The sequence below is a fragment of the Gallinula chloropus genome (assembly GCF_964237585.1).
Source record: "Gallinula chloropus genome assembly, chromosome: 3".
Taxonomy (NCBI): Eukaryota; Metazoa; Chordata; class Aves; order Gruiformes; family Rallidae; genus Gallinula; species Gallinula chloropus.
This window is the reverse complement of record NC_140087.1, coordinates 13,197,981-13,342,159: the sequence shown is the minus strand read 5'-3', so window position 1 is coordinate 13,342,159 and position 144,179 is coordinate 13,197,981. Positions and strand designations below refer to the sequence as shown.

Below are 144,179 nucleotides of genomic sequence, written 5' to 3'. Positions count from 1 at the left end.
TCATTTGTATCTGTCCATGGTTACTACTCTTCCCAGGACAGAACTGCTACACAGCAGCCAAAAGAAACAGAAGACTATCTCTACAGTAAGTTGCAATAGCAGCATCTCAGCAACATCTTAATGACACAACAACTATTCCAGAAACGAAGTGTAACACGTTTTCTTGGTGTTCAGGATGAATAAATACACCTTTTCAAAGATACTCCTAAGATGTGTGCTAAAAGTTTGCTTTCATTAAGTACTTAATTAAATTTTATACAAACAGCATGTAATTCTAAGATGGAATATTTGGGAAGCATATTTCTAAAACAGTCTGCTTAGAAAGCTGGAACTTCTACCTTTATTATGCCCAAATACCTGCTATTTACATGCAACACTACATCTATTTCTTTCAACTTTTAACAGTTTAAATGGAAGAACTTTCAAGATATTTAAAATGGGTCCCAAATATAGTGCATTCATTCGTTTAAAGTTTAGCTTCCTATTTCAAAGGAAGGCTATTTCAAAAACTACCTTGTTCACTTCTATTAAGGTTATGTTTAGCTGGCTGTTTCTTGGCAATATAGATTTATTTCCCATGGAAGAGCTACTTAAATAATAATCTAGGTCACAGATTTGAAATTTGCACTCAAGCCCTTTATCCAGGATACAAAAATTTATTACAAGTGAGGGGCCAAGTTCAGTTACAGTCAGGTGAAGTACTTTGGACCAACTGCTTCCCAATAAACATCCAAGTGCTTCCCTCTTTTATAAAATATTTCAAAAACAAGCAGCACCTGGAGGCAAGGTTTCTCTGCACCTACAAAGGCAAGAGTAACCCAGCTTTACAGGGTACACATAGTGGACACACTTCTTCAGAGACTGAGATTTCACAGAAAGAAAAAGAAGTATCCACCAAGACTTCCTTCACTAGAATTTGGAATGCCATTTGCTGTCATGTGTCAAACCTGCCCTCTCACTGAGGCAGGTATACTGGTAAAAGAACAAGTAAAATACAAAAAGGAAGTGTAAAAACAAATGTGATCTGATACTACAGAGTTTTCCAGCTTACATTGGTGCCTTAGATTTGTGGTAATACTTTCATTGTTAACTTCTGGACTGGACTCAAGTAAGTCTTACTTTGCTGCAATATGAAGCAAACTTCTCTTCACACGTCCAAATGCATAATTCACATCAAATTTTGAATTTGATAGCAGCTCTGAGACAGACCTTCAAACAAATAAAATTTTAATTAAAAACAGGTCACTATCAAAGAAAAGTATATATTGTAACTTGTACACAAGTAATCTATGTCTTTCTTGATCACTAGTTTTTTCCCTCCAACTATTTTCTGAAGAGATCCAACAGCTTTCAAGCTTCTGCACTTTAACAGTACTTACACTCTTTCACTTCATACTTCTTTACAAATATGGAAAACAAGCAAATTCATAGCTTTAGTTTGAAAATCAATAAATTCCTATTTTCCTTCTTATCTAAACACAGGCAAAGCCACACACACACACACACACGACAGATACCCAGTAGCTTTCCCAAACATAGACAAAATTTAGAAGGAAGACTGGCACACACAGTGAAGTAAAAGGACACATGATTTGCCAATAGTATAGGAAATGTAAATAGGACCCTTCAAGCCCTAATTAGTAAAGATAAAATATTAGTTAAGATAAAATATTTCAAAATAGGCAAAACTGCAAGTGAACTGGTGATTTGAACTTCCACTAATGATTGGATGACACAGTTTAAAACCCTTGCAAACATTCTGTGGTGGATCAGCCCCAGGCAGCAGCTGAGCTGAGGAGAAGCACACACAGGCCCTGAGGGTTGGGATAAGGACAGTTTACTGACACAGCACGGAGAGAGGGGAACAACAGGAGTCTGACAGACTACACAGGCAGTGACAAAGCAATTGCCAACAGCCTACCAGACACTCCACCTGCACTCAGACCATGCCAGAGCCACACAGACCCGCTCCTCCCTGCCCAGCCCTCTTTTACAGGGAACACGATGTGACATGGTATGGAAACACCCTTGGCCAGCTTGGCTCACCTGTGCTGGCTCCTCAGGAAATCTAACTCTGTCCTGGCCAAAACCAGGGCACAATCTCAACCAGGTGTTATGCAGAAGAACAACCATTTATCCTGAGAAATATGGCATCAGAAAGTAGCACAGCTAAGCTGGCCCTGTTCAGCCTCCAGGTCCCAACCACTCTGAGGACAACTGGCTAAGAGAAACTGCTGCTTGTTTGAGGAATCCCAGAACTACTAATCTCATTGTCCAAATCTTGTTTTAGAGACTTTTAATGAGACAAGACGTGGACTAAGAGGTGCTATGTCATCAATAAATACACAGTCAGAGCTACAACCCAGTTACAAAGCGATGCTTTTGTTCTTATCCTACATAAAGCAACAAAACAAATCACAGGTCCAGTCTATTGCATAACATAAAACAGGTTTCTGGGGTAAGAGTGTGCTAGGATACACAGTCAAGGGCTAACTTCAGCTACAGACGATCTCAGCAATTCAGCAGCCTAACTCCCAAGAGTGCTCTAGCAGCTACAATTCTGGCAAACATGCTTTCTGTACCTAAAATAAAGGAAGCTGAAAGAAGCTCTCACCTGTGCTGATCAGCCATAACCATCGGCATTAGTGTATAGACAGCAGTTTCATTATCTGTAAAGAAATTAAATTTACTCTATTATCATAATGAAATATTTTCTTTCAAATAAATTAATTTAGCAACACTTACTACCTTTTAAAGTGTCTACTAGTTCAACAGATCACTTTTTACACAGGTTATACATGCCTGAAGTTTCTTTACAAAGAAAAAGCCACCATACTTAGAAGAGGTAATTAACAGGACTGCAATACATGAAATTCCAATGCTACTTTTTTCCTTTTACAAAGTAATACAGACGTTTCAATGGACCATCAATTTATTTAAATTGATGATTCCGTTAATTAAATAAAAGTATTTAAGAAATGTGCACTAACAAAAAAGTTAAATAAAAGTAGCTTGCTATGAAGAGAAGGAATTTCCTGTGTTCTGAGGTGATTTTCATACTTTTTTAAAAGTCATTTATTTAAACTAAATTACACCACAGATATTAATTTTTGGCCTCTAAATTTGAATACCTGAATGCAATAAATTTAATTCTAATTTCTAACTAGGTTCATATTCCACATTTGGAGACAATGAAAAAAGGCCCGAACACAAAAATACAGGTCTGTGGTGGGAACAGCCTGACATTCAGCAATACAGCCTTCCTCAGTACTACTGCTGCACATACCACACACTGTATGGGTATGACGTGCCTGTTTGGTCACTTAAGAGACTTTCTGCAGTAAAATATTATTTTTAAAGGATGAATTGGACAAAATTTAAAAGGGTTCCATGTATAATTATAGTATAATGTATAATAATATGATAATTATACATAAATAGTAACAATAATACACTAATATTTTCTCTCTTGATGCAAGCTACCCGTTGTTGGGAGTCCAGTCTCCACAGACTATTCACATAGGCAGTGGCGTACGACAGGACAGACTCCACTTCCTGAGAACCCTGCTATATATTTCCAGGACATGGTCATATAGGACTCATTTTGAACATTTTCCTGAGCATCTTGATTTAGATACCAAAGTTAGAAAGCAATGAGAATAGGAAGAATTAAAACAGACCCAAACATACATGGCTTCACATATCTTTTACATATCATGTTTCTACGTGCTTGCTGCTTCCACTAGATAGGCAAGCTGCTATTTACCAAATATTAAACAAAGAATTCTTCAGTGTTATCAAGTGGACACAGAGAAACTCTCATCATGCTATTACTACACTGTTCATTATTCTTCTTCTACAGTGCCCCAAGATCAGTGCTGCTACCCACTATTTGAAGCGGTCTGTAGCTAACAAAGAAAGAAGCTATGCTAATCTATTATTACCTTTATACACTGAAAAGAGATGTGATATTCAAGAGTTTGAACTGCCTGTAGATTATAGAGCTCCGTGAGCATCAGGTAATTCCACCCCCAAAATGCACCACTAGAATTTGACTGCTAGGAGGAGGGGTCCAGGTTGGAAGAGAGGGAGTGGACACATATGGAGGGTCTTAGAAATACGACTAAATGGAAGCTAGATAAATATATTAGTCATGGAAAAGATTTTATCACGTTTTCAAAATCTATCCATGATTAGCTCTCAGTATATACAAATAAAATAAGAAAATTCTTGCTTGAGAATAGTTCCACAGGTCTCTTGGCTCTCCAACTGCAACAAAACCAGAATTTGAGAATGCCAACTAAATCTGAAGATGACATCCTTGTGTATTCTCACAATCATGCCTTATTAAAGAGGCATCAAAAGCAGCTTTAGATATACCAGCATGCTTAACTGAAATGCTTGATACTGATCCTAACTAAATTTTACTATATTGCAAGTATAATCTATAAAAAAATATAGTTAAATATTAGTGTAGCTGGGCCATAAAAGGTGTTTATGGTATAGTTACAAAACTAAGCCCTTTGCTATTCTATGAACAAAATCTATACTGTGGAGCATATGCAGATTTTACCATAGTTTTGTACTGAAATAAAAAAGCGTGGTATGAACGAGCTTTTGTGCCTATTTTTGTTAATTATTATCCCTATTCATAAACTCCTTTTGACTAAAGTAAAGTAGATGACCCCAGGGAGAGAAAACACACCTCTAACTTGGCTGCATTTCAAGTCACAAATATCTAAAAACATACATACACTAAAAAAAGTGGCACCCAAAATACAGTCAAAGCCAAAAGACCTAAAACCTACAACTTTGGGCTGCAAGACCTAGTTTTCAGGCACTGAGCCCTAAGAGTAGAATCCAGAAATTTGTGTCAAGCTCTTAAGTGCACAGAAAATGCCTACTGAAGGATATGCCTGATGAAAAAAACCCTCTACTATAGTATTTCCTATTGCCAGGGTCAGCTCAGGGTATTCACTGGCACTGGACTCAGGTGTTAATGCCTGATTTAAAAAAAAAAAAAAAGCAGCAGTTAAAATTTATCATCTAGAATCCCACCCTGACAAGATACACTTATTACTTCATAAGAGATATTAGCTTGAATTTGGCAGAGACTGCAATCTTACAGAAGCATCAGCACCATCCATATAATGCCCTAATGGCTACAGCACACGCAAAGGAAGTTAAATACCAGAATTTACTGCCTCCTTCAGCAAAAGGAAGTTTGAACATACATCTCCATTTCCTAAAAGTGTACTACGACTCTTACTTTAAGGACAGAGAGGTAAATCATCTGTCTTTCAAACCAAAGCTATTCAAGTATACATGGGAGAGGGAAAAAAAACCAAACAGTACACAAGAAGCCACCAAACTGCATGCCATACTAGACCAGCGGTGGTATTTTCCAAGCTGATCCTGTCAGTACATGTTTGGAGCAAAACTACAACCCAAACCTGCTTCTCAGGAAGAGTCTGAACAGGCCTGCATGAACCTAGGGAACGCTTAGGTCAAGAAACCAGACATGAACTAAGATGTAGCCAAAGTTAAATGGCCACTGAATGGAGATTTTTTTTGGAATATAATTTGATACTTCAGAGCGTGGAGTCCATTTATCTCCTTCTTTCAGTCCTGCTGTGATCTGTTCCATGTAATTGCTGGAGAATACATAGGGCTGACTGACATTCTTTCTGCACTACAGGGCAAGAGAAGTAGTTGTTCCAGAGGTCACAGGGGTGGCACTTGGCACTACCACAGAAATAATTATCTCTGAAGTGTAAGATAACAATGCTGAGGATAGGAAGAGAATGGCTGAGCTCATATTCAGAATGAATTTGCCAACACTAGTACTGGAGTAAGTTTAAAGCAGTGCCAAATGGCATATGTTACGCTAAGCATTATTCATATTACCACAATCAATTAAACTGGTGCTGCTACTACTTTATTTCTGTAAGCCTGATCTTACATTAACAGCATTACATCAAGTTTTGCTGCTGAGATGCGAGAGCTTACAAGGAGCAGCAAAATCTGTCTGAAAGTTGCCTGTCGTTTTATGAGATTTATGAGCAACTGCACTGTCAGACACTGAAGCTGCTGATGGGTGACAATAAGGGTGTAGCAGCTCAGCGTAGGGGGGAAGTCCACATGCAGCGGCGAGGAAGTCTGAACAGGAAACGCACAGAGAAAACAAAGTATTACTCATTCTCCTCCACCACCGGACATGAAAGCTGGCAGACACAAAGCCAGACTCGTCTGTGAAAACAAACCCTGGAGAACCCACAATGACAGCACACAGCTCAGGGAAACTTTTGGATATCCAAAAACTTCTGCAAGGGTCGTCTTCCCATAGGCCAGACCTGGCTGGAACACTGAACTACCTGCCATAGGAGCCTGAAGCTGAATTCCCAACTCCCTCCCCACACCGGGTGGCTAGCACCCGTGAAAAGTAGTCGAGAGCCAAAAAAACATTAGGCTGTGACTAGTGACAGCGACTTACAGCCCCTTTCCAGAATTCAGTACTATAAAGAAAAAGAGAAACGAACCAAAGATCTGCCATCACGAGCATGCCAGCGATGAGACACCTAACGAAGGATTTAAAACCGGGTAAAACGAGGGTCCAGCACCCCAGACCACCGACTCGCCCAGGCCCAGAGGCCACAACGGCGAGCGGGGGCACCCCGCGCCCCGGGGCTGCGAGACACCGGGGAAAGGAAGAGGACAGGGAAGCCGCTGCTGTTGTTATGATCACCGTTACAAATAAAAAAGCCCCTCGAAGGGGGAGGAAGGGAGCACGTTTTCCCCCCCTCCCGAGTCGCCCCGCCAGGCGGGGCTACACAACGGCCCCCAGTGCGGCTCAGCTCACCCCCACAGGCCCGGGGAGGCCGCCGCGGCGCCGGGGCAAACCGCCGCCCTGCCGTCCCCCTCCTACCATCCGGCAGCTCCACGGTGCGGGCGCGGCGCAGGGACCTCGTCAGCCGGTTCAGCTGCTCCATGGCTCTCTCCATCCTCGGGGCGCCCAGCCTAGAGCCGCTGCACACACCACCCCCACCCCCCCACCCCGCCGCCACCGCCGTCCGTCCCCTCAGCCCATCGCGACGGTGGCAGCGCGGAAGCCCCTCAGGCCGCCACCGAGCCCCCGCCGTCTGCTCATGCTCAGCGGCCTGGCGGCCGTGCGCACGCGCGGCGGGCGGGGCCGCCGGTAGCGCGCTGGCTGAGCAGCTAGGGTTTTGCCTCAGTGTCGGTTTTTTTCCTTGGAGGACACAAGAGTAGGGGTCGGTTATCAAAATTTGTGGCATATGGATGTTTAGAAAACAGCTTGTTACTTTTTTTTTTTGGTGGGGGCGGGAGGGGAGAATAAAAAATTACTGGTTTTTGGGGTTGACTCCAGCCAGTGATCCTGCCACAGTGGCCTCAGCCTCCGTTTCCCCAGAGCTACAGGGGGTAATGGCGCCTGGCAAACACAGCCAGGCAGGATGGGGCACTTCTACTGCAGTCCCTGCCCGGAAATCGCAGCTAGGCTGCAGTGTTGATCAGAGAATCCCCAGGCCACAGGTACATAGGTTTTTAGCCAAACTGGTACGCTTTAAAGCTGATGCTACTGAAAATGAAGAAGGAAGCACCCTCTGCTGGGTAAAAAACTGTCCGAATGGCCATGCCCAAAGAGTAAATGGAGATAAATGCACCTGGAGGCCAGTCACAAGAGGTGTTCCCCAGGGCTCAGTCCTGGGCCCAGTCCTGTTCAGTATCATTATCAATTACCTGGGTGAAGGGATTGAATGTTCCCTCAGTAAGTTTGAGGACAACACTAAGATGGGAGGAAGAGTCAATCTGTCTGAGGATAGGGAGGCTATTCAGAGGGATCTGGACAGGCTGGATTGATGGGCTGAGACCAACAGGATGACATTCAACAAGGCCAAGTGAAGAGTCCTGCACTTGGGACGTAACAACCCCATGAAGTGCTACAGGCTTGGGGAAGCGTGGCTAGAAAGCTGCCTGGCAGAGAAGGACCTGGGGATGTTGGTTGACTGCAGACTGAATATGAGCTAGTAGTGTGTCCAGGTGGCCAAGAAGGCCAATGGCATCTTGGCTTGTGTCAGCAATAGTGTGGCCAGCAGGTCCAGGGAAGCAATTGCGCCCCTGTACTTGGTCTTGGTGAGGCCACACCTCAAATACTATGTTGAGTTTTGGGCCCCTCACTACAAGAAAGACTTTGAGGTCCTGGAGTGTGTCCAGGGAATGGCAACCAGGCTGGTGAAGGGGCTGGAGAGCAAATCTTAGGAGGAGAGGCTGAGGGAACTGGGGTTGTTTAGCCCCCTGGCTGGGGGGAGACATTATCACTTTATTACCTGATAGGAAGTTGTAGAGATGGGTGTTGGTCTCTGCCTAAGTGACAGGTGTTAGGACAGGGGGAATGGCCTCAAACTGCACCAGGGCAGGTTCAGATTAGACATTAGGGAAGTTCTTCACTGAAAAGGTTATCAGGCATTGGAACAGACTGACCAGGGAGGTGGTTGAGTCACCATTGCTGCATGTACTTAAAAGACGGATAGACAAGGTGCTTAGGGATATGGTTTACTAGAAGACAGGTACAGTTGGACTCAATGATCTCAAAGGTCTTTTCCAACCTAGTGATTCTGTGATATAGGAAGGATTAAAAGTGATTGACTTCACTAGTACTTCAGAAGAAATGTAGGAAAGAAGAGACTTAGGAGCTGTGATGTAAAATTTTAAAAAAAAAAAGGCATATTTAGTAATAGGAATAATACATAAAGTAAGACATGAGAAGCAAAGAACAAGCATTCATACATTTGTCTTGTTTCTGTTGTCACTCCCAATGGCAACAAAGCACTCGAATCCAAGAGGAATTTGTTACATTCTGAGGGTAAATCTAAGGAAAGATCAGTTAGGTGCTCTCAAGTCAGCTGTGCCTCAGGAAGTCCTTCCTAGACTTGCCAAGACCTCACTGAGATGAATGACCAGAGGACAGGTAGGGTTCGGAAAGAGCAGGCATTGAGCCTGCTGCCAGTACAGCTGAGGAAAACCCAGGGATAAGTCTGTGTAACACAAATTCCAGCAAAAGTGCCAGAACAAAAACTAGGTACCTCAAAGTCACACAATCACAGAACGTTAGGAGTTGGAAGGGACCTCGAAAGATCATCTAGTCCAACCCCCCCCCCCCCCCCCGCCAGAGCAGGATCACCTAGACTAAATTGCACAGGAATGCTTCCAGGCAGGTTTTGGATGTCTCCAGAGAAGGAGACTCCACAAGCTCTCTGGGCAGCCTGTGCCAGTGCTCCATCACCCTCAAAATGAAAACATTTCTCCTTATGTTCACATGGACAGGGCAAGGAAACTTAATACTTCAGCAGGGAGTCAACAAGGAAACTTCAGCAGTCACAAGGAAACTGTCAGTGGTCACAAACTTCAGTATCAGTTTCAGAGGCTGACTTAAAATTCCAGATACACCCATCTGGTTTGAGAGCTACATAAATGGCTAAAGCTATCTTTATAGTAGACTCTAGTAGACTTTATCACCAAAAAAACCCCTCAGCTCAGCCATATGAGCTGTTAGTGTGTCCAAAGAAATTCTTACTTGAACAGGGTGCTTTTCCGGTGGTATTGCTGCTGTCCATGCCTATATTGAGCATCATGAAGAATTAGGCACCCCAGGTTGCAATTAATTCCTTCTAGTTTAGAAATGAGCATTACGTGGGGATGAAACACTTTGTGAGGTGTCTGTAAAACTTTTAAGTGATTAAACTTAGACAAAAAGTAGTAAAAATAGCCAAAAAGCAGTAAAATTACCTAAAATTAGTTACATCATGATCAGTATCGTCGATAACCTTTCCAAGTTGTGTTAACTTCCCTCGTGTCAAGGAAAAAAAAAGGTCATCCCAAGGAAAGACTAGGATTCCCAACTTCCTGCGTACAGCTTTTGAGTCATTTGCTGACTGTATGCAGTCAGCAGAGCTGTCTTCAGGACTGAGATAAGCAGACACTAGTGTGTCTATCCATTGTGCTCACATATCTAAAGATGTCCTGTTCAACTGCCTAGGAACGCTGGGTCAAACTTGTCTTTTGCAGCAAATGAAATCGAATCAATTACCAGCCCTGCAAGAGAAACGCTGTCCCTGCATTTTACAGGAAGTTCATTTCTGTGAGCATCCTCAGGGAAGACCGCAGATAGACTGTGTTTCTTTTCAGAAAGATAATACCATCTAAACAATTAAAAATGTGATGCTCGTGGCATTTTGCTACGAGCAAAGTCTTCTTGAGGTACAAAGATTATTTTCAGGATTTGGAGGAATGCCTGTTGTTGCCAGAAAAGGAATGCAGTACCAAGTAAAAATAAAAACCATCATCTCTTTCACTCTGTTTTTCTCTCTGTACATTCATCACACAGACATTCAAAATCATAAGAACTTTAAGCTAATTAGCCTGTGGCACAGAGGTGAGAAATTTACATTGTTATTTCTGGGTTTAAACTCCCAGAGAAATTTGTGGCATAAAGACTTTCACCAAAGTCTCATTCTTTTGTTGCACCTTGTCTATCATTAAATTCCTTGGTCTTCACAAAGAGTCTTCTCTGCTGCTGAGCCCAAACAGCCCATCCTGAATTGGACCTTTTTGACATGACTGGATGCCAAAATGTAGGAATGGATTCAGTGTGTGGGAAAGTGCATTTCAGAGCTTTATTCTGTTGTCTCTCTTTTTTTTAAAAAAAGGAATTCTGCTGAAGTTCAGATTCACTTTAGCAGGGCCTATTCAGTTACTGACAAACTAGGAGACAGGACTACTTGAAAAAAAAAAAAAGATCAAACCTCCTCAGAAAGGAAAAATATCATTAAATATTTACAGATAGGTAAAAGAGGGGTTTGGGGTTTTTTTGTTTGGTTTTCTTTTTTTTGGTCTGCCACTCATACTGAAGGAACAGATAGCATAGTAGTTTGTGTTTCATCAAGAAGTGAACAGAAAGTCTAACAGAGTATGATATTCTTAGGGGATACTCCAGATAGGAAGGCATGGTCTGATGTGCTTCCCCCTGCAATGCCATTAGCCTTGATTTCCTTCTCTGTCAGGAGACTCACCAATACAATTTGAGTCCTTTCTGGAAGCTGCTCTGCCAGCAGAGATTTTCTTCTCTGCTGCATTGCAGTGTTAGGAGTCAGCACCAATTCAGAGTGTGGCTTGGAGCCATTTTTCCCAACAGCCACGTGCTCCCTGTGGGCCGAGCTGGCTTCTTATGGACGTGCCAGCAGACTGAGGTTGGAGACTGCCCACATCTTCTGTGCAGGAACTTGCCCGTGCCAGAGATGAGGCTGTGTAACAGAGGACCTTTCCAGAATTATAGTAGGGATCAACTTACTTCACAAAGACCTACCTCAGCTACCTTCCTCTTTCCTGTGTTAAGAGATTCACAGAAAACAAGCCCACGCTGCTTTCCCTCTGCTCTTGAGAGGACTGCTCTTCTGCTGGATAGATGTCCCAGACAAGGACTGGGGAAGTCAGACCATGCCACTCCAGACAGAGAACGGTGCATAATCCCAATGAAAACAATGATGGAAGAGGACCTGTATGTGTCTGTGAATGCTGCCTGCCCACACTGTACACTGATGCATACAGCTGTGTTTTAATACATCTGACCATGTCAAAAGCTACTGCAGTTAGACTTACATTAAGTTTTCAGGATATGTTAGCTGTGTATCATGGGACAGATAGCCTTTATATTTGAACACATAAATCCTTGCTTTTCCAGATGCTTTTCAGATTCAAAAAATCTATAGCCGTGTTGTCAATGGTATTGAGGGTAAGAAAACGTAGCATTAAACTGTTTCACTTTGTTGTCTGGACTGGAAATCAATTGTTTCATTTGCATATCCATCTTAAAAACAATCAATGCAATCTGACTTTGTTGTCAATGGGCTTTGCAAGACAACACGAATAATATGGATTATTTCCACATTTATTTCTACTGCCAAAGAAATGTGAACCTGGTCGTGTTCAGATTTGAGTTCTGAGCCTCATTATTTGTGCTATAGGTGACAAAGCAATACTAATAGACACTGTAGCAATAATAATAATTCTTACAAAATAAGGTCTATTATTACTGTGTCTTGTCTTCTTTTGAGGAATATTATGTAAAAATATGCTAGTTTTATAATTGCTTAATGGGATTTCTTTACACCATTTTAATATCTTCTCTTAATGGACAAACTTAGTTCCCTAAATAATGCTGAAAATCATGTTCTAGAACAGTGCACATTGTGAATACTTTAACTGGGTTTTCTTCTCGTTTCACTGCGATGAGATTTCATCAGGGGAGGAGAAGCACCCAGGAAAGGCTCTGAAAGCAAGCCCTGCAGTTGCTTTGCTCCTGCCAACTGGCAGCTGCAGCGAGAAGCTGCGGGCCAGGGCATCCGAGAACCTCCCGTCGCTTGTTCTGATTTCATTCTATCAGCTTTCTCCAACTATTGAATTCTTTCCTTCTGTTTCCCTCCTGCTTTGCTAGGCGAGCGATACTAAAGCCCGATTTCCCTTTCTAAGGCGTAGGACAGTGCTGCAAAATAGGTACAGATCTTTTTTAAGCTTGCTTTAATTCTAAGTGGAGCCTACCTGTCCTGGTTCCGTGCCGGGTCGGACCAGTTCCCCCAGCAGCCGGCACAACCGGGCCGGGCAAGGCTGTTTCCCGCAGCCCGCGACGTCACGCCCCGTAGGAGGGGCTGGGCTGGGCGGGGAGGGGCGGCCCCGCTCGGTTCCCGGGCGGGCTGGGGGCGGTCGGGCCGGTAAATGCCCCGCGGTACCCCCGCGCCTGTGCGCGCGTTCCGCCCCGGGCTCTGCTGCTGCTGCCCCCTCGCCGTGCCGGGCCGGTAACTGTCCCTGTCCCACCCGCGGGGCTCTGTCTGTCTGTCTGTGCCCCCGGGGGAGGGGTGCTCGGGTGCTGCCTGGGGCTGAACCGCGACACTAACGTAAGGTTAAGGATGTTACTGTCTCCTGTTCTGACCTATATGATTTACACTGACTCTCAACAGCATTTCTGAGCTAGAGGGCCATCAATTACAGTTTGCACAGCATCCGTTTCTGCTCTCTGTGGAGCAATCAGTGCTACTTGACGCCCACCTACGCTTCCTCAAAGCTGAGTTGCTGAATTTTCTCAGTAATAAAGCGTCCGGGCTTGAGGGTCTATGTTTTTTTTTTAACTCTCTTTGTCTAATGCGTCCGTTCTCTCAGTCTCTGTCAGTTCTATTATAATTCTGCTATATTTCTCTTACATTAATTTTTCAAAAGGAAGATGTACTGCCCCTCAAAACAGATCCCCAGTGAGGAAGGACTAAAGATACTCTGAAATTTTTTTTCATAATGTCCTAGCCCCTAACTTTGCAAAATCTTTGCCAGAGCTTGAGAAGCTTAGTGTTTTTAAAATGTGAGGCACAGTTGTATCACTCTTATTAAAACCCACCTTCTGCACGAAGCATTTTTGAGCAGGGAAAAGAAGACCAAGGGACAATTAAGACATAGACACAACCCTTTGTTTATGCTTCTCTCTACTGAATCAGAGAAGACCCAACTACTTAAACATCTGCTTGGGCAGCAAGAAGTCGATAATCATCCTGTCCTTGTCTGTCTAACTTCAGCCATGCTGTTCTTGTAAGATTCTTGCTGGCTGTCATGTTTTCCCTACTACTTCTTTGGTTAGCTGTGTTTGCAACTGTACTATGTGCAGCTGCAGCTCTTTACAGATGTGAGGGGGTTTTCTTCCTGATAATTACAGAAACTTCTAAAACGTCCATATTTACATTTCTGCAATAATAACGACTGAAGGTACTGTAATTCATTATCTCTCTAATCAAGCAGAAGTCATAGGAAGGAAACCTGCAAGGTGACAATGCTGAACATTATATCCTGAGCAATAACTTGAACATATTAAACAAAGAGAGGAACCAATAATTTTCTTGCATTTGCTGCAGATTCAAAAGTTTATGCTATTCTGAAATTTTCATCATCTGTCCCTAATTCAGGTCCTTGTTAACTCTGTAAAAATTGCATCCAGGCTGAACACTATTTGAATTGATTTGATTCTAGAATTGATTCGATTTTCAAGGACAAGGAAAATCCATTAGTTTTTTCCTGATCAACTAATTTCCTTCTTGGAAGTGTATTAAAACCAGGCTCGTTTTAGTTGTTGGGAGACAAGGGAGTATTCTGTCACTCAGAAATGTTCAAAGGCAGGCAATCTCCATCCTTTTCTCAAGCAAATAAATGAATTCATTATATACATGGGAGAAAACACTGGGTAGATCTATTCTTACTTAACACAATAATGGCTGAAGATAATTGATCTGCAGGTTCTGTTAATTGCTGCTGGTGCTGGAGTCCCCTTGGTATCCCAGCCTTCCTGTAAACTGTTGGTGCTGGTGAACAAGCTAATAAAGTACCAATCGAAGATCAGAAAGTTCCAGGTAAATGTCCAATTTACAAATTTTGTAGGTTGCAAATTGCTGTCTTAAGAAAATTAGTTCTACCTTTATATTCAAAAGAAGATGCAGATACAGCCTCATAACACCATCTCTGGGATTAAAAATAATAATAATAATGTGGCAGTATGGTTTGGACTGGCAATAATAATATTTCATGTTCTGAAACAGGTCCTGTTTTGCAGACATTGGCAGTGTGTCTTTCATGCTTGCACTGCAGTAAAAACCCACGATGAAACCTCAGGGAGCACAGCAGTGCACCCAGTAACCAACTCAAATAAATAGGTGTGAAAGGCAGGCCTTGCTACGCATGTCCTGCTAGATGCTGGTGGGGTTTTAACTCACAAAAAACAGAATCATAGAGCGGTTGGGGCTGGAAGGGACCTCAAAGATCATCAAATTCCAACTCCACCTGCCATTGCAAGGGAATCTTTCACTAGACCAGGCTGCTCAAGGCCACATCAAACCTGGCCTTGAACACCTGCAGGGAGGAGGCAGCCACCACCTCCCTGGGCAGCCTGTCCTAGGGCCTTGCCACCCTTGTAGTGAAGACTTTTTTTCCTAATATTCAGTCTAAATCTACCTCCCTCCAATTCCCCCTCATCCTATCTTTACATGCCCTTCTAGAAAGTCCCTCCCCAGCTTTCCCATAAGCCCCTTCAGGTACTGGAAGGCCACTATAAGATCTCCCCAGAGCCTTCTCTCCTTCAGGCTGAACAAGCCCAACTCTCTCACCCTGAACACCATTAGAGAGATTTTTCCAGCTAAAGTCTGCTCCCTTGTTACTCCAGCCAATGCCTTTAAGTATGTTTAGTGTTCTAGGGTGGGATTACTAGCAGTTTGGAAAACGTATAAGCTGTTAAGTATCACCATGTAAGCAGAGATGAGCCTGAGGTGGTAAGAACATTTTTGTACAATAGCAATTAAAGCCATAAAGCTCTGATTAAAAAGAATAAATAAAAGTAGTCATTTTTGATACCAGCATTATTTCTTTTCTCGGCTCTCTCTTGGGGTTACCGAATAATTTCCAGTGTCTTGTACATAATATACCACTGGTGAGACAGAGCAGACGTACACGAGTTTACTTGAGCCGGATTCGGTCCGTCCTGGGAAACCGGAGCAAAGGCAGCGCCCAAAAGCAGCCGCAAGATGTCAGCCTGCGGGAGTCGCGGCGGGTTGCTGGCGTGGGCTCCCTCCTCAGAGGGAAAGGCTGGCTGTCGCGTCGGGAGTTTTGTGGAGAAAGTAGTCTAAGAATAGTATTCCTGGTCATGAACATATTCAGAAAAACGGTCTGTCAGGCTCCAAATACAGTCCCTATGGACGTTGGTTTCTCTAATAGTAAAAACGGGCGACTTCACCCTTCACATACTGGGGATTTGTCCCTCTCTGCTTGCCCAGCTTTTTTTTTTTTTTTTTTTGTGGGTTTTTTGTTTTTGTTTTGGTTTTTTTTGGTTAAAACACTCTTTCTCTAGGCATCTGCTGTCAGACCTGGAGTATCAGACTACATGGACTTTTGGCTGCTTCCTAATATCCTTGGCCATGCTCTCATCCTACAATTCTGAATGCTGTAAGATAATAAGGAAGTCCCGTTTCCATTTCCAGTCCACGTTTGGAGACATCCAAGTGACAGATATTGATTGCTGTTCCTGGAATAACCTTTGCAAGCGATTCCCCCTGTAGTTCACCATTTAAAAGCTGACAAAGGAGTTGTGTTCTTCATTTGCTTTTTTCCAGGGACCTCTCTCTGCCTCTAGCTGCTCGTGCTAGCCAGGTTTACTATTAGCTGCTGCCATCAGCCACAGCCTCCTGTTGTTGTTTCTGCTGGTTGTTCATGCTGTGCTGCTTCGCTCTGCTCTCAGCAAAGCTGCTGATTGCTTCTGTTATCTCTATTCAACCCTTTCTTTCTGCAGTCTGTACCATCTTTTTGGTTGTGCTTAAAAAGTTGAAGGGATACCCAGGATCTGCACGGAGACCTTGCTACAATGATCAGATTTCCCAATGGGATCTCACTCATCCTCAGCCAAAAAATGCTTTGACCCAGGTTTGCTATTCATTCCTTCCTTTGTGAGATGCAGCAGCAAGCTGCAGTGTTTGGTCCCTCAGCAATCACAGACAGGTTGCCCAGAGCACAATTAAAACCCCTATGCAGCAACACAAGATGGAAACTATGCCCCGACGAGCATAATTCCCTCACAAGCTCTCTGCTGACAGGCAGACTCTAGCTTCCCACCTTAACAGGGTTCTCACACAAGCTCATCCTCCAGCTTTACTAGCATTGACACACCCTTGTCATTTCACTTGTGCCATTTTGCTTCTGCTCTATGAATAGAGCAGCCATCCTAGTATGCAGATAAAAGATGGTGTGTTGTTTGGCTTTGAGTGGTGAGAAGCCAGCAGAGAAGGCTAATGTTGCCCTCAAAGCAGGGGCAATCAAAATGCACTCATACAGGACAAAGGGGAAAGTGCATTGGTGTAGAGCCTTCAGAAGGGTGAAGCTGTGTCCCAAGGCTGAAGGTCAGCTGCTGTAAGTGTTTCTGCCAATAGTTTATTTGTGTGTCTGATCAAAGGATGACTCATGTTCTACTGAGATATGTTCTGTGCTTTGTAAAATGAGTGTGTTACGGTAGGGTGTTTCAAAATATAGGAGGGAAAATGTTTTGGGGTGTTAAAGCTTCTTCCTCATATATCACTTATAAGAAGAGTATCTTTTACTTACAGTAACCCATTGCAAATATCGAAAGCAAAACCATAAAGGGTGAAAAGCAGTGCTTTCTTGTTTCTCTCAACTTGTGTCTTGTAATTTGTCTGGAATCTGTCTGGGGTTTGGTAAAAAAATCTGTTCCTTCCTGTGTAGTTTCTTCTCTGAAAAGCAACTAGATGTATTGACCACAGTCACAAGGGATCTAGAATCACAGACTCAGAAGTTAACATACATTGATTTAGTACTCATCAATTATATTGTAATGAGTGCCACTGGAGAAATACAGAATGCTAGCAAGACAGTGAAATGCCACAATTTATCTAAAAATATATCTGACATAGAATAGATACTTTCTGCAGAAAGTTCAGTGCTTCCAATATATAAAAATCAAATTTGCAATCACTTAATTGTATTTATACTTTTCAACATTTCTAAACAGTCTATTAGAACTTGCCTTTTAAAGAGCCTGGCCATGTCACAAAATTGATTAGTGTAGCTCCCCAGCTCTTACACGAGGAGCTCCTAGAGCACTTGGTTTCATGGGTAACTTTACATTAGTCAGTACAACCCAAGCTCAAGTTCCATTGAAGAGAGCTAATAGTTACTGTATTCCGATAAAGAGAGTTTTCTTTCCTTGCCTGATGCTTAATTAGCTTCCTAAATGTTATTCACTTGTTCACCTGTTCTCAGTATGTGATTTTTATAGTTTTAGCATTTTAAGACAAAGTTATAGATTGGTGTTTCTTTCAACAGCAGTTTTAGCCATTGACAGTGGTGATGATAGATGACTTATACCTTCCCCCATGGCAAGATGCTAATTCATGAGCCATTTCCTGCCCTGCATTCCTAACCCTTCCTGTTGCATTCCTTATCTTCCTATTCTGACACCTTTGCTTTAAAAACCATGCCCACCCACAAACATTGCCCTTATCCTTCTCTGCATCAGCTTCCAGTATTACTTTAGGCCCTCAGAACACGCAGGCACTAGCAGAAGGCAAACCAGCCCAAGCCCAATGGCACATGTGGAGTTACCAGTTTTCTCATTCCCTCCTTACACTACTATTTCCCAGAGAGCAGCTGTGGCTTAGTACTTGTCTAAAGAGCTAGCCAGGCAAATGGGAATGATGTGTACTGCAAGATAAGGTTTCTTTTTATCAGATCATGGCAAGGCCATGTAAAGATAAGATTCTTGGTGCTACCCTGGTTTTAGCTTCAAAAAAACCCCAACCTAAACCATAAAAAGCTGTTTTAACAGACATCTTTTTTTTTTTATCTTGTCCTGTACTACACAAAACCTATGTTTCGATTTTGACAGCTTCAGACCTCTTGACATTTTCACCACCTGCTTCTTTGTCCTGGAATTTGGATAAGTGATGAGGTTCCTGTGGCTCACTCTTCCTTGAAGCACTGAACCCTGCAAAAAAGGACATGCTGAGGGGCAAAACTGTGGCAGTGGGCTCTGTCTTCCAGCACACACTTCTGATTGCTCCTCAACCTTGTGGCTTCCCTTGTCCTTGCCAGATGCAGCTGCTCAGTTGGTCTTTCAGCTTCATGGGACCTCAGGGAGCCCAGAGCCAGAAAACAGGTGCTGGTTAGCTTGGGGGTACGCACTGGTAGCTGATTGTTTGGCACCATCGCTTGGGAATGTGGGACAGGGGGAGTTGGAGTGGATGTCAGTTTTAAAGGACAATTTGACATATCTAGAACTAAGAGGAAAGGTCGTTCATTCTCTGTTGCTCTCTAAACACCTGAGAAACCTTGAGCACTAGAACACAAGTAATACTCATAATAAATGGTAACTTTATTATTATTATAGCATATTTTTTATTTCTCACAATAGCTACTATTATTCAGAGAGGTTTGTCATTGAGTTGTATTTCTTGAGTGAAAGCAACTTTGTAAATGAGGAGTTCATCTAAAACATATATATATGGTTAGGGGAAATAGCTGCATAGATTACCCAGTCTTGTCACCATCTTGTTAACTTCCTTTGAGCAAGGAGGGGGTGGAAGAGAGGAAGTGGTGTACAGGACAAGAAGTAGAATGTTCTACATGGCTCTGAGCTATTATTTTGGGCTGTTACCCATTTCCCTCTTTGGGACCACCTAAGAGAGATCTGTGAAATGAATGCTCTGCTTCGTACACTTTGGAAAAACCCTCCCTGTTTTACAGGGTAGTTCTTCTGAAGACAATGTATGTATAAAAAGATTAACCCATGGAAAAGGAAAATGAATCTGGGATAAAAGCAGCTATGGTGAAGTGCTAGGACATATGGTCATAGCCAAAAAAGAAGTGGCACGCAGCCACAGAGCATTTGGCAAAGCTTTCTTGTACGTTGGCTACTTGTAATTTGAGTTACAGAAATGAGGAAAAGTGACACTCTCCAGAGAGCTGGAGATGCTGTAATAGGCGTGGGATGCCAGACAGAGCACCTGGCAGCAAAGAGCAAGGGCACTGTATGCCCCGGAGCTCTGTGGCTGGGTGGGACAGCAGCAGCAGAAGGCTGCGGGGAGAGAAGTACTACATGGGAATCTATTTTATTGCCTACCACTGTCCTCCAGGGACTAGAATAAGTTCCTCATGAACAAGATGTTACTGAGAGAGCCCTGTGCTCAGGCTGTGCATCCCAGCTGCATTGCAGAGCTGTGTGGAGCACCAGGACCAAGCTGTGTGGAGCTCACCCAGAGGGATGGACCAGAAATCTTCAGTTTTGAAACTTCCATGTGCGTGTGCAAGGAGGTGTAGGGCATGAGGTCAACAGGCATAAATATGCCTGCAGACTGCACTTGGCTTCTACTTCTCCTTCTGACTTCCCTGTCAGCTGAGACAAATTAGGCTGTGCTAGAATAAGACATGCCAAGTCTCACGTTAACAATACACTGTATTACCTACACATAAAAATATAGAATATGACAGACCTGTGACAGACCACTAGGATTTTTTAAATTCTCACAATGACCTAGTTTCTGACTGTTCATAAAAGCAGTCAATAGCTATTTTAATCTGAAACTTTGATTTTTCATACATGCCTAAATAATTAATCAAGCAACAAAAATTATCATCTAAACATGCTCATCTACAAAGGTACATGCAGCCATATTTATGCAAGAAAAATATGTTAATTTTTGTGTCTGTCCTTAAAAGAACCCAAACTCTGTCAATAAAACCGGAACAGAGGTTGAATAATATTTCCTGTAAGTTTTCTATCTATAGCAAGGGCATCGGATAATGAGCAGAATATTCTTCCTTGCAAGCAAGGGGCTCAGAATCCCAGCCATAAAGGAAATAATATCTGTTTATTTACATGCATATTATGCCCTTATATAAATGTTTAAATAGAGCATTAGGGATTCCCATGCAAGATTTGCCTATGGGTATGTATGTTAGAAATTGTTTAATGTGTTATTACGCAGACTCTGGATATGCTAACTCTGCAGAACTTGTGTACTCCAGCAGTTTAATGTCTGCATCTAATCCTGATTATTCCTAATCTTAAATCAGAGAAAATCCTCCCCTCCCCTCTGCAATCACCTGATCTTGATTCCCAGATTACTTTATGAATACGTAATTGCTTGTTAACATAAATCATCTCCTCCTTGAGATATACATCTATACAAATAGGGCATATCTTTCATTATCTCAACCCAAAGTGTCACACTCTCATGCTATGAGGTCTCCTAGGTCTTCTGGGCATGCTATATAAGAAAAGAGTGAGACTCATCTAATTTCTGAATGTTTTTCTCCTGCTCCAAATGCAGAGTAAATACAGCATCCCAGATTTGGGAGGATACCTCACATGGTGTGATCTCCACACAGGCACTTTCTCTTCAAAGGGCAGGCAGCAATGATGTTTGATTTTCATGGGAGAATGATCTGTTTCCCTGGGTGATTTGATGGAGAAGAAAGGACAAATAGACAATGCCATTGCACCATTGAGCATCATGGTGCTCACCTGGCTCAGGAAGGATAAGTAACGATAACAGGGATGGGTGAAGTTAGGAAACTGATCCCCTCTGAGTTTCTACCTACTCAAAGACAAGCTGGGGGTGAGCAGGAATGTATAATGGAGCTCTGTGAAGGCAGGAATAGCACAGAAGAGATGCACACAAAGTGATCGTGGAGCATCAAGTGAAATTTCCAGGCAGTGCTCTGAATACGAGCAAAGAGAAGGATTGTTTCAAACAGCATGTAGGAAACTGGAACTCATTGCTGTAGTGGTAGCTTGAAGGGTAAGAGGAGTTCCTAAAGCAGCTGGCAAAGTTCCTAGAGAAAAGTCCACCAAAGGCTGTTACACACCAAGTCCTGGATACAACTCTGGCTCTGAAATGCCCTCTAGATATGACCAGAAGTTACTAAGTATCACTATGTGCTCCATGTGCTTTAGTGAGTCCTGCTGATCTTCTCTTAAGATTAAGATATTGGACTTTATGTTTAAATTAGTAAAATAATTCTTATTTTCTGTTCCCCAACAGAGTTGATTACTTAGTTAATTACAGAGTTAATTGCTAATTACTGCCAGGCTGTAATTTTCATTGCCCATTATATAATTGCTACCCATTGGCAGTTTCATAAACTGTTTTAATGCATGTTAATTAATGCAGTTACAAATTATAATGCAAACACCTTTTACGTATTTGTCCCATGACTCAAACATTTGCTCCTTAAACATGGTTAATCACAAATGTATGTCACCAGTCTACAGTGTAATCATCTTAGTCAATTAATGTTCATTAACTAGAGCTTGAAGACAAATGAAAATTCAAGTTGGCCTTATAAAAAAAGAAAATAATCTTTGGTTTGGAACTTTATCATATTTAAGCTACTAGGTAGCTTTGGAGAAGAATGATAGCACCCCATCACATACAGGTCTGCCCAATATCCATGATACGCAATTGAATACAGCTTTAAAAGAACAGCGTAAAGCTTCCAGGCCTGCTGAAGGGATGTATCATCATTACTGCAGCTCAGAGCTGGATTAACTTTGGATATACAAAAATAGCTTCAGCAGCTGTGCAAGGTGAGATTTGACTTCGAAGCTTAGTGTTTCACGGGGAGGAAAGATATTCTAACAAAGGCCCTACTCGTGTCTCGGGAGTTATTAGTACTGAAGTCAGGCCACCTAAGCTGATGGATTGCTTCAGTAACATCCACTTCATGTAGCTATAGACCCAAATTTCTGCTAAATTAGACCCCTAGTAAGTGAGTTACAGAAGAATGGGCATTAACATAAGTTCAGAGCAGTCACACAAATTATGTCCCCACAGCTGTTGAGGGCAGTGCAGTTTACCATCAGTGAGGGGGAAATGCTGGCTAATTCAAAGATGAAGGGAAAACAGAGAAACTGGCAGCATGGCCTGAGAGGACAACTAGAGTTACAAGAAGGCAGCAAGACAAACACCTAGTCTTGAAAATATGTGCAGTCCTCCAGGATTCTTGCCTTGATGTCCTAAAGGCATTAAGCTGTCAATTGCCTCGCATCTCTCCAGAGCACATGCTGTAGTCTCTTCCCTTCCTGTTCCATGCTGAGTAAATCAGTAGCCGTTCCTCAGTGCCTGTGGGCACGTGAGCCTGTGGTGTGCTCAGCAGCCCAACTGCACCCGCTCAAATATGCTGTCAGGGAAGAAATGTCTCTGGATAATTTTTCATACCCTTTTTGTATCTCAAGGGCCTTCCAGGTGACAGCTTCTAGGCATACAAGTCTCTTTGAGGTGACTGAGGTAAGAGACCATTTAGCTTTGGAAGAGAACTCATCCTGTATTTGGTATTTAACTTACATGTTTTTCAACACATTTCTACATAATTCCAGATAATTGATAGGCTTAAGTGTAGAAATGTTACAGTGTTTTGCTTTTCCAGACGATTTTATGGACTCACCTTTCAGCCAGGTCCATTAGTGAAATTTTCATTGGCTAACTATGCAAGCATAGACACTGCTGTAATGAAGGGCATATAAGTAGGAAACAGGAGTTTTCTAATGTGAACTTGAAAATTACTTTCCATAGAATTAGAAAAACAAAAAACCCAACCAAAAATCCTGGAGAGTTATCAGTAAATTTCACAAAACACAACATCCTTTTGTAAATTAAAAAAAAAAACCCACAACTGGGGGGAGTTTCTGCTTGTTTTTTATGAAGAAGTGATGACCAGCTTCAAGAGAATGCAAAAATTAGATGCTATAGGAAGGGCAGGAAAGCAATTTCACGGTTACAAAATGTATTATTATTCACCAATTCCTTTCCTTCCTTTCCTGTTGAAATTAACAATTTGGTAGTGGAAAAACCTAAGTCCAGTATTATTTTGTTGCTAGATAAAACAGTTATCAGGCAACAGCAGAACAAAAAGTTATTTAACACTCCTTTTGAAGAAAAAAAGTAACTGAAGTTAGCATTGATCATTGTCACATACGATGAAAAGATGTGTTTAAAGGAGAAGGGTTGGTGGCATTTCCTACTTGGATCATCCTCTTCTCTAGAAGTTTGGTCTATCTCTGCATCTCTTTGACAGAGAAAGTTTTGTCTACAGCCCTTCCTTTCTTCAACCAGAGCTTTGAATTGTCCAAGAGGAGCACAGCTGTGGTGATACTTCAAAGGTCAGGACATCATCTGTAATTTAGGTCGCATTTGATCGATGTATTCCTTCAGAAGTCAGAGCAACAATGGTGCTTCACTCCATGGAAGTTTGCCTCTAAGTACTTGGGTGTCTCTCATACATTTAGCAAACAGCTGTCCCAAGTTTCATTTACTTCACAGCCTGTTGTGGTTTTGTTTGAGTTTTTCCAAGAGGACAGGAGAGCAGGTCAGCCTGCTAGACCTCTCCTGTTATGTAGAGGTGTTCTAGACAAAAGTGAATCGATTAGCAGATGTAGTTTGCACATCTCTTGGCCTGACATTTTTTTCAAAGATCAGACTGATTCGGTGAGTACCGCTGAAAGTAGGCAGGAAGAGTGGCCAATCTCATTTAACACAAAATATAAGTAGGAAATGGATAAAAGAGTACTTAGCTTCTTCAGAGTATATTGAAGAAAGGCTCTTTACTTGCCCTGTCACCCTGGGGTAGACACTGGAAGGCTAAGACAATAGTAGCATTGTTTGATAGAGTCCCTGGAGGGAAGGGACAATTAGCTCTACACAAAATTTGGAGAATGTCAGGAGTGCCTTGGGGTGGGGGAGGAAGGGGGAATGAGAGCAGCAGCTTCATTTCAAAGAGTTTGATTTGCTCCCAATCTACTTTCTTCTGTGTCAGCAGGGATTCGGCAGGAGCATTCATGCAGGAGAGAGCAGGTGACAGGACTGCCGGCTCGGGGAGAGGGCACTCCTGTCACATCTCCACTGCCATCCTGCTCCCCACTGAACTCAATTTGTCGTGGTGAAATGATTTTTTAGTAAGATGTCAGTTCCTGCCTCAGCCTCTACATCGCCTATTTGTTAACATAATTAAAACACAAGCAAACAACCCCCTTTGTGATTCCTCCCATGCAGTTCCTCACACCTACAAGAAGCTCTCTGTAGCTACTGCAAGGCCATTTGATGCTCCTTTTTCAGACAGGTCCCTTACACTCCTTCCATAATGCCCACAGAAAATAGATAACAGTTAGATTACAGATGTGCTGTGCTCACTGTTCCCTCATTGTCTCCCGATGCCTTCCTGTCAACCTTCACTCTTATGCTGAGATTGTAAACACTTTGCTGAGCATAGTGGCTTTTTTTTTCTCTCCTCCTCTTGCATAAATCCTTGCACAAAAGAGTCTTGGTGCTCAGATGTCACATAGGAAAAAAGAAAGCAAGAGAAAGAAGGATTCACCCTGTGTGATCTAATTTACCTGTTCTCTGCCTGCTCTGCTCACTTTTTAAGCTCTAGGTTCCCTTGGATAAATGGAAGCTGTAGAAGACTTGCATGGCTGCAGTTCAGCTCTCATGAGCAGAGCCTGAAGGAAGGATCAGCACGGGGGGATGCAGGCTCAGTTGAAAATCTCTTCTGTTTTTAACAGACTCCTTTTTTTTTCTGTGACCGTAGAGATAATGAAGGGATAAAGCTTTTATCTCCTTTCCTTACTTTTGCTATTCCCCGCCCCCCCCCATAGTTACTGACTGGTTAGTTAAACAAAATAAAAGGGGGAAAAAGAAAAGGAATCCTTTTTTCTTTTGGCTTCCAGCTGCGTTAGTATATCTGTTATTTAGATGTTCCCAGGTCTGGCACAGCACAATAGGATGGCTCTGCAGAGCCATATGAGACTTGTCTCTCCTTATTAAGTGTCAGTTTCTGGTTGAATGGCAGAGGAATTTACAAGCAGAGTTAAATATCTAGATCTAGGAGCGGTTATACTGATGGGTAGGAAGCGTTCTGTGTCTGTATCTATTAAAGAATTAAAGAAAACTCCTGGTTGTGGTTTGGTTTCCATTTAATTTTCCTCTGAGGGTTCCACCCTTAGCTGTTAAGTAGCAGGCACAGCATGTCGCCAAGATGACATATGTACGTGCATCCCAGTATTGGTTCCCTATAGTAAGACGTTGACATGCTGAGGGAGACCCTTCTCTGGGCTTTCTTGACTCTTCCTCAGGCTGGCAGATCCTTTTTTTTAGAAAGGCAGTGAGAGTTGTGGTTAACAAACTTTGGGATATTTCTTTTCTCTAAAGCCTTTCATTAAGGGATGTTTTCATTCTCATGCTGTGAAAAGGGGAACAGTGAGGGAAACAGATTCCCACAGGAGAGAGACTTCTTAAAGGCAGAACAGATTCCCCAAATTCCATTTGGTTCTACGTTTAATGTTGCCACTGATTCACTGAGTGATACTGTACAATTTACTCCTTTATGTCTTAATTTCTATATCCCTAGAGGGAGGCTAATATTTCTGTGAGTACCAGAGGTAACTCCCTGGAAGGATACTAAGTTACATGTAGCACTGCTACATAGTGTAGCACATACAATTCGGAGAACACAGATCTTCCCTCGCTGTAGTCTTAAAGCAGGAACCAAGAGACAAAAAACACAACTTCTTAAGCCATCAAGAGAATTTTTCAGTCGTTCAATGACTGTTGAAGCCCTCCCATGAAGCACTTGAATAGAATGCTCAATTGTGATGAACTTAGGGTAGTGAGTTTACTTTTAGGAAGCAAATGTATCTAGTATGTGGCACCTAATCTAGAACTTTGAAATACTTTCACTCTTTTAAATTGACATTTTTCTTCAGAACTGCTCAAATTACAGTGATGTTCACTCCTTTTAAAGGCTAATGTTTGGTATGTTTGTGTTCAGCACACTGTGAATTTTACAGGTGTTTTTGAATTTATATTATACTGTTGGGCTTTTTGCCTCAAACCAGATCATAATCTGATTGCATTATCCCTATAAAGAACCCAAAGAACTAGCATGTGATAACTTAGTACATCAGTGGTGTAGAAGCTATAACAAAACATGTAAATATATGTACACATTATATTCAACTGAAAGGTGATGGCTTTATCAGGTCAAATCTGGAATTCTCCTTGGCTTAATGCAAAGCCAAACATTTTCTTGAACTTAAAATCCTGCACGTGATGTGCTCAGATGTTCTCTTGGAGCAGCACTCAAGGCTGATGTTTTATTTATTTGGATCTGTAATAGTAAATTTCTAAATTAACTTCTAAATTTGTGTAATAAAATTTAGTTTGCTAAGCCTATTAAGTTTCTACTTTACATGAAATAAGTGTTTAATAAATAGGCTACTAGGCTAAAAATTGATAGTAGTTCACATCCAACTCAGGCACGTAGCCATCAGCAACAAGAAGAAAACACTTTTTTCTTTTTTTTATTTTAGTATACATCTATCTGTAAAATTAGAAAAATACTTCTTTTTCTTTCATGGCTGTCATAAGAAATGAAATCCTTACACTTCACACAAACACTGAACCAGTTAGCTCTTTCCTCAGCAATTTTAGGGCTCAGCTCAGGAGTTAGTGGGGAGGAGGGGGACACCTTTTCCAGTTGTGGGTTTGTATCTGGCTATTGTTTGAAACCTAGTGAGTTTAATGATATAGCCCTTGGCTTGGCTCCCCCAAGCCAACTCACCGAGAGGCAAAGGTCTTCATCCATGGGAAGACATGGAGCCAGTTGACCCTGATACACTGTTCTCTCTGTTCCAATGGGACTTATATGGTGAATGTATTTCCCAGTGAAAAAATGAGATCTACGCACATCAATATGTGATATGTCACTGGTTTATATGAGCAGATTTGAGGAGGGAAACAGTTTCCTATCCCACAACAATAATGTCTCTGAAAGCTTTTGGCTCTGCACTGTGCAGAACACAGAGGACTTTCCAATCTTCCTTTTTTTTTTTTTTTTTTTTAAATTGAAAGAGAAGAAAACCACATTGGTTGCATCTGCTCCCTAAAATATATTTTAGAGACCAGTTTAAAACCATGGCCTGAATTCAGGAGACAATTTTTCCTTACTTACCATCTCCAATCTGCACAGTGCACTTTAATTGCCCCAACTCTATATCATATGCCACCACACAAACTCTACTCAGACAGCAGGGAGTTACCCAAGTGTCTTGGCCAGATGAGTTCTTGACAGAAGTAAAGAAGAACTTCGGTTTTTCTCCCTTCTCAATTTTGACACAGCCCTACCTGAGCACTCACCTTGCAAGCTGTTCCACCCAGGTGAGCCCGTGCAGCTACACACAGTTCCAGCTGAGCTCCAGCTACCTGCCCTCAGGACAGGGTTTGGGTTTATGTTTCACTTTTAACAGTGAATGATTTATACCGTTTATGCTGGCTCTGATTATGTTTGTGCTTAGCTCTGCTCTCTAGGTTGCAATTCACTTTTTGCTTAGGTATTATTTCCAGTGCTAAAACCAGTCTGTAACAGAGCTTCCTGCAGAAGAGTGCTGTTGCTTGTGTCAAGCCTCTTCCCTCCAAGCTGTGTGTTCATGCTGGGTTTAGTTTCTGTGAAAGTGCTTGGACACCTGTGGAAGACAGGCACCGTTAAGACAGTGAAGTACTTTCATTACTATTTCATTGTTACTCAGCTCTTACCTTGTATTGATGATTATACATTTCTGGGTTTGTAATACGCATTTTTCTGCTGTCCATCCTCTGCAGGATCCCTTTATTTAGTGTTGATTACACCCCAGGTTTATTACAGAACAGTTTTGTTTCTACCACGTTGCCTTGCTAGTTGTCTCCACCTTGATACATATCCCTCCTTCCCTCCATCTGCTAACATTTTCCCTTCTCTTCAATGTTAAATTCATCCATGAATTTTTTACAAGTCAAAACCATTTCTTTCCATATCCTGTATTTTGCTTGGGTTATCATTTTTACCATAACGACTCTGATATCCTGTACATGGCTCACCTCATTTCATAGATCACAGAATTGCTGAGGCAGGAAGGGAACCTCTGGGGATCAACTAGTTCAACCCCTTTGCTTAAAACAAGGTCACCTACAGCAAGGTGTTTAGGGCTGGATCCAGTCAAATCTTTATGATTTCCAAGGATGGAGACTCCCCAACCTCTCTGGCTAACCTGTGCCAGCATCTTCAATGTTTAAATGGGACCTACAATACGTCTGCTTGTGACCACTGCCTCTTGTCCTTCCACCACTGAGAAAGCCCAGTTCTATCTTCTTGCCTTCTCCCCATCAGGTATTTATATCCATTGATGAGATCTCCTTCAGCCTTCTCTTCTGCAGGCTGAAGAGTCCCTCTCAGCCTCTCCTCCTACAGCAAACGTTACAGCCCCTTAATCATCTTTGTAACCCTTTTCTGGGCTTGATCCACCATGTCTCCCTTGTACTGGGAAGCCCAGAAGCAGACCTAGTGTTCCAGGCACCTTCCTGAAGTAGCCCAGGATACTGTTGCCCCTCTTTGCTGCCGGGACACGTTGGTGGTTTGTGTTCAACTTTGTGTCCACCATGTCCTCCAGCTCACCTACTGCCAAGCTGCTTTCTGGCTCATCAGCCCCACACACATGCTGGTGCACAGGGTTGTTCCTCCCCAGAGGCAGGACTCCTCTCTTCTCCCTGTAGAACTTGGGTCACCCCTGTCAGCCCATTGCTGCAGCCTGTGCAGGTTCCAGCTTTTAAGGTGGAAAGGACAGACATACAGAGATTGTTGTTGCTTTTCCTTTGTCTGTCCCCTTTTGCAGAATGCACCCCAAGTTTACAACTCGCACCAATCCTGGGGTACACTCCTACAATGACCTGTTGTTCAAACAAGATTGTTGCAAGCTATAAGCCTGCCTTAACGGGTCTTTTGTTGCACTGAAGAACTACAGGATGCCAGGAAATCAAGCTTTTTCTCTTAGTTACCCTCCTTTTAAAAGTAAAGCTGAATCTTTGATAAAATCATACAGGCTCAAAAGAATATGATAGAGACCAAGATCTTGGAAAAAAAATATCTGTAGTGGGTTTTTTTTAGGTTTTCCTAGAAACAATCAATGCTTGAAGACAAGCTGGAAAAGGCAATACCATGGTTTGCTTCAGAGCCTGCCACAGATAGAAGTTGTGAAGGTAATTAGTACATTTGAAAGGGTAAGAAAGGCACTGCAAGCTGTTAAATCATGTCCAATATTTGAAGTATGGACTTACACCAGGTGATTGTCATCTGGGAAAGGCATGTGTTTCTACAAGGTCGGCGGTGACTATTCACTGTGATGTTATAGTCCTGTATATCTATATAATAAGTTGAGCAGGTCCAGCAAAGGGTCACTAAGATGATTAAAGGATTGCAGCACCTATCATACAGAGAGAAGCAGGAAGCTGGGGTTGTTCAGCCTGGAGAAGGCTCTTCTCAGTGGTATCCAGTGACAGGACAAGAATCAGCGAGCATAGACTGAAATACAACAGATAATATTTAAACATAAAAAGTACTGTGAGGGTGGCTGGATGCTGGTAGAGGTTGCATAGTGATATCACAAGGTTTTCATCCTCAGAGATACCAAGACTCGACTGGACATGGCCCTGAGCACCCTGCTTTGAGTGGAGGAGCTGAATTAGACGATTTCCAGAGGTCCTCGCTGAACTCAACCATTCTGTGATCTTGTTTGGGGGCTGTTTTGTTGTCTGAGTTCTGAAGCATGCTTTTAAGGTATATGAAAGATTTCTCTTAAAGCTACAGGCCTACAGTCCCTTATTTGAAAGGGAAACTTGATATTAGCAGCTGCATCATCACAGAATGAATAAGAGCTCTGTGATACTCTCTCACCCAAAACTTTGTCTCATCATGCCTTTGTCACAGCCCAGTGCCTGCCATGTCCACAACAACCTTTGATAGCTCTGCTCCTGCCTTGTGAACGTGGCAAGTCAGGGACTAAATCACACATGACAGGTGGGGTTGTTTTCCCTCTCTATCCACCCAACTCGCTCTCATTCATTTGCACAGTGAGCCACAACTGCAGGATTTATCTAGCCAAAAAATTCACCCCTCTGTAAAATGTACCTAGCTGAAAGTTGCCATACTTCAGCCATGCTGGCTCCCCAGGCCAGATCCTGGTGAGGGAGGCACCATTTGTGCCAGGATCAGCTGGAGGCAGAATACTTTTTTTCAGTGGCACTTCCAGCTTAGTGAATGACTCAGATGCTAATGCATGAAAAGCTGTCCCTGTAAAGAGAGACCAGACCTGGGAAAAGGAAAAAGACCTACCCCTGAGACAGGTATCTTGTCACCTAGGCTACACCCTCTTCCAAGCTGTACTCTTATTTGTGAAAACAGATCACAGAATCACCTGGGTTGGAAAAGACCCTTAAAATCATAAGGTCCAACAACAGCCTAACCCTGCCTTGTACACCTCTATATCATGTCCTTAAGGACTTTGACTACACATCTTTTAAATACCTTCAAGGATGGTGACCCCACCACTTCCCTGGGCAGCCTGTTCCAATGCTTGACAACCCTTTCAGTAAAGAAATTCTTCCTGATATCTAACTGAAATCTCCCCTAGTGCAATTTTAAGCTATTTCCTCTTGTCTTATCACTTGTCACCCAAGAGAACAGACCAACCCTGACATCTCTGCAACTGCCTTGCAGGTAGTTGTAGAGCATGAATAAGGGATCAAAAGTGTTGGTGTTTTGCAAGAATCCATCTACTTCCCCTGCTGTAACTACTGTATATCTGATTATCTTCCAAAGGATTGTCAGTTTGTAATCTTTTATTGATACTACACTGTCCTGGTTTTGGCTACGATGGAGTTAATTTTCTTCCTAGAGGCTGAAATAGTGCTGTGGTTTGGATTAAGAGCGTTGGTAACACACTGATGTCCCAGCAAAGTTGTGCTCACTCCGAGGCAAGGACTCTACAGCTTCTCCTGTTTTACCCACTGAGTAGGCTGGGGGTGGACAGGAAGCTGGGAGCAGGACAGCTGACCCAAACTGACTAAGGAGGTATTACACACCATATGATGTCATGCACAGCACATGAACTGGGGGAGTTGGCTAGAGGATGGCAATCGCTGCTCACGGGCTGGCTGGGCATCGGTCAGCAGATGGTGAGCAGTTGTTTTTCAGTTGCATCGCTTGGTATTCCTGGGGTTTATTTCTGTCTCTCTGTCATTTTCCTTTTCATTGCAATTTTATTATTATTGCTATTGTTATATTTTATTTCAATTATTAAACTGTTCTTCTCTCAACCCACGGGTTTTCTCACTTTCACCCTTCCAATTCTCTCCCTCTTCTCACCAGGGGTGGAGTGAGCAAGCAGCTGCGTGGGTGCTTAGTTGCCAGCTGAGGTTAAACCACCAAAATGTTACACGTGATTGTGTAAGGGAAAAAGCCCTCAAACCCTGTGAGCAAATATCTTCTGCTTTTTCCAGGAATGTCTTACCCACTACTTGCTTTGTATCTCTTCCCTGTTCCAGGCTGTGGAGATTTCAGTTTTCATTTCTCTCATGAATGCTCCATCTCTTAACTGCTTTCCACGGTTGGTTGTTAGCTTTTCCCCTTTCTTCAGAAGAAAGCAAGCTTGATGGGTTTTTAATAATGATCAAGTCATCTCCTCTCCACTAACTATAACACACGTATAATTAACGATGGAAGCAAGAGGTTGAGTAAACCAAAGGTCATGGCAATTGAGGCTGATTTCATTAGACAGTGTTGGTATGTTATTGTTCCCAATGCAGAAATCTAGGTTTAAAGGAAGATAATGTGTTCATGAAAGTGGGCCAGAGGAAATGGGCATTCTTCTGTCACTTTTGGGTCACCTGCAACTATTACTTTAATTAGGGTCACAAGCAGCCACTGCTAATAACATGAAAATGATATATGAATAGAGCTATGAATGTGCTTTCATCAAAACAATTCACAGTTAGATTCTCCCACGTTTAGTTAATGGGTAAAATTTCCCAGTCTGAATAATCAGTCGTATGTGTGAGAGTGGAAAAGTCTCTCCACTGATTTTGTGTCACTCCCATTTTCATCTCTTGGTAATAAGAGAGAAATGGGAAGCTTGGGTCCACATGTTTTGCCAAATTCAAACAGAGCTAGGATTAGGAGAGGATACTTTATCACAGGAAAACCGAAGCATGGTACTTAAAGAAACAAGTAAAAAGAGCAGCTTTCAGAGTCGTAGGTGAAGGATGTTCTCCTGGTCTTTGGGTGGGATACAGTTAATATCCACAAGAAGCTGGGAGGGGACACAGCTAGGACAAGTGACCCAAACTAGCCAAAGGGGTATTCCATACCATATGATGTCACGCCCAGGATATAAAAGGAGCCAGTCAGGGAGGAGGGGCAGCTGCTCAGGGCTGGGCAATTGTGTTCTATCACCTGCTTTGCATATTTTTTTCATGAATCCTGTTGCTATTTCCCTCTCCCTTTGCTGTCCTAGTAAACTATCCTTATCCCAACCCATGAGTGTTACCTTTTCCTTCTGATTCCACCCCCATCCCACTGGGGGAGAAGGGTGATGGAGCGTCTGCGTGGTGCTCAGCTGCAGCTGGGGCTGAGCCGGGACAGATGTGTCACTGAAGTACAGATAAACTGCGTGGGGAAAAGGGCAGGGTTGAAAGCTGCAAGTTACACGCTCGGCTACCTGAACACATATCAGTGTAGATAAATTACAGAGCTGGTGGTCCAGAATAATTTGTTTGATACTTCCATTGCCTGCACTGAAGTTTTTCTAGCAATGATATAGCTCGGTGCATTATTAGCTGATATTGTTAAGCCTAATAACTTCAAAGTATCACTCAGATGATGCCAGTGCTCCATCCCTGAGAGAGAAGAATTCCAGACATCCAGACACCTGGATGCTTTTTACATATTCACAGTTCATTACCCAGCTCTCCAGCTGCTGAGTGTCAGCCCTGCCTCCCTTCTTCCCCCATGTCCACGCAGCCCTTCGTTAACCAGCCAGATATTCCCAGTACTCACACTGCTCTGTCCTTCAGTGATTGTCAGGTTTTTGAAACTCCAGTTTCTCTGCCATCCTCTTCATCATCAGTAATTCCTCCCTGATTACACAGAGAATCTTCCCCTCTGTTGCCATTCTGTAGCTGATTTGTTCACTTTATTTTAAGCCTCAGACATGACTTTGTTATTTATACTCCAGAATCTCTTGGAAAAAGTTCCTAGATCTTTCTGTTCCCACAGCAAATTGATACTGTACTTCCTAACTCAGCTTTTACTTTGGCCAAGAGGCATCCTTTTTTTCTGTTTTCATCCTGTGGTTTCTATCTCTGGCTGTTATCTATCGCTTTTTTTTTTTTTTAATATTTAAAAGAGATTAAATAAGTAGGAGTTGTTAAAATGTCCATTCCATATTCCTTCCCCACTTGCATTTTAATCTGGACTCTGTCTGCCTAATTGTTTCCAAATTAGCTCTGGTAGCAGGTACGATAGGACTTGAAACTACTGACTTTTAAAGAAAGTAAAAAAAACCCTCAAAAATCTATTAAAATGCCATGCTTTGATTTCCATTGTTCTTTTAAAAACTATTATTTATTTTTAAAAGGTATGGGAAATACAATGGGAGATGCTCCCATATGAAAGCATTCCCTACTTGAATCAGCTTAGCTTTCAATCAGTTCCCCCTTTAGCAGCGTGGTTTACTTGTGCAATTAATCTATGAGTGAATTCTGATTGACTCAAACTGAAGTGGCAGAAGTAAGCCAGGAGTAAAACAAAACCCTTTGAGGCAATATTTTTGAGTCCTTGAAACCTTTTTTATCAGCTAAGGTTTCACCCTTAAAATTGTGCTTATCAATAAAAGTGGTGCTGACAATGAACACTTGGAGATTATTATTCTCGTTGCATATTATTCTAGTCCAGTGGAGACGCAGAGAAGCTCCTTCTAAATCATATTAACTCCTGTACCTGTTTTTTCAATGTTCAAATGGAGAGAGAAATCTTGATCTAAATGACTGTAATTAGTTCTTGTGATTGGAGTAACGGTAGATGAAGAAACAAAGTAAATGTATAAACCAACTGTGGCTTTACCACCCACGGACGCGCGAGGCAGGCACTTTCTCACTCTACGCCCCCAAATCCAAGTAATCACTTCCTTTCTTCAGCACTGTATACTTTGAAAAATGTTCTGTAATTTTTTCCTACCAGCTAAAACAATTGAATTTTTTTTCCCCCAAGGAAACTAGTTCAAACTCCTTAAATCAAGCTGCTGTGAAGAGCCAGACAGTTTCGGCTGGTGAAAACCACATAAAGGGTAATGTGATAAAAACCCACAGACCAGTCTTAGGCATGGCAAAATAAAATTTATTCCTAATGTTAAACTAACCTTTTCTTATAGTTGCTATTCTTAAAGGTTATCATATTGATTTAAAACACATTAAAACATTAATGTCTAACCAAGTATATGTCACTGAATTCCTAAACCCATACTGATGGTGGTTCTTTTGAAAGAATTGTTTAAGTCTGAAGATCTTTTGCACTAATTCAGTGCACTTGGGGCACCTTATCATAAATCTCTCATTCAGCACTAGACTCTTGGCTGTTAATTAGCATTAGATGAAAAAAATCCCCACCAGATTATTTTTCATTTTTAAAAAGTGCCCCAACCATCACTGATGATTATTCTGCAGAGGAGCATGCTCAAATTTTTCTGTTTGAACTGGACCAAAGAGAAGTTGGCACCCTGGGATCTGAAGTAGATTAAATGTTTAAAAATTTGGCTGCAAACTACCTGTCTGGGTATTCAATTGTACACAAGAAGACCTGAGCTCTTCTTTTCTTTTCCTTCAGCAATGGTGACATGTATATTATAGAAGCAACTCAGAGCAGCAAACATGCAATTAGCTCTTTTTGGAGAATGCTTTTACAAATGGAGTTCTCTCAGCAGAGACCCCCCCCTTCCCCTCCCACCAACCTCATTGTGGGGTCAAGACCCAAAAAAACATGTCTACACTGGTAAATAAAACAGTACAGGTCTCATTTGCTGACCCTGTGGCTAACTAGCCTGGCACATCTCACAACCATACAAGGGTTTAAACCAGTAATCCCCACAACCAGGCCAAAAGCAATCTGCATATTGGGGCTTGGTGTTGGCCTGCACTAGCTCTCCAACCACAGCCTGGCACCAATTGTTTTGGCAAACCCTGGCTGGCACACTGTGGCTTACCACTTTGTGGGCTGTGCAAAAACAGTACTCTGACATTTTCCCTGGCTAACACAGGTGTGGCCAAAGAGTCTTCATATCCCTGAACAGGCAAATCAGCAGCAAGGACCCAGGCACAGGATTTTCCATCCATGAAACAAGAGGTGATGGGGGAACAGACAGATCAAGAGCAGCAGTCCAGTTTACTCTTATTTTGTAGGGAACAAAATCTTTGTCTTCAACCTTCCCTGAGGAGGGCCATAAAGATGACCAGAAGGCTGGAGCACCTCTCCCATGAGGACAGGCTGACAGAGTTGAGCTTCTTCAGCCTGGAGAAGAGAAGGTCCAGGAAGACCTTAAAACAGCTTTCCAGTACCCAAAGGGGCCTACAGGAAAGCTGGAGAGGGGCTGGTTATCAGGGAGTGTAGTGATAGGACAGAAAAGAATGGATTTAAGCTAAAGCATGGTTGGGCTAGATTAGGTAAGAGGAAGAAATCCTTCCCTGTGAGGGCAGTGGGGCCCTGGCACAGGCTGCCCAGAGAAGCTGTGGCTGCCCCCTCTCCCTGGCAGTGTTCAAGGCCAGGCTGGATGGGGCTTTGGGCACCCTGGTCTAGGGGAGGGTGTCCCTGCCCATGGCAGGGGGGTTGGAACTAGATGAGCTTTGAGGTCCCTTCCAAGTCAACCCATTCAATGATCAATGTAAAAACAATACCTTTGTGACACACTCAGTCAAACTAACAGGAAAGCCCAACCTGAGACAACTATTTTCTGTAGCTGCACGTCTTACCTCGCTTTAGAAAACAGCAAGCAGGATCTGTGCTGATTAAGGGGATGTACAGCTTCCCCTTTGGTTTGGCCTTCCTGGTCAAACCATCACCAGTTAACAGCATGCCAAGTTTCTGGATGCACACAACTCAGTTTCTGTTCCCACTTAAACAATGAGTATAACCTCAACTTTCAAATTACTTTCTCAGAGCCACTGAAAAGGGACAGAAATGATCAAGCATTTTAAAAAGGCAAGAACTCTATGGTATTTGGAATTAAATGTAATGGTGTAAAAGTGGTAAATATTGGTTTAGGAAAGGCATGGATGGAGAAGTCAACAGTCAAGGCTTGGCAGAGTCCTCTTACTGTGCCTCTAATAAAGGCTTGACTGAAATGCAACCGATGTGGCTGCAACTAAATAAATGTCTAAAAAGGAATTTGTGATAAAATATTTTCCTCTGATTACCATATTGAATGTTCCTGTGATTAGATATCTGCCTAGGTTTGCAAATGGAACTTTCCTGAGAATCTTATATTAAAATTTAAAGCTTCATAAAATGCTGCATGATTTTCACGAGGCCACAGAATAAAGTAGAACAGCATATTCTAACACAGCTTTTCCAAACTAACTTAAAAAAAAACCCAAAACAAAACCCTTCTTTTCTTTGGCCCTGCTGGCAAAAGCAAATAAAATAGGAGAAAGACAGAAGACAAATAGGAAACTCCCCCATTACTAATGTTTTCATAGGGCCATTAAAACATTATAACAATCCCAAGGGGCAAAGAAGGAGACTAATGGCTAAAAGGAGAAAAGAGAAAGTTCTGTAACTGCATACAGCCATTGCCAGTTAAGAAACAGAGCACAGTTTGGAGCTTCATGAGGCACGAGCAGTTCTGGGGGAAAAGAAAACAGGAAACAGAAAACAAATCCCTCACCAGGGTCCTTGTATAGCATATTTTATATCAGTTTTGCTGCCAGCATGTGGGGAACACTTAGCTTTGCAACTGCAGTAATTCTCCTTTGATTGAGTTTTACAGTACACTTGATGTGTTTTTTTAAAATGAATAAAAAGGGGTTTAAATGGAATGTACAGTAGTCATGTGATTGATCACCAGGCTTAGAGTCATAGACTCTCATGAGCTGGAAGGAACTCATAAGGATCATCAAGTCCAACTCCTGGCTCCACACAGGGCGAGCCAAGTCACAGCATGGGACTGAGTGCATCATCCAGGGGCTTCTTGAACTCAGCCAAGCTCGGTGCTGTGACCACTTCCCTGGGGAGCCTGTTCCAGTGCCCAACCACCCTCTCAGTAAAAAACCTCTTAATAACATATGACCTAAACCTTCCCTGTCTCAGCTTCATGCTGTTCCTTCAGCTTCTATCACTGGTCACCAAAGAGAGGAGATCCACACCTGCCCTTTTGCTCCCCCTCGTCAGGAAGCCCTCAGCCTCCTCTTTTCCAGGCTGTACAAACCAAGGGACTTCAGCCTCTCCTCATCAGACTTCCCCTCCAGACACTTCACCACCTTTGTTACCCTCCTCTGGTCACTCTCCAATATTTTTATGTCCCTCTTGTACTGTGGTGCCCAAAACTGCACCCAGTACTTGAGTACTGCACACTGTACTTGAGCACTCTGAGTACTCTTGAGTACTCTGCACAGTGCAGAGTGGGACAATCACCTCCCTGGACCAGCTGGCAATGCCATACTTCATGCACCCCAGGATACAGTTGTCCCTCCTGGCTGCCTGGGCACACTGATGGCTCATTTTTAATTTGCTGTCAACCAATATCCCCAAATCCCTCTCAGCATGGCTGGCTTCCAGCATCTGATGCCCCAGTAGCCAGGGTCACCCCTTCACAGGTGCAGAATCCGGCACTCAAGGGCATTTTGGTATACACCTTCCAGAGCTGAAGGAGCAGCCTTACTGCACTATGTTACTGCTCCTGAGACCACTGGTGAAATGAGAAGCCACAGGGAAATGTCCACAATGGGTCTGCAGTGCTGGGGGCAGCGAGGAGAGGCTGCTTGGCTGGGGAAGGGGAACCGGGAGACATGGGTGATGGCAGGGCAGGGGGTCTCACTTACAAGCATAGATCTGTTGGTGGCCACCAAGGCCAGCCCAGAGTTCAGATGTCCAGACAAGCCTGTGGGGATGATGTGGATCTGAGGTCAAGCCTGTCAAACATCAAAGTCCAGACCAAAAGGCCTGACCATGGCTGCAGCACAGCTGCAATGCAAGTTAAACTGGGAACAAAAGTGAGAGCTTCAGCTTAAAAAACAGCCCCCAGACAAAGGAGCAGCAGGCCCTCACTGAGGTTTCCCCTAGTGCTTCCTTCCAAGGCTACCAGCTACACTGTCTTTAAGCCAGCCGTAAGTCCAGGCAGATACATGCCCAGAAGGGGGGATGGATGCACACAGAACCACACCCCACCAGCCATGTATGCTGTTTCCACTCCCCAAGGTTTTTTTCCATGTGTCTGTGCTGCCTTCATCTCCCACAGTTCCTTATCAGATTGACTTCAGTACTCCCATAAGCACCATTTTACAGACAAGAATCTAAATTTCTTCCTTCTCCACTGCATTCCCAGACCCTTTCTCTCTCCCTTCGTTCAGTGCATCCTATTCATCCACTAACTTCCCATGCTTCCCTCATGGTTTTCTAGTCAGTCTCCCACACGTGTACTCCCCATCCCTTACCCTCACAGGAGAGACGCTGCTACTTCCCAGAGATATGTCTGACAACTCTTCCAGTAACCCTGGGCTTCATTAACTCACACTTCACATATTGTGGATGACGCTATGCTGGCAAATAAACATTTTATGAGGTGAAATGCTCTTGGACAGTGAGCATCTGCCTCCACTCTCCAACTTCTAGACTTAGCTTTTTGCCCTTGAACAGTCCTGATCTCAGGAGACTCTTCCTCTGAGGCTTTTTTTTTTCCCTCATCCTGGCCTGGCATTTGTCTTTTCTTTTCCCCCCATTTGACTCAGACAGCTTCTTCCTTCATGCTTCCATGGTGTTAGCAGTAGGGTCACTAAAAGGACAAGAAAGAGAAATCCACATAATCACAGAACATTAGGAGTTGGAAGAGAACTTGAAAAATCATCTAGTCCAACCCCCCTGCCAGAGCAGGATCACCAAGACTAAATCACACAGGAACGCATCCAGGCAGGTTATGAATGTCTCCAAAGGAGACTCCACAAACTCTCTGGGCAGCCTGTGCCAGTGCCTTGTCACCCTCACAGTGACATGTCACATGGAACTTCCTGTGCTCCAGCTTGTGCCTGTTACCCCTTGTCCTATCACTGGGCATCACTGAGAGCCTGGTTCCATCCTCCTGACTCCTGCCTTTTACATATTTATAAACATAAATATGTATTATTAATTATACATTAAATATGTATTATTAATAAAGCCACTCCTGTCTCTTCCAAGCTAAAGAGGCCCAGCTCCCTCAGCCTTCCCTGATAAGGAAGGTGTTCCACTCCCTTAATTATCTTGGTGGCCCTGCACTGGACTCTTTCAAAGGAGTTCTATGGCCTTCTTGAACTGAAGGGCCCAGAACTGGACACAATATTCCAGGTGTGGTCTCACCAGGGCAGAATAGAGGGGGACAAGGACCTCTCTTGACCTGCTAACCACCTCCTTTCTAATACACCCCAGGATGCCATCAGCCTTCTTAGCCATGACAGCACACTGCTGGGTCATGGTTATCCTGCTGTCCACCAGGACCCTCAGGTCCCTCTCACCTACACTGCTCTCCAACAGTCCCCTACCTATACTGGTACCTGGGGTTGTTGTCCTTGTTAAATCTCATTAAACTTCTCCTCATCCAGCTCTCCAGCCTAAGTCTCTTTGAATGGCAGCACAGCCCTCTGGTGTGTCAGCCAGCCCTCCCAGCTTTGTGTTTTCTGCAAATTTGTTGGCTGTACAGTCTATTCCCTCATCCAGGTGATCAATTAATATATTGAATAGTACTGGTCCCAATACCTACCCCTGAGGGACTCCACTAGACACAGGCCTCCAGCTAGACTGTCCCATTGATCAAAACTCCCTGGCTCCTTAGTTCCCAAACAGACTTAAAGCATCCATGGCAAGTCTTTCCTGAGATTCTGTATCCTGGACAAGGAGGGGGAGTGTGTATGTAAGCTGTGCTTGTTTGCTGTGGAAGACCTGGTGCAGACAGACTGCTTGGCACTCAGCATTGGAAGTGACTCAGATTTCTGTTGAACCCAAGGCTTTGTTGATTTTAGCTGTCAAGGAAGTGTGTGGAGCTGTGTTTTGGTAAGGGCTTACAGCTTGGCCAGATCTGGACAGGATGATTAGAGGGCTGGAGCACCTGCCCTACAAAGAGAGGCTGAGGGAGCTGGGCTTGTTCAGCCTGGAGAAGAGAAGGCTGCGGGGGGACCTCATTGCAGCCTTCCAGTACCTGAAGGGAGCTTATAGGCAGGAGGGGATTTGACTTCTTAAAAGAGCAGATAATGGCAGGACAAGGGGGAATGGACTAAAGCTAAAGGAGGGAAGGTTTAGATTAGATATTAGGGGGAAGTTTTTACACAAAGAGTGGTGAGGTGCTGGAACAGGCTGCCCAGAGAAGTAGTAGATTCCCCGTCCCTGGAGGTGTTCAAGGCCAGGTTGGATGGGGCCCTGGGCAGCCTTGTGTAGATCCAGGCCTGGAGGTTGGTGTCCCTGCCTGTGGCAGGGGGGTTGGAGCTCTATGATCCTTGGGGTCCCTTCCAACCCAGACCATTCTATGATTCTATGACAGCAGCACCCATAAAAACAAGAAGAAGCAGCGTTTTCCTACAGCAGACCTGACGTGCCTGCTCTAAGTGTTGGGACCACTGGATCGTTCTCAAGAAAATACTATCTTAGCATGCACCAAACACATTGAAAGAGTTTTTCCTGGAAATGGCATGGGGAAAATGTAAACAGCCCATAACAAGAGGCATGGAATACTTCATACCAACGCACTAGCTTGTCAAAGATACAAGCAACTGGAAAACTGTCCTGGGTTGGGAAACTTTTAGATTAGTTATAGGTGATATAAACACACCCACCTATAGCAAATAACAGTTCGCAGAAATATTGCAGGCAAACCTACACCCAGTCTCCAGAAGTGCCTACTCAGACCCCAATTAAGCTGGTATGAAGTAAGATTAACGAAGGAGCTGGCAATCGGGAGATGGTGCCGTCAAGAAGGGAAACAGCACCATCGAAACAGAAATGCCAAGAGGATAAATGTGGGAGGAGGGGAAACGTGAGGCAGCACGAAGCTGTGGGAGCAGGAGATTATCTCTGTGGGATACAGTGAGTAAATAAATGTCCTCTCTGGCCTGAGTAGCCATGGGGGGTGGAATAGGAGCAACTACTCTCCGCCTAAAACCTCTGGCTTTGGACTGATTTCTGAAAGCTGGGAATATGCTAGAGAAGGTGTTACCTGGAACCTCAGAAATTCCCTCCCTGACATCAGCGCTCCTTCATGTCAAATGTGCAATGAATATTCCCCAAAGTTGAAGACAATGTTATATAGAATGGAAACCAGCGCTATTTACTGACTGGCTTTACCCTTCCCTTCCCTTCCCTTCCCTTCCCTTCCCTTCCCTTCCCTTCCCTTCCCTTCCCTTCCCTTCCCTTCCCTTCCCTTCCCTTCCCTTCCCTTCCCTTTTCTCATTTCCCCTTTCCTTTTCCTTTCCTTTCCTTTCCTTTCCTTTCCTTTCCTTTCCTTTCCTTTCCTTTCCTTTCCTTTCCTTTCCTTTCCTTTCCTTTCCTTTCCTTTCCTTTCCTTTCCTTTCCTTTCCTTTCCTTTCCTTTCCTTTCCTTTCCTTTCCTTTCCTTTCCTTTCCTTTCCTTTCCTTTTTCTTCTTTTCCTTTTCTTTTCTTTAGTGACCTGAAGAGGCTTTAGTAGACATTGGTAGAAAAAATACTATATATCATGATTTTATGACATGCTTTCATGAACTGTTCCAGAAATTATTTTTGATTGCAGCACAACAGAAATAAACTAAATGTTTTGGTTTGTTTTGGGCAGAACATGCTGCATGAAAAATTAGAAGAGCTTTTTCAAGTACTTTTTTTTTATATATCTTTAGTGCTTTTTCTTTCTGCCCAGGGACAGCATGTCACTTTAACAGGTCACCTTAGGAAAAAAAAAATCTTGTACCTCATGAAAATGCCTAGAACTGTTTAGTCTGCATAGGAAGAAACAAACTTTCCACTAAGTTCTCTGGGGAAACCCTATGAACAAGCCCAATGAAAAAAAAAAAACAGCTGAGAAATGGAAAGTAATAGAAAAGGGTGTGCAGTGTTCTCACAGCCCTTCAAACTGTTTGCAGTTGATTATTGAAAGAGTTCAGTTCTGCTTATGTTCTATATATAACCTGTTTCATACAAACTTGCTATGAAATTAGGGCACAAAACCAAAACAGGTGGGTGGTTTTGGTTGTTTGGTTTGGTTTGGGTTTGTTTTTTTTTTTAATCTCTCAGCACAAAACTCAGGGATCAGGAAGGAACTCTTCCTCATCTATAAGAAATAAGTGAAAGACAAAGTTCTGACTGTGGTTTGGTTTTGTTTGCTTTTCAGAAAAGATCCTGCATTCTCAAACTACTAGCAAAATGTAGCTGGTTTAGGGTGACACAACTATGTAGTTTTATTTACATATATATATATAAATATACATATGTAGGTTTATTTATATGTATGTGTGTATATATATACAGACACAATATGCCCACTAAATTTTAGGTAATATAGTTAAATATTAGGAGCACTAGCAAAATGTAGCTAGTTAAATCTCATATGGGAAACACGATTGCAGTGACTGTGTGGGGCTATGCTTTGGTAAGTGGAACATCATCCTTTGGTGATTCTCTGCACAAGACTCTCTCTTCAGTCCTGAAAATATTTCTCTGTCCAATGCAAAACCTTTCCCAGCTAAGTTAGGCTCAGTATTTGAAGGCTTGAGAGGCTCCAGAGCTTCTTTAATCACAGCCTGAGATCACATGGCAAAACTCTGCTTAAAGCTTTTTTTTTTTGGTGAAAAAGGAGTTAACAAGTAGTTTAAAAGCTATGCAGAGTAAGTATTTTAGCACTGGCAGGGCCCTTAATCAGACTAACAAAGGGATGATAAATTCTTGAAAGTTCTTACTGGAGCCTGAAAAATTAAATCCACAAAGGAAAGCCCAAGAATGGGAAGCTGTGATCAAAGCAGGCATACCGATGCATGGCAATAGAAACCTGTGTGACCTGGGCTCACTAAGGGAGTAGGGAATGAGTGCTTCAAAAAGCCATTCTTGCCAGGGGCCACATTTTTGTCTTGGTCCCTTACGAAGATGCAATCGCACTCACTACCCATCTCTTTGCTCCTAAGTAACTTTTGAACCCTTTTTACAATTTCAGCCAAATTCAGCAAAAGGAATGTGAAGATACCATGCCAGAAACACCAGCGGTCAGAGGCTTCTAATGGGTGTCCCCACCGGAGGACAGATGGCGTGACCTCACCAGCTACCTGCTTGTGAAGGCGCCTGTCTGATCCTCATCACAAGCACCCAGTGACCCCCTCGGTGTACACGCTGCTGAGACCATCTATCTCCACACTGCCAGCACAACACGTGGGAAGCGGGGACTGCTGGAGCCTGTGTGGAGGGGATGGGTACAAAAGGGGGGTGGGATATTAATCCATAGGTAGCCAAGCTTCATCAGCCCTGCTGTGCCTCCAGCAGTACGCGTTATGTACGCCTGGGTGAAGCATCCCCAGAGTGGTGTGTGAAGTACCATCTGTGTGGTCACCCAGCGCTGGCTAGAAAAATTAAACTCTGGGACTAGTAAAGTCTGGGAAAGGCACCACGTCATGGAGCAAGCCAGCTGGGAACAGAGAGGCTCGGGACAAGCCAGTTGGCAGCTGGAAGCAGGCCTGTTTTGAGGGTGTGGGCACCATGAGACCAACCACGGGCAGGTCACAGCCGCAGCTGGGCAGGGAGGTGCGAAGCCATCCAAGTCTCCACGCAAAGCCAAGACCCAGCCGCCACTGGCAGATTTGGGGGTGGGCAGCGGCGTTACTGGGATGGCCACGCTGCAGCTGGGGCATCCGGTCCTCGGGGCATCGGAGCCACGCGCGGCGACGGGAGCCCGATGCCCTCCAGGCCACGCAGCCGTGAGACGAGGAGGCGGCTTCAGGCGCCCCAGGGAAGGAGATGGGTGGGTGGCGGCGGTGAGCGGGGCCCGCCAGGCTGGCCCCTCTGCGAGCGGGAGGCCGAGGGGCTAGGAGGTGACGCGGGCAGGCGCTGTAGCGGCGCGGCGGGAAGGGGTCGGAGCGGGCGGCAGGAGGCCTGCGGAACGACAAAGCGAGCGGGCGCAGCTGAGCGCGGCGCCCGGAGGACGGCACCGGGGGAGGGAGGGCGGGCGGGGCGGCGCTGACAGGGCTGCGCGGGGGCGCCGGGGCGCGGCGGGCGGCTCCCCCGGGGGGGGTGCGGGCGGCACCGCCCCGCCCGCCGGCTCGCGCTGCCCTCGAGCGCCCCCGCGCGCAGCCGCCGGGCGCCCGCCCGCCCGCGGGGAGGGCGGCGGGCAGGTGCGCGGCGGCTGCGGCGCGAGCCAGCGTTGGGGCCGCGTCTGCCCGCCACCGCCGCCCCTCCTCGCCGGCCGCCGCCTTCCCGGCGTGAGCATCGGTTCCCTCCTGCCGCTGCGGCTCGCTTCCTCCTCCTTCTCCTCCTCCGTTCCGTCCTCCCAGCGGCTCGGGAAGGCAAAGCCCCCGGGGGTGCCCGTCGGTGGGTGCGCGCCCCCAGCCCCTGCGCTCGCCTTCCCTACCGCGGCAGCCGCTGGCGCAGCCCCGCTTAGCCCGGCCACCATGGCGCGCGGGAGGTAAGCGAGCTCCCCTCACCTCTCCTTCGCGGCGGGGGCCGCCGCCGGGTCTCGCCCTCCCGCCGGCGCCGCACCTGCCGGGGCGCCCGCGGGCCCGCCCGCCCCCCTCCCGCCGGCCCCGGGCGGGTCCGCGGGCGGCTGCGGGGAGGGGGCGGCTGGCCGGGTGGGTTTTTTTCCCCGATGCCGGTGGAAAAAGTTGCGCCCGGCGGAGGCGAAGCAGCCCCGCATTGTTGCGTTCGGGCACGGGTGTTTCCCTGCGGGCGGCGGCGTGGCGGGTGTACTTCCGGGTTCGCACCTTTTTTCCCTTCGCCGCCGCTCTGCGCCCCCTCCGCCGCCGGCTGCCGCTGCCCTCGGGCGGAGCCGGGGCCGCCGCCGGGCTCGCTGTCAGCACCTGAGCCGCGGCTCCCCCTCCAGGACGGGGTGGGGAAAGGGGTGGCGGGGCCGCTCCGCACGTCAAACGCGAGCGGTGACATTAGTCGTAGCAGAGGAAAGGTGAAGGGACGGAGCCTTCCCCGCGCCGCCGAGCGGGGAGCGGGGCGCAGCGCCCCGCCGTGAGCCGCCAGCGCCGCGGCGGCGGCGGGGGCCGAGGTAACGGGCGGGCAGCGGCCGCGGGGACGCTGCGGCAGCCCGACGCCAGGGGGCGGCCCGCGCCCCGCCGCCGCCTCCGGATGGCGGTGACCGCCCGGCGAGCCGCTACGCCTCAGCGAGGGGCGGGGGGGGGACACACACGACTGGCGCGGAGCGGCCGCGGCCCGCTGGCCGGGGTAGAAGGGAAGGCGGAGGAGGAAAGCGGACGGACGGCGGCGCGGAACCCGCCGCGCCCGCCGTAAGGCGGCCGGGGAGCGGAGGATGGGGCGGCGGCGGGGCGCCCCGGAGGGCGTGGGGTTTGACCGCCCCGTGGTAACTACGGCCGGGGCGGGCGGGGGGGGCCGGGGCGGGCGCCGCTGCCGGGTGTCACGCGCAGCGCCGTGTGCGCGGTGCGGGGGGTTTAAACGTGAGTGGTGGCGGGGCCGCCATTTTGAATGGCTCCCTGCCGCGCCGCAGGGAGCGCGGGGTCGCAGCCGGCCGCTGCCCGCCCTCGGCGGCGGCCGCCCCGCGGGGCTGCGGGGAGAGGGCCGGGGCAGTGTGGAGGCGAGTGTGTGTAGGAGGGAGGGAGAATGCGTCCCCGCCGGCGGGGCTGCGGGCGGGCGGGCTGGCTTTCCAGGGAGCGGTCACATGTACGCTCGCGGCTGGCTCCGAGGCGCAGTCGCCGGTGCCGACGGGACGCAGCGAGCGAGGGCGAACAAATAAAAACAGTGCGGAATTGCCTCCGAAACGCCTCCGTTTCTCCTTGTCTGGTTTCACGCCCCGGTGTGGGGGGGGGGGGGGGCGGTGAGAGGCGGCGGGGTCGGTTTGGCCGGCGGGCGCGGGGAGGTCCGTCCGGTGGCTTCGCGCCGCGGCTCCGCTCGCCCTCAGAGGCCGGTGCCGGCGGCTGGGCTCGGCTGGGCTGTAGGGAATCACGCTCCGGGGCCGGAGCACTGCTCGGAAAGCAGTAAATTAATGTAAATTAATGGCGGGCAGACCCCTCGACAGCAGCGCCTGTAAACGTTCTGCCCGAGCTGTTACAAAATCTGACTCCGGGAGCTGTAGGTCAGTTTTAAATCTCTCTTTGCTTCAGCGCGAGGGAATTACCCAATTTAATCTGATAAACACATTACCCGAAGAGATTTGAGTCATTTACTTTGTTTCTCTCCTACCAGCTTGTTAGCTTGTTAGTGGTCCTGAGTAAATTATGTATGGCATTCTTACGGTGATGGGACGAAATAGTAGTATGCTACCAATTTATTTATGGTCTTTATGACTTCCCCCCCCCCCCTTATATAACTGATCTTGCTGCTCTTTGTAAACAAGCCGTACACAGAGCTGGGTTTGCCCCTACCCCCCTCCTCTTGACAGCTTGGTTTGGAATGTCACATATTGCATGGAAAGACTCTTAATAATTACAACTGCAGGGAAATGTCCTGCATGAACAAGTCATCAGACACTTGAGAAAATAATTCCAATTAAATTTGGTTGTAGTTCATTTAAATGTAGTTGTGTGTTATATCCAGATACCACTAAAACTATGTCGTACTAAGATGCAACAGTGCATGTTTACTCCTAGATTCATACTTGTGCGCTTTGCTTTACAAAACCACAAGTCTTTTGGTTTTTAAAACAAAAGAACCCCCTTAGGACTTGAGAGGAGACTACACAGGCAGGCTTGTTTGGAAAACTGAGAGATATGCAACTAAGCCATAGTTCTCTAAAGAATGATGACGGGCTTCTCCCCCCCCCCCCCCCTTGGTATAGAGTAGTAAGAATCAATATTGAATTAAATTATGACCTTAATTATTAATTACAACCAGGAAGCCGAGATGCCTTTGCTGTAGTGAAACGAATTGTGTATGCAATGGCAAAAGTAGTGATTACAGCCCATGTTTTCTGCCCATGTGCTAGTGACAAGAATGCAGCTGTGGTGGCAACTCTGTATGACAAGCAGCCGCTGCCTCACAAGGGTTCCCTAACGCATTCTGCAAAGGGTGCCTGCTGCCAGCCCAGTTCTGTCAAAACTTTTTTGTTGTTTTCTTTATATCTGCCAGTGCGCTAGCTGGCATGTATTAAACGTTTCAGAAGAGGGAAAACGGCGATAAATAATTGAAGAAGGAAGCCCCCAAACCCGCTCCTTCCTAGGCCTGAGGAGGGAGAGCTTAGGTCTGCTGCCTGAGCCATTGCTAGGATGCAGTGCTAGGTCACCAGCAGCGTTTCAGATCGCATCCCCCAGCGCAGGAATCGATTGTAAAGCCCAAGCGGTTGCTGTATCTGTTCTTCCTCTTTTCTTTTTCCTTCCTTTTTTTTTTATTTTATCCTTTCTCTTTTTCGCAACCCCGCGGTGGTAGCGTTTTGTTCCAACCGCAGCTGGACCCCCGGTCCGCGGCGCGGTCGTTGAGCGGGCAGAGCCGGCAAAGGCGCTTGGGGCGGGAGCCCGTTTCCACAGGAACCATTTTTCCCCTCGGCGAGGAGCCGGAGCGCCCCGTTGTCAGGCAAACCGCCGGGCCGTCGCGACCCCGACGGAGGTCCCGGCGATGAGCTGCCGTGCCCCCCGCGGGGCGTGCCGAGGGCCGGGGTACGCCGGGGCGGGGGGAAGAGAAAGGGAAGGCGGGGTGAGGGGGGGGGGGGAAGCCGCGGCAGCCCCTCCTCCGGCCGCTCGGCCGCTCCGCTCCGCCGCGCCGCTGGCCGGGGTGCTGAATCCCGCCAGCCATGTTGGTCCGGGCCGGAGCCCGCCGCTGGCCGCCCTGCTCGCAGCCCCGGGGCGGGTCGGGTGTCGGGGGCACGGCTGCAGGTTGTGCCTTGGTTCGCTCCCCTGTGTTTTATGCATCCTGCACACGGGAGGGTGGGGGACACGGTAGGGAACTGCTTTCGGCTCACGCCTTTACGTAACACGCTGTATGACTTGGGTGCGGAACGCTGGCAGTCAAATCCATGGCAGAGATGCTATATATAGCGCTCTCTCGGTTAGGAATTACAGGTGATTTTTTGTTCGGCAACTCGAGAAGGATAGCGTTAGCCGGCATCACATGGGAGCGCAGCTGAAACCAGCAGCTAGACAGGAACTTGCTATCGTCTATTTTTAACCCCAGGTTGGGTTTATGAAAGGACACTCTGAAAGCTACTGTCAGAACAGCGTGTCATCGGTGGGAAGAAATAACCCCTGATAGTATGGGGAAGGTTCACGGAGAAACAGGTACCCATTAGTGCCAACACAAACACAGACCTGAAGGGGTTTTTTTCTTCCTTTCTTTAAGAAAAGACAGTCAAATGTCTAAAGATGTGCACTCCAGATTTCCCCCCCCCCCTAAATTCACTTTAATATGCGCCAGCATCTCTAGTACGTTTGGGGAAAGGGAAAAAAAAGGAAAGAAAATAAAACCTTTTTTTTTTTTCCCCACCGCAGAGACAAGTGTTCATTTTCTGTCACTGCACGCTGGGTGTTCCTAACGTGGCTCCGTAATGAAAAGCAAATGTGCTGCTCTGGTTTGATGTGCAGAGGCTTTTAAAAAACCTCCCCCCAAAAAAAAGACAGGAAAACAACGTGAGGCGTTTCGTATGAGAGGATAACAGTTTTTAAAATGCACGGACTTTTTAAACGCCCTGCTTCTAAAAATAGAATGAATTGATATGCGGGGTCTTCAAATTAAAGGTCAGAGGTGACAAACAGGGACAAAGGTCACGCAGCTCATTTTCAAGCAATCAGTTTCCATTTTTTTCACGGTTGAACAAAAGCTTAATTATACAGAAAAGCGAGGACTGTAATATTTAACTAGTCGATTTGAACAGAGGTAGTTTTACACAATTCCCTCTTTTCTTGGATGTGGCTGCGATACGGAATCATTTGTGCTACTGTTACTGACAGAAAAAATAGGTCTGGCTAAATTTAAACATTTAAACACATTTCTTAATTTAACATTGGATAATCTACAGCCTGTATTTTAGTCCTTGATAATTGAGGGAAGAGAGTAGCCATTTTTCTGTTTTTCCAGTGATAGTAGCAAAGAAAGATGTCTATCCTGATGATGCATACTGTGATTTCAGTAAAGTTAAATTGCAGGTCCAAGCATTTTGGCATCGGTGCACGTACTTATTAATTCTAGCAAAGCACTTTCCTTCCCCAGAATCTTGCTTCCAGTCTGCAGTATTCCCTGTGTCACTGTGCAGCAATTACACAGACCTAAAATCTGATTGTTTAGCTAGTCTGTGTATGTGATTACCATTTTGTTATACTCGGTGTAGTATTCTCTAATTAAGACTCAGAGTTCTTAAAAATTTGAAGTGATTGTTTCAATGTTTATATTAAAAATGCCGCATTTACAACAAACCACGTTTTCATAAGTATTCTAAAGGCATTTAATAACTATTCTGTAGGTAATGTTTATGTTTAGACCACATGCAGTATTGCAACACCCAAGGGTAATGCCCACAAATTGTCATGTTAGAATTTGTGCAGTCACTAGGATTTTAGTCTCGCATAGCACCTTTTTGCTTTTCTTTCAGACAGTGTCTCCTGTACCTACTTCAAACACAGATTTCCATCTTTTTGTTTAGAAATTGTGACTTTTTTAGTTATATATCACTGGTGTTCCTGTTACTTTCTTTTTTTTTTTCCTGGTTTGAATCAATGACCTATCTAATTAATGAAAAATGACCACTGCGTTACTTTATTTAGTCAGCTGTTTTAAACAGTGACTTGGTCAGAAGGTATGTGCATGGCACACAGGACTACTGTCCACTCCTGTTAAAATGAGAAAAATGTCATACACCCTATACTATCCACACTTTGAGGAAAGCGAATATTGGTGTTTACTGTACAATCACCCATCTGCTGTTTTTTACTTCTATAACCTTTGGTTTGATTGGTTTGATCCACAATATTTGGTGAGCATGTTATGAAATACAAATGACAAAAAAAGAAATCTGTCTTTATTAACGCTCTCAAGTAATTATTCAGTGATTAAAAAAAATTTTTAAATCCCCCAAACTAAGAGAGAAGATTCTGTGTTTTGTAGGTAAATGACACATACAAATAAAACATGCATTTTATGCAAAAAAAGGATTGTTGGAAAGATGTGTAACTTCCATGACAAGAAGTATTAATGTTAAATAGAATGGGGGTTTAAACAATCCATACTCAAGTTGTTATAAAAACAAATAAAAATCTATAGAATTTTTGGTGGGTTTTTTTTTCAATAGAGCTTATTTATTTAAAAAAAAAATTTAAAAAATTGTATTGAAAAATACAACTTCAACAAGGGGATTAGAGTCAGTTGGTTAGAGTATTTTTATAGCCTAAAAAAGAAGTTGTAAACAGTTTGTTTATAGAACAGATTTAATTTCAGTTCCATAATGGTTTTGCATTGAGGAAAAAGCATATACAATTCTGGATTAAAAATGTAACATCTCTATATTGAATGTGAACAATGCACATTCAATGTAATGTAATCAGGGAAGAATGGGGAAAACCCCACCTTTTTCTTTAAACTTATCCCAGTTAATTCACCTTGTTGTCAGAATGGCTATTTCTTACTGTGCTCTGTAATGTGGATCTGTTCAGGGCTTCATTTGATATGGGGTTTTTTGCAAATAGTTTTCTAGTGGGGAAATACAATTGAATGTATGCATGTTCTCACAGAAATAACCACAAAATGAATCGGTGATCAAGCTCTGCATAATATGTTGATCTATATATGGTTTGAGAATTGTGGCTTTGAAAGGTTTGGTTGTGGTTTTTTTCCCCTACAAAGTACTGATACTAATTAATTTTTAAAAATACAAAGGAAATCCACCTGAAACCAAATGTAATGAGATCACAAGGTAGTTTTCTCATTGTTTTGTTTGCTGTATAGCAAATTCACGTGTGGCAATTTCAATATACCCATGCTAACAGTAAACTGGGAACAAAATGATTTAAATATGAAGGAGGTACAATCCAGTAGTAGTAGAGGGTGAAGTGTTTTATTTTAAAGTTGTTTAACATTTTTCATCTTTCGGTCTTATAAAATACTGTTTGAAACCTACTTACATCGCATTGCTTTTTATTAAATAATTATAGTTGCTTGCTATATGTGCATTCAGAGGCAGAGTGCATGAAATTGCAGATTATGTTAAACCAAATAGACAAAATATGAGAACTGTGTGTACCTAATTTCAATCCTGAAAGCAAAAAAAAAATCTTGTTCTGCACGTACTTGTTATTAAAGTTTTAACCTAGACAAATCCTAAATAGTTTTTAATGGAAAAATAATGGCCATTATTAATATATTAATAGTACTTAATTTTGAAGAGAAACTTTGATCCTATTTAAACGAACAGCAGGCTTCCATTGGCTCCCTTTCTGGTATGATGATTTTTATTACTCCTTTTGTATCACTCAAACGAATCAGATTTGTAACAAGGGTGGAAGCACCTTTTACCTTTCTCTGTTCCTGGTCCCACTGTAGCCAAATGACATTCTTACTGGGAGTTAAAAGGCACGTAATTGGATGTTTGATCTTCAGAAAAGTGTACTTTGTTGCTTAAAAAACTTAAGGTGTGCTCAGTCTCTTTTTATGTCTGAGGAAAGCATACCTGGACTATTGCCCAGCCATTTTATTTTTACTTCAAATTGCAATTGCCCTCCTTCAGATCAGTGACAATTAATGAAGAAATTAAAAAAGAAAGACTAAATTTCAATTTGGTAGTTGTTTAATTAATTTTCTTTATTCTGTTTTTTTAATTAAATTTTTCAGTATCTCACATATGCTTGCATTTACCTTCACTTGCTATAAAAATTGTAATGATGTAAGAAAAAAAAAAAGTGTGGAAGAAATCCAGAAAAATATGGCTTGACTAAGAATAAAAGTGTGAGAGCTCTTAACATCCCCCCCACCTGTAATTACATAAGGATATTGACACCTTCATGTATGTTTTCAGGAAATTTTAGTTTTTCTTATTTATGGATTTCAAACTATATTTCACTGAGTGAAACAAAAAAGAAGAGGGAAGTTAAAACAATGAAAACAACTCTGGGAAACCCAGAATTCAGAGTTGTACATTAAGGAATCCATGTGCATACTTTTGAAACAAGTTATTTCAATATATAAGGCAATGTTCATTTGTGATGTTTGAGATCCAAATACCATGTGCATAGTGGTTCCAGAGCTGAGAACGAGAAGAAATTGTGAGTTAATTTTTACTGACTGGTTCAAAAGATAGACCGCAAAATTTGTTAATTACAAAATGCTTTCTGTAATTGAATATATCTGACCTCTGTGTGTGTGTATTGAAAAGCTGGTGTTTTGTGCTTTTTCCCTGCTTGGGTTCTGTACACAGGGTTAGATTTTGTATGTACTTGCAGCATTCATCCATTTAAGTCTTTGCTCCTGATGAGTTAACTGAAAGAGCTCCTTTGACATTAGGATGTTTTCCCCTATTCCTTTGCATCACTATCAAACTTGTTCGTTATACAATAAAGTATCGGTGGGTTTTGTTCTCTAGTTGTTCTGCTCTGTGATTGTACTTGTAGCATCCAGCATTCTTCAAAAAAAAACCAAACCAAAACTGCTGGCTTTACTCTGGAAAATAAATCGGTCCCCTGGCTACCACCAGCTGTGAAAGAAACAGGGTTAACATCTGAATTTCTATTTTCAGCTTACTTTTTGAGGAAAGCATATAGCTTATTTCAGTGGGGTAACTCTGTGTGTCTGCTTTACTTACATCCAAGCAGATTGCGTTTCTGAATCCTTTGGCAGCAAACTTGCTTAAGCTTATTAATTCAAAACCATGTTTATCAAATAGAGCTTCCCCCCCCCTTTTCATTTTAAATAGGCATAAGCATAATGGTATCCTACGATTCTATGATTTCCTCCTGACCAGTAAACTGTCAAAAAATAAACTATATAAGCTGTAAAATAAGTTGAATTACAGAATGTGCTACCTGTAAGGAAAGGTGGAATACCGTTGTTGGATGTCTGTCATGTGTCTTTAACTGATGCTACTGTGAAGCATTATTTTTGTGCCTGCTGTTACAGTACCCTTCCCCCTGCTGCCAATACCTAGTTAAAATAACAGCTGCCTTCAAAGCATGTAACTTCTTCTCTAAAACCATCTTGTGGTCTGGCACATAATCCTAAACGGCATTTGTTTGGTTATTTGCAGTTACAGAGTTCATGTAAATGCCAAGAGAGTTTCAGAACTAAAATGCCAAAATATTTTTCTGTTTCACAGAGCAAAAGGAGCCCTGGGGAAGCTCACCCTGAGCCATTTCAGAGCCCAAACCCACTGACATTGAAGTCAGGGACTGAGTTCTTAGGTCTTTCAGCAGGATACAGTAAAATACATGCCAGTCAGTTTCCCATTTAAACTATCTGGTTTAAATGAGTCCACAGGCTTAGAGTGCCCAGGCTCTTCTACACCAATGTCCCTTGTGCCAAGTTTTGTGTGTCACATTGGGAAGCTTTTTATAACAGCTACGTTGTAAAAAAATTGCATCTCCTTTTTTCTACTTAATAATCAGATGTCTTTATCTGACACTCTAAAAACCATATGATGGTTACAGATGTCTTTTGAAATGGTGATACTGGAAACAGAAATAACAAGCTTGTGCCGTCTTCTGCTGCAATTTTTAAGAACTGTACTTTCTCATTTTGAGTCCCAACACCACTCCCACAAATATTTATTTTTAATCCCTTCATAAACTGAAGCAGACTACCTGCCAAAGCAGAAATCGGATCCTTTACTCTATGCTTGCATATTTCATTATGTTGCATTAATAATGCAAGTAAATCCGAAAGACACAAAAGCCACATAGCCACAGGTTGGCAGAACAAAGCAGCAGACACAAGAGATTGGGCTTCGGTGCTTGAAGGTGTAAAAGCAGAGTTAGGTTTAATACAAGGCAAAAAGTCTACTACACAATTCCAGTGGAAAACTTAGTTACTACAAAAGAAGAGGAATGAATCGGGTTGCCAGTGTTGTTGCACCAAAAATAAAGCTTGTACCACCTCCTTTTCTGGTTCGTGGTCTTGGGAGGGACTCAGTACTCCCCTACAGTAACTGACTGTAGGGGAAAATAAGTTAGAGAAATTTGATTCTCACTTGTCTTTGCTCACTCCTAATAGAATATACTCTTTTTTTAGCTAACTGTCAGGATGTGCTCTTAATTTGGAAAAAACCCCAAACAAACCACATTTCAGATTTCTCTAAAAAATCGAGTTATGTATAAACAGGAAGATAATGCAATTCCTTGTTTGTTATGGATGGGGTTTAAAGCAGATAATTTAAAAGAGTGACAAGAATAGGGCTTGTGGCAGGTGACCTGGTGCATGGTCCTATGTATTCAGCGTTAATTTACTAACAGAACTGGATAGTCTAAGTAATGAGCTTACTCCATAGCCAAGGTCTTTTCTTTTATGCTTCCTACCATGCACAGTGCCCGTTTCCCCTGTGATATTTTTATTGGCATTATGCAAAAGGAGGCAGGCTTTGCCTAACTGGGTCAGAAGTGTACCTTTCAGGTAGCTTCAGTCAAGTCACATATCTGCATTTTTATGACTAATTGGCTATGTTCAGATCGTGACCTGCGATTTCATATTATTACATATTACAGTGTGCAGTTTCAGAACTGACATAATTGAGAGCATTTTTCCATTGATACTCCTCAGTTGGTATTGAGTTACAGCTTTGGCCATGAAAGAATCCCAAGGAATCATTGTCATTTTTTTTTTTAAATCATATACCAGGCAGGACTGATTGCTTAATTTGAACAATTTAAGTGTGGTAAAGACAAGTCATTAGTTCTTAGGTTACCTATTGCGATTAAATATTGATAAAGGAAACGAACACTTTCCAATATCCTGCAAATCTCTGTCTTTTCCCTCTGTTGTCATCAACTTGGTAGCTTTCGTAAGAGACCAATGAAAGAGGCAAAGCTCTTACAGGCACTTAAAAGAAATCCAGAGAGGAGCGGCTGATTTTTATCTAATGCCTTGGTTATCTCGTTGTGGTTCTGATGAGCTAGGTAAGTCTCAAACAGTTAATAGGTTTACAGGTCACTTCACAGAGTCAATGCCCTGGCATTTTATGGCCTTCTAATGAGCCATTAATCTGGAGAAGAGGTAATTAAATATGGTACTCTAGTGCAATGTACACAGTACTGACTCCAGCTCTCTGATTTTAGGTTCCTCAGAAGACGATGAGGTCATTGAAGAAGGTCTCCTCAGGCTCAGGTCAGTCTTCTCGGTAGCGTCGTCCACGGCTGACTTTGTACATACAGGCTGAGGTCCTGCAGCGCTTGTGTCCCGCGGACTCGGTGGTATCTGGGGGGCGGGGGGTGACCGCTCATTTTGTGCACAAGCTTCGCAGCTCTTGCTTGACACAGTCTGCGGGTTCTGATTCTGCGAGACAAATAAACAGCAGGGCAAGGAGCGTTTATTGACAGCACCCCACCGTCAGACTGTAAATCCTATGGGCCCGCCCGCCTAAGGACGCTTTGGGACTGCGCCAGCAGCCTCCGCGCCGATGGCCGCGCACATCTCGGGCGCTGCCTGAAACCGTAACTCCTCGAGTTACTTCCATGCCGCTGTCAGGTTACAGCGCCGGCCGGGCGTTACCGCCGCGCAGTCGCCTCGCCTCGCCTCGCACCGCATCGCATAGCGACGCCGCTTCTCCAGCGCAGCCCAAGCGGTTGCGGTGCCCGCCCGTCCCAGCCTCCCGGGGCGGCGGCGGCCGCGGCGGCGGGGCGCGGCCCATCCCGGGTGCCCGCCCGAGGCGGCGCATGCGCGGGGCGGCGGGCAGGGGGCGCGGAGCTCCCCCGCGGAGCGGCGCTGCGCGCCCGAGGGAGGGACCCGCCGTTCCCGCTCCGCGCCGGGAGCTTCTCCGCGCCTCGCCCGGCAGCGGTGGCAGCGGGTGCTCCTCGCCGATGACACTTGTAAGCCGTCGGTTCCCCCGCACGCATAGCCCCGGGCTGGCGCTGGCAGGGGTCAGGTGTTACCTGTGAGCAGGGCTGGGTCTGCTGTGAGCAGCTCCCCCGCGTCGCGGCCGGGCTGGCGCAGGAAGAGGCGAGCCCCGCCGGGACACGAACGCCGAGCGCGGGTGAGGAGATGGACTGGAGCGAAAGCGCCTGAGGCGCAGAGCCACCCGCCCGCAGTCCTGCACCGCGGCGGGGGGAAGCGGCCAAGCCGCACGGCGTGCCGCCGGTCCTTTACACGGGCCGGCCTGTCCTACGAGGCTTTAGCCCCGTCAGACGGTCTCCCGCGACGACTGGCCAGAGCCTCCTTAAATCCGGCGGGGAAGCGGCCGCTATCAGTTGCACATCCACAGCTGAGAGACTGTTAATGTACGTGAGACCACATCCTGCGGCAGAGCTCCCCGAGTGGGTGCCTCCCGCCGCCTCCTGTCCGCCCATCACGCGCGGTACTAGCGCGGTTTCCAGTACTTCATAAATCCCGCTCGGAAACCGCCCGCGCTGCCGGCCGGGACCGGCGGAAGGCCGCGGGGGCACCGCGCCAGAGGGCTGTGCGGCCCCGACAGAAAACGTCAGCGAAACCCGGGTTTGAAACCAGGCTCCGGCCGTCAATTAACACAGCGGCGCCCGCAAACTGCGGCGTCGTTCCTCCGTCGAAGGCGGCCCCGTCTCGGTAACGAAGGCAGAGGCGGGCTGCGGGGATCTGTGCGCGCCTGCGGGGGTGAGAACGGCTGGCGCCTGCCTCAGGTGTAGGGGCTGAGGAGCGCCGGAGCAGCCGTTGGTGGGGGGGGCTCCCCAAACCGCGCTGCAGTCGCAAGCGGCGGGCGGGGGGCGGATGTGTGAGAGAGGCGCCTGCAGCCCCTCCAAACGGCATTTCCCGAGCAGCTCCGTTCTTCTGGACGGGCGCGGTGCGAAGGCACCGTTATAAACCCGGTGACCTCGTAGCCCGCTGCTGCACGTCGAGCAAATCCCGTCGCTCGTCGTCCCTGGGCACGGGAGGCGCTCAGATGGGTCGGAGCGACGCCGCTTGCCGGGATGAGCGCGAAGGCTCGTCGTTGCGGTCCCCGGTGGAAAGGAACCGCTTTTTGTGCAAGCGTTAAACAAAAGATTAAGGGCAAAGTCCCGCGCCCGGGGAGGGGTGCGGGCACAGAGCCGCCGCCGCCTCAGGCGCCGCCGTGCCCGCCGGCACCGACGGCGGGCGACGCACCTTAGGAAGCGGGTCCACGTCCCTGTCCTCTCCGCCCCCCTCCGAGCCGGGAGCCACACGGCCGCTTCCGAAAGAACAGCCAGCCGGGCCGGTGGCAACCCCCGCCCTCGACCCGGGCACTTCACGGCGGCGGAAAGGGAAGGCGGTTTTGGCGCCCAAACCGTAGGTGAGAGGGTTTTGGCGGGAAGAGTTTAGCACCAGCAGAGACTCTTGGCCAGGGGGTCGGTCTGCCCCTCGGGGGCCGCACCGACCCCCAGGCCAGGGGTCTCCGCCCTGAGGAAGCGGCCGGAAAGCCCCCCCCCCGCCCCCCTCCGCCCTCCCTCCGCGTTACTAAGAGCTGGTTTCGATAGAAACCGTGTAGGAAACACGACGGGCGTCTTATTTGGTCAAACACCCTCTGGAACGGCGTGCGGGGATCGGCGCTGTCGTGCGTGGCGCGGCTGCGGCCGCGGCGCAAAGCGACCAACCCCAAGAAGTGAAGAAGGGGGGTTGGGGGGGGGGAGAACAGGGTCTCTCCGGCGCCGTTCCTGCTTTTCCTGCCTGCCCGTCGGCGAGAAATGTTGGCTGTGCTTTGAAATGGGAAGTCGCGGCAGCACCCCGAGCTCTGCTTTCAAGTGTAAAACACGCGTTTTGTTTCAAATGCACGCGGGTCGGTCGCTTGCTGGGCGGGTGGGTTTGGGGAGGGGGGATGGGGGGTGTTGTTGTTTCCTTGGGGTTTTGGGTTGGTTTTTTTTTTTTTTCCTATTCTGGGGTTTGGCGGTGGGTTTCTTTGGAGGTGGGTTCTTTTGTTTTATTTGGGGGGAATGGAGCGAAACCAGTCAGGACTTTTAAAAGTTTTAGGAAGGTGACAAATTGGAAATCCAACACCACTTGGATTTGGTTACATAGTTTTTCAAGCGAGCTCTACTCTGCATTTAGCGAGACAATGATTCCAGCTTCCTATAATTGTCTTTACCAAAATCGGCATCTATTTAGCGAAATGGAAAGAAAGAAATACCTTTTGATTTTTTTTTTAATAAGTGAACTATTCTCATTAAACCAATCTGTCCACCAACCGGCTTAATTTTGTAGGGCTTTTTCCACTTTTATCCTCTTGGCTCCCACTTCTCCTCCCCCTGCCCCCCCCACCCCCACCCCCCCCCCCCCCCTTTTCTTTGCGAATGAATTTTGGAAGGGTGTTAGTGGGTTGGATTTTTTTTTTTCCCGGAGAGTTCCCAGCTGGCAATAGCTCTCTACCTTCCACAAAACTTGAAAGGCTGATGTCCCTTGCAGGAAATGAATGAGTCGATAACATCTGACACCAGTGACCAGTCCAGTGACCCCAACCTTAATTCCACTAATACTGGAGGCCTGAAAAATCTCAGTAAAGACCCTTTGCAAATCTCCCCTTCCATTTCACAAAATCTGCCTTTATTTTGCAACGCACTAACAACTTTGCAACAAATATCCTGACATGCATCTGTGTACCTGGTTTTGTAGCCTTTTCAAGGAAGAACGTATCGTACTGAATTTTCTTTTAAATGAAATTTGTTAACGGCATTTTTCCATTTAATGAACTCAGCCAACTCGTTTGGGTCTGTTTAACCAATATTCCAGCCTCTGAGGAATTTTATACCAAATATTGGTAGAGTAAATCAATCTGGAAAAAAAACCCCGAGAGACCTTTAAAATGGTATTAAACAATGATTTCTGCCTTTTTCAAGGGAAGGACAGACAGAACTCGTATTTTATAAATGTGCCATTTCTGCTGCAAGAAATGCAGTCCTGGGCACTTCAAGTAAGTGGTGTAAGTGTTTTAATTTTTATTTTCCCTGCCGGCAACCTTAATTTCTTGCCCGTAGCTGGAGTTTCTCGTGTGGTGAAATCTCGTACATTTATTATATATTAGATATCGCCCCGGTCACAAGATCCTAGCATATAAAATTACCAGCGATTGAATATTGTAAAATAATCGCTATTGTAAATGGGGGAAGGAAGGTTACGAGCAGCAAGAAGTGGTGTGTTGCACGAACGCGTAGGGCAGGTCAGCGTAGGAAGTCGACCTCCAGTGTTGAAATAACCTATAGGAAATTTACGGTTGAAGACTGCAAAGGAATTTCAGGATTTAAAGCTTCTGCTCCACTTGCCAAGGCTGCTTGTATTTGCACGCCGTTTGCCCACCCTCGCTTCTTTCTGGCCAAGGGCTCAAAGTGAGCACCTTGGTATTTCACCGAGAAACGAGGCGCTAGCAGGGGAATTTACGCTTTCCTGAAAGGCAACAAAAGGAGTAAACAGGCCTATCGGGGGCAAAGGCGTCCCCCTTAATTGGGCAGACTGATCGACGCCACTTCCAAAACAACAGCAAGTGCTTTGCAAATGCGTAACACCCCCCCACCCCTAGCATTCGGGTTCTGCACGGATCGGTTTGTTGCTTTGGCTTTTGTTTGCGTGTGTCCTTGGGATAAGAGAGGATGTCGGGGGAGTGGGGGGGAGGGGAGGGGAGAGGGAGGAGGGAGGGGAGGAGAGGAAGGGGGCTTAATAAGAAAGTAATTGAGCCCAGGTTTTAACAAGTTTTAGGCATCGTTTTAAAAGGTTATACAGTGCTGTATGGGAAGCGTGGTTATATGCGTGTAGGTGGTGGTGAGAACAGGAAAGGCAAAATCTGATGTTTTCGTGTCCTCACCTGTACCTTTTACAGCGAAGGAGTCGGGACAACTAGAAAATTAAACGGAATCTCACTTAAATAGAGGGGTGGTGGTGCTACGCTTCTAAAAATACTTTAAAAATAGGCGCTTGGCCGTGCGCGCAGCGATGCAGGGGCTGCTGGCGAGCACGCTGGGAGCTGCGTACCTGCGGGAGCCGAGGAGCCTTTGCGAAGGGGCGCGCTCAGGCTCTTGCCAAGCCCGTTACGCAGGACACATTTATTTTCCGAGTTGGATCCCCCCTCCCGCTGGCAGGGAATGCTTAAAACAGCAGTCCCCGGTCAGCGTTAGTCCTCCCCTCTTTGTCTTCTTCCTCCTGACAATTTTTTTTTTTTTTCCGCCTTCCTCCTCTCCAGCAACTCCTTTTCACTGTCAGTACTCCTCCTCCTCCTCCTCCTCCTCTCCCTCTCCCCCGCGCTGCTGGGGAACAATCGCTGCTGATTGAGGTTCACTCCAATACTAGGCTTGAAAACTGGGCTCTTATTTAGGAAGTCATTAATCACATCCCCTCCCCCGGAAAGAGATGGCGGAGAAACCTGTGAAGTACAATTCCTCGCCCCATCCCCCCCCCTCCAGAAATGTTTTGAAACGCTAAACCTCCGCACATTCTGGGCCGTACTAAGGTGATACCGCGTTTCCGGCGCGCTTTTAATCTGAACGCGAAATTAGTGCCGTGTAGCGAGGGCGTGAGCGGCGGCCGCGACCCACACATGTACGCTCACATATACCCACCCACACGTGGGTAGGGAGAGGCCCCTCCGCTACCACCCCCCCCCCCCCCCCTCGCCCGCCCCCATCCCCGGGACGCGGGCTGTGCTGGGCACGGGGAGGGGACCCAGCTCTCGCGTGGGCAGCGCCGCCGGGGCTCGGGCCGGCTCCGGGAGAAGACGGTGCCCGGAGGCAGCGGGGCGCCTTGCGGGGGGCTGCGGGCGGCTTTTCTTCAGGTGGAAGGCGGCGATCCGGTCATACGTATGCCCGTGATTTGCGCAGACGGTAACGCAGCTGCCTCCCGGCATACCTCGTGCATGTCTATACACATGTGTCTCGTCTCATTTGTGAGCATCTCGCATTTCGGGCGTACCCCGCCCGCAGCGCGCACCTCTGATAATCTCACCCGAACGGCCGCCTCTCGTGTTTATTTGTCGTTCCCTGGGCTGCATCTAGAAACGCACGGGGCTTCTTCCTACGTAATTGTGCATGCACGGGAGCGCAGAAACCCCAGAATAGTACGTCATCTCGGTTTCCCGTAAAGACGCGTGCAGATTAGCTGTCGGAAAGGAAAGGGGAAAAAAAAAAAGAAAGAAAGAAAAAAAAAAAGCCGCGTTGGAAATTTCTTGTTCATTCATAAATTATTTTGGTGTGTCAGCCTAGTTGAAATGGCGATTGGCCACTCCTGACTCCTGCCAACCCCTTAAGGATCCGATGTGAAATTAGTAGCAAGAAAGCATGTAATTGACCGAGTCACGTGTGCGCAGGGGGCCAGAAACGGAGCGAGAGAGAAGGGGAAAAATCAAAAGAGGGAAAGCACATTAGACCATGCGAGCTAAATTTGCGATCGTTCAAAATCAGGATGTTAGATTAATGCAGAAGACCACTTCGATCCACAGGGAAAGTTTTCATCTCACGAGTTTGGAGCAGAGGGCCCGTGGGGCAACATGGCCGAAGGTTAATTTTCTTTTTCTATTGTTTTACTATGATTTTCGCTCGCTCGCTCGCTCTCTTTCCCCCCCCCTCCCCCCACCCCCCTTTTAACCCAACTATGCATTACCCTTTTTTAGCAGCTCGCGCAAGGGGGCTTTCTCCAAACCCATTGTTACCCGGCTCAGAAACTGTTCCGTACCGCCCACACCGATTCACAACTTGAAAAGCTTTCAGGGGGCTATTGTTTGAATTGTTCCTGTTTGATTAAGCACAGTTGCAGCGGTGGGATGAGAAAACGGCCGTACACCTGTCCCAACTTTAATCGAAAGTTTATTCCAAGGAGGGATGGATACACGTTGGAAAATAGTGGTTTCGGCGCTGCATGTGCAATAGCCAGTTGTGCAATCTACCCAATTTTGCTTATTCTCTTCCACCCCTCCTCGGTCGGCCTCCCCCCTCGCCCCCCGGTCCTGCGCCTTGAGAGGAGAGACTAATTGGGCTGAGAATTTCTGTTGCGAAATGGGATCGGTCTTAAACCAGCAATATTCAAGTAAAGTATCGCGTTCCATGCTGTAATGTGGCTGAAAGATGGAGTTAAATGGAAAAATACACGTATGTACAGAAACGTGGGCTGCCTTGGGCAAAGAGAGAGGGAGAGCCTCCGTACGCAGCGTTTCCTCTCTCTAACCTCCGGTGATTTTATTTTTTTACGTATTTTGGGGAGAAAGTTGTTTGGTTTAGGATTTACGGGGGGGGGGGGAGGTGGGGGGAAGGGAAATAAGCTCTTCTCGCCGTTTGCGTTTTTGATTTTGTTTTGTTCTTTTTCTCTCTCCCTGTTCTTCTGTAAGTAACCTCTTTATACAGTGGCAAAAGGACATTACCAGAATTTAACTCTTTGCTTTGCATCTTGTCCCCCCCTTCCTCCTTTTCCTCCCCTCCCCCCCCCACCCCGTTTACCCCCCTTCTGCCCCCCATTACCCCCCCCCCCCCCCGGCCTTTCCCTCTTCCTCAGCAGGGGCGAGTAAAGGTGGAGACGAACCCGGGAAGTTGCCGGAGCAGGAAGAAGAGGAAGAATCCCAGGTTTTGCACGGAACCGGCCATTGCAAATGGTTCAATGTGAGAATGGGATTCGGGTTCATCTCCATGAGCAACCGAGAGGGAAGCCCCTTGGAGTCTCCAGTTGATGTCTTTGTACACCAAGTAAGACCCATTTTTGTCTTCCATCTCAGCCTGCCACATTTGGTTGATCTCGGTGGGACTCCGGTTTCACGTGATGTAAACCTCTTTTTTCCTGGGTGTTTAGATAAATTTGTAATAAAAAAGTTGCCTTAGGTAGTGGCTTTGGTGGCAGTTTACAATTCGAGTAAATAAGGTCGTTAGATTGTGCTTAGTCTCTGTGGCCGGGGATTTGTGCACAGGGATAATGTTGTTTCTTCGTAGCTTTCTCCTTGGTTAGCAGCTTCTTCCCGTGACTTTTATTTATTTTTTCAAATGCTAGGCTTTCCTTTTTAAAGCTGTTTATTATTTGTTACCAAAGGGGATCGGATGTGCCTTTCTGATTAAAATTAAGCTCAAAAAGCTAGATGTCGGCCTACATTCAGATAACATTGGAATACTATTTTAAACGCTTTTCTTGTAAAGCTCGAATTGCTTTTTAAAAGCTCATCTGAGATTAGTTAGTGAAATTAAGACATAATTAGAGTTGTTATTTTGCAGTAATTCAGACCTGAGAGCGTCCCCGTGGTGATACACTGAGGCGTGCATGTGGCTTGGCTGGTTGATTTTTAAATAATCCTAAAAAAAAAAAAGGGGGGGGGGGGCTGGGGAGGGGGGAAAGGCATCAGCCCCAGAGCCACGTCTCCGTGAGGCTGTTATGGAGAGCAGGAGCGGGTGGCTGTTGTTCTTTTTAAGTATGGCAGCCTTGAGCAGTGGTCGGATTTTGAACGTGGAAGCCGGTGTAGGAATGCCTTCACGCAAAGGAGCTTCAGGCGTTAAGATACGTACAAAAGGATGGAGTGAAGGGAGCTTTTCCCAAGGTCTATAGCGTGGTTTGGGAAGAAGGGGGTGTGTGTAGACCTTTCCTGGTCCTTTTGTTAGTCTCCAGTTGCGGTGAGGTTATTTTGTGTTTCACCCGTCTTCCCTGTGATGAGAGAACATAAGAGTAAAGGTACAGAGACCATTTTGGTTTTGGCTAGGGCCATGTTAGGGAAGCAAAAAGGCATCTTAACTTTTTACGTGGTTGTCCCTTTTCTATGACGTTTGCGGTGACGGGGCGGGGGTGGTGGTGTGTGTTCCATGATGATACAGTCATCCCCTTTTAATGTTCCGTTTGATGGCCCGGTCTTATTTTGTGGTAATTTTCAGCAGGCTTTTTAAAAAAGAAAACACCTCTCGTTACGCTAATAAAAAGGTGACTGGAACTTGGAGAGGAGGGTGCTGCTGCAGGGGCACCTCTCCTTGCTCCTTGGGGTGCAGGAGTGGGTTTCTAGTCTTGCTGCCTTGCGTGTACCCTATGCCTGAGGGGCCCCCACAGCGTTTTGAATTGCGTGTAAAGCCTAGAGTCCAATAGTGAACTCTACATTCTCACACTTCCTGCTTTGCCCTGGCATATGAGGTGCCTCCCCATTGCTGCTGCTTTTTCTTTTTAGAACTGAATGAATGAAATGTTTATCAAAGTCGGAGCTTTCTTCCTCCTGTTTTTTTTTCTCCCTTTCTTTGTACCTTTTAAAGTCGTGAAACTGCTCTTTGCAGCTCTATACGGTCATTGATAAAAAACCCCTTCTTTTTCCTCATCTAATTTTGTGTAAATACGTGTCATTCTCTTTGAAACAGGAGACAAACATTTGAAGCATAGCAGTGGTGTTAATTGGAAAAAAGCATTTGAAATTGTAAGATACTCTCAGAGCGGTGGGAATAGAGAAGTGTTGGACCGCATGACAACGCGGTGCATTTAAGTAATGCTGGACAAGGTGTGCTGTGCCGTAATGGGAAGTAGTCATAGGGGAAGAAAAAAAGTGGTACATTTGGAAGTCCCTATTCAGTTGTGTCCCCTAACGGAGGGGACAAGAAGGCAATGTTGGACATGTTTGCTTAAACTTCAACAATATACAATTTTTTCAGTATCCTTAGGTTTCTAAGACATATCACAGTGTAAAATAGCATGTTTTGTTGTACTTAAACCTTTTAATCGGTCTTACTGAGTCAATTTATTAGTAGTATGGAATGGATTGCTCTTACTACAAAGATACCTTTTCACCTTTTTCTTTCTGATGAAGTTTGGGATGTACAAAGACTTAACAATGACCTGGCTCTTACTTCCATCAAGTCCAAAGTAGAATTTTTCTGTTTAATGTAGTGGGGAGGAGTAGTATCTATTTTGCTTCAGAGAGCATTTTAGATTATTTATGTGTTAGCTGGCTAGCTGACCAGTGATGATAGTAGTGGACAGAGCATAAAAATGCCTTTAAATCATTAGTGTTATTTAATAGTGGTGCTTGTACAACAGTCTGTTGCCTGAACAGTGGTTGGACCCTGTTCCTGTTAGTTTAATTAATTTGAAAACTCTAGTCTTGAGAAAATTCTTTTTCAAGGCAAAGATTAGTTTATTAATATGTTGAAACAAACAAATGCTGTTCAAAACAGCTTTGAAAACATTTCATCATCTGCTTAAGTGTGTGCACATAGTGCTGTGTGTGATCACTTGTTCTGCAGCATTCGTAGCTGCTAGTACCATTTTACAGAATTGGGCACCCTATCCAGAGGAAAGAAGCTTCTGTCTTACTTAGTCCAGGTCCTGTTAAAGCTAGCTTGAACCATGCAACTTCCTTATCTCACCTTTTCTTGGTGAGGTAATGCCCGGTTTAGAAGATTCTGCTATGAGAAAGAACTTACTGGATGTTGAGTTGAAATTCCTGTAATAGTTTAAGCTCATTATACCTAGACTTTGGAGGTTGTGATAACTAATTTTGTTTTCTTCTTGGAGTTTCCCTTTGGTTGTGTGCAGATTATAGTCATGTTTTAAAGTCAGTGCTTCACTAATTGTATATATTGATACACTTTTAGAGGATGATGCTTTTGTTTGGACTTCTTCACCCAATGAAAGTTCTGTTCATGAAACAGCTGCAATACCAAGTTTTTAACCCTACCTCTGAAACAAAATAGATACCGCCTTCAGCACTAACAATTCTGATTGATCTTCTATCAAACAAACCTTCTATCTAATAAACCTTCAGGTTGTTCTTACTCTTCTAGTAATGAGGTACCTGGAGTTGGATGTGTTATTTAAGGTAGAAAAGCATCAGCCATTACGTGTGTGCATCTGTGTGTGTACAATGTAAATTAGCTTTATTCTGGTACAGCTTATATCTTAAGTCATGTCTTTGAGTCATTCAGTGTCATAATAAAAATTACAAGCCCTAAAAACTAACCTTTCAAAGACAAGCCATGCCCAATGCAGCAATGTGCTTCCTTCACTGTGTTTCTTCTACAACAACAGCAACAACAAAGAGTAGCAATATTAGTCCTGGGTGACTGTTGAATCCCAGGAATGTACACCTCACTGAACTTGGCTCAGTGTTGTCACTTGGACTTTTAGTAGGTTAGCATAGAATTAATAATAGGGCTTGCTTCTCTTTTAGGATATGAATGCTGCACATAGTTAGGTGTGAATAGCTCTTGTTAAACCTTAGAAAAAGATGTGTTTGTCAAAGGGTAAAACAGGCTGGAGAGGTGAAGTGAGCGAAACCTTTCGTGGTGCCTGTGAAAACAGGTCTTCATTGCTAAGGACTAAAAGGAGCTCAAGCTTTCATAAAATCAGAGAAAAGAATGATGCTTGTTAACCTTTTTTTCTGTGTACAGAACTGTACACACAACTAAGATACATACAGCCTTGTTGGATGCTAGCAGTTAAGGCAAAAATGCTGCAGAGGCTTTTTTGCCCACATTCTGTACGGCTTTGTTAGAAGCCTGTCTTATTTTCCTTTGCTTAGCATGAAGCCCAGATGTCAGAGATGATAAGGGTAGGGTGCTGGGTGTAAACAATGCAATTAAATACAGGTTTGTGAATATCAAGGGTTATAATTTTGTTTCTGAATAATGTGGTCTTTCAGGATGAGATGGATTGTTCGGTTTCACAGATGTTGGTTGGGACCTGGCTCTGCAGTCCAAAAGCCTTGCCATGTTTAAGGGATTGATAGAGGATTTCTGAACTAGGACCTTAAACATGGGCCTTCTTTGGGATCCTCTCATGAGGTGGGGAGAGGAAGGAAGGGAGGAGCAGCATGCAGGACTTGATGTATTTTCTTTTCTCATTAATAGGAACATGGTTGGTTTGAAATTTTTCACTTTCATCTGAACTGCAAGTTCTTGTTACTCAAGATTTGATAAAAATGGAAGAAAGCCTTTTTTCTTTCATTGAGTCCTGCACTGTGCTATTGTTTGTATATTATAAATTTTGCTCTTATTGTAGCAAGTACCTATAGCAGCAGAAGAAAAATTACAGAGACTATTCTGTTATGATTGTAAACAGAAGAGTAAGTGGAAAATTAGACATGTAATCAGCATCTGAAAAGTCTTCTCCCGTAATCTGACCGACCATCCTTTTTGATGATGAGTCAGACGCCTGTTCTTTAAATTCCTAATACTTAAGCCCAGTTGAACTGCTTTTTCTAGGATAAAGTTGAGCATGGCATGATATACTGAATGCCAATTTTCATACATTGTGACACATGATCCTGTGCTTTTGCAAGGATCATTCATTCATTTAGCATGTACTTTCCATTTCTACATTATTAAGAGCCTGTAAGAAGCTACCTAATTGCTCAGGGTAACTGGAAGATCTGGGCAAGCAAGTGGGATCCCTGTATTATGTTGCTCCTTATTGTTAAATCTTACATAGCGATGCCCGTTCTAAGTACAGAAGTGTCCATGCAGGGTCTGCTGTTACAAACTTGTCATCTTTGACTTCTGCTGGGGACCAGGCAAGCCCAGTCTTAATCAAAACAAAAGCTGCTAGCAGGATTTAGAGAGGGAAGCTGAGGAAGGAAGCAAATGGAGAGTAAACATGTGTCTGTAGAGTGCATGTGTAATCAAAGACCTGGCAGAGATCAGACCTTTGCTAAAGATCTGGGTATCAAAGTCTGCTCAGCAGCCTCAATGCATGTAGGATCTGTAATGCGTAACTGCTGGAGATCCCGAGCCAAGCTTTGGCACTCACCAGCTGTGTTGCAGTATACAGAGAAAAGTGACTTTAATTTATGGTGCAACCTTGTTTGGGATGTGTTGTTGGGTTTGGGTTTTTTTTTTGTTGTTGTTTTTTGGTTTAAATTTAGTTTGGCTACTAAATCACACCCAGTTCTACATTTCAAGTACTACCTATGGATGTATGGACAGATGGCAAAATACTTCACTGAAAGCTTGATGGTTTAAGATGGTTGAAGAAACTTGTAAATTGGTATTTGAGTTATGGGGCTGCCATCTGTGGAAATACCTTCTGTATTTCAACTATTTACACCTAAATGCAACATTACAGTGCATTTTTATCAATAGACATGTAGTATTTAAGTGAACGGGAAGCCCCCTTAAACCAAAACAGTGTTGAATCAGATCAGATTTAGCTGAAGAGATGTGAGTATTAAATGTTAACAAAAAAACCCACCAGCTGCCCAAAGACAAAGGCCTGCAATTGGGCTCATTTGTCTTGAGAGCAATTTCTCTATTTGGCAGAGCAGTAAGCACACCCTTCCCAGAGCATGCTGTCCTCCTTTTCTCCAAGACCGAGGAAGTTGTGCACAGGATTTGGGATACTGGAAGGAAGAGGATATTTTGTCTGGGGCACAAACATAAGATATCAAAGCAGATATATGAACCAAAGCTAAAAGGAAATGAATTGTCAATTTGGGAAAAACATTGTTATTGTTGCTTGTCTGGTTTGCAACTACTTGACTGAGGTAGTAAGTATATCTAGACCCATCCAGGGTTTTGTCTTGAACTCTGTACAAAGTATACTCCCATGTAAATACTGTTTAATTCATCTTCCATATGTCACTTGTCTCAGCAAAGGCCTGGCATCTTTCCCCACTAATTATCAACAGAAGCAAAATTAGGCCCATCAGTTTCCACAAAGGTGTATAACAGTGACCGTAAAGGTATAATTTAAGTAAGGTCCTAGAAAGCGGAGGGCAAAGACTGTTTATGAAGTTTCTTAAATGAACACATATGAGCATATATGGTTTACACTTCTCATCAGAGGTATGTAAGGGTACCCTTTCCCCTTCTGTTAAATAAGCTGAAAGTTACAATGACTGATAGAAAGGTATTATGTGATACTTAGCTCTTTTGAAGGGACAGTTACTCAGGGCAGGTCTGGACTAGCTTGTGCTTGCTGGGTATCCCTGGTGAAAGCAATGAATCCCTAAATTGGTTTTACATCAGCAGAGTATCAGTAATCACCTCCGCATGGAAGGTGGGGAAGTGCTTCTGACTGCTTGAGCCTATTTAGTTGGAGAACTTGGTGTCCGGGCTTTTCCTCAGATTATTCTAGACAGTCCTGATTTAAAATGGGGAGGGGGTGGGGGGTGTAACGCCGTGGGAGATGGCTAGAGGGAATTCCAGATGCCCACTCCAGATACGGCTCAGCTGCTTGCAGAGCAGCTGTGGAAACTGCCACAAGTTTTACAGTCCGCTGTATTAAGGAAAACTGGCACTGATTTTCATTTTTTCCTAACGTGCAGAGATCTAACATGCAGCAGGTCAGCAGCTGCTCTGCAGGCAGCTGAGTTGGCTTTGCAGTAGCAGCGTGGTGAACAGGTGGAGGTTGAAGCTCCTACAGCCACCCTTCTCAGTGGGAGTCCTGCAGCCAAGATTTCGCTTTTGCGTTTGGCAACTGTGCTTCAAGAGCTTTTATAGCACTCTGTGTTGGGATAGCATAAGTGCTTGTGAAGCTGCATGGCAAACCTAGCTGGGGAAGTTGTGGGGTTTGTATCTTTTTTTTTTTTTTACATAATTTTTAATATCAGAGAAACCCCATGATCCCCACAAATACAGGTGGGCAGTATTGGCTCCGTGGAAGGGCAGCCAAAGATGCAAGTTGCTGCTGGGGTGAGGTGGAAGTGTAGGAGGAAAGAGAACTGTAAGCTGCTGTTGAAGAAATGTGAATGAAACTGCAGTCTCCTGGTGCAAAATAGCAGAGCACTGGTTTTACCTTCAGGGATGGAGGGACAACAAAAGTGTTAGGTCTCTTTTCAAGGAAAAGGGCACTTGGGGTATTGGAATGAGTACAAGCATCCTGGAAGTGGAATGTTTCAGGCATCTTCTGGATCGCACTTCAGTTCAGTCTTATGTTGTTGGGTTTTTCCCCGCTCTTGCTTTATTGGTTACAATTAAGCTGTGCAACTGAAATATATTGAATTGCAGTTTTATTTATGAAACATTTGATTTTGTGGCAATAATGTGTGTTTCTTACTTATAGAGAAATAACCATACTTACAGGGCATGCTTAGGATAATTTGTTGATAATTACTCAACTGGAAATTAAATACATCAGTACTCTTCAAAAGTTAATTGAGAGTATGTACAATTGTTCTATTATCAGTGCAGAAGGCAAGAAAAATCACACAGGTATTTTCTACTCCAAAGTTCTAATCTAATGCAAAACCTGCAATTTTTGGACAGAGGGAGGCTGAAAGGTTTGGTTTGGGTTTGTTAGTATTTTCACCTGTTAAAATTGTTTAACAGATGCTATCTGAATGAATGTATGAATAATCAATGTTTCGAGTACATGAATGTGTCTAAAAAAATCAAGGTAATATTTAATGACTACTAGAGTTCTTACGATGCTCTAATATTGTTACTACGTTTGTAAGTACGTACTTCTCAGGAACATCGCTGATAGTGGCTTTCCTATCAAAGATAATCTGTTCCCAGAGAGGCCCTCTTCTAATTAGTTGTGGTAATTTATAGGTATGGAGCATTGAGGGTTTGTTTTTTTCTTTCCTAGATTGCTTTTATTATTGTGCCACTTGAGGCTACTTTAACATTTGTGTTACAATTTTCTTTGTTTATGGCCATATAAATACATGCAGCAAAATAATCCCTGGGCAGAAATGGAGAGTGAAAGTGATAGCCCTTGTGCAGTTTAAGTAGACTAGAATAAGCATGAACTTGTATTTTTTCAAAGGAGAGCTGCCTTTAAAATCTCTTAATAGTGCATATGTGTTATAATTTTTAAAATGTTTTGTTTCATTTTACAATTGTGTTTTGCAAGCTAGTAATCAATATCTTGGTTGGTTTTGTGGGGTATTTGTAATAATACAATCTTGGTAGAGATACAGTGCTTTGAAAAGCCTGACCATGTGTAGTAGTTTCTGAACATTCTTAGACTTGTTATATTGAAAATAAAAGAAATATATAATGGGCTTAATCTAGAATGTACCTAACAGACCCTAGGTGAGTCCTGTAGACTTTGGATTAGACCCCCGTCTACTTCCTGAATTTAACAGATATATGTTGCTGACTTACCCTGTTTAATTACCTGGTCTAAGACACGTAGATGGCACATCATGAGAATCAGCTGATAAAGCAGAATAAGATCAAAGAATTATTCACAAACCTGTTTGCTACCCTCTCACCTAGATATTAAAAATAACAACGGTACACCATGTAAAAGGAAATTTAAGAATTATTTAATTTGTAAGTAAACAAGACCTCCTTCTTAATGTAATGAACCCATGACATCCCTCCTTTTCTTGTGAATATTACAGACCTGATGGGCCAAATTCTGCTCCGTCTTATGTGAAATGGTTCCACTGACCAGTGAAACTTATTGAATAAACTGCACAGTGTTAGGAGTGGATTTTAAGTCTCTTTTATGAATGTTCTTACTGGAAGTATGTAATTAATGTCCTTCTGTTTGAGTGTGTTCTTTGTGATCAAAAACTTGCAGGCTGTGTTGTGATCTGAATTGTTCCCCATACAGTGCCTAAAATATAAACTCAAACTAGGGTTTGAGTCAGTGCTGCTTAATTAGAAGTTAACTAAAACGATGCAACTTAACATGTATATGCATGAACTTGACATTCGTGTAAAAACTTGTATATGCTTTTCACAGTATGCTATGTATAATGTATATGTGAATCTATATTTAATGTCTTAACTAAATTGACCTGACCACTAATCTGCCAGGGTGCTTTGATGCAAATCTGATAATGTTGTGGGGTTTTTAATCTTCCAGTTGAAAAATTGCTCTGTCTCAAATCATTCCCTCAAAGGAGGAAGGGGTGGTAAAAGAAGTATATGAAATGTTCCCAGCGTGTTTAAAAATGACCACAATCCACACTGTGGGTGCAGGCAGATTCCGTTGAAGTGGAATGAAGTTCACTCTTGCAGTGTAAGCACCTTGGGACATCGGAGATTTGTAATCTAGAGACAGTTGGGGCCACCTCTGCAGGGCTTTTGATTTCTGGCAGGGATGTCAGGATGTGGCAGATACTGGGGAAAACTTCTGAAGTTTGTAGTGAAGTGTTGTGTATCCGTGTGCGTAAGAGGAAGGATGGGAATCCTCCTGGCAGAGTCCTTCATGATCTGCCTCTCTCTCTGTGTTAGGGAAGTCGAGATCATACCCAGATGCAAGAGCACTGACTTTCGGGAATCAGGAAGTAGCTGAACCCTTTGTCCAGACAGAAGAGGGTCAGATTTGGAGGCATAATATGGTCATCAAATATTTGTAAAAGCAGCTAGTAAAAAAGTTTCCATTTCACCACGGTGCTTAACAACTCTTCACTACAGTGATTAAATACTCAAACCCACTTTCTTTGTCTGCATCAAGGTTTGGTTTTGGGGGTGGTTTTGTGTGTGCTCATTAATGAAAGCATGTCACATTTGTAATCGCTGTTTAATATGAATCAAAATCGCATTTGTTTAGTGTTTTCCTGGGGCACATTTTGCAAAAACTGGTTTAATGGATGGGAAGTGTAGGGTAGAAGTTAACCCTGTAAAGAATGCATGGCTTCTTGTATAGGGGGGTGTGTGCTATAGTAGTTTAGAAACACTTGCAACCTGGAATCAAAAGGGATTTTTTTTATATATATTTTAATTGGTTTCAGAAATTAACGGTAATTATTAAAGATAAATATTACTTGTAAGATGGTTGCTGGGTGTGGAGGAGAAACATGAATAAAAAACTACCATAAATGAAGAGTTGCTTTATAAAGAACTTTGTGTGTCACCGTTGACTTCGAAGGACTAGTCACAGAGAGGACTGTGGGATTGAACTGTTGGTGGATACAGAGCAAAATATTTCAAAGGTGTGTTGTCAAGATGAAATTCTTACTTAAGACTTTCAGGGTGAAATATGCCACATCTGAAAATAACACCTTTGCTTAGACTAACTGGAATAGGATTTTGTTAATGCTTATGCAAGTGTTCAATGCAGCAATAAATACCACATCTTTCACTAGTTCTCCTGCACTATAGTCTGTTACATACACTAAGACGTTAGGCTATCAGATTCTGCTCTTTATCTGCACTAAGAAGTTAGGCTATCAGATTCTGCTCTTAGCAATGTTGCCTTCTCCCTGAGAATTAGAAAAAATAATTACTAAGCATTCTACAACCTGATCAGATTCGAAAATGTGTTAAATTATGTACATTCAAAACATTCTGGTGGACAGGGTTTCTCTGAAGTCTTACCTTTGTCTTCAGTAGAAATTAGCAAAGGCTTTTGTAAAATATAAAAATGCGTTTTCTATTTTATATGATGTCTTTGCACTTCATGACTACATGGCATTTTTTGCAGGACAGCAAATACTCTTTCTACAGTCTATTTTGAGCAACAAAATCTTTCTGTTTAATATCACAATCAGTGGATTCAGTTTCCCCAGAGAATTTTTACGTTATTCTTAATTTATTTTCATTGAGCAATCACATATTTTTTGAGATGGCAGATTATTTTTGTAATATAATTGTCTTTTTTTGCTGGCAGTTTATAGTTATTAGTTTATTGGAAAGTGATAGCCCATTCTATGCTTATGTGGGTTTATTCCTAATCTTCTTCACACAGGTACTACTTCTTCCTTGGAGGTTAATTTAACTCATGACAACTGTAAATGGATGAAGTTTAGACTCTGTCTAAAATGTCTAAATGGCTGCAGTTGAAACACTGTCCCTTCTGAAAGATTATTTATTTTTGTGTTTATTATTCGATAGTATAATCAACATTTAGCATTTTCTGTGATGCATAGGATTGTTTATTTTCAATCAGTAACTAGTTTTAATTATATATAAAGCAATACTCGGCTTTATAGTTAGAACTAATTTTCCTTTTACCCATATGTAGTTTGCTGTTTTTCTCCTAATAGTGCATCCATTACATGGTGCTAAACCAGCACGGACCATGATCGATGTCACGAAATGCACTAATAATAATAATAATAGTTTGTTACATTCTCTTTAGAACTACCGAGGTTATTGGAATAAAATGGATTATTTTGTTCTAATAGTTCTGGGTTTAGAGCAAGGATGAATATAAGCTATTTGTTAAATTCTTTAAAACTGGTAAACCTTTGCTTAGTTCGTTTTTCCCCTACATTTGACTTGCATTTTCACAGTAAGTGTGTATTTTGGCTACACCAAAAGGACTAAATGTTACTAAGGGATAAAATGTTGAGCCAAGTGAAATCAGTGAACTAGAGGTCAAGAAGTTTCAATAGGCATGCACAGTTTCTTTCGAGTTTGGGGTTTTGTTTGTTTGTTTGTTTTTCGGAGTTTCATTTGGGAGTTTAGATACTGAAAACAGAAGTTTCTGAGCAACTAAATGCACTAAACTAAGTGTCTATCAACTATCACTCAGTGTACTTGTTTTCCCCGTTTGTAACTGCTTCACAACTTTTAAAATGCCTCTCAAAACTAGCTGTGTAAAGTTTCGTTTGTATGGATTTATATAAATATATGTGTTCATTTACACTTGCAGTACGTTCAGCTCACCCTTGTACCTTAAGAGAAATGTGCCTCCTTTTTATTTACATCTTATATGGCAGAAGATACTCCATTGTTTTCTTTTGTTCATTTTCATCAGGCTCTTCATGAGCTTAAGCGTAGCTTTGCCATTTTGTAGGCAAATTTGACATTTGTTGCATTTCAGGTCGAAAAGATAATGTGCAGGAGAATAAAAATGTGTACTGCTCAGTGGCTTTCACCAGCTGAGTTAACATGCAGAAAGTTTACTATGGGTTTTTTTTTCATTAATTCCATCAATTTAACAAAGTTAATCCGAATTTGTATATCTTGATTAGCATATTGTTCTTCTGGACACACTGGCACCTCATTGCCAGATATTTTAAGATGATGGAGCAAAAAAGCAAATTATTTCTTTTTATTAAGTCTGTGTGAAAGTAATTTATCAAGTAAGGGTACACACTAAATGTATATACAAGATAGTAGACCGTATTTTGTTTAAAAATTGGTTTGTTGAAAAATACTGATCACATGATTATAAAATAATTTCTGACACACTTACTAGACAAAATATTTTCTTGACAAAATCAAATGCTTAGATTTTGAAATGTTTGGTTTCTGTGAATTTGACTTAATAGAGAGTGTTCTGGTAAAGATATTGCTAAAAATGCTACCATTAAAAAGGTGCATTCAAGCATTAAGAAATTAAATTATCAAAATGAATTTAGATATTCAAAACCACAGTGAAAATAGTCATTAGGAATTTATACAAAATCGCTTAAATATTAGCATGCAATCTTGTTTTCAGCTTGTACAGTGTTCATGCCTATTTCAGGAGATACATTGAACAATGTAGGTCAGCTTGGATTCTGCTTCATAGAGGAATGGCAGAGACTGATGCTCATTGTCACAGTGGTTTTATGTTTGTCAGTCCCCTTTTGGATCAGTGCGTTGCAAATCCATATAATTAGAAACTAGAAGAGGCCAAGAAAAGGTTCTGGGTCTTAATTTTTCCACTTGCCAACAAGATTTGGCAGTCAGCGACTGACTTCTCTGCTGGTTTTATCGAAGATCATCACTGTGAACGTAAGTAACAGCAAAACGTTACCACTCTAGTGAACAAAATACCTGAACTCTGTTACAGATTCATAAATGGGGATTAACTGGTTGATGTGAAGACAGAGATGATTCAGTTCTGCTCCGTTTCGTGCTAGTGGTGAAACCGGCAAAGGCGGCTGTAGGATTTTATGCTTTAATGTAGCAGCACAAACCCATAACCGGTGTTAACACTTAGCCTAAATAATTTAGGTAGGCAATTGGTATTGGAAGGAGAGGTATATACATTTGTTTTGATGCTTTTGTGGCTGGTTTCTTTTAGAGGAAGGTGGGGGGTGAGGGAGGGGGGAGCTGTTGGGCACGGGGTAAGGGGGGTGGGAGGTTGTTGGTTCCCCTGCACCCAGGAGTCCACATACCTGGCAGTGTGGTGTGCCAGGCAGTGCAGGGTTTGATGGCGGTGCTGAGCAGCCAGAGCACAGGCAGGAGCCTCCTCACAGAGGCCTGGGTCTACTGCAGCAGGGATTTGCCCCATGCCAGCAGAGGCTGTGGGCCCTCCAAGCCGAGCTGGGAAGCCAGGCTCTGATCTGTTCACTGCCTGTCGCTTCCTTGGGCCATTTATAATCCAGTCCTCCCCTGGTAGGTAACTGTGGCTGAAGGAAGTGACTGATGTGAAAAGTTCGTTTTATTATTCTCTTAATACAGTTTAAATGTGTCTGTTTTTAAAGAAAAGTTAATTTAGCACACAGCGCAGAACTGGAAGTGCTGGTTAGCATCTTTGTTAATCGATATGATGTTTTATCAAGAGTGGTTATCTGAGGGTCTGACTTGTTCGAGGGGGCAGTACTGCTGAAGCAGAGGGGGTTAGCGTGCTGCACCATCTCTCTTCAGCAATAAAACACATAGTTGTTATCCGCTGGAGTGCCAGCGTGGCACAGTGGGGATGATCACCATTTCTCGTGCTGTAGGGCCATCAGCTATGGAGCACATTAATCTACAGCAAATGTGAATTAAAGGCTGGGCAAGTGAAGAGTTGCGCGCTCATAAACACTTCCACTTCTCCTGGAGGCTTGCTACTGTTTGTGCCAGCGTCTGGCAGCATAGCAGCATCTGTTTATTCAGGGGGCTTTTGAAGAGGTAAACACTTTTGAACTGAGCTGAGCTGAGCGGGGGTTAAAACGAGCGTCCAAGACTTGGTGCTTATCTCGCCATCCCACGCAGGGCCTCGGCCCGGCCCGCGGGGCCAGCCCTGGCCGCAGCAAGCCCCAGGCCCGCGGCCGCCGGCGCAGGGGCTGTCCATCAAGATGGCGGCGGAGCCGGCTGCCCGGCCTGGCTCGGCGGAGCCACCCCACCGACGTCCCGGCAGCGTTCAGGGGCAGGCCCGGGCTCTTGTAAGGATTAGTCACGGCCCAGGCCCTGTTTTCGGCTCGCAGGCCCCACCCAGGGAGGGCGGCGGGCAGCCAGTGCCACCCTTTGTCCTGCGCCCGCGGGTTCCTGCCCCTGGACCACCCCACGGTGAGGTGTCTGTCACACGTGTGCAGCTCGGAGGCCTGCTCGCAGCGCCGGCGGTCGCGCCGCTCGAAGCACGATGCCTCGCCTACGCCTCTCGTTTCAGCGAGGGTGAAGACACAGAGCTGTAGAGAGGATGTCCACCCCCGCAGCCTTGCTAACCCTGCGCAGCACAGAGCTGGGGGGAACGGCACCCTCCCGCCCGGTAGTCGGTCGCCTCGGGGGCTCCTGAGGAGCCTCAGGAGTGGTGAGCTGCCCTCCCAGCACTTCCCCGGCCTAGGAGCTTGTCCTGCCGGGAACAACGGTACCTGCGTTACAATGGAGGGGTTGCGGGCTTGTGGATGGGGGGTGCTGATGTCTGCTACCCCCCCACATTAAAAACGACCGTGAAAACAAATGCAACCGCCTTTGAAGGAGCGTATGAAACCTGAGCTGAGTGTTGGGTTTGTTGCTGCCTTTATTGATGCTCAGAGGAAAAGGATTTCTGGATGGAGAATTGAATGTGGGTGTGATAGAGAATTAGACATCTAAGTAAATAGCTACGCTCCCTGGTAATGATCAAGCAAAACATGCTACTAAAGAACTCGTTGTGTGGAAGTGGTCATATTTACAGAAATATTTGCAGTTTTGAAAGAGAATTGTGTTTTTGCTAACAGCCAATAGCTCTTCCTAGGCGTGTTTAAACTTTCCAGAGGCATTTCACCTCTCGGCTTGCAATTTATCTTTAACTTTTGAATGTTGTAGCATGACAACACAAAGGCTTTGCAAAATAGTCAGCAGAATTACCTGCTTTTGTTTGTTTTGAAGGAGAACATAGTCCTTCATGCTAAAAAGTCATTGAAAAAGATTAATGATTGTAGGATTCCAATCTTCCAAAGGCTTGCTCTTTAAAGTGAGAACTATTTATGTAAATAAAGGCTTCAAGATTAGGACCTTAAATATGCGACTTTTATAAGCATTCAACCCGTAAAAATGGTCTTCGGCTTTAGTCTGACCTTGGGCAGAGTTCTGCATGGACTTGATGGGATTTTATTCGTGTGTATGAACTGAAGTTATGTTTCACTACTTAGAATACTTTTTCAATTGAAGAAAGGATTGATGGTCTATTAAGCTTTTTCTTTTTAAAAAAAAAAACAAAATATGTGCATATACACATATCATATACAAAAATATAACAACAGTTCTGCTGCAAAGCAAGTAAAATCAAACCATCTTTAATAGTGTGGGTCTCAATATGTTAATATATCCGTCTTTGTGGGTGAGTTGTGTAAAACTGTTTTACAGGGTTGCTGACTGTAGTTTACTAATATAATTAAACTCAGTATTTTTTACATTTGGAAATACAAAATGCGTTTCTAGGCTGTGGGTGGTGTGTAATGATTGATCCCCTGGGACGGTCTCTCCTATGGGCTGAGTTTGGTGCAGTGCCCCTGATTAGGATACATTTGTGTCAGTTGCTCCTTCCTCCCCTCCCCGCATCCAGCTGCCTACAGTCTCAGGGGTTTTCATTACTCACAAACAATTTGTATTTTTTTTAGATGCATATGTTACGAAGGGAATTTGGGCTGACAGAGCCCTAAGGTTGCTTTGGTTGTTTCGAAACAGTGGAGGGATTAAAGGCTGCTTTACTCGTGTTGCTAGCTTCAAGCAGGTGACAAATGCTTTTGGAAAATCAAGCAGATGTATTTCATATTTCAGGTACAGATCACTGTCTCAGCCTTTCTACAGTTTTAATTAATTTACCTGCATTGTCTGGCTGCAGATTTTCAATTAAAGATAGAGTTATTTCACAAAATGTACAGTTTTTTTACTGTACATGTCAGGTAATTGGAATATTTAGATAATGCTTCCTTTGGGGTTGGCAACTCATTTTAACCTTTCTGTGTAAAATTCTTTGTCTGATTTGAAGGTTGATGTTAAATGCGGCTTTTGCAGTCACAGGTGGTAGAAACACTTTTCAAAAATCACAGATCTCAGGTCAGTAATTGCCATTGCATACAGCAGTGCTTTAATGACATTTTTGTTGAAATACATCAAACTTTATATTGCTGTTTTTGTGAACTCCAGAATTTTGCTGCGTGGTTGGTTTTTAAGCAAGCATCTCTTTTAATTTTGATAAAAAAATATTTGCTGAAGATGTGATACCACACTAGGCTTTTGTTTTCCTTTTTTTTGTTATACCCTGCACTTTCATGATTGTCTAAAGTCACCAAGTGTAGAGTTTTGCTAGAAGAAGCAATCCTACCCACCCCTTCCTCCACCCTCACCTCACATTCCCACCTGGACTCCAGTGTCAATTCCTCTGCGTTGTCCTAGGTGCAGAAGGAGTTGCAATCCTTTGCTCTTTGAAATGAAGACAGGTCAACGGGTCATTTGTTTTGCATGTTTGAATGTAATTTGTATCAAGAAGCTCTTAAAACTACAAGAAAGTTGGAGCTAACTTGAGGAAAGCAGTGGAAGCGTACAGCATTGTGACCATGCCACTCTGCCTGGTGTCAGGAAGGTGGTAGAGTGTAACTTTCAAGGAACTGATCCAAAATAAAAATGGGTGGTCGTGTGTTCCCTTAACATCTCTTCAGTCTCATTGATGTAACTTGCTAGCTAGGAAAAAACATCAGAGATGCACAAGTGCATCTCCAGAACCTCAGACTTCAGTGCTGTGTGCTGGTGATGACTACACCTTGCTGTGCTGGGTCTGGCATACATTTACTTGAGAGAGATGTTAACAGTCCAGTCCTGCAAATAGTGAATGTGTCTATTTCTGTACATTTTTTAAAAAAGAAATATTTGAGAGCGAGTTTCCAATTGCCTTTGGCAACGTGGCACTTTTGAGTGCTGATGTGTAAATAGCAGGTCTAACTGAGCTGTCTTCTTTACCAGTCACAGGTTTTACTTCAATATTACATGAGGATCAAGTTCAGATCCCTTGAAGAGTGCCTGCGATTTAAACTTTCTCAGCAGACCCTATGTCATGTATATGAGCTGAATTCAGTGGCTACTTTGACTGAGATTCAGGGCAAACCAGTGCAGCATCATATAAGCCATAAACAGCTTCTCTCCTGGTGCCAAAGCTCTGCTTCCAAGCACACTGAAGCAGTAATTTTTTGTTTCTCTTCTAAGGACATTTGAAAAAGATTTTCACCAAAATAAATGACTGAAATGTCCTGAATGAACCAGGAAGTGATGTTAAAGAAATAATTCTCATACAGATGCAGGGATGTGTTTGCTGCAAAGTGCTGGTTACCTGTGCTGTATCTGCAGAGTGGAGTCAGTTGGGACTTCATTTGACTTGGCTGATGACGATCAGGATCCAGAACCAAGCTCTGTGCAGGACTCACTTGCATGGGAAGGTGCAGGATGGGCTCTGGACTGAGTTCTGCCTCTGTGGGCTCGATGAAATTCTGCTGGGTGCTGCACACATTTAACCTGGGCACATACAGTAGATACACTGAAAATGTCGAGGTCTGGTTGCTGCTAATGTAACAAAGTCAGGGGGATGTTGCAGTGTGGTGGTTTACCCCCTGATAAAAAGCAAGAGTGCTTATGTCAAATTGTTTTTCGACACAAGTTGTACTGTGGCTGGCTAAGGTGTACCATACTATGGATACAGTCTATTGATTCTTTACATCTAGAGTCCACCCCTCTCCCTGAGGGCTGCTTCATGAGGAGGTAATACAGATACACACAAAATGAAGGAGCCTTTATTTCTATACATATATTCTATACATATTCTATATAGCATTTATTTCAAGTGAGTGGCCCCAAGTAGCTAGGGTGAGCAGGGTAGGAGTCTGAGATCTGGCAGCTCTTCTGGGCACTGCTGACAGTCTATGCTGGGCAGGGTCAGTGTGGTTTGGGAGGATGACCTGTGTGTGGCTGGTTTTAATTGAGGAAAAAGTATGTCCTGAAATTTTGGGATATACTCCTTTTAGATAGGTTGACACTGATGAATGGAACCTATCCAGTAGGAAAGTTTTGTGTTTAATAGCATTCGATCAGGATCCTCACAATAAAGCTGTTTTTCATAAATAAAATTAAAAATGGTTTGAATTTGTAGCTGGTTTTTGTGGAAGTGTAACTGGGTGTTCATTTTAGAAAGAAAAAAATGCCAAATGCCACTAAAAATAAGTATATTTAACTGCAGCATGCAACTGCAGGAATCATTCCACTTTTCAGTACCCTTGATTTATTTCATAGATTAATGGTTGACTGAAGTAATTTGGCACTTCCAAACAATAATTTCTTGTGCACTGATAGGGTGTAGGTGATCTAAGTAGATCACAGTTGTACACATCTGCCTTAATATAAGACTGACCAAAGTAGGAATGGCTGTTTTTGGCACACAGGTAAGAATAAGGAGGATATCAATACTGGGTATATTGTAACAAATAGAATTATTTGGCACATTATTCCAGTAAAGATTGAGTTAAGTGAACCAAGTGCCATTTGTCTTTATTTGTAGGTTGTTCTTCAGGTTGTTATTGATTCCTAAATTTCGGTAGTTATATAATAAGTTACCACGGTGACATTAACAGTAAGTAATTTAGCTCTTTTCCAGTGGTTGGGGGAGGGTGTGTTGCAAACAAACGGAATATTTAATTCAGGAAAGAGTAAGCTGCATGTGAGGGAGTATTTTTAAAGGGAGAATTGGCTGTGAAAGTAATGTTTGAAAAACTTAACAATAAAATGTATTTTTGATTTCCATTAAAAGGTATTTGCATGGCACAGAATTTTCTTTATTTTACAAAATGAAACTGTCTACCTTTTCTGAACAAAAATACTCATTCCTGATTGCACAGAGAGGAAACTTCATAAATTTGTTTTCTATCACCATAGCATGTGTGGGTCAGCATTTTTTACCATAAACTTTCTCTTTCCTTACAAATAGGATATAGCCTGTAGTAAATATATAATTTCAGAATAGTCCCAGGAAATCTGGGGGGGTTTGACCACGGAAGAGTTTTTATTTAACACCTTTTTTATAAATAAAAAACCAATCTTAAGTAGTGACAACAAAACACTACTTTAGGAGAGCTGAGCAAAACACAGTGTAGGCTGTAGTAATTTCTACTGGCTTTCCTTCATCTTCTGCGGGTGCCCCTCCTCCATTTTGTTTTCCTTTTTCACAAGTTTTCTGGTTGTGCTCTCTCTTGACCCCACTGTGTGAGCTTGTAGCGGCACAGGACACTGGTAAGATCAGAGAGTGCCACTGTTGGATTAAAACGTGAGAGCACAAATTAGGACAAAGACTGCAAAGGGAAAGTGGAAAGTCTACCGTTTTATCCATAAAGTAATGTAGGAATCTTAAGCCAGGGCTTGAGGTTTTGTACAGATTGTTTGACATTTAATATGGAAAGAGATAGCAGAGCTATTTGTAAAAAATCTCTAAATAGATTTCGTTAGGATCTGGTTTTCCATTGTGATTTGTTACCACAATTGAGAAAAAATAAGAGTAGTGAAAAAATGAGCCTAAAAAGGCAAGCAAGTACTAAATGGAAGGCTATTTTCCTTTATGGTTTTCTGGGTTTCAGACAAGTTTTTCCCTAAGGTAAACCCCTGAAAAAAACGTGGCAATTTAAATATTACTCAGTCCTTACAAATGAATGCTGTCTATCTGTTCCTGAGAAATGGAATCTCTGATCTATGCATAAACTTTTTCATCCAGAAGTTGACCTTAACTTAGTGTTTTGTGATCATGATATTTTAAAACTTTGAACTAAGATATTTAATCTGTTTCTTGTCATCAGTGTTCTGGGTTCAGTGGTCGGTAGAACAGTGAATTCATTTACAGAGTATAAGCAGAGAATACTTGTACTTTGGTGATAAAGTATGCTTATACCTGGCTGACTGTGCAGACAGAGAAGCTATTTAAAAGTGTTCAGAAAGTGCTTCTTTAGACAAACATAAGAAACCTGCATTACTCTTGTCCTTATATCCCCAAAGTTGCATCCATTTTTTAGTTTATGATTTTCATCTTCCCATTGAAAGGATTTTAGCACTACCACTTGTTATCCCTGAGCACCAGGGAATGTATTCTCCAGCCGCTGTTACGTTTCCATGTTTATCAGTCATGATTCTCCACATACAGTGTGGGGAGGCACTCACCAGTTTTGTGAAACCAATGTTCTATCTGATTATAGAATCCTGAGTACTGTGTTCAGTGACTTTAAATAGTCTAAGAGAAAATGCATGTTGTGTTTGTTTGATAGTGGGTCTGGTTTTACATGTCTGACTATGGATTCAGTCTCTTGGCAACTGCTTGTTGATAACATTAAAAAGTTACACAGAGATTTCTGTCAGGATCCAAGGACAAGTGAGGACAGCTGCTGAGCTGTGTTCACAGATACCAGGGCACAGGTTCTTGCTTAAATTAAGGCATGGGACAGCTAAATGTACTTGCTGCAACCACCTGTCCGATCAGCAGCAGAAAGGCTCTCTTAGTAACTGAACTGGTGTTGCTCACTGGCTGGGCTTTAAGCCTGAATCTAGGAGCAAATAAACCAGGGTCAGGAGCAGGCTGAGGCAGCAGGGTGCCATCCTCCCTGAGGTGTGAGAGGTAGGGTGCTGGTCCCTATTATTCGTTTTTTTTTTTTCTTTTCTTCCTACAGCAACTGCTACAGCACCTGGCACATCTGGCATAGGAATGCATGCCTGGTGGCATCGCTTTGGTCAGCAGTCAGAGCACAGCTACCTCGTCCTTTGGGACAAGGAGATGGGGAAGGAAGGAGTTTTGCCAGATGGATGCTAAATTACCCTGTGCCACTTTGCTTCAGAGCCAGGGAATGATGCCCGAGCTGTTTAATTAGCGGTGTGTATGTAGCTTGAGACATGGAGGGATGGAGAGGCAGGAGAGACTGTGAAATGGGTGCCTATGAGGCTGCCAGCAGATGTAGTCAGGAGCCCATGAATCACAATGTTTGTGGTAACAGTAAGGTTTGTGTAGCCCACACAGTTTTGTCGATTTATTTATTTATTTTCCTTCCTCATTTTCTCCTCACCTTTCTGTTTAATAACAACAGATTGCAGAGACAGTGTTTCTGTTCCAAAAGGATCAGGACACAGTAAACTTGTAAAAGATGAGAGGCCCCCCACGGCAGGTAGGGAAAGCCAGGCAGGGGTTAGTTTGTACCTGGCTAAAGACCTGCCCTGTGCGGGCAGGGGAGAGGCGTTGGGCAGCGGCAGAGTTTGGTGTTGGCATGAGCCCCAGCGAGCCACAGGTGGAAGCGTCCCGGGCTGCGTTCCGTTTAATGTGATTGAGCGAAGTACTTGTGCCATGTGGGAGGTAACAGCGATTTGCTGAGCACACGTGCAAATGCCATGTGTGGATGCACTGACTCATGTTAATGTAATTACCTCATTGTAATTGAGTTAAGTACAATTGATTTAACAGTAGTGAGTATGAGCCCACAGTTACAGTCTAAAATCTGAGTTCGTGTTGGATTGTCAGGGTTACTGATTCTTGCAAGAGGCTGAAAATTTTCTTGACAATGCAGTGAGTGAAGAATGTGCTTAACTTTATTAGCCACATCCATGGTCCAAGCGGAACTTGCCCAGGATGGTGCTTTTCATTTCCTCACATTTTATTTTCCAAATACGTTGGGAGCTATCAGTAATAACACCTTTTGCAGAGAGGGAGGGATCAGCATGTCGTGCACAGCACCGTTTTACTTGATTAGCTGCTCTTTAGGCTGACTTCTGAGGTAGAAGTACCTTTTCTTGTCACTTAATTGCTTTTTTGGGGGGATCTCATGATAATAATTTTTAAAGCCCCATGGCTGATCTTTTCTCAGAAATGTTTTTCATCCCAGCTTTATATTAGTTCCCAGTTACTAAGAAGCTCAGCTGTTTGCCCAGACTGTTTGCCAGACCCAACTGTAATCGCCATGTCAGATTCAGCATTTGCTAATCCATGGTTTTTGGAGGCAATGGATGTGTAAAGGTGACAGGAAAAAGGGGTTGAAAAAAAAAATCAGTATCTTGATTGGCTCATCAGCTAATGAGCTTATCAGATATGAATTGCATAGATTTGATATGTTAATACAATCAGATTTACTTCCCAGTGAAGTGAGTTTTTTCCCTTTCAAAAATTCTTTTTTTTGTTACCTGTATCTACTGGTCTTTGTAGTCATTTGTTGATTGAAAGGTCTTGTTGCAAATCCCGAATTTTCTATGAAGAGTTAATCGATGTCCTTGAGTTCTGACCATAGTATGTGACTAATGAAACACCACAGAAAAAAAATAAATTGAACTTACTGTTACTTACTGAACTTCATTTGTGAAGTTTTAGGTGATTGGTGTTTTCAGGGTCTGATTTGACGTTACAGTTAAGCTGATTCAGGTTAGCTGCATCAGAAAAAGCAGTTTTACCTGCTTTGCTCTTTTTGTGCTGTCCCAAGCTGCAGCATGAGTCAGTTCAGCAAGCTAAACCTGTTTTAAAAATAAAGCAAACAAACCCCTCAAAAACCCACCCTTTTTAATAGAATTAATTTTGTGCTGGCGTTGCTACCTAAACTGGTGATGATTCATGAGTGTCAAACCTGGTACACAGGGTGGAGGAAGGAATATCTGCGTCTGCAGCTGGGAAGAGCAGAAGGGAACTGTGCTTTTTTTCCTGAAAAGGACATAATTTAAATTAAAAATTATGTTAGTGAGTTTGAGTAGTTCTAACATTTCAGTTTTGTTGTCATTCTGGAAATACTCAGTTTCTGAAAACAGGATACTCTGTATGTATCTACGTAGAGATAGCTGTATCCCTGTCTTCATCCACACATATTCCTAGTAATTTAGTAAGATATTGTAGATGCAAGCTGCTATTTAAAGAACCAGACATTTTTATTTTACAAACCATTCATTTGTAATGTTTGGTTGTTTCATTTTGTTTCTAAGAACATATTTGACTGAAAAACTTGCCTGGATAGTGTCTCACATTTAGTAAAATGGAGCAGAGAACAACAACAACAAAGCCAAAATAGTACATTCAGTTGTGGGTGCAGGTTGCTGCAGCATAAACCACAATTAGTATATGTTACAAACCTAAGCACACTGTTAGGCATATTACCACTTCTTTATCAGAAATTCCAGTTAAGCCCTGAAGTTGAAGTATGTTAAGGAAGCTAAAAATATTCCTGATATTTAAATAGAATTTGATTGAGTCAGAAGGTTTTCAAGACTGGGAGGCAGAGTATATCAGAAACAACGTTGTGTTACTATTTGATGTAGAGAAAGGAACGTGACAGATATGTCGATATTTTTTTATATAAGAAGTCACTAGTAATGCATCGTGGTGGGTAAGAGGTTTTCAAATTTCAGGTGAAAACCGTTGATGGTGATCAATGTAGTAGTGATAGTTTCAATTCTGAGGCTTGGTGAATAAAGCTCCTGTTGGCTTAGAGGGGTTTCACCCCAGTTTGAAGCAGGAGGCATTTTGACCAATAATAATAGTAGCAGTTCCTTTGAAGGCAAGGGCTCTAACACCTGTGGTTGTTCAGACAGCAGCAGCTTGATGTTGTCTTCTCCAGGGAGAGGTTGGGAGAGGCAGAAAACCAAAGAGGAGGTGGGCTCTGGTTCTGCATAAACTAGTGACATTTGCAGTGCAAGCAATCCAGACCTTCAGCAGGCAAGCTTTGGGCTCCATGTATACAGAAACTTTTTAACGATTTTCAAAACCCTCTCCTCCTAGGAAAAGTTTTGCTCCCAAAACAAGGAAGCATTGCCTGTTAGAAGCACTGAGGCAGGCTGCCTTGCCAGCCCCTCCAGGCTGAAGCTGCGATCCAGCTGCCTCCTGCCCCAGTCACCCTGTCTCTTGAAAAAGGATCCTGTGATGTTCCTGCTTGGTGACAATCCCAGCAAGGGCAACTGGTTCATTTTATTCCCTTAAGAGCAGCGATCTGGTAGTCAGTGACCAGAAATGACCTTCAAACAGAAGTGTAATTTTTATAGAACATAGAGCAACAGAGAAAAGAGGATCTTAAAGTCCATAAGCCAGAGAGTGTGGGTGAAGTGCTGCGCTGTGTAATTTCCTGGTCTAAGTAATGCCCGATTTCTGTAGATGGCCATGGTCGTGTCCCTTTGGGGCAGTCATCTTTCTGAGCAGCTACCCTACCCTTTTGCATTTAAAGAATCAGAAAGGCCTCTCTTGTGACCGTTTTTAATTTCCAGATGGAATATCCATGTTATTTGATTCTGGATCCTAGCATTTGTCCAAGTTGTTGCTTGTTGCTTTGCTGTTCTTACATGGAGTGCTGCTGGAGAGCTTTCTGTCACAGCCCTGGCCGTGTTACGATCCTATGTAGCCAGTTCTGTGTCCCTTTCACCAGATAACAAATTACTTTGCTACTGGTTTTGATTTTATATGTGGTAGACCTTCACTCTGTATCATCTTGAGCAATGAAATAGAGATTGGAGAAGCGTATTATTTCCCAGGAGAGATACTTGTGGCTTAGGTGCCTGTGGGTACATTCATAGCATGTTTTCTTTGATGAGAAAGAAAAGGGTTTAGATGCCCATTTTCCTTCTGTGCCCTTTGGAAGACAAAGCAGAGGGGTTGTTAGTTTTTAAAAGTTGTCCTGAAGGACAGCAGTCAGTCCCTACCTCTACTCAGCTTTCTATTCCCTTCAGGTTATGTCATTTGTTTAAAAAAACCCCAGGTTTTAAGCTGTGCTGAGGTATCTGTTTGGTGATTTCTACTTCTTTAACTCTTCTAAATCAATAGCTGAATGGAAAATACAGATATTTTACTGATACAAGACTAATGCTTGCATCTTCAGCTATTCCTAGTTTTAGTTGCTTACAGGAGGGAAGCCAGAGTTCTTGAGTCTGGAGAATCATGCATCTCCCAGCTCTGTATCTGTCCTTATGGTGTCTCTTTTCTATGCATTTAAATGTCTTAACTGCCAGGAGCTGTCCCCTCCCTCTCTTTTAACTTTCTTAGGCTTGTTGTTAGCCTCAAGGGCTTAATTATCTGGCAACACCAAGGGTGATTAATCTAGCTAATCTGTGTTAAATTTAAAAAAAGCCCCAAACAATCTGACTTTAATTTTGTGTAGTCTTGACTTTCTGATTTCTTGTTAACATTGGTTTTGGAATTTCTTATCTCAAAAATATCTTGTCTGTCTGCATAACAGACAGTTATGCACCTGATTACGCTGAAGACTATTCCTGTATCCACAGAACAAAGCCAGCTGTATGAAATCCCACATGGTGTATGAACTGCAGTTACTTTGCAGGTGAATAATCATGTTCATAACTTTATTCTTGCCTTGCATTTTTACAGTAACTGCGTGCATGACATAGTGGTCTGGGAGGTGCACAGCTACTATGGAGCTGTAAAAGAAAAAAGCTGCTTTACTAATTTGTCCTTAAGATCTGTTGGATGGAAGGGGTATGTGTTTAAGAAAGTGAGATAGATAATGTGGGATTGGCCTCAAAATGATTCGCGTCTGTTCACCTGAACCTCTTAAGTTTTGTGTAGGCTTGTTCTTCTTTCCTTTCCTATGAATCTGTCCGGTTAGCTCACGTAGCAGAACGTTTACCAAGCCTACGTGGTCCTGTAGACCACGGTACTTAACCACCTCTTCCAAGACCCGTCTGTCTGTCTGTTGTAACAGTCCTGTGCGGGTTTCTCCCTGCGGTGCAGGAGGACGCTCCCGCCTGCGCTTCAAGCTGGTGTGTCCGGACTCCTGACCAGCTGTGGTGCTGCCTGCTGGGTGCTTTGTTGCAGGGCCTGACAGGCAGTACTTCCCTGCATCCTGGCATCCCCACTTGCATTTAATCATCGGGGTCTGTGACACCGAAAAGCTGGTGCCAAAGGTTTGTCATCTTCCCTGCTGTGTAAGGCGGTGATCAGCTTCTGGAATCAGTGAACTACCTATTTGTGGATACAGCCTTTGGCACTGTATTTTTTGAAACTTTAGAATACCAAACAAGCAGATTTATCCGGTTAAGTTTGTGAACAGAAATGCAAGAGCTCTACCACAGAACATTTTCTTAAGACTGTGCTTGTCTAATTAGAGATATATTTGCTGCATTATCTAAAATTGCTGGAACTTTCTTCTAGAGGAGGTCTTAGCCTTGATTGTGTGTTGTTGTCCTTCCTTCAGTGGAATTTTCACCTGCTCATCTATTTATGCTGTTAATACTGCCTGTGTTTTGTAAGAGAAAATGGGACTCTTCACTGTGCATGTTCCCATCTAGCCAAGGCAGGCAGGTCTACTCCCCAGCCTGTCCCTGTGCACCCCCTGTGCGACTTAAGGGCACTCAGGCCTCCTTTAGCAGGAGGAGGATGTGCAACACAAATCTGTGTTTCCTTCCTATCATTTTAGGAGCCCTGGGTGACTCCTCACAACCCATAGATCACACTTGTCCCCTTTCTTATCTGTAGCAGTTTTGCATCTCCACCTGAAGGTGAAGATGACTTTTGACTGTGTGAGCAAAATCTGCCTCAGCTTAAGAAGTGAGCATGTTGCATTCTCCAGCTATCCAAGCCTGGTGGAACTAGAGCACAGCAGCTCACTGCTTGTACTTATCTTCTCTGTTTCTGTGTTACAGTACTTTCAGGGATGTAATTTAGGTGGAACATGGATGGCCTTTCAGGTGGGGCTGCCACTTGCGTTGATGAGTCTGTTTGCTGCTACTATTTTTTGGCAGTAGTAGCTAAGTCATTCCCACACGGGTATTTTTTCAGCTTTTCCTGGTAAGTTAGTTTTCTTCCCTGCATCTCCAACTTCACTGCATCTCCACAGCTATTTGTAGCTGTAACTGAAGAGTCACAGCCTGCACAAAGAGATGTTGACCCATGCTCAGATGAATCTGCTGGTAATAATGGGAGTTCATTTGACCAAAGCTTGAGTGATTGCTCAGTATCTTCCTGATACTGCGTTCTCTCCCATTGGGATGTCTCTCTGGAACTGCTGGCCGCATGCATCCAGTACAGGTACTGCCTGGCTTTAAAAAATAAAGCTTTTGTGGTTAAGTACTGCAACATACCTGATCCCTCACAGTGTAGTATGTGCAAGAGACATTTGCAGAACTTGTGTTACTGGCAAGTAACGTGGCTTTTTTTTTTCTGTCAGCAAGAGCTTTCTAGCTAACCTTTTATTGTGCTTTGTAATGGGCACCTTGTGTGGCCAAGTGTTTAATATGGTCTCTGTTTGATTTATCTATTTGATCAGGCTAGGTTATGGAGTTGGCTTTAAATTACACATGCATTTGCACATGCACACATGTGCACATACACATGTATATAAACTGTGATAAGGAAAAACTGAGTCTGTACAGTCAAGCAGGAAAAACTTAGAAAATACTAAAGCTGAAGTTACACATACAGGCTGCAAGTCTATTTCTTTTTCCTCTCACTTTAGTTTGTACTTGGCTTGATTTTATGATCACCTACTGCTCCCCATACATAACGTGTCATGCTTTCAGCTACAAATGGCTGCGTCTTACATAGTAGCCAGAAAATAAATATTGGTATGAATATGGTTGTAAGATATGTCACTGAAGGGAGTCTAAACGGTCCACAGGATTCATTGTTTCCCACAACTCGGCTTTGTTTCATGCATCATAGTTACTATGTAATGTACTAGGGTTTTAGCCTTTGGAGCTTTTTTTCTCAAGCAGTCCAATAAAAATGGAGCCTGGAATTTGTTTACTTCTGGTATTAAAAGCAAATAGCTCAGGGAGCAGGCAACTTTTATTGGACCTGTAAAGGAGTAATATAGATGGTAGGGATTTCAGGCTGTGTTTTGTTTATCATGGGTTTCAGTTTTTTGGGGGGTACTGAGCTGTTGGTGTGGGGAGGGGAGTGTTGGCAGCTTTCACTGGTGTTCGGCTGTCTGTGAGACCATTACATGAATGCAACAAAAAGGCTGAGTGGAAACACAAATAGGTTGTAGTGACAAGGCTTGATGTTTTTACACCATTCTGGTTTTTTCTCCTATGTGAAATGTGATGCTGTGAGGAGGAAAACTCTTTGTCCAGAACTGAGAGGAATAAAATTACATCGAGGGCTTTTAAAATGTTATTACAGATGGGTACAGTAGAAACAAAACTTCTCGGAATTAAGAAAACGTAACTATTGCAAAGCCAGTGTCCCTGGTCTTGCGATGCCTTGGCCTGGAAAGAGCATTTTGAAGAGAAGACACTCACTGGTCACTTGTGCTCCCTTTGTCAGCCAGGATCTGTACCCCTGTCAGGCGGCAGAAGCCTGAGAGAGCCATGTATGCCACCAGTGAAACAATGTGCTTTTAGTATTGAAAGGAGGATGGTAGAAAGTCTGCAGCTCAAATAATGATATCAAAAGGATTTTACTATGTGATGCCAACCGTAAATGTGTGGTTGGAAGGATTTCTCCTGTGCACTGTTAGCCTTAGAACTGCATCAGAACTAGTCACCCGTCTTGTTTTGTAAGGAGGTGTCTGGCCTGTCTGAGATGTAACCAACCCACAAAAGCAAACAAATTCAGAATTAACAGGCTGATACTTCTGGGTGTGCTCTCCCATGTGGGTGTTGATGGGAGCTGTGTCAGCAGATTGTAAAAGGAAGGACTTGTCCTTAAGGAACCCCTTTGTGTCTTCCTGCTGCAGCTGGTCTGACCCTCTTTCAGGAGGCCTTGGAAAACATTTACATTCTTTGGTGGAGCATGCTAAAATTAGGACATAAAAATGACAGATTCAGTATTGGAGTCTTAAATAATATTTAAGTAATCTTTTGTTGTGTAATCTGAGCAGAAGCCAATGTTACTGTCTTGTGATTAATGCAGTTGTATGCTTGGTATTCTGGTTTCAGCATTAATTTCTCAATAAGTATAACTGTAGTTAAAAGGCACTGTTTTAGAAGGAAAGTTTTCCAAGCATTTCCAAGTACTTACCCAATATCTGTCAAATAATTCTAAATTCTTTATAGTTAAAACCCTTTGTTCTCTTTCATGAAAGTCACTTTAATCTGCCTTCCGCTTCTGAAGGGTTTTGCCTTAAATGCTGTTTTCTCATTTGCGTCACTGTAAATTTGGGGGTGTTTCACTGCAGCATGGCACAGTCCTTTGTAACAGAATAGAGCTTATGCTTTGGTAGCAGGAGCGGGTTTCGAACCAAACATTTCTGGCAGCTATTAAAATGCACAGAAGTTACAAATTACTCTCCCACATAACAACTTAAAAGTGCTGCTAAGTTCAAGTTACTTTTTGAATCATCAACACTTTTCCCTTCTACTGCTGTGTATTTCTAAAAAAAATATAAGAATTTTAATTTGAACTCACCCACTCATTTCCTGTTATGACCAGACCACGTTAGACATTTACTACTAGTTTCACTGCTCTCTAGTACCTTAACTGTCATGTATTTACATGATATGCCACTCCCCTCCAAAAAGAAGTGATAGAGGTTTGAAGTATAAAATAAGTGTGCTCATTCTTCCTTTGAGACAAAAGTGTTCAGTCAAATATCTAGATGCCTAATTCATATTTGTAATTCTGATAAAATTGGATATAATTAAGATGTAGCTATGATATTTAAGTCGGTAGAACCAATTATCTAGTACTAGAATAAAAAATAATTAGTAAATGTGTAATCTGTACAAGAATAGCTAAGGAAGATTAATCATCATAAAAAGCATAGAAATACTAGAGAACTAGAATCCTAAGTCAGGGATTGTTAATACCATATAAATGTTGCCATTTAATTTTGCCTTTGTACTAAAGGAAAGTGTTTTAATTTTACAGTATAGTGTTATGAAAATAACCAGAACTTAAACTAGCCTCAATAATGCTTTCAGCCTATTTAGCACTTCTTTGCTTTACAAGCAGTGACATTTGAACCTCACTAATTTTGTCAGATACTCTTCTTATTTTTGTCTTTGATTTTTTTATAACAAATATAATAACTGGTGTTTTACTTTTGCATTTTGCTAATATATTGGCATTTAAAGTCAATTAAATTTTTAAAAAATTAAATGTAGGTCCTGACCTCCAAATGAGCTATCAGCATTCCTGTATTGCCTGTTGACAGACCATGCTGCCTTGTGTCATTTGCGCAGGACCTTGCACAGTTGATGTGAGTCCTCAGGAACCAAAGAGACCTGTACCATAAAAGCAAAACCAGTATTTGCCCAAAGGCTTGAGAATAGTTCAAGAGAGGTTCCTGTTTACAAGCTAGTGGATTTTTATCTTGGGATTGCTTAGGACAGAGTTACTCCCAGTTCGCTAAAGTATCCTCTGTCCTCACTTACTCCCTCACTTCCCGGCTCGCAGCAGCTTTCAAGCAGACAGCTTTCTCCTCTCTGATGAATTAGAAGAGGCCATTGAGGCATGGAGGGACTTTGCACTAATGCAGCTGATGGTAGTTTTCAGAAAGCATCCTCCACAGCAGGGAATCTCGGGTTTCTGAGGTGAGGACAGGTGAGGTTGCACTGTGCTGGGCTGGTAGGCTCCAGCATATATAGGTAGCTGGGACCAACTAAAGGAGGAGAAAGAAAGGGAGGTAGTGGCAGGGATGGACTGCCAGCATGGTCCAGGTCTGTAAACCCTTGTTCTGCGTCCAGGACATGAGCCACTCCTGTGCCTTCGCAGCCTGGGAAGTGAGGGGAGTTGGCCCTTTTACAGTGGCTGAAAGTTCTCAAAGCTGGAACAGTCATCAGCTTATTTTCCACAGATCTTTAAAAACTGGAATAGTCAGGACATTACTCCAGCCCACGCTTTGCAGTCTACCACCCCTGGTCTTGCAGCATGGCACAGCCCTTCTTCCACACTGTCCCTTGCCCCTTAAGAAAGTCAAGTTGCTGAGTCCCAGCATGATCCAACCACCAATCTCTCTCTTATCTCCATCCTTCACACTGTACAGTCCTGCCTCAACTTACTGGTCACAAATAAGATCCTTTCTGTCCTGGGTACGTATTAGTCTGTATCTACTAGCACAGCTATCCTCTTCCCAGCCTGCTGTTCCTCTGTTGGTCTGCAGCATGGTTGGTAGCTGCCTGTTAGGGCACGCTTTGGGAAGAGGCAGGTTGTTATAATCAGGATATGTTTTGCTGTGAGGATACAGTGAGCCAAACTGACTTAATGCCCTCTGTTCTGCTGACTTGCTGAACCATCTGTGTGAAACGCCATTGTTCAGCGTCTGCTTGTGGCTTCAGGAGTTGCCCACAGTGTTAGCCGTTTCTCTGTTTACTGGCAAGATCTCAGCCACTCTTATTTTCTCACATCAAGCTGGGATGCAAGAATGCAGGTGAAACACTTTCTCAGTATTTTCCTGCTGGTGTTTTTCGCCACTGTCCCATGTAAAGGTTAAGATCAGCTTTCCAGAGATGAGTGTGAAGGGTCTGCAGTAAGAAAACATGACTGTCGCCCCAAATTTATATAGAAGAAGGGAAAGGTGCATGTGCAGAGAGTGATCTTGCTACACCTGAATTAGAGGAGCGCAATCTCTGCCTAATTTCTTAACTTATATACAGTCTCTTGGGATGGTAGAAAGTGCAGAGAAAAGCTTTATATAGCTAAACCACCTCCTGGCATAGGGGATTGTCATTCCCATGCATGGGGGTGTACGGAGGAGTACAGAAACGAAGCTTGTAGACATCATAGCTCTATTTTCCGAGTCTGCCCTGCTGCAGTTGCTTCTGTAAATGTGGTTAACGACACGAGAAAGGTGTAGTAAATCTGGAGGAAACTGTGGTTTAGTTTTAGGTGAAATAACTCTACCATTGAGTCAGTGCTTTCTACCAGAGTACATTTTCAGTATTTGAAAAATGCAACAGACTGTGTGGGTTGTACACTGAACCTCCCTGTGCTTTTGTACTTCCACCTGTGTTTATGGGATGATCTACGCTGAAATTGTCTGATTTTTAGATTTGTCAGGGTAGAACTGTGTTCCAGTATATTCAGTGTGCTTTAGAAAATGAGTGAATTGTAGTCCTGCTGTGCTTTGTCCTCACCATCGAACTCATGGCAGAGATGCCAGACAGAAGAGAACTCAACCATGTTCATGGTGCATGTTTCAGTGCATTTATATCCCTTGTGGAACATGGTAGTGTTCATGGATTTCCTGGTGGCCCACACGTTTTCTTTTCCCTCTCCTTTTTTCCTTTGCCAGAATCAGGGCATGGAGGGAGGCCTAGGACTATGTGTCGCATCTTTTTCCAGGTAATAAAAGACGAGCTGCCAAAAAGGTTTTGAACTCTGCCTGGGAGGTTTGGGTTTATACCAGAAAGGAGACTAAAAAATACTCATCTGTGTGGACACTATGGAAGTACGAAGCTTACTGTTGTCATGAACTTTTCAGTGGAAGATGTACACCATGTCCACAGCCTCACTGTGCTGGTTTTCTCTCCTGTTGGGAAGTTTTGCACTTGACACTTTACCAAAATTATTTGATGTCAGAGTGCCTTGGAGAGCCTGTTCATCTGCACCTGAGGCCCCTGTGTCATGGTAGAAAAGTGGGGGGAAGACTCTTCCCAGTGACAATAAAAAGAGGATAATTTACCCTGTTTAGTGGTTGCATAAAAGATCATGTCCGTTTGTTCCTAGTTTTTAGAAAGAGCCTTTGGGCTTCTGCAGAACTGTCTTATAACAGACTGTAGAGTGTTCACAACAGATTATAGGGTGGTTTTGGCTGTCTGAAGTGACTGAGTTTGCCTTAGGGTAGAGCAGCTCCATGGCAAGTGGGGGATCAAAGGTTGGCATGGTCAGCTGGTAGCAAGGGAACACTTGTGAGGAGGAACCTTGGAGGGGTCAGACCTTTGAGATGATGCTTCTCAATGGGTGGACTTCAGAGGCTGTTAGGGTATTATAAAGTGTCTGGGATTAACAGTGTGGTTTCAGGAGATCACTGAGGTGATGTAAGTGATAAGTTGACACAGAGCTGCACAGGACAGTGCTATCTGCCATGGCTGCACACCTGCATGGCTGCTTTTGAGGTGTGCTGGTGTGTTTTTGACTCTGCATAGATTCGGGGAGCAGAAACATAGCAGAAAGCCTGACCTTACCAAGAAGTAGTAAACAGTTTTCTTCCTGAGTCAACATGAGACTGAGGTGGGGGAAGAGGAACCGTCCCTTTGAGTTGACTGAACTGGGTTTTAAAACTGTCTCTCGTGCCTAGCTTGACTGATGAGAAAATACTTAAACTAAGAAATGAGAGGAGAGGCCAACCTAATTTTCATGCCTGGTATGAAAGCACAGAAGAAGGAAAATTGGGTAAAGGAGAATTGTGCATGCAGTAATAGAAACAGTCGATGCAAAGGAGCAAAGGAAGGACAAAAGATAGTAGTAGAAGACAAGTTGTGTAGGTTCTACACTAATGAAAAATTACACCTACTATAGTGAGCAAAGATGGTGAGGTCAGGGAGGAAAAGCAAATGAGATGTTTATTGTCTGTGCTCTTTTCATTAGTACACAGAACTAGAACAGCTGGTGCTGAATGTGTAACCAGATATAGAGACAGCAGAAACATGTTCAAATAGCGTTCATGGTCTGAACACAAATACTGAAAATTATGCAGAAAATTACTAAGGTGTTGTGAAAGAAGTAGTGCCATGTGAGGAAACAAACAGCACGGATGCAGTAGGATCTGTTTCATCGGTACCACTGTGGGGAAGAATTATGAAAGACCTGTTGTGGACTTGTACTGGAGGGTTTGTGTAGACAGGGCAATAACAGTATTATGAGAAGGGGAATGTTAGTAGGAATAGTAATATTATATGTGGGTTATGTAGTAAGCCAGATCTATATTTAAGCAGATTATGATTATTTTGTGTTTCCGTATATGACAGTCAGTAGCTTTCTGAGAGTAATTCAGGACAGAAGTTGTATTTTTTTGGACTTGGAAGGAATTGCTGACCTTAGAGAAAACCTGATTGTTTAAAAAATGAATGCAAAACACAAAGTGGTTTACTTTGGTTTAAGTTAAATGGGATGATAAAAGATGGGGCTTTTTTAAGGTGAACAGTTAAATTAGACGAACTGGGTAGTGAACATAGATTTGCTGAAGTACTGAAAACTTAAATGGAGAAAATGTTCAAAGGAGTCACTTCTTGGAAGTTTTGCTGAAACAAGAACTGAAAGTAGTGCACTGAGTTAGAATTTATGTAAAGTTCTTAAGAGTTAAAGCAGTTAGTAGAAGTTTCTTACGTAAGTAAGAAGAAATTCTTCTGTTGAATAGAGAGGGTGGTTTTGAAGTAGAGATAGCCTTTTGTTCAAAAGCTAAATAAATATCTCTGCACACTTCTCAGTAAGAAGAGTAACAGTGTGGGGACAGTGACAGAATGATGAATGGGAGCAGGGTTATGACCGTGACTACGGTTGAGGTGGAAATTCAAGACAGAAACAAATTCCAAGTAAATAAGGATGTGAAATTGCAGTGTACTGGCTGCATTGTGGTAACTGCTTACGTACCGGTGCTTTCCCTACCGTAAAGTCATTTGCAACAGCTCACCCTATGTATTAAATGTTGTATATGTGTAGTGTGTGTGACTCTTGCCTGAGAGTTGAAGTGCAAGTCTTTGAACAATAGAATGGTTTATAGCTTTATTTTTAAAACAAAGTTAATATATATAATGCTGAGCTTAAAAAATATGAGACTTTAGGGTTCTTTCTTTTAAGTAATATATTAAGGAACACATTCTGATCTCAGAAGTTGCAGATTCCACTGAGTACACCCTGGAACTTATTGAACCTTTCTGTGAACAGTTTTAGCTTGCTGGAAAAACAAAAATCTATCCCTGTTTCCTCTTCCTCTTATCCTTCCCCTCTTTTTAAAGCTGAGTTTGTTTCCTGTCAGATTAGTGAGTTAAATTGGCTTACGGGGAGGACCAAGAAGTGCCAGATTTGGTGCAAGATAAGCCTATAGGAGCAGGAAAAAGCCCTTAAGGTCAGTGGGAGCAGCGGTGAGTTATCTTTGTGAGTGCCCAGCCTTCAAATTTTGTTAGTGCTGCAGAGCTACGTGCTGCTGTTGGAGGGGCTGTTGTTTGATGCAGTGGGGTTTCTGTTTGTTTTAGCATTCTGCCTGCAAAAATACATGATCTTCACAAATGCAAAATGAACTTCTGGTGGACAGCAAAAGTCCTTGCAGAAGGACTTATATCATGCAACTGATACTACTTTGCAGCTCTTTCCCCAACATTTGAGGTGCCCAACAGTTAAATTCCGGGTTTGACCTAATGCAGGGAAGAGCACTAGTACAGATCCAGTGTAAATTGTTTTACTTCTGTGTGTTCTTGTTCAGTACGCTTGTACTCAGAGGCTGCTGGCTCTTGACAGAACTGTACCAGGTTGTTTTGGAGAGGATTTGATTTCCTTCATGTCTTGGTTTAGTAGTAGATAATTTTGGAGGGAAAACTGTTTTCTTACTTTGGGAAACTTGGCATACTGGTGGCACCTGGTCATTGTAATGAACAATCAATCAATCATTACATAAAAAAGAGAAATAAGAGGTACAGAAAATAAACTATCTAAGCAGAATACTGCTGAATAACCACCACCATCACCCCCCCCCAAAAAGAAAAAAGAATTAATGTCTGCAACAGCAGCTGCTCACAGCCTGTACTAGAAATGGCAAAGTTGTTGTGGGAAGATGCTTACTGGGACCCTGTTCTCTGTTCCTTCCCTACACAGTAATAAAAGTAATGCACATGTATCAGAGGTGATTGGGACCCTGTAATGAGCCTTAATTCTGAACTTCCTTTCTTTGTGGAGCCCAGTGAGAATTGCACATATTCCCTGGAAATGGTACTTTACTTTGGGACCATTTTGCTAATACACTTCATATTTGTTATGTTTTGATTTTTGTTTCATAGTAGCTTTCCAAGAGCTTGTGATTGTGGATTTTTCCACTCTTTTTTTTCTTTTTTTTTTTTTTTTTTCTCTTCTTTGCTTCTTTTTGTTGTAGTTGTTGCTGATATCCATATGAAATTGCCAGCATTTTGGACCAAGCTGGCGCTTGTGACAAAAATGTGTGAGACTTCATGTAATAGGGTAAAATACCAAGAAATAATAGGATGCCTAGAAAGAAAATAGAAATGGCTCTGTCAAGTTAAAAAAGAAAAAAAGAATGTAGTCTGAAATCACTGTATTGACTGCTGGTAAAAATAACAGCAAAGCTTCTGACAGCTGAAAGAGAGAGAAAGGAGGAAAAGCATGTTGCTTTTAAGTTCTTCCCTTTGTTCATTGGCGGTGTGCCCATGCACCTCATTCAGGGCTGGAGAAATGGTTCACTGACTTGAAACTCTGGCTGCTTTTAATTGTGTGGGTTTTATTTGTTTAAGTAATGTGAGGAAAATACTGAGCCAGGTCTCTCAACATTAAATAATCAACTTCACAGGCGTTATGTGTGTAACTCGTCAAACAAGAGGGGTTCAGGTTTTAAATTTGTTTTGCTGGTTTCCAAATGCCGTTTTTTCACTATGGCTTTGAATTGTTATTGCACCCTCAGAGGATCTCCCCCTGACCTGGCTGACAGCACAGTAGTATACATTTACACGATGCATCAGACGGCACCAAATCCATCTTTAACATTGAAAAGCTGTTGAGGTGTATTCCAGGGGAGTACTCTGCAAGTAATTTGGAGTGGGTTTTTTCAACCTTTTATGTTGTTAAATGTGCTCGAAAAAACAAACATGCAAAAAAGCACACTTGCATGATAGGTGATTTGGGAAAACATAATTGTTTCGTTACTTCAGCTTTTAAATACATTTTAAAATCCCTCTTGTAAATACAGTGCTTTGTTTGGAAGGAAAAATTATGTTGCTAAAAGTGAAATGAGAAAAGTAAAACATTCTAGAGTATTAATAATGCCCTGGTTTGGGTTGTGTTTAAAAGAAGTACCTCTTTCTTTTCACGTAAAGTCAAACACATAATGTACGTATCAGGTGCGTGTATTTTGTAGCAGTGAAACTCAGAAAAACGCCTAAGTCTTGCTGAGACTTAGCTATGTCTTCATTAAGTTGCAATTAAACAAAAAGGCAAAAGTATCCATGTCATGTTCAGTACTACTGAGAAATAGGGCATATGTTTATCTGCTTGTGGTTCCCCTTGTGATTAGCACCTATCTCTGTTGTCGTGATTGTCTGGTTTTGGGACATTTAACTGTATGTTTTAGTTTGGGACAAGATACATGCTGTGCACTTCTTTAAACAAGACTTTCCCTGGTGGCTGCTGAAGGCTGAGGAGTTGTGGATGCGCCTAGGGATGCGTTCACACTACAGGCAGAATCTGTTGTTTCATTGATGAGTGGTGGTGTCACTTTTGGGTGTATTCTGAACTTGGATGTTCCTCAATCGTTACAAAAATCCCCTTAATGCTGTACAGGCATTTCAAAGTGGAAATACTTGCTTGAAATAATACTGCCTTCCTGGGTGGTTTGTTCCATTGGCTTACATAGAATTACTGTCTTTCTTTTTCATGCCTTAAATCTTCATTTCCAAAACCAGCCAAGCTTATGATTCAGGGAACAGATACTATGTTTTTCATGTGCCTGTACCCCATACCAACCCCTGCTTTTTAAATAGTGTTCAACCAGCAAAGGGAACTGCACTACTCTGGGCTTCTGTGTTTAATTCTTCTCATTTCTCCTCACATCTGGATGGAGTTTCCTTGCAGCAGCTTGGGCCTGCTGCCTCCTGTCCTGTTTGTTTCTGCATGTCCTTGTGAAGAGACCAGCTCCCTGTGATTGTGTACGGACTGTGAACTCTGTAGGGATCAGTTCTTGTGCTCTGCTAAAACAGTGTCTTGGTACTGCAGACCTCCTGTACCCATGATGTGAATTCCATGTCAGGAATTGCCATCTGATTTGAAGGTGCTCCCTGGTTGCACCTGTGGGGTAGTAGATGTGACTTAGACTCAAGCATCAGTCAGCTATTTTTGATATGATTGAGTGGGATGGTAACTGCAGTGAAGATTCCCTTCTTGATCCCACGGTTTGACCAAGTGAATGCTGGAGAACGGAGTAAGAATCAGTCAGGGCATGTTTTTCTCTTTGTGATGAAGAGTTCATGAGCAAAAGAAGAAAACACATTTAGCAACTCTCCCTCAAAACCTATGAGTGTTTGGAAATTGATGGATTTTGTAATATTCTCTGTGAGTCCAAGTGATCTCTTCATGTAATGTGGAACTTCGAAAACATTTAGTGCAACCAGTGTTTATCATTTAATCTTTCCCCCACCAATTGTGTCACTTACATTAATGATCATTTTATTCAAGAGTTTCATTTGTCAATTCTGTCCTGGGATGTAGACTCACTATGGTACATAATTTATTAAGAATCCAGATGAAAATTTCATTGCATCCAAACTGTTGGTGAGCTCCCATTGACTTCAGCTTGTCCAAGATTTTGCTGCTACAGTTTAATATCAAAAGCCTTACTGTTACTTTTTTCACTTGCCCTGATGATGATAATTTCCTTTTCTGTGAATGAAAATACAAATTCATATCTAAATCCCACTGACTAGATTGTTGGGGTAGTGAACAGAAATTTAGCAGATCACTAAGGATGTCTGAATTGCCCGTTTCAGTGGGCTTGGTTCAGAGTGCCTTCCTCCTGCCCCTCGTGCTCATATCTTTGCTCAATTTGCAGAGCAGCAGAGCCATGTCCCTCATATCAGGAGTAAAAATTAATATAATTTTGGTCATGAACAAATTAGTTCTGAAGCAAACATTTGCTCTCTTTCCATTTTGTTAAAAAAGGCTTTTCAGTTCCTGCTGCCTGTTCAACAGGACTTCTAAGAACACAGCATTTTGTCTGCTTCTTTCATCTATAGCATTCATCACAGAAAAGGAAAATGTTACCTCATTTTTCTTGATACTGGAAACAGGTTCTTGTTACTTGTTCAGTGTTGAAAAGTATTTTCAGTGTATCCAGGACTGTAATTTGTAGTATCATCTGCTATAGCTCACACAGAGGAAACTGTTATTCAACCTGTATATATTCTAGGATAGTAGACAGGATAATTTGTCCTGTTGTTTATGAATGTAAATACTGTTTTTGAGGCAATGGTAACCAAGAGTATTTTTCCTATTTACAGAGCAAGCTTTACATGGAAGGATTTAGAAGCCTAAAAGAAGGAGAACCAGTGGAATTTACTTTTAAGAAATCTTCCAAAGGCCTTGAATCAATACGGGTAACAGGCCCTGGTGGGAGCCCCTGTTTAGGAAGTGAAAGACGACCCAAAGGGAAGACAGTACAAAAAAGAAAACCAAAGGGAGATAGGTAATTACCTTACTTTACTATTCCCTCTTTCACCCCCCCCTTTTTTTTTCTTTGCAAGTTCTTTTTGAAATTATATTTTGAGCATTTATTAATTTGTGTAAGGAAACCCTTATGTTTAAATTTGGCATTTACATGTAGCCTGTTAATTTGGTTAAACTTATTAAGCTGTATCTGTACAAGTACATAAATCATCACTTAGTTGGTTTTATTTGAGAAAGTTTTACTAAATTAGAGGGAGCATGCAAAGGAATGTAATGTTGTTTAGACTGAGAAGAGAAATCAGTCAGAATACAGGTGAAATAAAGTCATGTTTAGGTGAGGATTGTGCATGCTAAAGAGACTATTGTGTGCAGTGGGGTTTTAAACTGTGCATCAGTAGTTTTATACAGAAGAAAGTGTAGGTGGTGCAGTCAGGGTTGAGATGTACATAACTTGATTAATTATATTTTTACTTAGTGAACAGAGTATCACGTGTTCCCAGAAGTTTTAATGCCTGGTGGTCTGAAGAACTGTTCTAACAGTGTTTTACAAATTCCAGGTTAGTCTTGAGAGTTGTATTTCTTTGTACACAAGTGCATCAGCCTGACTTGCACTGTTTCACTTTACTTTCTGCCTCTGATGGCTTGAAGAAGTTCCTGTAGTGCTCTTCACTAGAAAGTCACCTGCACCTAGTTCCCCAAGGGCAACCTTCCTACCCCAAAGGTCTGGTATTTAGGCGAATCTCTATTTTTTCCTCATGGTATTGCCTAGCCCAGTAGCTGTAATGACTGAGATCAAGGGGAACATTTAGTCTGTGAACATCCAAACAGATGAGTTTTGCCTGCAGTATTTTCTGTATGGCATGACTGAGAGGTGGTTTTCTGCCACTGAGGATTCTGAAGCAAAGAGTGGCTTGGGAAAGGAGGAGTCACCTGAAAAGGCAGTGTAGCCCAGCCTCAAAAAATTGGGGGATTGAAGCCTTTGCTGGCTACAGATGAACTCCACTTGTCCTGACCTCTGTTTAAAAGGCACTTTTCCTGCGCTTCCACCCTCCCCCCCACCTCTTCCTTTTTTAAAATTAAGGACTGGAGACAACATGATAGCTGTCCCTCTTTCACCTTCTTTGTAAAAGCTAAAGGCCATGAACAAAATTTATTGCTGCTCTAACAGATCAGAGTCCATAACCACAACAAGGAGAGACTTTGTAAGCTGCACAAAGCTGCTTTTTGATTGCTCACCATATCTGGCCTTTCAGAGTTGAGTTGCATGCAGTGGCTGTGAAAAATCTTTTTTTTTTTTTTTTTTTTAGCCTTTTTTTTCCTTTTAGGCTTCCAATATGGTTCTTTCTTACACCATTGGTTTTCCACGGACTGTAGTTACTGATCTGTTGAGGGTATTAGCATTACAGTTGTTACTGGTATTTCACCAGAGTCATGCAATCGTGATACTGTTGTCCCGTTTGTTACACATGTGTATGAAGGAAGACAGTCCTCACTTCAAAAAACTTGACATTTAAATGGCAGGTTGTATGTAGACCAGGAGAAACTACATGTTTAAGGAGAGAGGGATTTCAATAAACGTAATTATCTGTAGTGCACAGTGTAGTCAGTGCAGAGGAAGTAATACTTGCAGAGTGCAATTCATCTCATCCCAGGGAAACACCTAAAATACTGGGGTTGAATCTGGCCTTGTGGCTGTTTCTCTTTAGGGACTTGTAGGGAAGTGTCTACAGCATTGGAACTAGACTCCCTTTGTAGTCTCTGAAGTTAGGTGAGACGGTTTCTACTTTCAGTGATGTTTTTTTTAATAGATAAAGCATAGAAAAAGTTGGAACAGATACACCCTGAGGAACAGTGCAGAGGGGTGATCCGTAAGACAATGTACCCTTTCGTGTTCACTTGCTTTTAAAGAAGGAAAACTCCAAAATTAAATTTCATTAATTTGAATATGAAAGCAAGGGCAAAAACATCTACCCACTTCTGTCTCAAAATTCTTATGCCTAAGTCATAAGACATCAAAAAAGTCTGAAATTTTAAATGTCTGAAGTAGCACTGACATGACTCAGTGAGGAGCAGTGTCTTTGCTTGAAGGAAAAATAGTTTTGATTTAAATGCCTAGCCAATAAAAAAAGTGCATCCCCAGCACATGTAGTGAAGAATTTGTTGAAGATTGCTGTGAGATTGTTACTGAAGGTTGTGCTCTGAGAGCTGCCTCCATTTATGAAAGCTAATGCCCCATACATTATCTGTGTAGCAGCGTGAGGGCCAAGCCTCACTGCATCTTTTTAAATGGATCCTATTTGAAAGCATCCCGTGAGTCAATGTTGTAAGCAGGATTTAAGGCAGAAGGGAAGACTAACAGAGGTAGAGATAGGAAAAGTGGGGAGAAATGAGAGGGAAAAGCAGCAATACGTGTGGGAGGGTAGGGAAATCTTGTCACTGAGGTTACCAAATAATGGTGCTTTTCGGTAAATTTTGTGGTGCTCCCAGAATATTACTTGGAGTTCTTGCAATTTGTAGAGTGTTGTTGTGGGGACCTGGCTATGATAGGATATCCCCTTCAGCATATCTGTGGGCCACAGGGTGGAAAGGCTTTGTAGTTGCTGTCAGTGATATTTGCCACTTTGGCATCTCTCTCAGCCAGCACCCAAACATGTGCCGGTATGAGGAAGGGAAAGTCTTTTGTGGGCTGTGTGAAAGAAATGAAGCTGTGGCTGTAGGCAGCCTGCAGGCTTTAGGATCCCAACCTTTGAGCTATTGTAGTATCCATGTGTCTTACCTATATATTTTTTCACAGTAATGGTGTAGGTGGTAGTAGTTACCTGGGCTGGAGGGGAAGTTTCTGAACGACACAGAGCTGGGATTTGCACCAGAGAGGTGCTGGGTTCAGAAGTGGTTCTATGGCAGGGATGCACAGTGGCAGCTCTTGGGGCTACTGGTCTCTACTGAAGTAAGCCAGGGGATGAACTTGCAATGCTTTACGGTGTGGCAGGTTCCAGCTGCCTTCTAGGAACTCCTACCACATGCCAAACACAGTGTGTTTTGCTCAACTTCAACAGTGAGCTGAGGCAGAAGCGCACTATGCTGCTCTCTGGGAATGACTGCAGGGAGCTGATGCAGAGAAGAGAAAGTACTCTGAATTCAAACCTTAATCACCAGCTCAGTAACTTGTAGACAAGTCTGTGAAATCTTGATTTAGAGTAGAATAAATGAAATCAGAACTTTACCCACCATCTCAGAGTAAGGTTTGGAGGAGGGAGAAGGAAGGGAGGAAAAAAATTCTCTTTTTTCTTTTAAACAAACCTCCCAGTGTTTTGATGTGAGCTAAAGTACAACTGGGTAAAGGACCATTTTACTAGTTGCAAATTTTTATTTAATATTACTGGAATACATTTCTACAGTTGGGAAAATATTCTTTAGCACAGTATATATTTAAACAAATTTGACTCACAGACCTCTGGCACAGTATTTAAAAAGGTGATGCATGATGCTCACAGGACTAGAAACCAGAGTTTTCTTTGGGACCTAGAGGTATTATCCAGCTTGAAGTGTCTATAGAGCTGTATCTACTCGACTTGGCACTTGCTTCACATGGAACATTTCAAGGGAGATGGGGAGGTTGATGACTTTTCTTTTGTGGTTTTGAAATATTTACACAAAAATGAAAGCAATAAAATAAAGTAAGAAGAAATAAGGAAAAAATAATTAAGGTTATAGCTCCATCTCCCAGTTCTAATTTATGGTGTCTCAGTCCTGTGCTACCCTCTGTAACATCACACCTGTTGCAGAGAGGCTTTCTAGCACAGGTGACCTGTGTCAGTAAATGGTTTGGATTTAATCATAGAATCGTAGGGATTGGAAGGGACCTCGAGAGCTCAGTTTCCATTCTTCCCGTATCTCAAGCATAGGGCATTTTCATGGCCGTTTGCATTTTCTCTGCTTCACAGTGATTGTTGAGTGTTTAGTTCCTCTTTCCAATGATGTTTCAGACCCTTCTCTAGGCTCACGGATTGCAAAGACCATTGCAGTCTTATGTAAAGGCTGTCTTGTGAAATGAGGTCTCTCTGGCCTACCTTCCTCTTTCCAACAGGAGCATGTATTTAGGGGAGAGACTTTAACCAATGGGTATAACTTTCCATCTCTGGCAAGAAGGCATTTAGGTATTTCTTCAGTTATCACTACCTAATCTGCAAAAGACAATTAAATGACTTGTTCAGTGTCTGAGTTGCTGGCTACAACGTCCTCTTGGATCCTGAAGTAAAATTTGAGGCTATTTGTGCAGCTTTGTGTAGTTAATAATTTGCACACTTAGACTATAGGCTAGGAAGGGAAATAAACACCAGTCTGAGATGTGCTTTCTTATATGATCTTATGATTGATATTTGCTGACTGTGCCATAATAAGCCACTAAACTGGAATGACCTGCTCATAACAGGAGCAGCAGATCACTGCTAGATTAAAAATAAAAAGCAGCTTTGCACTACTCCACTACTTTAAGCAGGTTGCCTCTTTGATGGACTGCAGTCATTAGGGACAAAGCTTTCCATATTTGCTCTTTTTTTTCAGGCTGACAGCTTTTTGGAAAGTTTGGCAACAGTTCAGGTTTTTCCAAGAGTAGGATAAAACCAGAGGGCTTTCTTAACAGGATTAAAAATCAGGTAACTTTTAAAAATAGCTGCCACTTGGTGCTGTGGATCAGAAGCTTGAAAGCTGGCTTGGAGATGGATCTCTAGGGTAGGGGGTTAATCTTTCCTCCTTTTTGTGCAGACCCATCCACTTCAAAGTTAGAAGCACCTGAAAAGTGTTACTGTGTATATTCATTAGACAATATGTTAAAATCTCAACATTGTCCATCTGTGTTTAAGGGAGCTCAGCAGCCACAGCCTCTGTGCATGCCAAACACACAGTGTACTTCCAGGACTTGGTCTGTCCAGCCTGGTGGGAGCAGAATCAGATCTCCAGGACTGGGTGATGTCTTCATCAAAAGATAAAAGGAAGGCAGCTTAAGGGAGGAAAGAAAAAACAGCTGTGCTGACAGGTGTGTGTAGTGCCCAGTACCTATAGACAGTGCACTATTGGACATGATTTCATCTCCAGCCTGTGGTGTAGCTAAACTTCAGCCTTCTGCAAATGCCACGTGTGCAGCTATGGTAAAGTGCCCCAGAGTAAGAACACAAGCAGGAAAGCCTTGCCTCTCAAAAGACAGCAAGTCATAGCCAGCCTAGCTTCTCTCTCCAAATGCAGCACATGGCATGGAGAGTTGCCTTCCTCAAGCAGGGTGCCAAGCTGAAAGATCAGGACTTGAATGTGTGAGCTAGGTGTAGAAATGGCTGCAGTTGTGCATAACTGTATGTATAATAATAGAATTAAAGGGTTTGTCTTTCAGGTGATGTGGAGGAAATTCTATTCCAAATTTCAAGTGTAGAGACCATTGTTTAATTTGCAAAGCCAAGTGCCCATAGTTAGATGGAGCCACAAAGCTTAATTTAATCCCTTAACAGCTGCACTGCTGCTGTGAGACCAAGGTCAGTTACAGTTATTTTGGGGTACCCAGGCACACTGTTGTATGCTGGGTGGTGATATGGGGCAATTTCTCATTCTCTTGAATGGCTGTTTTCTGGTTTCACACAATTTAACTACCAAGTTCATTGCAAGGCAACTTGAAAGGAAGGGCTCTTTTCACATCCCGTGGCGCTGGTGAACTTGCACAGCCAGACAGGGTTTCAGCCTGTTCACTCAGGTGCAGGCAGGAGTTGGGTTTTGCAGTTAGGTGTACAAATCCAACAGAAGACACAAGAATACGTGCTTCCTTTCTGACAGAGGTACCTCCTGTTACAGCTGTTTGTGTGCTTCAAGTGAGTGCAGATTTCTGTGCTACGGCAAGAATTGGAAGCCCAGTGGCAGTGATAACACTAAGTGGTGTCTAAGCCTAGTTCTTCTCTTTGCAAGCTTGTATTACGAACAGAGTGGAGCCTGAATAAAGTTTTCTTTTGTTTTCCATTTGTATGCATAGATAGTTAAGAAGAGATAGGCCTCAAATTTTTCACAGTGTTTATAATTACAAAGCCAAATTTATGCTACTGTAAGCAGATACAAGTCTGAAAGTGTACAAGGAACAGATGAAGTGAGTAGGAAGGTGTCGTTTTTATGCAGCCTCATGTAGAGTAAAGCTGTCCCTGCACAGCAGATGGGTTTCTGAAGTGCATACTCTGTTTTTGGAATGCAGAATATTTTTCTTTAATCAGATATCTTCTCAGGCCTTGTGTTTTCTTATTATTTCACCCTATTTCATCCAGCTCTTCCTCATTACAGTGAAGCATACAGCATATATGCAGGTCTTTACTGTTGTGTGCCTAATGATCATAGTGGATAGAGCAGTAATCGTTCCCCATTATCATAGAATCATAGGGGTTGGAAGGGACCTCGAGAGATCATCGGGTCCAACCCCCCTGCCAAAGCAGCTCCCCAGCTCATATTGCACAGATAGGCGTCCAGATGAGTCTGGAATAACTCCAGAGAAGGAGACTCCACCACCCCCCTGGGCAGCCTGTCCCAGGGCTCTGTCACCCTCACTGTGAAAAAGTTCTTCTGCATGTTGGTGTGGAACTCCCTGTGCTCCAACTTGCAGCCATTGCCCCTTGTCCTGTCCCCACAGAGCACTGAAAAGGGGCTGGCCAATTCCCCCTGCATCCCGTACTTCAGATATTGATAAACATTAATAAGATCCCCCCTTAGTCTTCTCTAGGCTGAACAGTCCCAGCTCACTCAGCCTTTCCTCATAGGGGAGATGCTCCAGGCCCTTAATCATCTTCGTAGCCCTCCTCTGGACTCTCCAGGAGATCCCTGTCTTTTATACCAGGGAGCCCAGAACTAGCAAGGAATCTCAAGGATTCCTGTCTCAAGGAATTTGGAAGCAACGTTACTCAATTTAACATAGGTTATGCAGAATTTCAGTAGAATGTATGTTGAAAGTATTTCGGTAAACAATTTACAAAACATCTTCCTAATATAACTAGCATCTCCTTCCTTAATTAAAATATCTCTCTCACTGTTTAATTTCTTACTACTGTACTAATATGGTAGTTTTAAGTAAACAAGAGTAAACCAGAAAAAAAAATATTCATACTTTTTCAGAGCCCAGCTCAGCCAATACTTAAGCCTGTGGTTTGAAAGTTGTGGGGAACACAACGTTGTTTGGAAAGATCTCTCTGATTGTGGAAATACCTTTTAAGTCGATGATGACCCTGACAACAGTCTGTGCTGCCTTTTGCTCATGTGACGCACTATAGCTATCAGTGAGCTGGCAACAGAACTGTTCACAGAATGAACTGTCTTTCAAAAAGATGCACACAGCCTGGGCTATATATTACTACAAAAATGTGCAGTGTAAATAATTAAACCTCAAATCGCTTTTATTTTAGGGAAACAGTTGCATATCCTTGCTTTTCTTGATGTGTTGCACTCCAGCATCACCTAGCAAACCTAGTCAAACCAATATATAACACTAAGGAAAGAGTATAGTAGTGATTCCAGGTGACGGAAACATTTGCTCTGCATCTTGGCCTGTTGAAAAAGATACCAAGAACTTGAAAGTCTGAGAAAACTGGATTACAGCATAGCGGCTAAATCAGCTATTCCAAAAGCATTGTTTTCCACTTAGTTATTGTTGATGAATCTGAAGCTTTTCAGATAAAAGTTCTGGAGCCCTTTAACTTCAAATTAATAAAGTCTGTGAAGTAATAGAATTCTAAATTGCTACAGCTGTTTCTTTTATTAGCTGTGGCTTCATGTTTCTGTCCTTGACACTTCAAGATCAAACCTACTTAAATATGAATCATTTAAAAATGCGAATTTACTTCATTATCTTATTTTGTCAAGGAGCTCAGCAGCTCATTATATAATAGGAATGTGTCACAGAGGTAGTCATCTGTGTAGTGGTGGTACAGGCACGCTACTGCTGTTCCCACTGTGCGCACCTACAGCGTGCTAGAGCACTCCTCAAGCATGTAATAAAGCAGGGGTTATGTCCTGAAAGAAATCATGGCTTTAAGGGCATATTTACACCAGGAAAGGTAGGTGTATTTTAGAAAAAAATACTGGTTTAAGCCTCTCCAGAACAATGTGACATCCTCCATCTGTAAGTAGCAGTTCCTTCTTCTGTTTTTGGGATGCTGTTCAGAGAAGAGGTGGTAGAATTCAAATAGAAATGCTCCTGTGATGTCCATGATCCCTCAGGCAGGGCAACAGGAAAGTATTTCAAGGACAAAGTATAGGGAGAATATTAGGAAGGAGCAGGAATACGAAAACAAACGTGGGTGAGATCAGGAAGTGTGGAAGAGCCTGAATCCCCTCTGGCACAAAGAGGGATTGAATCAAAGTTTCCTCCGTTTTGAAAGACTGCCTCAAGTCAAGAGCTAATGCATGAGGAGCTGAAGTCCTGCTTTGCAGGCCTGCAGTCCCTGAGGTGATTCCAGCAGATCTGGGAGGGCTGATCTGAAATGGGACTCTTCACAGTAGTCTACTGACAGTGTGCTTCTCATTTACTGGGTGACAAATGTGACACATCTGGAGTTTGTTTTGCAGAACCACCAAACACTCCTAGCTGTAACAGTTGCTCAGTTTGAGCTTTGCCCTAAACATATCAGGTGCTATAAAATAGTAAATGCTCCATAGACTCTACTGTTTCAAATTTGGCACCTAGAATGAGGCTGCTCTGGAAATGGATTTTAGCTTTATTCCTGTACTCCAGAATCTTGTGCATTTCACTGAGACCAGATGCATCTCTCAATTTCAAAGAGCCATTGCAAAGTAATTCAGTTTTGCAACGCTTGATGAGCTCTTGGTGAGCCCCCCCAAAGTCTGTGCTTCTGTATGGTGTTCAATAGCTGGATTTAGTGGTGAGTCCAAGCGTTGAATTGAGTAGGCTGAATAAGAAGCATGCAGCAAGGATTTTATATCTCACACAGCAGACGAGAAAAGGCCATGTAGGAGAACTCGCCTGTCTGTTCACAGGCTGTTACTACGGTGTCAATTGTCTCCTCCTCTTCTGAATGCTGAATTTGTAGGTAATGGGTAGAAATTAGCCCCAGCGCTCCTCTGACTGGCAGCTCTGCTTGGAGGTTTGGATTGGTTTGCCTTTGAAACCATACTGTGACACTGTAGGAAGAGGGTGAAGAGGCTGCTTCCCCGGAATAAATTGCACATACATGTGCAAGAGAGAACAAAGGTGGCTGTGGCCGAGCTGGAGGAATAGCGGGCTCAGGCCGGCGTTATTAATGGAGTAGAGGGAGCTGGGTTTGCTCAGTAACAGACCCATGGAACGGTTAAGGAGGAAAGAGCTGTGAAGGGTCGCTATGAAATATGGGAATGAGCTAAACAATTTCTTTTCTTTGATCTCCATTCATTTATAATGTTACTGGTGTTGAGTCTCCTGGCACTACAGCTTTTACAACAAACAGTTGAAGGTATAAAAATTGATGTAAATTGCGCTGGTCTTGTGCTGGATGGCTTTCTTTAGCCTAGAAGTTACTTGGAGTTTTACTCTTTTTGCTGTTGGACAGTTTAAATGCTAAGCATTTCATTTACTTCAGTCAGCTCTGAAAACAATAGCAAACCACAGACTGCTTTTACTTCATTGTCTGCAATTAATGTTGCAACAGCCTTTGCATCAAAGTTTAACCAGAACGCTTTGATTTCCTCAATGATAAATGGGCATCTTTTGACCAGTATAAAAAGCTGAAATAGTCCAATGTTCAGATCTGCTAATGTTTAAAGTTAGTAGCTCTGCCTTTCTGTTGTGCTAAACTAATAATGTACAACAAGACAATAGAGTGCGCGTGTGTCCATCTGTGCGTGATGAGCCGAGCTGATCTGTATAAAACTATGCAGTGTTTCTTCTTCTGTCAATGGGAGGGAATCATCAGTAGCTGGCAGTAGGATTAGAAATTTCATCTAGCTCAGATGTAAGCAAAAGACTATTTGTTTACCCTTTTAAGGCTTTTATTTATGTTCTTTTTCAGTAGTTGGTGTAAATCACTTAATTCTAGTAAGTATATGAAAAATCGTTACTTTCCCGTTGATCAGGGAAATCATTTTTTCCTGGTTTTGTGCTTTGATTATTTTTTTTTTTGGAGAATCATGGTTAGCTGCTCACATAATTAACGCTGGGAATATGTGCCTACATCTCCTGTTAATAATTACTTAAAATGTGTGAAGCACTTAAGTTTTCTACGGCAAAAAAAGAACCCACAGTGTGTTTTAATTTACTTTTTCTTAAACAGTTCAGTGGGATTTGAGGTTATTAAATGTGGGAGTATCATTAATCACTTTAAGAATTTTGTCCTTAGGTACATTGTGTAACATAGAAATTTTACTTGGGGCTCAGAAATTATTTGATCAAATTGTTTCTTCTTGTTATCCCCGTATTTCAAACTCACTGGACCCTCATGAAGTTATCTTTCTCTTTTACAATCCATACGTTTCATTTATGAATAGAAACATCTGGCATTTTTTTTAAATGAGAGCTGTATGCTCATTGACCAAACAAGCAGCTGGGAATCTGGTGTGTGGCTGATTATGGCAAGAAAATAAGGTAGCAGTCTCTCAAATAATCAGTAAAATTTGTATAAACTGGTGCTGTTTCATATTCTGAGTTAGGTAATCTCCTTCTTTCTCCCTGACAAGAAAACAAACCTTGTTTAATAATGCCTTATGTGCAGAAACGCTGCTTTCGAATGTAGAGATTAGAAACATTTAAAGCCTACGTATCTGCAGCTAAAGATGCCGCCTCTTAATTCTCTCCTGTCTAGAGCTTTCCCTTTTTGTGGCTGAAGCTCAGTCATTGTTCTGTGTCGATGCCATTGGTTTTATTTATTTTTGAATCCTGTAGAAATGAATTCACACTGTTTAGATCAAATCTTTTTAGAATATTCCCGAATGTAAGGTATCAACAAGTTTATATTCTACACAGCCTGTGGAGCTGGATTTTGGAATTTGCTTTTTTAGTGGTTCTTTTGTGGAAGAGAAATCTTTCAGGCATGAATTGATAGTCCAGATCTTTTGAGGTCTGCCTGTGCTAACCTATGACCCCTGTTCTTAGGAGGTCAACATCTGAGGGCAGGAGATTAAGGCAGTTAAAAGATTGGAATGGGAACTGGAATGGAAAAATTAGCCAGCACATTTTGGGTGGAAAACATCAAAGTCATCAAACAATTTGCTTATTTTAAACTCAGTTTAAGGGTAACAAGCTAATTGTACTGTGTTTGTTGATGCAAGCAATTTATATTATTTGAGGACATTAACACTGAATTTATTTTTTTTTAATTGGGGAAACATAATGCCTGTTCAGTATAGACATGCTATGTATTTGTATATTGAATGCTTTTGCACAGCATCTTTTAGGATAATAATTTGGGATATGGTTATATAGCCTGTATGCACATCACCAGCTCTATTTCTTGGAAGCAGCAGTAATAAGTATTGTGGAACCTGAATCTCAGTTGTGGTCTGCTGAGACCCCTCACTCATTGGAGAATACAAGTGCTCTCAGTACATGGGAAAAATAATTCCCATTTTAAAATTTCCTGACTGATGCTTAAAAACATTTTTAAGCATCTCTTTCTGTTACATCTTTTCAAATGTGAATTCTTTTCCGATGCGAAGTTGTCACCAAGGAATGTTCTTCCATAGATTCTAAATCAATTTAAAAGAAAACAGCACACTCTGTCTGCTCTTCATAGTTTGAAATTCATTAGTATGTGTTTTTAGAAGAAGGAGGACTTCATCTTTCATCCATACAATCGATTTCAAAGATGACATCACCTAGAAAAAGACACCTTCCCACATCTGAAAATGATGCAAGTTCAAGGATTTCTGTAAGCAATCACATTTTTGTCTTGCTTAAAGTGCAAATAAAAGTGCTTTCAGTATCTCACATGCAAAAGTCGGACTAGTGTTTTTGTATGCAAACCCACCTAGCAGGAGGGAAGATGGGAAGTTATGGATACCTCGCAGCTCAGGCTCTGGGTGCATGGATTCTGATACTTGTTCTATAGGTATGGCTACTGATAAAGTACTGTAAAATACAGCTGAACTCAGGTAGACAGTCTAACCTCTGCACTGTGTTGCTGTTCTTTCGATAGTGAAGGATATGAGATTTAACCCCCTTTGCAAGCTTATAACTTTCCAAGGTATTCCTCTGAAAGGCTAAACCACTCCTTTTTGCAGCTTTTAGCCCTGACTTGCACGTGAAGGGAAATTGAGCAAAGTGGCAGTACCATTTCTACCTTCGTGGAGGGAAAAGAAGGGAAAGCAGGAGGAGCTGTGGTGGACTGCAGCTGTCCTTGGACCGCTCCCAGGGCTGCAGCCACCGCTCCGCTTCCTTCCTGCCGTTTTGCTGGGGTGGCTGGAGAAGCTCTGCCAGCTGCAAGGGCTGCCGCGGCCGGGTGCGCTCTGCGTCCCCAGTGGTGCTGCCACAACTCTCAGGGGTACCACAGGCGTTGGGGGAACGGAGCGTTTGAAGCAGCAGGACCAACCCTGTGAAGTGTGTTGTATCTAGGAGATCCATTCCCTGTTTGAATTCTTGGGGTGCAAAATGGGGTAGGTGCTGATCAGCCATCTTGTGATTCTTGCTTGTCAGCCCTCTCAGTGGATAAATAAATGGGTAGGATCGGTAGGTGGTGAGCTAATTCTGTTTTACAGGACAGCATTGGTTACCCACTTGTGAGAACACATGAATCATTGTGAAGGAACAGAGGACTTGTTAATTAATAAAGGCAAAAAAGTTAAGCAACTCCAAAGATAGTGTGCCTGACGTGACTTAAGATAACTTTGTTTGCCTAAGCCCTTTCCATACCCTCCCTCTGTTCTGTCTGTTTAGATAGTAAACTCTTCAGTGCAGAATTAGGTTCCTTCTTAGTCCATACAGTAATTAAAATCATTGCTGGTTTTTGTTACAATGGCAATTGTGATTCTTGGCTATTTGAATTATTAGAGAGCAGTGATACAGACAGACATGTTTTAATCTGGAAGACCCGCTCCTCAGGACTTTTGTTGGAGGTATACATCTTCTTGTTTCATGATGTTTGGTGAATCAAACAATCCATCCACAACCCTGCTTTTCTTAACTACCTTTTGCCCACCCTTTATAAAAAAATAACCTGAGATTTACAGATTGAAAACTGCACTGCTGGAAAGTAGAGTGCTGGAGGCTTTTCATCCCTTAATTGTTTGCTGCATTAGTTCTAAAAGTATTAAGAATTGCCTCCAAGTTTTGTGTGCATAGCTTGCAGGGCAGAGGAGACTGCTTGGTGAGAATTTATAGTACAATTTTTGGGTGACATAGAAATTACAGAAATTATATTTGACTTAGTGGTGAAGCCCTACTTTGTTTTTGCTTGATCAGATACATAGGTAGAGAATATATCCGCCGTTCCCTCACGTGCTCTTTTTGCAACAAAAAAATTGCTCCCAAGCTGGACAAAACTGAGCAGAATTCCTGCAAATGGCATTTTCAGGCTTATGTGCTTGGGAGGTTGAATTTTGTGGCAATGCAGCTGTGACAGCTGGATATCTATAAAGTAGAATTTTCCACTTTACAGGGACAGAAATGTGTTTGGGTTAGAGCTCAGACACTGTTTAATTTAGGGTTAAATGTACTACCTTGCTTTGCTAACAGCTCTGCTTTTGAAGATGGGCCGAAGGACTGATAAGAAGCATGCTTGGCTAAAAACTATCCTTGGAGAAGAGCTGGAAGACTGATAAAGAGTGGCAGGTGCAAGGGCTGGGGGATGTTCAGAGAGGAATGAAGTCAACAAAAATCGGCAGTAACTAGGGGAAAGGTAAAGGTGGCAGGGGGAGTTTGGGACCACTCACCCAATTAAAGGACTATGCAAACGACACCCCCACACCTTCAAGAAGCATGTGTGTGAATTTCAATATGCTTGACCAATAGCAGATGATGCAATAATTGCTTACAAATTAGTGTAAATGTAGGTGGGTTTTCCTAATCCTGTAACAAGATAAATAGGTTGTAAATTCTGTGTGTAGAGTGCTGGCTTTGTGGAATTACCACCCAGCACCCATCCCTGCGCAGGTATGGAATAAATCAAATCCCTCTGCTCTGTGTGTATATTGGCATACTGCACACCAGGTAATGACCCCACTTTTGGGACAACAGGCTTTCTGACTGCAGCCACTGTGCTCTTGGAATCAGGATCACCAAATGGACTCTGTAGTTTGCCTCAGCTCATTTATCTCCTTACTGCAACCTGCCATAGAGAGATGGTTTCTTCTGCTTGGCTTTCCAGGGTGTAGCTTGTACTTGCCCCCCATTTTGTCAGAGTAAGAACTCATCAGAAAATACCTTCTGTGGTAATGCAGTCGAGTTAAGAAGTGCTCCGAAATCTGGATTATTGGTGGTCTTTTGTGTTGAAGGGGCTATTGTTTTTTGTGTTCCTCCTCTGTTTCTAGCTGCTAACTCAAATGGAAGCCAGCAGAGAAGCATGTTGGTTTTCTTTAAAAGTAGTGGTTGTAGTTACTCCCAGCTGCCAGGTGAACACCACGAATATCTATGAGATATTTCAGGTGATAGCTATTCATAAAATCTTTAGAAGTATATCCTAATATATCTAAGCTCTTTTTTCTTAATGACCCACATTTCTTTCCCAATACTTGCGTAAAATATGAATGAGTCAAATTTGAAAGCTTTTGTATTTGGCAGAATTGTAGTAGTCTTATCGTTGGTGTAATGCTAATACGCATTTTATAGAAGGTTGACTTTATGGTGAAGAGCCAAAAATATCTATTAAATCTCTTACATACATATATATACACATATATATTGTATACATGTATATATATGTACCTTATCACCACCTACAACTACTGAAGGGAGGTTGTAGAGAGGTGGGCAATGGTCTCTTCACCCGAGTAACAGGAGAATAGAACAAGGGGAAATGGCATGAAGCTGTGCCAGGGCAGGTTTAGATTGGACATTAGAAAAAAATTTTTACTGGAAGAGTTGTCAGGGCCTGGAACAGGCTGCCCAGGGAGGTGGTTGAGTCACCATCCCTGGATGTGATCAAAAAAAGGATAGATGTACTTAGGGATATGGTTTAGCTTAGGATGGGAATGGTTCGACTTGATGATCTTCAAAGGTCTTTTCCAATCTTGTGATTCTGTGATAATAGATTGATGAAAATTTGCATCAGCTGCATTGAAGAAAGTGGGTATCAAAAGGAAGATGATTTAACAAGAGATGAGAACAAAATGTACACGTTGATGACCTCATCAGTTAAAAATCCCAAAACAACATTGTTTTTTAGTTGCACGGTAAAGCTGACAGGAGCTGATTCGTGTCTCTTCCTTTACGCTGTCAGTAGTACTCCCTTGCTATAGCAAGCTAGCAGCAGGTGAGCTGCACAGAGGTTGTCATGTAAAGAAGGGACACAGGGCAACATGGCAAATGCTGGCTTTGTAACCCAGTTTAGTTTATTGCAGTCACTGGTGGCTGGGGCGCCTCATGACTGGCTTCCTCTAAAAGATGCTGCATGCGTTGCATCAGTAGGGCATCTTCCTCTAACCAGCCAACAGTCCCCAGTCTGTGTAGTCAGTGTGGCCACAGCTCATGCTGCTTTCTCCCAGCTCTCTCTGCTAGTGCATCCTAGAGTGCTTTGCTTTATGTTACTTCCCTTTGCAGTATGAGGTATTGGACAGAATGAAGCTGTGCTGCTGTAGCTGTTAGCTTCCTCTCATTAGGCCAGGTAACAACAGAAGTACTGATATCTTTGTATCTACGGTCTTGCCCATGTAAGGAGCATGGATATGAACTAGGTCATGTGTGGGACTGGGGCTGACTGGATTAAGAGGAAGTGGTAGGTGGGCAGTGCTCACCTCTCCACAGCAGATGGAAGCAGAAATGGATCCAACATGGTGCTTTCTGTGGACTGATGGCTTCCAGTGCCGGCAGACAGGACTTCATAATACTTCAGCCCCAAATCAGGTGGGTTGTATCACTCACCTTCCTTTTGTCTCTGTCTTCCCCATACAAAGGTGAGCAGCTTCTTTAATGGCTATGTTTCACCTGATTCAGAGGAAGAGGAGTGCCAAACATGGGTCAGCCTCCAGCTGACCAAGAGACAGAAGAGCACAGACTGTGGCTCTGTGCTTTGCACTCCTGGTTGCAGATGCCTGACTGGCTGGGCTCTCCCTGGCTGGAGTACAGCTCTCTGCTGGGGCAGGCTGGGTACTCACCCTAGTGTAGACAACCCAGGAGTCCCAGGCTCTCTATGTGTGTGGCGTGTCCGTTACCTGTGAAAGCCCACAAGAACAAAGATGTGTGCTGCAGCAGTGGTGGTGCTGAAGTCTGGTGGGGGAATGGCTTGTTGTTGAGTACCAGGGTCCCTGTAAGAGTGCTGTGCCTGGTGTGTAACCCTGGAGCTGGTTTTCCTGGTTGTGCATGGACCATTGGAGGAAGGAGGCCATGTATGTGGCCTGAAGGTCAGGGTTATGCTGCTGCTCTATGTATGGGAAGTGGATGAGCAGGCTCAGGTGTCCCTTAGTAGTGGCCCCTCCTGGAAGAGGATGGGTTGCACAGCCCAACTGTAAAGACTTGTAAAATTCCCTTTTTGGTATTTCATACAAGTAGCACTTGTGACACTGCCAAACCACCCGTGGGCTGAGACAATCAAGCACCATAGCCAGGAGAGTTTTCCTGAGGATGCTGTAATAGGTGCGGGCCTGGAGGCCTGTTTGGCAGAGCATGCCAACAACTTAATCCTGCTTGTGCTGCAGTGTCTTTGTACACAGGAAAAGAGACTCTTTGGTTGAAAGATGAAGCCTGCGGTCTGGTCAGGTCAGCTACCCTGTGTGACTTGATTGGTATGTACCCCTCAGCAGATGGGGAAGGTACAGAGGTGGCTTTGGCCCAGCCCCAGACCATAGTTTTTCTCGGAGAGGGGGGCTGGGGGGTGTGTGTGCTTCAAGACAGATTCATTCTGATTGGGGGGTTAACTTAAAATTAGTGCTCTTCTACACACTTAACTGCACATTTAGGTTATTGTTGATGTAAGCACTGAACGTCCTGAGTGGGTGGTTGTTTGGGTTTGTTTTGGTTTGGGTTTTTTTGTATGCCCTTTTAAATTATGAATGCCAAATAGTGAGAGAATGAACCCTCAGTGGCTGGTTCTCTATTACATGCCTGTGTCCACTAATATATTAGCCGGGTCTTGGGACTCTGACTGCAGTGGCAGTCCCTGGGGAGACACAGCTAGCCTTCAGCTATGTCTGGTCTAGGCCTGCCAAAACTCTCCCCAACAATCACCCCAGAAGTCGTCAGCCAAAGACACACTTCACCATCCAACTGAACTTCTTGGGGCTTGTGGGGGGTTTATTTGCAGCTGACAAATTGTCTTTCAGGGTGTTTTCCCTTGTTAGAAGAGACACCACGGTTAATGTGAAAATACAGTGACTTTCAGGAAGCGATACTGCACCGGCTTCAAGGGTAACGCATACTTGGGTTTGCTGTGGTTGATCTTCCCGCACTGCGTAGCACAAGCTGCAGAAACAGGAATCTCACAGACACTGGGCAGCATCAACAGACTGAATCCCCGTTGGTTGTTTTTTCCTGTAGGGGAACTGTGACTTCGAATGGGTGCTGCCCCTGGCTCTGTAAGCCAGGGCGCAAAACTGCAGGGTGGCCAGCAGGCTGCCGCGCTCCCCCTGCACCCCCAGCCAGCGCTGTGGTCCTCTCCCTGCGGGGTCGCTGGTGCTGATCTAATCCTGCAGAGAGCCAGTTCAGGGAGCGTAACTGAGGAAAGCTAATCCTGGGTGGGGGGGGGGGGAAGCGGTACTCAGGAGCAGATGGATAGGGTGGTGGCAGAGCTGGGGATGCAGCTTGGTAGCAGCTTGGTGTTCCGGTGGGTTTATCCTGGAGTACAAAACTACAGGCAGCTCAGCCTGTTACACGCTCTGCTTGGTGTGGCCGGTAGTAGGAGTGATGAGAGGGCTGCAGATGCTGATTTAAGAGGCAGCAGGGTTCACTGAAGGAAAGCATCAGGAGCACAAAACCCAGTGGGCACTTGAGTTTGGCCTCAAAAAGGCCAGAGGTGTAAACAGGCAAGGCCAGGTTGGGTGGGCCCTCAAACAGCCTGGTCCAGTGAGAGGTGTCCCTGCCTGTGGAACTTGATGATCTTTAAGGTCCCTTCCAACCCAAACCATTCTGCGATTCTCACAAGAGGCTTTGGGGAGCATCCCAGGCACAACCTTTTCTATTTGAGCTTCCCCTGTCAGCTTCTGTGATTCTATGACTGCTGAGCAGTCCTGAAGATCCTACTGCACACCAGTTCCCCCCAAGAATGATGGTCCCTGCTTTTAGCAGGGCTGCAGCTTGTGGTTTCCCCAGCCAGGCAAAGAAAACAGGATGAGAAAAGCAAATCCTACCTATTTTAGATGTTTTGGTGCTCCTGCACCACTGATCTGACTATTAAACTGTGCAGTACCAGGACGTTGGCAGCTGATGGGCAAGGGGAGCAGCATTCCTCAGCTCTGCCCAACATGCCCGTGGGACAGAGGGAGCACCCTTTAAAAGCTGCAGAGGTCAGGCTTAATGCACCATCAACTCCTAGTCTGGTGTGTCAGCATGGCAGAGCAGCACACGTGCACTGGTAGTTTCTCAGTTCCTTTCCTGCTGCTCCTCAGAACTTGCCAAATGCAAGCGGTGGGCTTGAAGGAGTGCAGCGTGTGGTGTAATCACAGCTCTTCCTTCCCCCCCCCACCAGCTTCCTCTAAACAGTCTGCTTATTTTTTTTTCCTGCTTCTGTTGTATTAGTTTGAGCTGCTGTGAATGATGTGAGGACAACTGGAGTTACGTACTAAACCTGGCATTTCCTATTGTCATGTTCCACTATTTCACATAGCTTATGTTATCTTAAGAGTGTTACAGAGTTGTACTTTGGAACTTAAATGCACTGAAATAATAACCTGCCACCTTTGTGACACGAAAACAAATAACAAATTTCACATACAGTAGCAGAAACCATATTCTTTCTCCTTTATTTCACTTTATGCATCAATTACAGAGCATTTGTGTGTAATGCGCAAGAAGTTAATGTTTCCGCTTTCCTAATGAAGGTTCTTCAGGGGACCTTTTCCCACTGAATGGAAAGAAAGGATTATATAAAATAAGCACTTAAAGCTAGGAGTAGTGTAATGCTGAAAGGTATGCATAGCTGTTGGTAATCTTGTGAAACTCAGTACATAACCCATTCAATGTTGTGCTTTCCAGCCTTCCAAAAAAGGAAAGGGTATATTCCCTGGTGTTTCCAGACACGTGTATTTTCCTAGGCTTTGCTAGGAATCAGTGAATTTTCAAAGCATTCCTAATTATTGATGAAGTACAGAAAGTATGTTATAAAATGCTAATTTGCTGTGTTGAAGTAGCAAACTAGTTTTATTGCAGATCTTCCAATTACCCTGCTACCAGGACAGTGAAACAAGTACCTTAAACAAACCCCACAACAGGACATTTTAAAAGTAATGTACTGATTTATGATAAAGCTCTAACAGTGATACTAATGTTATTCAGAGTTCCTGTTGTACAAAGAGTGTGATAATGGCATCTGAAGTCCTGATCTATTGATTACTTCTCTTTATATAAGACAGCAGAAGGTTTTCTTGTTGTTATCATCAGAGGAGAGTTGCCAGCTGAACTAATTGATTCTACAAGACATCATAGGAAAAATGATTTTGCAGCTATTTTCTTTAGCAGATACACATGTGATTTTAACTCAGTGGCAAGAGGCAGGTACAGTATGGAAATGCAGACAGCCGCTTCTGAAAGACAGAGAGCTTCAAGGAAGGTCAGCATGCTGAAATCAGGAGGGCCATACGCTCCCCATCCTAGGGGTGCTAATGTACTGAGTGTCAGTAGTCCGGGGTTATTAACAGCTTTTGCCTCGGGATGTGGACTTAGGGCCAAAGAGTGCTGGTGAAAGAAGGACATAAGAACTGCAGGCAACAGCAGTCAAGCCAGTCCAATCACAAAATACGTACAACCTCCTGCATATTAATAAGAGAGGACTGGGGAAAACTAGAGCAAGGTGCAGTGTTAGTTGATCAGCTGCAAATTGTGCATTACCTTTATTATTGTACCTTACCTGGCATTTATATTTGGCTAGATAGAATATTTTTTAGGCAATGGAGATGTGCTAAAGGTGATCTGGCCTTCACAAAGGATCTGTTCCAGTGCTCAAGGGAAGATGATCAGTTAAAATAAGGTTTATCCCATAAACTCTGGAATGGGTAAAAAATAGTTTACTGAGCTTAAGAGCGTCACTTGGTTTTGAGCCTCCTTTGTTCCCCTGTGACTTATGATTTGGAATTAGAAATGTTTTGAATAACATAGTGAGTGTATGTTTCTATATGTTTCCATACTTCCATATGTTGTGCAGTGTGTCCCACTGAGCCACTCTGTAGCATCTAGCCAGCCTTTAAGGACAACCATATTAAAGAAATATTCAGGTTATTTTTAACTTTCCTTTGCTGCACCCTACTATTTATGTAAAAGATAAAGAGTCAAGGAACAGGATTTAAACTGACCTCCTTACTGTGGGGGGCAAGTAGGGATTACCATGTCTTCCCTTTTTCCTGCTGCTGTGTCTTTCCTGTGGTTCCCAATTCACTCGTCTTCCATCCAGCCATGGTTGCCTCAGAGCTTTTATGTCAGGTTATAGGAACCACAGGAAGGAGTTTGGCTGGGATTTTTCTGCTTGTGGGGAGCATGTAGGAAGGAGGAAGCTGCTGTTCCCGATGGCATCTAAACCAGCTTGGGGAAAGATAAAAGAAACGATCAGGTGGTTGATTCCCTACTCTGGGTCACACTACAGCAAACACGTCACTGCTGAGCTTCAGGCGCCTCCTGGCTCCTCTGCCCAAAGGCACGTGTGTCAGCTGGAAACAGCAGGAGTATAATAGGTTTCAATGAGCAGTGTGTCTGCTGCACCAGATGCAGCACTGACCTGGTAGTCAGCATCTGGGAGGAGGTTTTCCTTCCTTTCTCAGCCAGTAACAGGTCAGGGAGTTTGCTCTAAGTATTGATTATGGTTTCTCAGCCCTTTTAATAACCTGATCAGCCCCAGTGTTGCAAAAGGTTCTGTGCAGTTTGTCTAACAACAGGTAATTGTTTGCAGCATCCCTCTAATATCATTCACAGGTCGTGCTACCTCATTGTCTTCAGGAGCCTCTCACAAAGGGGCAAATGCATTATTTGGTGGTTGGTGGTGCAATTTGGTCATTTTTGGCTGCAGTCTCCTTTCTGAGAGGTGCAGTTTGGCTTTCTGATGGCAGTCCATTGAGGGGGGAAGGGCCTTGCTTTTCTCACATGGTTCAGAACAGCATGTACCACAGCTGGAGTAAATGGGGAGAACTGTGCTCCTCTCTCCCAGCCGCCAACACCTTCTGGTATCTCACAGCACAGCTGGAAGCCTGCTAGGCAGCCAGCTGTAGTCATGTGGGTTTTTCATCACCTCTGTTACATCGTGTGGTGCAGCTTTTCGTCAGCCAGTGTCTGACATTGCTGCATCGCAGCACAGGCGTTGCGAGATGTTACCTACATCACAAGCTCTGTACAGATGTGCCTTGGCATTTAGCAATTTACAGGTTTCCCTGTATTTCTCAGACTGAAGAGTCTGCTGTGGGCTATCTTCACTCAAAACCACTGCTGCTTCTGTTTTCATCTTAAAGCCACAAAAGAGGTCGAGACAGGGAAATCTGACCAAGTTTTCAGCAGGCGATGATCAGTAATGAAAATTATGCGGGCACGGATGTCCCGGGTTTGGTAGGGAAGATACTGTGACCTGATGTTGCTGAATTTGGTGATGATTATTCGTGTGATTGAGAACCACTGGGGCAGGGTGTGAGGCTGCAAGGGAGGGAGAATCTGAGATTTTTTGATGAATATTTGGGGAATGAACCTGAGGTAATGTGTGATGTGCTGCACAGACAGAGTTAGAGTTTGGTTTCACTCAAGAATCGACAGATCAGGGTTTTAAGAAGGGCAGGGGGAGAACGGGGGAGTAGAATGGACCTGCTGCTGCTGCTAACAACCATTAAAAAAATACAAAGCCAGCTGCTCTCAGAGCAGAGCTTGATCCTTTCAGTGCCTTTAACAGCACAGTATATATTCAGAGGAGGGGAATTCATGAGGCCCTATGGACCTACACCATGGCATTACACAAAAATGCAAACCTGAACAATGGGTGGCCTCAGCAGTTCCATCTGGCTCACCGATAACAAGGTTAAAGTAAAGTGGGTTTCCTTGGCTGTGTCACACACAATTTACACTTCAGATGCTTTAACTTTGGAGCCGGACCAGAGGGAGCACCGCTCTAAACACACGTGACAAAGGGTCTCCTAACGTGTGCTAAACACAGTTGGTACTGATGCTCTTTGAAAGATAGGGAGTAGTAGCATTTAGATAACTTTTAAGTACTACTTGGAAAATAGGGGGGGGGGAAGCTGTTGACTACATCATTTACAAACAAAAATTCCTGTCAGCAAGTTAGAATTATGGTCAAATACTGTTTACTCAAAATATTTTAAGGAATTATAATATTAGTGGATGGATTGAGCTAACAGCAGAAATTGCTGGAGGCCTAAGAAATGTTACCACTGGCATTCTGGTACGGTAACCTGAGAAATCCAATCCACTTTTAAACTAAAAGGGATACAGATACATGGAAATGAGTTCTGTTGTAAAGCATGGTGCTTTCACAGCCACCAAAATACTTAGATAATAGAATAGTTAACCAGGGCAAATTGTGACCTTTAAAAAAATTCTAGCTGTAGAGAGCCAATGGCATATCAACAGGCATGTTTGCCTGTCAGTCTCTATGCCATTAAGTATAATAAAGCATTGGCATTATCACAGCATTTTTCAGAAATCCTGTTCCTTGTCTCAGCTTTGAGATGCTTCAAGGCATCTGTCCTATAGACTGTCCCATTCGTGAACTAAAATTCAGTTGTTACTGAATGAATATCAAAGTTGATAATTCAGTTATGAGGCTGTTTTATGATCTGTGAGAGAAGCATTTGAGCAGTTAACTCTGTGGTAAAGATCTGAGGTAATTTCCAGAGTTGTTGCTGCACAGGTGCTGAAGGCAATCCACAGGGGAGGGCAAGTGCTGCACTGAACAGCAAAAAGAAACTTAGCCAACTTGTCTGCCTTCAATCCCAAATCATGAGTTCGGTAACAGAGTAGAACTTCATGCTCCTGCTGAAGTTAAGCAGTTAAAGATGCATACCAGAAAACCAGCAGATGTTGTTGACTAACAGTTATCCTAGCGATGCTAGCACTCTGGTGTAGGAAGGCCCTGAGCAAGCATGCGGCAGCACCGAGCTTCCTCCTCGGTGAGCTGTGCAGTGCCGCTGTGGTGGGGCTGATGATAGGTTGGCTGCAGCCTCGCCAGGTTCAACAGCGCTGCAGTTGCTTCGTGCCTCCCAGGCTTTGCGAGCAGGTCAGCCAGTATCACTGGTGGTGAAGGGCATCCACCTCTGCTACATGCCTTAGTAGAGGGGTTGGTATGGATGGCTCTGTCCTTGCTTACCACACTTCTGTTACCCAACTCTCTAACCACGCTCGCAGCCCCTCTGTGATGCCCCTCTATGATGCCCTTTCATCTCCCTAACAAGGACAGGGATATCCTTCAGCATTACCTGTTAGTTTCTGACTGTATACAGCAGCCCTGTAACCACAGCCGTGATTATTGTAAGATCCTGTTTGATGGGCATGTCAAAGTTGCTAAGCTGTTCTCAGCGGCTTTCTGCTCACTGTATTTGGGGTAACTGCAGGCAGCGTAAATAGAGCTGAGAAGTCAACTTACAACTAATTGGTCACAAAACCACTGACATTCCCTTCTCCCTTTTTAGCTACCAGACTGCTTTCTGTCTGTGAGCAGCAGCTTTTGACTCCAGCCCCATCTTGATAATACCTGTCTGTGCTTTATGTAGTGTGTATTTACTCCAAGCTCACTTTGCAGCCAACTCTGCTACTTTGTGAATTAAGTTCGTTTCCAGCTCATTGTCTCTAACTGAAAGGGAGTTCAGCCACAGCCACCCTGTTCACAAAACTGAATTCAGTATCTGCATCTCGTGCCTGGACTTGGAGTGCGTGATTCTTCCATCCATCTTTCACAGACACACTCCTACTGGTGCAGATGAGCTAAATGAAACATTGTGATTGACACATTAATGAACCCAGGTAGGAATCCGGTATAGATCTGTGTGAAGGCCACGTGTGTACTGTGACCAGGGTTGAGTCCCAGGCGCAGGGTGTGGTTACAGAATGCAGTTCCTCTGACAAGAGCGTTTAAGGACGATGGGAATCTCACTGCTTCATCTACTCCCTCCCACCTCCTCCCAGTGTTTATCACACCCGCAGTTGTGCCAATGCAATGGTTTATGATTTTGCCTCGAAACTGGAGGTGTGATGTGAACCAAGCTAAACAAACACTACAAACTGAAAAAAAGTAGATGAATTAACAGAAAACTTTTCTTGTTGAGAACTGGCTAGCAGTTATAGTTACTGCAGACAGATTGTACCTCTTGAAAAGGGGGCTATTTACTGGGTCATTATCTTCCATTTATTTTCACATTACCAAAGAAAAGCTATGAATGAAATGCAAAGTAGTTGAGCTGGAGTCCTGGTCACTGCTTGCTGTTCTTGATGGGTTTCAGCACTTGAGCAGGATCCCTGGCAGTTGTCTGTATCCTGCCTGGCACGGCATACTGTTGGCTGGCTTGTCTCACAGTACAGTGTGAAAACAGAAGGGCACCCCAGGAGCTGTCGCCGATGCTGCCAAGACAGCAAGCAGCAGTGGCAGTTGCTGTGCAAGGCTTTGCAGGAAACTGGGATAAAAGCTAAGCACAGTAGTTTGTTGAAGACATTCTGGTGCAGCCCTTTACACTGTGTCGAAAGCGTGTGTTTCCCACATCTGACTCTCATTTTTGTGCTTCCTGCCAACAGGGAATTAAAAAGTCATGTGGAGGGCTTTTCTGCATTTGTGCGAAGTCCAATTAAGCTCTTGATAGCCCTGATTTTCCATGTAATGTTTGGGTTGTATACTTAAGTGAAATGACTTTCCACAACTTCTCTATGACTTTACATCCCACTAGTTGGGCAGTTATGAAATAGCCATAACATAACAAAGACAAAATTTAAAAATCAGGTATTTTATGCATTGCTCAGGATGTTCTTGATTCCTTCTCTAGTTCAATGAATGCCAGTTAATTTCTGGCCTCGTGATTGTGACCATAACTTCTTTTTTTCCCCTTGCTTTACTAGATATAATCCTGAGGGGCACAGACTCAGATCCTCAAAGCTACGAGGATCTTGCTTACCTCTGAAGCCAGTGGGGTTTAGGCTTTTAAATACCTGTAAATATTTGATTGTGCATGACAAGGTCACACAGGCTGCCTGTGATGGAGAAAGGTGACGCCGTGCTCTCCTTCACCAGCTTTGGAGCCTGGGAAGGATGAGACTTCTCATGAAGGAAATTTATGGGCTGTGCTTGAATTCCAGAGCCCTGTGTGAGGAACACAGTCTCCCTCCACGCTGTGGTTATATGGTACTAGGTATTTCCAGGTATTTTGGATATTTAGAATTAGGAGGTTTGTAAAGAGAAGGAGCAAAGGGATCTTGCTTTAGGAGCAAGGCTTTCTGGCCTCACAGGTTTTCAAGAGTGAAGCTTGTTTAATAATAAATGGTTTGTTCCCAGAATTATCTAGAAGTAGTGTGGGAAGTGTCAGACTTTTAAAGGTCTGGTCCCTTTTGAAGAAGTATTAGTAAATTTTATCTAAGAGACAGGGGCTTCTCATCTTCACTGGGGGAACAGGAGTCACTGCCTGTTTGCAGGAGGATTACACCCAGTGGTGGAAGCAGCATCACAAACCACTTGGATTTTTACAGTGGTGAAGTAGCACAGATACTGAACTGTGACATCCCACCCAATACAATTTCTTATTGCACAGATTGAGGGTCGTGGCAGCTGTATGTCACTTCTCTGGAGAGCCTGAGTGGAGGGTGTGCTCATGGAAATAGAGGACACTGACTTGTCAGGTAGGGGACCTGCTCTGGCATGGTGCTGAGCAGCTGGGCTCCCTCACGCTGCTTCCCTGCTCTCTGTACCAAGCAACGGGCATTTATCTGGGGGTTGAGGGGGACACACAACACATACGACACAAAACCAGTTCCAGTTGTGTCTAGCTGAGTTCAGATCCACTGCCCCAGCCAGTTCAGCTGCAGTATTTTAAGATCTTGTGGGAGTAGGATTCTCGCAGTTTTTCCTATGGAAGGTCTATCACTGAAATAATTAACTGTTCAATGAATAGTAAGACTTGTCTCCACAATCTCATAGTAGTATGGCAAATAATCGCTAATGCAGGAAGAAACTAGGTTTCAGTCAAGGCTAATGAAATCCTAGGGATTCCTATGGATTTGATATATGGTATGTTCCATTCCTAGCCACTGTAGTATGTCCCAATCACCTTTCCGTGTCTTCTAACCTGCCTCCAGAGCTTGGGATTGCAGGAGATCAGACAGGCTACCAGCATAACTGAACAATCCTTTCCTGTGAACAGAAGTTGGAATTTGCGCTCCAGAATGGAAGAACTTATTATAACCATTTCCCCCCACAAAAGAAATTCAGTACCTCGCTGGCCTGTGCACGTTTCACATAAGTGACTGTGGAGATACACATCCTGCCTTCCACACCAACCAGAGGTTCAATTCATAGAATCATAAAATCATAGAGTCCTAGAATGGTTTGGGTTGGAAGGGACCTTACAGATTATCTAGTCCCAGTCCCTTGCCATGGGCAGGGACACCCTCCACTAGACCAGGTTGCTCAAAGCCCCATCCAACCTGGCCTTGAACACTGCCAGGGAGGGGGCAGCCACAGCTTCTCTGGGCAGCCTGTGCCAGGGCCCCACCGCCCTCACAGGAAAGAATTTCTTCCTAATGTCAGGTCTACATCTGCCCTATTTTAGTTTAAAACCATTCTTCCTTGTCCTATCACTCCACTCCCTGATAGCCAGCCCCTCTCTAGCTTTCTTGTAGGCCCTCTTTAGGTACTGGAAGGCTTCTCTAAGGTCTAGCTAGAGCCTTCTCTTCTGCAGGCTGAAGAAGCCCAGCTCTCTCAGCCTGTCTCCATAGGAGAGATGCTCCAGCCCCCAGTCATCTTTGTGGCCCTCGCCTGGACTTGGTCCAGCAACACCATGTCTGTCTGGTACTTGGGACTGCACAGCTGGACACAGTACTCAGGTGAGGTATCACCACAACAGAGTAGAGGGGCAACGTCAGGGCTTGCATTAAAAATGTGTTCCACTTTCTGCCTCCCATGTGCTTCCTGAATATAGAGTTTTCCTGCCTTGCACAGTGAATGCTGCTGGATAACTGGAAAGTGGTTTGGTTTAGCATATAGATGGATTGCTAAGGCACGTACATGATCCTGACATTAATCAAATTCTTCTGTTTCGTGACTGCTTCTAAAATTGTACATTCAGGGCTTCTGTAACTGAAGTTGTGGCTTGGGTATGAATTTCTGACCAGACCTTCAGGTTGTGATGTGCTGGGTGAGCATATCTGTTTTTCTTTGGCCAGTGTACCCACTGTCCAACCTGTAAATTGCTGTCCCCTTGCATTGATTGCCACTGAGATGCCCCAATCTGAATTGTTCTCTGCTTTCAAGCAGTTAAGTCTGGGGTTCCTGTTTTATCTAAAACTGATGCAGACTTCATCAGTCATGCCAGGAAAACTGTGAACCTTGCCCTCTAAACACCCTTACTTTTGAAAAGGTTCGTTCTTTCTTTCTTGACCTGGAAGGCTGAGTATAAACGGGCAGAAGAATGGAACGTCTCACTCCTCTACCTTGGCCATAATTGTTTGGTTTTCTCTTTTCAACTTTGAGATTTGCTCTGTGTTCTGCTTTCAAGTGTTCCATCAACCAGCAAACACGGATTTACAGGTGGAACTGAGGGGCATTGCTGTGTTGCCTGGCAGCTTGTGTCAGCCTGGCCTCTGCTACCAGCCTTGCCTACTGCAGTGTGACTATTCATAGGCAGTGGGACATTCTTTTGTTGGTTGCACTGTTAAAGTTAATGGAGAATAAGCTCAGTGAAGGCACCAAAGTTGCTCCAGATTTACACCCATGTGACTGAAGAGCAGAATTAGGACTATTACATTGCTGTTTCTGAGAAGATGCAATCTTTTTAAAAGGTTTTATTACCCTTACTGTTAATGGTTTTACTGGAGTGATATCATTTATTCTGCATAATCATAACCAAGAAGGATTAAGTGATGTAGGTTACTACACGTAGTGAAATGCTTTCAGTTAGGCTACGTTATTTTTTACTGTACACAGAATTAACAGAATTCAGAGCAAGAAGTATTGAGCTCAAATTTGTGCATGAGATTTGCCATCCTGACACCAAACTAAGAAAAGGGAGACACCAAATTTTGAATTAACAGCATTCTTATATGCACAAATGGGGGTTGTATTTTTATGTAGACAGCTGTAGAGAGAATTAACAACAAAGATAAATCTCTGGTGGTGAGATGGGGTGGAATAGTAGAAAATGGCCTTATTTCACTCTTAATTCTCAGGGATCAGGCAGTGTGGCACAACAGAAATACCTGCCTCAGGTGGGAATTAAAAGCTTTAACATATGAGGCTTAATCCTGTTGCAGCTGGTACCATCTTTTCACACTTATATTGTTGCTTCTGCATTTTGATGTGAAAAGGTTTGATTATTTTTTTTTCTTTAAGAGTCAAAAATGTGAGGTAGAAAATGCTGAACCCAGACATTTAGTATAACGTGAATATATGGAGCTAGCCCGTTTTGGACATCTTAAGACACAAATTTAGAAAAGCGAATTAGGAGCTGGTTTTTCCTCAGTCAGTGTGTGTCAGCGATACAGATTTCCCTTACCAGTGAAATTTGGCTGTAGAACATCTGAATGGCTTAATGGTTCTTGCAGGTACTGAATGTGTGAACTTAGAGGTGCTATTTCAAGGAAAACCAACCACCGTGTTTGACATCCTTTTGTTACACAGCTGGGAAAAGGGAGCTCTGTGTGTATGTCGTGTGGCTGTCAATTCCATGAGCCCTGGAAGGAATCCCTATAGAGGTAGCTGGCATGGCCTCCTCATGATGAGTGTGTTGGGCAGGAGCCACCTCTTCATTTCTCAGGAATGAAATGAACATGAGAGTCGCTGGTCAAATCCTGCAATCCGCAACACTTGTGAAGCAGGCAGTGAATGTAGCAGGAGAATCTACCTCCAGGCTGGGGTCTAAGTCAGTCTGTACCCCTGCCTGAAACTGTGTGCACGATACGGATTTATAAGGCATACCCAAAGTTGTATCACTCTAAATCGGTATCTGGGGAAGAAGAGGTTATGAACCTCCAGAGCACCCTTCTTCCTCTTCCTCTACCACTGCTTGCTTCAGTGCTCAACCAAGCCAGGATGCCATTTGCTGTTTCCTGCTGTTGCAAGGAGTTAGATAGTTGTATTTGTTGCTAACTTTAGTGATAAAATAAGGAACAAAAGGGAAATGGCAGTTTTTAACAACTGATTCCTAATTACCTACTACCCTTTTATCTGCTCAGTGGATTAGCCGATCAGTGGATGCAGAAACCCTGGAACCAGCTCTGCAGAGAGGCAGATAAGGTCAGGCATGCCTCTTAGCTCATGAACAGCACCTCATTGACCCGGAAAGAGTTGAGCCGGTTTTATGCAGCGTGCATCCTTATCCACATGGCCAGGAGGCTCAAGCCAGCTCTGTGAAGACTTCTGGTGTTACTGAACTGTGCTGCTGGAAGCAGGGGCACCCAGCAATGGTTTCAAACTCAGCCTGCCAAGGTCTGCTTAGTTCTGGTCACCCCCACGCCTGCCCAGCGCTGCAGCCCAGTTAATTTAGAGAATAGGGTGCAAGTGTGGGTACACATTGCAGTGATACCCAGAGCAAAGCTGCATGACAGCCTTTCCACCAGCATGAACTATGGAAAACGCTTAACTGGTTTTAAAAGTACTGCGCACGGAGCTGTTTTAATTTAAAATCCCTTTATTATTATTATTTCCTACAGAAATTAAGGCTCATGAGGGAAATTTGTGGTTGAGAATGTTTCTGTGAGTGGTTTCGTAATGCAAAAAGATTTAACAGTAGTAGTAGACTTATTTGAAATCATGGTGTAACATTTCATGTTTGAAATGCATGATATACGACTGTTTAAAACATAACTTACTTAAACCATCGCTGATCTTGTATCAGCTTTATCTGGATGGGTTAAAGCCATTAAAAGATACACATTCTTTCCACACTATATTGATACCATTGGAGCAAAACCATCTTTCATGTTATTTAGAAAAAAAGGCCTCGCTTTGTAAATTGTTATTTCAGGAGTTCTTAACTCTCAATATAAAGAAACCCCTTTTGTTGTAACAAATGAAAGTATGCCCAAAGCATTCCTCCGTCAGGATGCATTTCATAAGGATTTTTATCTGATTATGTGAAAAATAATTTTCTTCCATGCCTGTAAAGAGAGCTGAGTGGATGGCAGAGATAAGGTTTCATGGGAAGGAAGAAAGAATGGAAACAACATCGTTGAGGTTATTTTTAAGAGCCGCTGTCCGCGTAGCCCTTTTCCATTTTTGTGGAGAAAAAGGCTGCATTTTGTGCATTTTGAAGCAAACCTTTATGTTTCCTCCTTGTTCTCGGTTCTCCAAACAAAAAGGAAAATATCCTTCCAGTATTAGCAGATTTTAAACAGAATTTAAATTCATTTCCTCGCGAACTTAAGCTAAATAGTATCCCGACAGGCCCGATTTATCAGGCAAACGCCCCGTGTTGTTTGTCAGCTTCTTTGTTGGGGGGTGAATGGGGGAGGGGAAACGCAAGCAACAAAAGACCGTAACCTATTGATAATACTTCTGCCATACACCGGGGAAAACAGATTGATTTAGAACTAACCACAGAAAACTAGTCGATCCGATGAGTTTACAGGGGAGGATTCTTATTTATTTATTCGTAACAAGAGTAAACATCATCAATATTCGACCCTGCGTTATTGGAAGCCTTGCAGGCAGTGGGGTTGTGTCATCCTGCTGGGGCTATCTGCAAGATGAAAGAAGGCAGGCTTAAAAAAATGGAGGGACCTTGTTTTTCTCGTGCAGTTGAAAGTCTCCGATACCTTATCGTGTGTTGTAGAATTTGGAGGAGAAATAGATGAGCTTTTTTTTTTTTAAAAAAAAAATTAAATTGTCTTTTTATTTCCTTCGGAGGTTGTGGGGTTTTTTTTTGTTTGGGGTTTTGGGTTGTTTTTTTTTTTCCCCTAAGGTGGTAATTCTCTTCATCTCAAAAAGCTAGAAAAGGACAGGAAATTTTCAAACTGAATTTTACCGAAGAACAACAGCCTGCAATTAACTTCCCCAGCATGTCGCCTCCGCACGGTGTTTTGTGTGAACAAGGGGTTCAGGGTAGCAAATGCGCGCAGGATCAGCACAAATGTAAACGTGGCCCCGATGTGCTGTATTCTGAAGTGATAATACACTGTTTTCCAACGTGCTCGGCTAAAAATAATTGCAGTTTTAAAGTTAAACTGTCTTGGTGGGGGTTTTTTTCATGGATTGGTAAACAAGGGTGCTAGTGAAGTTTTCCTGTCTTAGTGTGACCCTGCTTGCTGGACCCACAATAATCACTCTGATGAAGATGCTACATTCTCTATTTAACAAGATAGTTTTATTTGACCTTAATTTTTTTTTCAGCATTAATTTAGTATCTTGAGTGCTAATACCTTATTGGTCCACTTTTAAAGTTACCTGTGCTCTCTCCTCCTGCATTCAACTGCTTAAGAATTAAAGATTAATAAACAAAACAGCCGAAAGCCCAGCAATGTGAGAGGAAACATTCCAGCAATTTCCTCCTTGGAGGGTGCAGGCAGAGCGTGTAGGTTCAGTGCATCTTGTGTATGTCTCGTTGACTCATGGGTAGGTTTTCATCCTTTAAAAACAAAAAAGCTGGGCCACGTTTTCATCCTCCACTGGGTGCGGGGAGCGGGGCAGCTGCGGGGCACAGCTCGGCGGGGAGGGAGCGCGGCCAGCACCACGGCAAGGCTCCCGCCCACACCCCGCGATTTGTAAAAAGACACAGGCTGACTTTGTGTCTCCTGGGAATTAACGCTGCTTAAAAAGGTTCCGGGAAGGGGGGGGAACTTTCAGAACCAGTGCCTGCAAGGGAATCCCTCGGTATGAGTGGAGGAGGAAGGGGTGAAATGGTAGAGGAGCTGGTTGCCCAGCGCGGGGCTGCTGTGGGCACTGGCCACTGCTCAGGGTGCATGGGGGTCTCCATTGCCTCCCTGAGACTCATCCTCCTCATCCTGCTGCTCCTGCAGCTTGTTGCCCTGGCAGCTGACCAAACTTCTTAAAATTTTACTTGGGGCAGTCGCTGACTGTTTTTAAGTTGCAGCAACTCCAGCCTTATATTTAGTTTCAGAATTTCCAGCTTTCTAAAAGGATGAGGTCTGCATGTGCTCTCTGTTTTAGTGCCTGGTTTCAAAAAATACTCAAACAGCTTTCTCACTTTTAAATGTAAGCTTTTCAGCAAGGCAGGTTTTCGTGTTATGCCTGTATTAAGTAAAAGTGATTAGTCGTTTTATAATCCAGAACCATACGAGAGGTGCCTGATTAGCAGCAGTCACATGTGAGCCTGTCAGTCTTCTTTGGAGCGCTGCTGCAACAGATTTGATACCCAGGATTCGGTTACTGGAATATTTAAGTAATCCATTAAAATATACTTGTATTTATCTGAAAGATTATTTGAAATTGGCAGATCCTCAACAGTCCAGAGCCTCTTTCAGTACTGCAGAGGTGTTGGAGGTGTTTCCCACTTGTTTGTGGTGGTGCCTGGGTGAGCAGAGACCCCCCCCCGAGCTTTTCTAAGTGTTCACATCCACCAGCTAGAAGCATCCCCTTGTACTGTCCCACAGCCTGAGTTTCAAGACAAGTCACTGAAATCCTAGAAAACGAAAACACCTTATTTTTTGTCTAAGAGCCATATTTCTGTTAGATCATGGATAGTTTAACCTCCCTTTACAGCAGAATAGGGTAGTTGAATTGGTCTGCTGCATGTTCTGCCTGCAAGGACCGGCTTTTCTTTAGGTATATTGAAAAAGTAATTAATAAAAAAGCATGTTTAGGTACAATTTGAAATATTGCTGCGATGATTTAGGTGCTTAGTTGGCACTCAGTGTGTTGCAAAAGCATCTCACTTGCACATTGTTAGAGTACCATGCCATTTTTCAAAGCATTTACATTGCTAAGTGGGAGCATTGTTAGCCAAGATGCAGGTTTTTTGTTGCCTGATAACCTTCAAAAAGGAAAAACAAAAGAGGTATAGGGAATATCCTGGTTAATTATTTTCATCTTCCTCTGACTGTACCCCCTTTCTTCCCTTTTCGGTCCCTGGTAGATGCTAACCCCTCCCCTTAGCCTGTCCCGTCCCCCCGGCCTCCCCCCCTTAGAAAAAGTCAGTCATCAGGGTCATTTTAAAGCTTCTTCTCTCAACAGATAATAGAATGGAGCCACACAAACGATGCTCTACTTGTCATATATATTGGATTATCACCTAAATCATATTATAAAGCAGCATGAAGAAGCAAGCAGTTGTGCTTACCCTCCTTACTGCTTAGCTCAGCTAAGCTGTTACCCTGGGGGGGGCAGGGGCATTGTAATTTTAAAAGTGTATGCTTCCCAAGTTGGAACTCACTGCTGGGGCAAGGGAAAAAGCTGAAGGCTAGAGAGTATTTCGGGTTGCATTTGGTTGTGAAACTGAGTGCTTCTAATGAATTTCAGCCATCAGCTTATTGCAGTCAATACAGCATAGTTTATGCTGGAATCTGTATGCTCTTTGAATGTTTGTGTTTCCTTTAATAGGTAGGTACAGTTCTGTGCAATCACAAAGCCACAGTGAAGGAGAATTTAGAAGTGGTTTTTAACCTTGCTATATGCTCTCTTCTTAGTAGGTTCTTAGGAGGTATTAGTGTTACTGTTTCCTTGAGAACATGGAAATACGATGCTAGACAAGTTTGCAGGGTGTTCCTTTATTAAAACGTTCATGTTTTTCATTTCAGAAAATCACCCTGATTCACCTTCCTGACAGTGCTGTAGTGAATAAAGGATTTCCCATTAGGATAATTGCCATCTCTTTATTTACTCTGTTGCATTATTTTTTGAGCCTGAAGCTACCTTGTAAATCATGGGAGCATGCTGTGAGAAAGACAGTTCTATTTTTAACAAATCCTTCTTGCCGTTGCTTTTATTATAAGAATTACTTCTACTATAATGGCACTTTTAAGGGCTTTTTGTCCTTTATTCATCTCATGATGTAATTTGTATATAAGCATCTAGGTTGTGTTTGAGCTAACACATGTTATGTCCATGGTGCTTCTGAAGTGAAGAGATACATGGTGTGGCTGTGCTGAGCTATAGAGTTTCTAGAACATACTTAAATGAGAATCTGCTCATTCTCATAGCAGGAGCCAGCACGTATATGCTCGATATGTCTATAGAGACCTGGATGTATAGGCTGGTGTGCACGTATGGCACACTGTCAGGTTTCATGATGCTGTAATGTGAGTACGCACAGCAGAGAGAAGCAAAGAGTTTTGGACAAAAGGGTGATTACTGTACCTTAGTGTGCACGGATGTGCCATGTGGTCTATCATTGGCAAGCTCTGGGGTGGCTGACCACTTCCATTTTGGTGTAAATCCCTTGAGAGGGAAGGCGTTTCAGAGCAGGGTGTGATCTGTTCTCCCAGTAGGAGTGATTGACAAGGAATGAATAAATAGTTAAAAGACCTGAATAAATACCACCCTCCTGTTTAAGTCCAGGCACACCCTGGCTAGCACATACGACATTCTGGTGTGACACTTCAGCCAGGTGCTTGAGTTGGCTGGTAACAAAACACATTCCTGAAAAGCCAAATCCTAGTTTAATCACAACTGCTGCTGATAGTTTTATTTTATGGTGATGTTTTAGAGGCAGTTGGAGTAAACACAGGTATTACAATATTTTGGAAGTAGGATGTATAGATAAATATATATGTAAAAGGTGATGGAGGCTTCTTGAGTGGAAGCAGGGGCCCTGACAGCAGGTTCTTGGTCAATTGGTGTGGGGTGAAATGGTTCAGTGAATTGGATAACACGGTGCATACCGTAGTGACTGATGAAATTGATTTGTCCGTGGCTACCACCTACCCTGCTACTGAGGCCCTTTAACCTATTTTCAAACGTTTTTCTTTTTTAAACCTCTTCAAGCACGTGTGCTATTAAAGGAAGTGAACGCAAATACATTGACAGCTATAAAATTGTATGTTCTGAAGCAGGATAACACGCACAGTTTTGAGGCTGTCCACACGCTCCCATGTTGCACTGCATTATGCTAGACTTAGCCCAGGAACAAGTGCACTGCTGGAAACTGATGAAGATAATAACATCATTCTTTAATACAACCTAAACTATAATATAAAAAACCCCCATGTTTGTGAATATGCAAAGCCCTTAGGGGGGGTTGTTGTTGCTTTTCTTTTGTTTTTTTTCCAGTTGCAAGTGTTATTTCCTTATTATTTATTTTATCCAGAAGGTGTTTAGAAAGTTTGTCAGGGAAGCAAAGCTGAATGCCGGTTAAGAAGACTGAATGCTACTGTTGAGTAGTGGTTATTAATTTAGAAATGCCTGCAATGATTTGGGGAGTAGTAGTCAGATGGATATTGTTTAGTAACTTACAGTTTAAAAAAAAATAATTAGGGGGGAAGCTCGGTGTTTTGGTCTTAGATCAGGATGTTTGTATCTTACAACATGTTTAGTATCTTGCCTGGGAAATCAATACTAAATTGCAGTGGGGCTTATACATGTTATTTTCTTCTTGATTCAAGGGAAGGTTTATATTGTGTGTGTCTTCAGGGGTTATTCTGTAGTATATGTGGACAAACTACTGTAAGCATAGTCTCACATCCTACTGAAAAGTCACACAAAGCTTCAGTGCAGTGGTGACATAAAAATGGAACCAGTTCACCTGAAATAAGTTATTTCCATTATCATAGAAGTGCAGATTTCAGTGTGATGGGCTTGGTTTCTTGGTTCTTACTTATTTTTAGGGAAGATACAGCAATTGAATTACAATGCTGTGTGAAAGGATAAAGAAGTTGTGTTCATCATTTTAATTTCTCTACCTTACAGGTCAGTCTTTTAGAGCATGGCAACATGCCATGGGCAACTTGGGCTGGTTTTTCAGTTGTTTGTTAAAATGAAGACATGGTTGGTATCTTGCTAGTAGTGAAGAAGAGAGATGAAGAGGGGAAGTACTGAGGGATTAATCGTTTCTTGGAGTGGATTTGCAGATGTTAACAGCCATTTTGCAATCTTGTTAAAAAATACTTTGGTTTTATCAATAGCATTTCCAAGTGAATTCTGTAGATGAGACACCAGCTGTACGTACAGCTTTGCATGGGCTAAACTTCTGGGTTTGGAGGGATGAGTAGTATCTGAATATTCACCTAAATACAGACTAAACACTAGCTGAAACAGTTCCTTGCTACTTTCCAGGAAGCTGGAAATTTAAAATACTTCCATTTGTGCTGAAGCCAGAACGTTTTGCACTGTTTGCACCCACGGTCTTTTTTTAATCCTTGTTGACTCTTGTCCTGTTGTTTTTTAAAATCAGTTAATGGCTAAGGGAGAGCAAACCAAATTGTCGGTGTAGTCCTCTGCAGTGGCTCGTTGTATTAGTATAAATTAAATGTCTGTACATTCGGGGCAAGTTTTGTAGAACAAAGGGACAGAAACCACAGGAAAACAGCTCAGTGGTGAACATGACTGGCACCGGGTCACCGCGCCGAAGGCGTATAATTATTTCTTTGTATGGCGTGTTAGAGTGCGACCTGAGGCAGGACTGCCCCTCCCGGGGCTGGTACAAAGAGAGAGGATTCAGTAAGGAGTTGCATGGGGTTTCTTCTGGACTCCCGTGACTAACAACAGCAATGGGAGAGTATTTAGTGGGTTTTGAGAGCCAGGGAGAAGGCCTTGCCCATCCATGGGCTCCCAGCAGCCTTTTGAAGGTGACACCCTGGGTCACCACCGCTTGCTTGCGGGTTTGGGAATTCTGAGAGAAAACAAGTAAGCCCTGTTCTATGGCTCTTGCCAGGGCCTTATTTTGAATCAAAACCATAAATGCCATTATGAACCTCCTGTACCACTGCAAGAGCTTGGCCCCCATGCCCGTGCGCTGTGATTTGGCCGAGCAAGGGACCGGGCCCTGGGAGGGAGCCTGGCTAGTGACAGGGCACCCCCTCCTCACGCTTGGGTAAGGTGGGGTTTCCCTGGCCGAAAGCGGTGTGTCCGTTAGGACGCAGTCATGTCGGAGGCTGAGCATCTCTGCTCTTCTCGTTTCTTTATGGCCCCGACCCGGCCACGGGCACACTTCGGGGGCCCCGGCCTCATCGCCCCCTGCGCGATGTGCCTGCCTCCTGTCAGGTGGTGAAGCGCTAGCGCTCGCAGACCTTGAATGCTACGGACACCCGGGTGAAGAGAGGCGTTCGCCGCGGCGGCAGCGGGATGTCTGGGTGTCTGGTGCCCTCTAGTGGGGCCGGGCCCTGCCCGGGAGACGAGGACCGCGCCCCGCGGGGAGAGCCGGGCCCGCAGGCCGGCACCCCCCAGTGAAAGGTGCGAAAAGTGTCCGGGAGCCCGCTGGCATTGGCTCTGTCGGACTGGGGGAAGCTTCTGGCAGCTGCTCACAGAAGCCATCACCGCAGCCACCTCTCACCAACCCTTTCCACGCCAGATACCCACAGATATCCGTGCGGACTTTGTGCATGTTTGCACTGAGCTTACCTGACGTAGAAAGCGATGCTGCGTTTTCTAACTAGCTGCCTGTCTTTGTTTTTTAGATGCTACAACTGCGGTGGCCTCGACCACCACGCTAAAGAATGTAGTCTACCTCCACAGCCAAAGAAGTGCCATTACTGTCAGAGCATCATGCACATGGTGGCTAACTGCCCCCATAAAACTGTCTCGCAGCAGCCCGCGAGTTCTCAGGGAAGACATGAAGCTGAACCGCAGCCTTCCACTTCTGCTTTCCCGAGAGAAGGAGGAGGGACGCACGGCTACTCGTCTCCACCGTACTCTCAGGAGGGCAGGTCAGAGATCTCGGAGCGCTCGGGCAGGTCACCACAGGAAGCTTCGTCGAGTAAGTTGTCTGCGTCGCCCGAAGAACCGAGCAGGAAGGGGCCTTCTGTTCAGAAAAGGAAAAAAACTTAAAGCGTTTGTCATAACTTTCCATTCTTTTTATCCTCTTGGGATGTCTACCTCATGCAATTACAGGGGAAATAATTTCATTATCAGTAGCTGACCTGGAATTTTAACTACTGTTGAGGAACTGTGAATTTTTTTTTTCTTTGATAGACAAATCACTCCAAGCAAAATACATTTGAGCAGGGTGCATTACATTTTACCTTCTGTTTGTGTGTGTGTGAGTGTGCACGCGTGTGTGTATGTGTACGTATCTATAATTATGTCTTTCTTCCATCAGACCGCTCTCCAGCTCCCACCAGACATTACTGTGAAGCAATAGGCACGTTATCCACAAACAATCCCAAATTCATTCCTAGAACCTATTACCAAATGTGTTCCAAAAACCCCCCAAAAAACCCAAACAAGAAAACCCATGAAGTGTCACTCGCAACCAAACCAAACCTGAAAACCCCCACACAGAACTGAGATCAAGACTGTTACTTCTCTTGTGAACCAAAGGATACTGTCCTAATTTAAAGATGCCATATGGTACTAAAGATAGTAAGACATCCCCCATGCCATCAATTTGAGTTACTTTCTTTCTCATGTCCACAAAGTAGCAAAACTCCCCCTCCCCACAATGCCCGTGCAGGGCAGTGTCATGACTAAACATGGCTCTCATTGCCACCATCTTTTGGCAGTGAGGAGTTTAAAGCTCCAGAAAAAAGACAATGAATGTGTAGTTTCTGTGCTGGTTTCCCAAAAATGATTTGTTAAGTTAATATCATTGTAACTGTAATTTAGATGACTGTTGTGTAGGGGAGAATGTGTAAGTTGTTACCGAACAGACCCTTTTGAGTGGTATCAGGATACCATCCTGTTTGACCCTTTGTATTCTGTGGTTGTCTAGGGGACCTTGTTGGCAGTAGCAGCAGCAGCAGCAACTTCTCTTGGTCCCAAGTAGCAGCCCTCAATTTGAAGGGACTTCCCCTTTGTTTTCTGTTGAAATACCATGGAGAGAACTCCCTGGGGATTTTTGTTGTTGTTGTCTGTTCTGGTGTTGAAACAAAATGCAAAGCTAGTGAGGTCCTGGGATAAATATTTGCTTAGGAATAAAGGTAGATGGGTACTTGGGGTTGCTCAGCCAGCCTCCCTTGCTGATGATACGGCATGTGTACAGGCAAGAAGGGCAGGTGTCTGCTGCAGACTAGCCTGAGGGAAGGGACCTGCAAATCTGCCAGAAGCCCTGGGCATCTTCTGCCTCTTGTAAACTGGAGACTGTTGCTGACCAGCCTTGGTCCAGAGCGCGCTGGGACCACACACTTCTGTGTTAAAGAGGAGAAAGATTGGTGGCCTCAGAGCGAGACTCCCTGGGCTGCAGCTCTCACTCGGGGTTAATGGAGTTGGAGCCTATCAAAACTCTGAGTCGCTTTCCATTTGTACCTCCTGAGTTACCAAGTCATACGTAAGATAACGTACTGTGACAGATCCCCTTGCGGATGTGAGTTAATTAGAGAAACCTGTATAATCCTTAACATTGGCAATAAACACAGGCTGCTAGAGCTTGAAACAGTCAGGTAGGTTTAAGCTTGGATAATCAAACCGAAGAAAGGGCCTGTGTGAAAGGCTACAGCAACCCAAGGCCCTACCCGTGGTAACTCTTGCAGCCGGTAGTTACAACAGGTACGCAGCTGACTCCTTACGTGGCCTTCCCCTTCCCACTTGTCCTGCCAGATGAGACTTTTACTGTTGCTGCTGCTGCTGCTTCAGTAAACAGGTAGTAATCAGACACCTCAGCGAAGGGCACGGTTTCGAGAACGTTACTTTGGGTGAACTCCTTGCCAGTGTTTGCGAGACTCTCGCTGGTTTATACTGAAGTTCTCAGTATGTTAATGCAAAGCTTACCTTTGACGATATTGAATGTGATAGATCTCTAGAGAAGAACTTCCTTGCCTTACGTAAGGATGGTAAACTTATTTAAATTATGTAGACAAATCAAAGTGGCATTGCTTAACCTTCTAGCCGGTGTAAAAGCCAGGTTAAACAGCAAAGATGCAAAACTTAGGTCACTTTGAAAATTTAAACCAAAGTTCCTTATAGAAATAGGCAATTGTGGATTTGAAAACTGGTCATTCCCTGTTTATATGTAAGAAGTTCAGAGCTGAGATGAGGAAATATTTTCAACAGGCAGATTTTAATTGGTGCTGTTTGAAATCACTGTGCACACTAAAGTCAGACTGAACTGCTAAGAGCACATACCAAACCCTATCTTATTGTTGAAAGCTTAAGGTTTTATTTTTATATAGTAGAATGTTATCACTATTACATAACATACTCAGGACAAAGAACTTTGCTCAGGGAATATACCATGTGATGTTGTTTATTCTTTACAGAATAGTCTACAGACCTGCTTACTCGGAACAAACCAAAATAGTCTTAGACCTTTTTATCGCTATATAAGTATTATGTACTGATAGTAACTACCTCTGAGTTGACATAGACCTACATTTCTGATAATCAGATCTCAGCATTTTGTATTATGAGTTCCTGTGAAATGATAAAGTGGTATTATTCTGTACTGGTTGCTTATGTGAGCATTTGCGTCTTTGCATTCACAGGGTCTTGAGTTTTCAGAGATGCTGGGCAACCACAGCTCCCGCTGACTTCCAGCTGGAGTTACTGGTGCTTAGCTCTTCTAGGAGGGGAGGGAGGGGGGCGGGGCGGGGCGGGGGGTGGTTACGGGGTAGAGGGGAAAGAAGAAAAACACAAAAGCATCAAGTCCACTTTGTTTACATAGGTGACAATAAAATTATT

General features: G+C 43.6%; 2 protein-coding genes across 7 annotated transcripts in view; one reads left to right on the top strand and one right to left on the bottom strand.

Moving 5' to 3' along the window:
- The window catches only part of HACE1 (HECT domain and ankyrin repeat containing E3 ubiquitin protein ligase 1), a gene marked incomplete at its 5' end in the record, with an annotated part of 51,336 nt that extends 44,335 nt beyond the window's left edge, over positions 1–7,001 (bottom strand). For all 4 annotated transcript variants that reach the window (XM_084262158.1, XM_084262159.1, XM_084262160.1 and 1 more), the window contains 3 exons: positions 1,120–1,209; positions 2,615–2,669; positions 6,926–7,001. In XM_084262158.1, the coding sequence (XP_084118284.1) occupies positions 1,120–1,209; positions 2,615–2,669; positions 6,926–7,001 (221 nt within the window). The remainder of the gene's footprint in view (positions 1–1,119; positions 1,210–2,614; positions 2,670–6,925) is intronic.
- A 49,059-nt stretch (positions 7,002–56,060) lies between these two features.
- On the top strand, positions 56,061–141,392 carry LIN28B (lin-28 homolog B; the record flags this gene model as incomplete). 3 transcript variants are annotated; one of them, XM_084261565.1, is made up of 4 exons in its annotated part: positions 56,061–56,094; positions 63,376–63,560; positions 102,870–103,054; positions 141,023–141,392. In XM_084261565.1, the coding sequence occupies 4 exons, from the start codon at positions 56,061–56,063 to the stop codon at positions 141,390–141,392; spliced, it is 774 nt and encodes a 257-aa protein (XP_084117691.1). The 3 variants fall into 3 exon arrangements, with proteins under 3 accessions (XP_084117691.1, XP_084117689.1, XP_084117690.1); XM_084261563.1 differs by having other exon boundaries at positions 63,373–63,560; XM_084261564.1 differs by lacking the exon at positions 56,061–56,094 and adding an exon at positions 62,880–62,910 and having other exon boundaries at positions 63,373–63,560.
- Positions 141,393–144,179: the final 2,787 nt, after the last annotated feature.